Source organism: Orbicella faveolata, unplaced genomic scaffold (assembly GCF_042242905.1).
Source record: "Orbicella faveolata isolate gen_17 unplaced genomic scaffold, um_ofav_v1 contig_34, whole genome shotgun sequence".
Lineage (NCBI taxonomy): Eukaryota > Metazoa > Cnidaria > Anthozoa > Scleractinia > Merulinidae > Orbicella > Orbicella faveolata.
Genome location: NW_028301563.1, coordinates 16,616,554 through 16,727,500, shown reverse-complemented (window position 1 = coordinate 16,727,500; position 110,947 = coordinate 16,616,554). Strand labels below are relative to the sequence as shown.

The 110,947-nt window shown below is 41.1% G+C and overlaps 6 protein-coding genes, 1 long non-coding RNA gene and 1 pseudogene across 11 annotated transcripts in view; 7 read left to right on the top strand and 1 right to left on the bottom strand.

The window, feature by feature from the left end:
• The window catches only part of LOC110041550 (uncharacterized), a 33,792-nt gene extending 28,984 nt beyond the window's left edge, over positions 1–4,808 (top strand). For both annotated transcript variants that reach the window (XM_020746848.2, XM_020746849.2), the window contains exons 12-14: positions 1–306; positions 1,310–1,546; positions 4,426–4,808. The exon at positions 1–306 is cut by the window's left edge and continues 305 nt beyond it. In XM_020746848.2, the coding sequence (XP_020602507.2) occupies positions 1–306; positions 1,310–1,341 (338 nt within the window). In that variant the 3' untranslated portion in view covers positions 1,342–1,546; positions 4,426–4,808. The remainder of the gene's footprint in view (positions 307–1,309; positions 1,547–4,425) is intronic.
• A 5,176-nt stretch (positions 4,809–9,984) lies between these two features.
• On the top strand, positions 9,985–14,461 carry LOC149105040 (uncharacterized; annotated as a pseudogene).
• Positions 14,462–14,535: 74 nt separating this feature from the next.
• Positions 14,536–15,808, top strand: LOC149105039 (uncharacterized). The gene is made up of 3 exons (XM_089299083.1): positions 14,536–14,648; positions 15,213–15,261; positions 15,488–15,808. Exons 1-3 carry the CDS (start codon positions 14,544–14,546, stop codon positions 15,712–15,714), a joined length of 381 nt encoding a protein of 126 aa, XP_089155209.1. The 5' UTR covers positions 14,536–14,543; the 3' UTR covers positions 15,715–15,808.
• A 578-nt stretch (positions 15,809–16,386) lies between these two features.
• LOC149105038 (uncharacterized) lies at positions 16,387–17,420 on the top strand. Its single transcript, XM_089299084.1, has 2 exons — positions 16,387–16,749; positions 17,214–17,420. The coding sequence occupies exons 1-2, from the start codon at positions 16,497–16,499 to the stop codon at positions 17,264–17,266; spliced, it is 306 nt and encodes a 101-aa protein (XP_089155210.1). The 5' UTR covers positions 16,387–16,496; the 3' UTR covers positions 17,267–17,420.
• Positions 17,421–43,568: 26,148 nt separating this feature from the next.
• LOC110041552 (uncharacterized) lies at positions 43,569–73,859 on the top strand. The gene is made up of 11 exons (XM_089299080.1): positions 43,569–45,289; positions 46,314–47,650; positions 47,811–47,874; positions 48,534–48,762; positions 49,810–50,156; positions 50,678–50,913; positions 51,189–51,481; positions 52,160–52,498; positions 66,825–66,984; positions 67,546–68,761; positions 69,958–73,859. The coding sequence occupies exons 1-11, from the start codon at positions 43,591–43,593 to the stop codon at positions 69,978–69,980; spliced, it is 5,943 nt and encodes a 1,980-aa protein (XP_089155206.1). The 5' UTR covers positions 43,569–43,590; the 3' UTR covers positions 69,981–73,859.
• Positions 73,860–81,654: 7,795 nt separating this feature from the next.
• Positions 81,655–106,099, top strand: LOC110041555 (uncharacterized). 4 transcript variants are annotated; one of them, XM_020746855.2, is made up of 14 exons: positions 81,668–82,788; positions 82,897–83,361; positions 93,442–95,111; positions 95,548–95,596; positions 95,678–95,741; positions 96,445–96,791; positions 97,888–98,123; positions 98,398–98,690; positions 99,131–99,469; positions 101,182–101,347; positions 101,924–103,151; positions 103,499–103,621; positions 103,991–104,236; positions 105,708–106,099. In XM_020746855.2, exons 1-12 carry the CDS (start codon positions 81,702–81,704, stop codon positions 103,567–103,569), a joined length of 6,015 nt encoding a protein of 2,004 aa, XP_020602514.2. In that variant the 5' UTR covers positions 81,668–81,701; the 3' UTR covers positions 103,570–103,621; positions 103,991–104,236; positions 105,708–106,099. The 4 variants fall into 4 exon arrangements, with proteins under 4 accessions (XP_020602512.2, XP_020602514.2, XP_089155205.1 ...); XM_020746853.2 differs by having other exon boundaries at positions 81,655–83,361; XM_089299079.1 differs by lacking the exon at positions 105,708–106,099 and adding an exon at positions 104,945–105,700 and having other exon boundaries at positions 81,668–83,361.
• On the top strand, positions 86,332–91,658 carry LOC110062844 (uncharacterized). The gene is made up of 4 exons (XR_016210169.1): positions 86,332–87,566; positions 89,036–89,180; positions 90,001–90,078; positions 90,892–91,658. It is a non-coding gene; the product is annotated as an uncharacterized LOC110062844 (long non-coding RNA).
• A 3,200-nt stretch (positions 106,100–109,299) lies between the features above and the next one.
• Positions 109,300–110,298, bottom strand: LOC149105037 (uncharacterized). Its single transcript, XM_089272313.1, has one exon. It carries the CDS (start codon positions 110,290–110,292, stop codon positions 109,300–109,302), a length of 993 nt encoding a protein of 330 aa, XP_089128439.1. The 5' UTR covers positions 110,293–110,298.
• Positions 110,299–110,947: the final 649 nt, after the last annotated feature.

Here is a 110,947-nt window from a genome sequence, read left to right as displayed (position 1 = left end):
CCATTATGCCGTCAAGAACCGAAGGCTTTGGTCTGATTGCTCTTGAAGCGTTATCTGCAGGTCTGCCTATTCTTGTGAGCGGCAATTCAGGCTTTGCTAAGGCACTGCGGGACTTCCAAATCGGCAATTTCTGTATTTTGGATTCCGAAGAGCCCAAAGATTGGGCAGAGAAAATCAAGGATGTCCGTGAAAAACATGGAAAATGGCTGCAAAAGATCCAAGCGTTACGGGAACTCTATGGAAAGGAGTACAGCTGGGAGAAACAGTGTGAAAAGCTTGTAGAAAAGCTGCGGTACATGGTTCATGGTATGAATTAATTGGTATTAGTGAGAAACGTTCTCTGGTTAAAAAGATTAAAACATTAGCTTTCGGCTATCAGTCTATAGCCTATAACGCTAAAGGCTATAGACTGATAGCCGAAAGCTTATGTTTTAATATTTTTTAAAGAGAATGTCTTTCACTAGTTTTAAATATGTTATATCCTGGTTATAGCTCTATTTTTAAGCGATACTCTAAATTTCTGTGGTCATGAAGGGAAAAAGACTGTTTGGGTGTAATTCATGTGAGTCAAGCTTCGAGTTTTGATAGTCATATTAATTGATTTATAAATGTAGCAAGCGGGCTCACTGTAGAGTTGACTCCATGGGCATTTCTAATTCTTTCCTTTTCTTACCTGCGTCAATTTAAAGAAGATTTTCTTGGGCACTCTTCTACTTATACCGTGTACCGAATGTATCGCGTCGAGTCATGTGTCTTGTACTGTAAACTAAGCATACTTCAAACCCTCTGGAAACCAATGATACAAAGTTGTAAATAACTTACAGGTGGCTTTCGAAATATTCGCGTCCCGAGCAGGATTCAAACCCACGTCTCCCCGCATCCTAGTAGGGCATGATATCTGCTACCCCATCACGGGGCAACCACGTTGGATAAGTGACAACGTATGGATGTGAGTAAATGAAGGGCGGCCAATCCAAGGGACATTTCTCCTTCTTGTCTTGAAGCCAAAATATATTGCTCTTCGGAAGAACTTTTATGACTTTCAATATTCTTTGGATGCAAAAAATTCTTAGCGGAACATTATACGCTCGTTGAAAATGAACAACAACAAAAAATAAAACACGCAAGTTGTTTTACAGTTGGTGGTTGATAGAAAAATTTAGGTGAGAATTGCTTGATGTAAGTCATTTGGTGAGTTTTTCAGCTGATAGGAACTTGAGTAGTTTATCGATTTATTAGCAGTCCCACGTAGGAAGAACCATTTGTTTCTCAAGTGACTACGTAATCATTGCTTCGTGCTCTTTCTTAGGTACAGCCACACCCCAGACCAGCCTTAGTTGATAAAGTCGCATCAACTATGTTACAGATGGACGTGTGCATGTATTTGCAGCCCTCGGCACCGTAGCAATGCACAACTAAGCACACGAATAGTAGATGCAGCCTTCTGTCCATGTGCAGCGACCAGACCAGTAGAACATTAACAGACGTAACCTTGAGAAGAAGGAGAATTTTGTGTCAACGCAACAATGGAGTACCAGCAGGCAACGTAAGTGTCATGCTCGCCAATTACAACAAACGAACATTTTTGTAGGCGAATTATTTGAAAATACGTGGGAGGGGTGATGGTGGTTGAACATGCACCTTTTATGGTGTAGTCTGTGTTAAAAGCAAAGTTGGGATAATTCCTTTGAATTGCTTCACGCATCCCGGCTTGCTGTTTATGATTATAAGACTTCTCCCGTTGTTAGTTCGTCAGTGACGGATTTCCTTCAATTTAAGCTCAACAGTAAAATAAATGGTAGAACAAATATGCCGTCGCATGTCGTCGTTTTCAAAACGGTAAATTTTCGAACTTAGAACCAAAACGCACATTTAAGGTTACCGTATACCTTCAGGGGTGTCTCGCGTCCAAGCGATGCAGCGCGTCCGGTTTAAGCTGTAGATACCTAAGCCCCTATATCAAATTAAAGCTTATAGAGCTGGCTATCAAACCATACCAAAACTTTTGAAATAAAATGAATTGCCAATTTTTTCACGGCCACTAAATGCAAGCGTCCTAATCACTATTTGGAAGCTACAAGTCAAAGCGAATTTTGTTTTTCGCCAATTTATATTTTTCCTCGGTTTCAGGACAAAAAGCGCTAAAAAAGCGTGTCTGCGTTTTTCCATATTCAATTGTAGTAAAAAGTTACAGAACATTTTCGAAATAGGATTTAAAAAATGTGAAGTGATCGTACAAAAATCGCTTTCGGAGAAAAAATATTTCGAAATAAACAATTCGCAGACACGTTTTTGTTTTTTATATGTTAATCTAGCTACTGTCCAAATTTGAGGGCAAACAAACAAATTCCGTTTGAGTTGTAACTCTGTAAAGTGTCTGCTTCAAGCGAAAAAATTTATCCGAGAAAACAGCGCTAAGAAAAATATCTTGCTTCGCAAACAAACCCCGCCCACAAACGCCTTCAACTGGGTTCTCAGATCACTGAGCCAATCAGCGCTTAGAAAATTTACTACCAATTAACTCGCGGTGAAATTTACGCGTGAATCTGCAAAAAAACCTTGCCGTTTCGCAATGCGCTCAAGGCGGAGAGATAATTTTTCTGCAGCTGGGTTTTTCTTGAAGCTGGTTTGGCAAAATGGGGAAGACGAAAAAGGATACGAACGCTAGAGTAGCTGGGCGACGAGAACAAACAAAAGAAAGCGCGGCAGAGCAAATGTGCATGGATAATATTCCAGTGGATCTCGATGAGTTAGACGATTCATCGGTATCGATCTCAACAAAAGAGTCACTGTAAACATCGCTGTTATCGCTGTCGAGTTCCCAAATTTTGCACAACCTTTCTCTTCTCTTGACTCGATCTTTTTGCCCGCTTGATACGTCCGTCGCTTCACCCGCGAGGCCAACTTTCGCTTCTTCACTCATTGATGTATTTTCATTCATTCTTCGCTTTTTCGAACTGGTAAACGGAGTTTTCCGTGGTCCATGTTTACTTATAACTTAACAGAATTGCATCTAATACGAAAAATGCTTGGATTAACAATGCTGATTAACTGAGTAGCCAGCCAATTCGTGGTATCCATATCGGTAATACTCCCGCGAAAGGTAGTCTCGGTTGATTGCATACACGTTATAGGGCTGTCAATCAAGAGGGAACTTTTACTTCCGGCCATAACGTAAAACATCCATTTCTCCGCCAATATTAGGTTTTTTTCAATTTTGTTTTCAGAAATTAGAGATTACTCTTCGACCATTAGTTTGAACCAAAAATCCAAATTTGAAGAAAATTGCCGATCTGAAGGTATACTGTAACCTTAAAGAGTTCGAAATGGTAAGAACTAAGACAGCACAAAGAGTCCACCGATGATAAAGAGGGTAATAATAATAATGACTTAGAAGCAATGATATCGTGCTTCGGGTTCATGACAACCTTTCATTCACAAGAAAGTGTGGACTTTGAGGTCCACGGTATGGAGATATCGCTTTTTCAACCGAATATATCGCTTGTTAAATTACATGTAACATCAGTCGTGTAGAAGAATTGTTTTGGTGTTATAACCTGCGGTTTCAAATTCCCAGACAGACAACAATACGAATTTGGACGGCACAGATATACTTTTAGAAAAGGCCACGCGCGTAAGACAGTAGTCTGTTATACGATTTTCAGTTCGCCTTCGTCTATATTGCAATCACTTTTTTTTACCCACTCACACGCAGGGCGCATCAGAGGGGGCACGATTTAGGTCTTTTCTCAAATTTTTTTCCCGGCAAACAATAAATGTGAGTTGTATATGTTATTCCCGGGTATTTCTTTTATTAACCAGCGAAGGTACTTTGGTTTGTTATGAGGTCTCCTCCTCCTCCTCCCGTGATGAAAAATAAAACAATAATAATAATAATAATAATAATAATAATAATAATGATAATAATAATAATAATAAATAATAATAACAAATAATAATAATAACAATAATAATAATAAATAATAATAATAAAAATAATGGTAATGGTACCACTCCCACTCCCACTACCATTCCCATTACCATTAGTGGCAGTGGCAGTGGTAATAATAATAATAATAATAATAATAATAATAATAATAATAAACGTTAAAGGAGCTACGTCAAAGTCTAAACTAAATATGTTCATCGTTTGTAATCCGTCTTGATCTTCTTCATCCTTGTTCATTTATGGTTCATTATCTTCTTTTTGGTGTTTTCTATTTCAGTAAACTACTATTTTCAGGTTTCCTTCAATTTGAAGGTGATTTTTTTTACATGGACAAAATAATTCAAAATACCATGAGTGAGCTCCTTTAACGATGACCAGGCGTAACTATTTATTCCTTCCTGCCTGCTAGCTCTACCTTTCCCTTACTGTTTCATTTATTTATTTATTTTCAATCATTTCATTGTTTCATTCCACAGATACAGTTTTGAAAGACTGAAAGACTGTTTTTGAAAGTACCCTTGGCAACGGCAGTATGTCATTTAATGCATACGTCCAAGAAAAATCGGCTATCATGAAGTTCAACGTTTAACGTTTGAAGCTGATAAGCTGCAGTTAATATTAATTATATAGGATATAGCCCAAAGGTAGTTAAATCTAAGATGTTCATTCTTGGAAAGTAAATAGACCGAGAAATGATTCACATTGAAGCAAAATGAATAGACGATGAGAATCAAAGTATATTTCGTATTGTTTTTGTCCTATGAGTATCGCTTCTTTTGTCAGCTTATATTTGATATTATCTGTTTTTGTTATCAAGTGATTGCGTGAATACATCAATAAAAAGAATGAATTAAAAATACTCTTTATTTATGGCTAGCTCTGTGAGTGGACAAGGTAAACCAAATCTTGCGTTGTGATTGGCTCCCCGTGAAGGTAACATGACGCTATCTTGATTACTCACTGTGTCCCGCAAGAAAAACTGTTCTTTTTCCCATACAATAAATCCCTTACTGACTAACTTCGCTCGGTCAACATGGCTAGATATTGGTCTCGTTCTTTTTCTTGCGTGTTTATGGATAATTAAAAAACTCATTAACAATTCATGAGCCTAACACCCTATCATGTTCTCTAAAATCACTCACGTGCAGATGTTTTATACCCCGGCAAAACACTGTCTAACTAAAAAGCCTCAGGGTGAAATTTGATTTCAGTCCCAGGGGAGAGCGGGGCTGATTGTATTTTGCGGCATTGGCATTCTTTATATTCAAATTTCATCCTCATTAGAATTCTTATTATCTTATTCTTCTTTATTTTCGCGGGACTTAAATTTCGCGAAAATTTTATGTCGGCACATTTCGGGGTTCTTTAATTTCGCGATCGAGGAGAAAAATTGTGTTTGTAGGAAATTAATGTCGCGAAAATTAAATTGACTTTTCAATGTCTATTTATTTTTCTTTTTTACAAAAATTACGTTATTCAACAGTTGCAACAAAACCCATGTGCTGTTTCTACTAGGAAACTGTACTCCTCTTAAAGTCAGTCTTACAGTAATAAAAAAGTCTTCTCGTTCTTCCGAGTCATTATCGGGTATCGAGAGTATCGTTACATGTCCGCTCGAGGAGATGTCAATAGAACCTTCAATCTCTTCAAATGGTTGCTTAGGGGGAAGACATTCAATTTCCCGACATCAAAGTTCGCGGTCGTTATTTTTCGCGCGTCTTTATATTAAGTTCGCGAAATTCAAAGACCCGCGAAAATAAAGGAAAATAAGGTATAAAGAATACTAATATAAAGTAACTGCTGTCAAATCCTTCATTTCAGCGTCTAAAACCCGTTCAAATGAGTTCAACCTGTAAAATAATACACGAACATCAGACAAAACTGCTACTAACACACCAGGAGAAAGCAAACGAAATTTAAAACGACTATCTAGCTATGTACTCATTCTTGTCCATTATCAGTGAGTCATCACTACCATTTGTCTCTTCCAGAAAGCGCTGAATTCCACACACCATGATGTACAGCGACCGGGAAGGATACCTTTCACCATTTTTTGTGTACACGTATTTGGGGTAGCATTTTCGATTAACTTCTTCTCTTCCTCGGCATTTTCAGGTTTCCAAAAACCTCTGGAACAGGACGCCATGTTCTCTTCCGTCAGTAGAGGAAAAGTTCCAAACAAGTGTGAGATTTGATTTTCTTGCATGATGATATCCTACGTAATATTTTTTCGTATGTTTATTTTCATCGTTGTTATCATCTCTACTGGGACACTCTTTTCTAGGAATGTATTTGGAGAAGTTAAAAAAACTCGCAGTCACGTGTTTTATCAGGTCTAGAATCACTCGCCTTCCTCTCGTGATTTTGAAACACTGCTGCTCGTTTATTAAACGTTACAAAAATATAACTTTGCAGCCATCTTAATTACTTTTACCCTTAGTCAATAATATAGGAGGAGCATTAGCAAATAGAAATGTTACGTTTCCATTCGCTTTATCGTAAACGTTTAAATCATTCTTGTCTTCTAACTTTTTTTCGTCGAATTATTTGATGAGTTCAAGATTAATTTTCCTCGTTTTTTGGAATCGGTAGGTTGTTATTTACCTTTTTTTTCTTGGAATTGGTAACCACAAACGGCGGATACTGTGCACCTCTTTTCTTGAAATTCGTCGCTTCATCTGATTGGCTGATAGCTTGGCCTGACCTCGCTATGCGCCTAAGATGACCAATCACACAATTCTACATTTACCTGTCAATCATATTTAGTTCATTTCGAAACAATACTAAGGGCCTCTTCATATGAGCCCGGTCAACCAGGCTGGCTCGGTTTTCGAGATCTCGCCTCGCCACAAAGCTGCGACAGCCGCGAACGATCCAAGTTTATGTTCCACCATTTTGGTCGTGTTTCTTTGATTTCATCTCGGTCGACCAGGCTGAAATTTCCCATATGAACAGAAAACAAAATTCGCCCCGGTAACCGAGCCAGCCCGGTTACCGAGCTCATATGAAGAGGCCCTAAGGGCCTCTTCATATGAGCCCGGTCAACCGGGCTGGCTCGGTTTCCGAGATCTCCCCTCGCCACTCTTTCCTTCGTAAAAATTTCCATGTGTTCATATGAGAGGCCGGGCTGGCCCGGTTAGCGAGATCTCGGTTTTTGCGACCGAGATCTCGGTAACCGGGATGAAAATTTTCCCGTATGAACACTCCAGCCCGGGTTACCGGGACGAAACCTTTTTAGACAAAATAGCTTCGCTTCCGCAACATAGCGACCAAAATGGCATAATTTTCATCTTGTATGTATTTCCACTTTAGGAGTATGCGAATTAGCTTTGTTAGTAAAGTTCCAAGAGTCCACAAAGCTGCGACAGCCGCGAACGATCCAAGTTTATGTTCCACCATTTTGGTCGTGTTTCTTTGATTTCATCTCGGTCGACCGGGCTGAAATTTCCCATATGAACAGAAAACAAAATTCGCCCCGGTAACCGAGCCAGCCCGGTTACCGAGCTCATATGAAGAGGCCCTAAGGGCCTCTTCATATGAGCCCGGTCAACCGGGCTGGCTCGGTTTCCGAGATCTCCCCTCGCCACTCTTTCCTTCGTAAAAATTTCCATGTGTTCATATGAGAAGGCTAGGCTGGCCCGGTTACCGAGATCTCGGGTTCTGCGACCGAGATCTCGGTAACCGGGATGAAAATTTTTCCATATGAACACTCCAGCCCGGGTAACCGGGACGCAACTTTTTAGACGAAATAGCTTCGCTTTCGCAACATAGCGGCCAAAATGGCATAATTTTTGCCATGTATGTATTTCCACTTTAGGAGTAGGCAAATTAGCTTTGTTAGTAAAGTTACTAGAGTCCACAAAGCTGCGACAGCCGCGAACGATCCAAGTTTATGTTCCACCATTTTGGTCGTGTTTCTTTGATTTCATCTCGGTCGACCGGGCTGAAATTTCCCATATGAACAGAAAACAAAATTCGCCCCGGTAACCGAGCCAGCCCGGTTACCGAGCTCATATGAAGAGGCCCTAAGGGCCTCTTCATATGAGCCCGGTCAACCGGGCTGGCTCGGTTTCCGAGATCTCCCCTCGCCACTCTTTCCTTCGTAAAAATTTCCATGTGTTCATATGAGAAGGCTAGGCTGGCCCGGTTACCGAGATCTCGGGTTCTGCGACCGAGATCTCGGTAACCGGGATGAAAATTTTTCCATATGAACACTCCAGCCCGGGTAACCGGGACGCAACTTTTTAGACGAAATAGCTTCGCTTTCGCAACATAGCGGCCAAAATGGCATAATTTTTGCCATGTATGTATTTCCACTTTAGGAGTAGGCAAATTAGCTTTGTTAGTAAAGTTACTAGAGTCCACAAAGCTGCGACAGCCGCGAACGATCCAAGTTTATGTTCCACCATTTTGGTCGTGTTTCTTTGATTTCATCTCGGTCGACCGGGCTGAAATTTCCCATATGAACAGAAAACAAAATTCGCAAATCATGGATGGATGAAAAAGGCAAAAGATTGACGATTGCTGCTAACTTTTAGGAGCGAAATTTAGGCAGCGGGAAAAAAAATCCGGCCCGTGGGCCGTATCGTAAAAAGCTGGACCGGTCACGTGCGTAAGATTAGCCAATCTTACGCACTAACTTTTAGGAGCGAAATTTAGGCAGCGGGAAAAAAAATCCGGCCCGTGGGCCGTATCGTAAAAGGCTGGACCGGTCACGTGCGTAAGATTAGCCAATCAAATTCGAGGATTTAGGATTCCGGCCCGCTCAGATGCTTGAGAAAAAAATAAATATTTTTTTTTACGCTTGTTATCATTTGTCGTAAATTGCAGGCTAGCGTTACCTCAGGAACCAACCATGTACTTTTTAACTGTAGTTCTTGGAGTAACTAGTAGTAAGCGATTTTACTAAGGAGGGGGGTGAATAGGTTTTCGGATCGACGGATTTGGCCTTAAAAGGCGCACGGATTGTGGATTTTTGCGGTAAATCGAGCGGATTCGCGGATTTTGAAAACACAGTGGATCGTGGATCACCTGTGAATTTTGGCGCGGATTCCGGATTGTGCGTGTATTGATGTTCGAATCTGGGTCCTAAACGAAATTTGGATCATAGATCTTTCTTCAGCCTTGGTCGGTGTGTTAATGAGTTCATCCAAATTATTTCTTTTTTCAAACGAAGTTCATTTAAACTCAGGTGTGATTCTTTAATTGGAATTGTACTGTGTTAGAGTCATCAAGCATATTGCCTTCTTTACTATTTGTGCGAAATTAACACTGGTATTCACATTTACCAGTCTACCATTGAAATTTTACACTTCTGTTTCCGGATGTGGTTGTGGTTTCGGGTTTGAAAAAAAAAATATTGGGGGATCCAGGGATTTGGTGAAAATAAGGCACGGATCGGTAAATTTGCATACCCCTATTCACCCCCCTCACTAAGTCAAGACCGCTACGCAATCGTTTAATTTGGAGCGAGAAAATAAGACATTGTTCACAGAAATAATGTAAGCATTCGCCACGACAGCTGCCTTTTTGTACTGAAGTAAGTGATCAGAAACTTCCAGACCAGTTTGAAGAACGATGTGGCATTGTGCTTTTGAAAGATAAACAATTAAAAAAGAATAATTGTTGTCTTCTCCAAGACCTTTGTAATAATCTGCCATATTTTGACAAAGGGGCTAATTAAATATTGTTTAATTTTGTGTTTATCAACAACACTGAGCGACTTTGGACAATTGTCATTTTGGACGGAACAGGATTCCACAATGTCCTGTTAACAATTATTAATAAATATTCTAATGTGAATAACAGAAATGATGCAAAGTCCCGAGATCAAGAGCCCTCTTTTATAGATTCGATTCCGGGAAGTTGGTCACGGATTCTAAGAAATCGTTTGTCATGCAAGCTTTCCGAGATCAAAGAAAGGGCCATTCCTTTCATGATTGCGACAGATTAAATTATTCATTGTTGTGACATCGTGATATTCGTCTTAATTCGATTCATTTCATTGTCAGAATACGGTCCGAATACGGCCCTACATGACACCTAAAAAGGTTTGACGATCCGATTTGGACTGTTGAACGAACCGATAACCGTCTTGTTTACAGTCTGTTTGACTTACAGTCTGTATGTATGTATGTACGTATGTAACTTGTAGCGTCACGCAAAGCTGTATTTTCAGGCGTATCAGTATCTCTATATGGGAAGAAAATGTTCCCTATGTCAAGTTTTGAAAAGCAGCTGATCGCACTCGCCAAAAGGCCCAAGTGCAAAGGCTGCCTAACTATTTCTTCCCTCCGCCCACTCGCACATGACGTTTGTTTGTCCGCTTTGCGGCTCAGGTATTTCGGTCAGCAGTACGATTAAACGTGGCGGCAGTCATCGGAAGCCCACCAGAGTTTCAAGAACTCTTTACAAACATATCTTCCAAGTTTAATCCAGCAGAATCAGAACATGTATTCCGATCACTGAAAAGGAATTATGGAGGCAAATTTAATTCGCTCGATAATCAAGACTTCAAGTGTTGTCAAGTTTGCAACTTTTATGGAAGCATGGATTTGTGTCCAACAACAAACTCACGCTGATCGAAGAGTTTGTCGCCCCGAAATCGAAACAGAAAGAACAAATCAAGGAAATGATCAAGAGTTTCAAGGACTCCCGGGAGCAAGAAGTTGATTTAAAGAAGGAATTGCTAGGGCGACAAGATGAAGTCAAGAAAATTACGAAAAAGCTTGAAACTACAGAACAGTCGCTGGTTGTGAATTTGTGTGGATCAGCAGGAGTAGGAAAGACAACACTAGCGAGGAGCGCTTGTTCCAAATGGGAAGGAAAGTATTTCGTTTGTGATCTAAGAGAAGCTTAAACTATGAAGGACATTTACCTCAACTTGATGAGTTCCCTTGGACTAAGTGTTCCCATCGACTACGTTGATCAGAATTCTGTTGTTACAAAAATTCATGAAGAACTTCAAGTGTTAAATCAGCCAGTTCTCTTCTTACTCGATAATGTTGAACAATTCATCGCTGGACAAGGGAAGGAAGGCAAGAATTTGAAAACGGCTTTTGTGCAATTTCTAGTGAGGCTTTTAGAATTTGATGAGAAAGACAATAAAATGTCATTTAAACCGCTCCTGACAACCAGGACTCATTTGCAAGGTGCCAGACAGGTGGACAATTTTGAGGTAAAGCCTCTTGAAAGTTCCTTTTCAGAGGAAATCCTGAATTCCAAGGGAATGGTTAATGTTAATGCCCACCAGAAGAATGAACTACTTAACATCTCCAAAGGAATACCACTTCTTTTGAAAGGTTTAGCAGCTATTTTGCAACAAGAACGACAAGCTGCCGATGATCTCATTGCTGGGATTGAGAAGGGGATAGGTGCCACTCCAAAGAAATCAAAATTGAAAGAAGATGCTAAAGAAAAGCCATTCAATTTTGAAGAAGAAGGAATAGATGTAGCCAGTTTTCCACAATCAGAGGAATGTTCAATTCCCTTCTCACTGATAGGTTGAAAGTGTCTGCTGTATCAATTTCATTGTTCTGTGGTCCTTTCTCTGTTTCCACAGCTGCTAAGATCCTTGGCATTAGCCCAGAAAATCAGGCAGAGGCTTTAGCTCAGCTGGAGGGGCTGGTAACTAGTGCAATCATTTGTTTAGTTAATGAAGAAGAGAAGGAAGTGATGTATGACATTCACCCACTTTTAAGAAAATATACTGAGAGTATCAAGGAAGAAGCAAAATTCCACATGGCTTACTTGGAAGCCAAGGAACGATTCCATCAGCACTTTATGACAAAGATGGAAAAGATTGCAAAACTGATAGGGCCTGAGTATGTTAGAGCATTCCAATTTTTTGAGACTGACAGAGCAAACTATCAGTTCACTGTTGAGATCTCCTTGCAACCACCCTATTTCAGTGTTCCAGGAGAGTTTCGTGAGAATGCCTTAATTGCATCTCTTTTCAATGCTATGCTAACTGAAGACAAACAAATCCAGCTGTTTCATTCCTGGGCTGAGATGTGTGAAGATGACGGACTGTCAGGTAGGGGCCAGTAGTCTCAAAATGAACAATATTGCTGATTCGTTATCTTTTGTTTTGGAGACCGTTTCTTGCTACGAATGTTATTTTTATTGTCATTATCATGGTGATTGTTTTTGTTTTATTGTCGTCTTAAATTACTATTTTATCATGAACAGCAAGACTCTCTTACCCTCAAGAATAATGAATTTTATAATATAGACTGGTCTTTCAAGATTCATATAGCTAAAGGTGGCAGCTGGGTGGGAGGTATTGGGGCTCCCAAATAAAAGTGGTAGTGGTTTACAGATCGGGGAATAAGCTGATGATGAAGTTAGCTGGTATGTGGCTCTTTCAGAGCGCTACATCACCGAGTGACTGCTTTACCTTTTAGTGGTTAAGCTTGTGCCTTGGTTCGAATTTTAAGCCTAAATTTCATTTTTCCTGCGGTAGTTCCTTGCTTTTGAGTTACTGTATAGTGGTAAACATCAGGAATTGAACTTAAGAGATGGTGCTCGGTAGAATAATACATCTCTAACTTTAACGAAGCTACAGCACCAGTCAGAATTTAAGGTTATGGTCCCGACTCGATACTCAATCCTTGTAATAATTGAGTTTTGAGGCTCAAGTTTTCAGTTTTTAATACGCTGCATCAAGAGAAAGATCCCTATCTATTGCAATATTTATTTATATAATTGAAATGATGTCTCGGAAATGTAATTCTTTTATAATCCTATTTATAACTGATTACCTTAAGTATCACCCTGATTTTCCTGTATAGAGCAAAAGGTGATGGGATCACCTACACAGTAAGGACTTGTATGCAGTGATCTCCAGATTCAGAAATCAGGTTTGATCAGGAGCCCTGGTTTGAGTAGTGAAGACACCAGCAAAATGTATGTGTATCTGCTCTAGATTGACCTTTTTTATAAAAAAGGAAAACAAATGAAATGACAAAGTCACTTTTTTGTTTATCATGATCTCGTCTTATATGCAGTTTATTTGTTCGTGTACGGGTTCTCTATCCCAGGCGCAGTTAAAATGCTGGGAAGCTCGACAAGTTTTAGATGTTGACGGAACTGAGCAAGCATTTGAAGCGTTGAAAGAAGCATCCTGCTCATTAGAGAAAGTTCAAGGTAAATCAAGTGCATCCTTCAGGCTTAGCAAAGGACTTCTCTTGTACTCTGAGGGGGAAACCTACTGGAGGAAAAGGGACTACAAGAAAGCACTAGAAACCTTGAGGTTATCGTTACAACTCATAGAACAACTCCTTAATGCTCATACCGATCTTGTAAGGTGTTAATTACAATGCGATTGGAAACTGCCATTTCCACCTCAGCAAACCGGAGAAAGCACTTGAGTTCTACAATAAAGCATACAACATGCAAAAGGAGTTGGCTGGTTCAGAGTACCACTTTGACATGCCAATGTACGAGAATCAAATTGGCACAGTGTGTGAGGGTCAGAAAGACTATGAGAAGGCAGAGCAGTGTTACAGAGATGCACTGAGAGTTTTGAACGAACTCAAACTTTCAGGGTTTCATGACGAAGCTCACTTCTGCAGAAATCTTGCCAATGCTCTCATGTTTCAAAAGAAGCATTCAGAAGCAGTTGAACCTGCAGAAAGGGTTTACAGCACAAGGATGAAGTTTCTTGAGTATCACCCACTGACCGTGCGTAGCATCTTTCAGCGAGCAGTGCTTCAGGCCAACTTTGGAGAATTCGAGAAAGCCTTGAATTTGTTCCTTGAAGCATGGAAAATGGAGAAGTCGTTATGTGTGGGAAACCATAGTGAAGTATGACGAAAGATTATCACTGGTGTTGAGGACATGTATAACGAAACGGCGAGAGGGAGAAAGATGGAACGATACATCCCATCATTTCTTTCCAAAAAGGAACAATTTAGAAAGAATGCATTGGAATTTTGCCAGCGTTTTTCGGATGAAGAGAAACGTTCTGGTCATTTTAGTTTCACCGATTACAACAGAAAGATAATTGATGCATTATCGTACTTGGTTCGTGACAAGAAAGATAAGAATGAAACTGAAAAAGAGGCCTTGTGGTTCTAGGAAGGTATGCAGAGTGCAAGCGAGGACGAGTTTCGAGAGGAGTTTGATCAGGAAACAGATAATAAATTGCTTAATGAGATGCTGAAAGAAAGAATTTTGATCTTGGACAAGGTAATTAAACTTTGCGTTAACCTTGCCGAGCATGAGAAACTCGCGAAGCACCGAAACATCAAGTTGGCGCTGCACAAAAACGTCCTTGTAAGACCAGACTTGTCGGCGAGAAAGAAGATGGCTACGACAAAGCGACGCTAAAAACCAAGGTAGAACAGCTGTACCGAAATGCTGGTGAGGAGGAATTTATTCCAGAATTCCAAGAGAGCCTGTTGCGTACTTGGTAAACGCAGTGGGAAGAACGGAAAGGTGGAGAGAAGTTGAAGGAGTTTGGTGTGGCAAGGGAAAGAACAATCACTGGAGTCCTCCGGTTATGTAAGGAACTTAAAAAAGACGAAATGTTCAGAAGATATGGAAACGAAGCACTGAGTTTTATGAGAAAGTATAGGAGGTAAAGCAGGCTATGATGGAACCCCCTCAAATGAAACAGTTCCTCTTTGACGTCAAACAGCTAGCTTCGTCTCTTGGAGACCATGAAAGAGAGAACATTTACGGCAAGGCATTACAGGTAGGTTTTTCCTTACTTTATAAAGATTGGTATACAGGCAGGCTATACTTATTCTGCTGAATCTGTAAACGGTTTTGTTTCTTAATTAGAGCATTTCTCTCAAATTATAGCTGTACTAAATGTGTTGTTTTGTTTTTCTACTGCTTGTGTACAAATGTTCATGCAGGATATGCAAGATAAACCGCCTGGAGAGTGACGTCAAGAGTATTCCGAGACTTTGCAGTGTGCTGGCCAAGAAGACCTGGTTTAGAACTAGAAGTTGTTTTTTTGGCCATTAGAGTGACTAGGAACCAAGCTTTCAGCTACATACATGGTCAGCGTATTTTGAATTGCACCACTCTATACGTTTTCCATCTGTCGTCATTACAATAAAGCAATTTTTCACTAATTACCTAAATTCTAGTGGCTAAAAAAGTGGTGGTTCTGCGTCGTAACTGTCAACGTCTTTATTGAACCATCAGGATCAATAATAATCATGTTGGTTAAAGGAGTGAGAATAAGCAATTAAACTTTTAGTATATCTCGGAAGTTATATACCTAACCGGTTACCTTTTTTTTGTTAAGACCCTGGTAAGGACTGGGAAACATCCAGGAGCCACCTTGCGAACAAAAGGTAATTTATCTATGAATTCTAAAAAGTATGTTTTAAAACCCAATGTTTTGAGCCTTCAATACGACTTAACTTATTTTTTTCTAGTAAAATTACGCGTTTCTTTGAGTTACTTAGATGAACTCCACTTGCGTGGGCATGGATTATTCAAGGGTGGAGCATCTCACTATACTTTCCAGTTTATTGGATTTCTTATTTCTAGTGTTGTTATCATTTTGATGTTCTTTAGTCAAACAACCTACTTCTAAATCAGCTGAGGAAGAGGAAGAAGAAGAAGAGGAGGTTGTCGTAGAATCTGACGAGGAGGCTGAGGACGTATCTCAAGAAGACATTGTTGTTGACTCAGAGGAAGATGTCATCGGGCCTGGCGAGGAGAGTGAAGTCGAATCCGAGGACAAAACAAAAGTCGGAGCTAAGGCAACTGAAACAGAAGACATAAGCTTGATCCTCGAGTAAATTTCTTTTTGTCTGACAATTTTGGATAGCCTTATTTCTGTGCACAGTTCACTTGAACATGTACATGACTGCATGAGAACGACGTTTTTCTATCAGTGTCAAAAGCTACTGAGTTCTGCCTGACTTATCCCAGCAGTATTCAGGATGGTTGACGCATTTGAGACTGATTTAAGAGCTCAGCTCCTACGAATGTCCCTTTGCTCAGTGGAATAAATCTGATCGTTCTTTTAGTAATCAATTATAGATTTAACTTTGATTAAAACTGATACTACGAATAGTTTTAATATAAAAGAACTTGTAAATGGGCTAAAAGCTGCCAATTCTGAATTCCAAATGCCCAGGAACTCACGTATAGGATTATTCCCGTTTTACTAGGGTGGTTTCTGTGTGTGTGTGTACTTAACGCACTCTTATCAGCCTTGAAGAAAATTTGCTTTGATTAATTTGTATTTTAGATTCAAATTTTGGCTACCAACATGAGTTGCGAATTTGATAGAAGGTAGAGCATAAACGATTAACCTTGTAGAGGAAAAACCTTCAATTTTTGGTATTCCGGATCAGTCTGTTCTTTTGAAAAATGTATACCTTTTGAACTAACATATACATCATACATTAGGTAATGCTCGACGGTCGACGGCAGATCATTGGGAATCCTCATTGTGAGCCTTTTTTGTTTTTGTTTTTTTTGATAGACACTGTATCCAAACAAGGCAGCCACTGGGAGCTTAAAGAGGTGGCGGCACACGTGATATTTACCTGATGCTGTGTACGAGGATAGGCTGATGACCCTCCACAGATGGGAGTCTTCAGCAGGTTTCCCTCCTCTCCAAGAAAATGAAGCCATAGTTAGCGATGTAATTGAACTATCAGCTGGCATTTCTGAAGGACTTGCATTCAATAAGGAGGTCACTTTGGCCATCTCTCACAGTGCGGCGGACCTTAAGGGATATGAGGTGGTAGTGAAGAAGTTGATTGACAAGGACATCAATGAGTGGGTGGAGGTCGATGAAACAGTTGATTTTCGAGCCCTGTCAGGTAAAGGCTGCCCTTGATTATCAATGCATATGCATGTAAGATCATTACCTTAGGAAAAATACCAGGCAGTATTTCCTGCAAAATGGTATTTCACAATCCATCTAAATCTTTTAATCTAATCCTTTAATTTTCGACTCCTTTTTAACCTTGGTTAACTATCATTTGCTATCACAATGGAATTAGTGAAATATCTTAGACAATTTAATACTGCACAAATTATACTAAGGAAGTAGTACCTAACACCAACCAGCTGATAAAAATCCTGAACAAGGAAGGTTTTGAGATTGGGGAGAATTGAGCAGAACTTCAAGTGACGAAGTTTAAAAGTCATATCTTTCCGACCTTTAACATACTGTAGCACAGTTTAAGGTTTATATTTGTACTGTTTTGAAAGATTCAGATACCTTAGTATGGTCATATTTGTGATGTTATTAAACTGTTCTTTTGCGCATTATTTATTTCAGACCTCCAGCAAGCATATGGCAGTAATTTCCTGACTGTCTCCTTCTGTTGCTGAGACTAAGATTACTCAGTGCTCCACATCTGTGGTGGTTTGCCGTCTCAAGTCTTACATGTTCACCGTTACCACTGAGTCGACAAGCCTTTTCTTACCCGGCTATCCACTGGCCAAGGTTATCATTCCCGAAAATGCTGTACATGCAACGGAACAACTTGAGGTTACTGTTAAGGTACGTGTGTATTTTTAATGAACAACTGTGTGGTGAAGAACTTTCAATTGGGCTTAAGTGTAGCTGAGATTTCACCGACGACCTGCTCCCGTCTGAGCAGGCAAGCAGAAACGAAAAACGAAAACGTACTGAGCAGGGCGGTAGTCAGGAAAATAAATTTTATGACTAAGGCGATGCCCATGGACAAATCATCTTCCTAGGTATTTTGGGGGTGTTTATGATGACTACAATTAAAAACAACACTGATATCACGCCAGGAAAAAATAAAGACTGAGGCAAGTGCCTCGGTTTGCCTGTTACTAGCCACGGCCCTATTAAGAGCATTCAGAACTGAAATAAAGCGTTATGTACATGTAGCTAATTTTGGTCAGTTTATACCCGATGTTTAAAGTTAGAAGTACGGTTGCAATTTTGATGATTATCGGTTTCTTGACGATGCTACTGTTCAGAGAATATTAAGCTAAGTGCAGTTCCTCATTTTTTTGCTAGAGTTACCTAAGTGGACAAGAAGACGAGCTGAAATATCACCGCGCACTTACTCGTGTACTCGACAAAACCTATTTATATATAGTGATTAGTGATATTCGGTCTCTTTTACAGGGATGACCATTGCATTACACGTACATAGAGGTGTCTTGGTATGTAGGCTGGTAAAGTCCTCGTTCGAATCGAGCAGCCCGCGCCTTTCTGTGGTTACTAAAAATCATTCTACTTCTCCTTGTCTGTCTCTCTGTCTGTCTGCCTGTCTCTCTGGTTCAATTGTCGGTATCCATTTATACACTTGCATAGATGGAGAGAGGCACTGAGAGATAAAAGGGTCTTGTTCAAAAACGCAACACAGTGAACCCGGCCAGGGCTCAAACCAAGACCGTTGTATCCGGAGTCCAGTACACTAACTATCCGGCCATTTGGTCTCCCGCGTATTTCGGATGACGTCTGTAAAAAAAAAATATGTCGCGTTTTCTGTTTTCTATCCATTTTTATTTATTTATTTTTTATTTGTTTATTTTTTTTGGGTTAGGTACAAGAGTTTCCCCGGAAAGAAATAAAAGGCAGGGAGCTATTAGCCGGGCCCATCCAATCTGTTTCAGGGACCCAATTATCTGAAATGACCCAACCACCTCAAATGAACCAATCAGACCAAATGACCCGTTTGCCTCAAGTGACCCAATCCTTTCCAGCGACCCAATTATCTCAAATAACCTAGCCACCTCAAATGACCCAATCGGGTCAAGCGACCTGACTGCCTCAAATGAACCGATCTGTTCCATCGACCCAATTATCTCAAATGACTCAACCGCCTCAAATGACCCAATTGGCTCAAGTGACCTGACTTCGTCAAATGAACAAATCTGTTCCTGCAACCCAATTATCTCCAATGGCCCAACCTCCTTAAATGACTCAATTGGCTCAAATGGCTCAACCAGCTAGTGTGACCAAATAACTTCAGAATGACCCAACGGGTTCTAGTGATCCAGTTGCCTCAAATGTACCAACCAGTTCAAGACACTCAACTACCTCAAATGACTCAATTGGCCAAGTTGTCCAAGCTACATCAAATTACCCAACCAGGTCATATGACACAATTGCCTCAAAAGATCCAAGCTGTTCCAGCAGCAGGACTAGCAAGTAACCCAGTTGGCTTAAATGACTCAACTGCAGCAGCTCATGCAAATAGCACAACCCGGCAAATGGGCCAGCAACCCCAAAATCAAATCATCATAATTCAATCGCGGATGGGTTCTAGTGACCCAATAGGGACCTTACGCAAAACACGACGGCAACGGCAACGAGAACGTCACCAAACAAAAGGTTTAATGAGGAGAACAATGGCTGTGCACGTGCATTATAATTCTTGGTACATTTCTTTGCCGTCCTCTGCAAAACATAAACGTGAAAAAACCAAATTCTGCGTTGTCTGGAGAACGTGAACCACGACGGCTAATTTTTCGTATTTCTATTTGGAACTGAACGTATCTGTAGCATATTCGGCAGGGGCAAGTTTTAATACCGACAAACACACTGAATAGATCTAAATAAATGAGAAATTCCAAAGTAAAATAGAAACACATTTTTTACTAGGCGTCGTCCTCGCCGTCGCCGTCGTATATGCGTAAGGTCCCTTTTCAATTGACACGACGGCCTCAAATGTCGACCCACATGCAACTTGCTCAAATGACCTAAACGGCTCCATCGATCAATGTAAAGATTTTTAAAGAGAGTTAAAGAAGCGTAAAGACTAGCTGTGCACAAAGACCGCTCAAGGTCCGTAAAGAGCAGTGCTTAAAGATTCGTACAGAAAATTAAAGACGCCTACAAAACATGTTATCTCTCGTAAAGGCCGTTAGAGGTCCGTAAAGATCAGAGCGTAAAGATTCGTAAAGATATTTAAAGACGCGTAAAGACTGGCTGTGGGTTAAGAGAGCAAGAGGTCGTATATAACAGTGGGTAAGAACCATTAAAAGTCTGTAAAGAACAGTTCGTAAAGAATCGTTAGGAGAATTCAATACGCGTGAAGACTAGCTGTGCGTAAAGAGCGTTAAAAGTCCGTTAGTTACAGTGTGCAAAGATTCCTAAAGAAACTTAAAGAAGCGTAATGAATTTACGAAGAAACACATGTAAATCACTGATGACCGATCAGACACATTTATTTCACATCTTTTGATAATTCTCTCAATAGTAACCCGTGGACCATTACTTATACCATCCCAATCTACGCCCTTTACGCGCCTTTAATATCAATTACAGAGTCTTTGCGCAGTCCCTGCGTTAACGCATGTTTACGAAACGCCGAATTTGTCTTTTACGCAAGAAATGAATATGGGTAAATTTGGGATTTCATGCTGTGTTATAATCATGATTTTATTACTTTGCAAGTCTTACCACCAGCCGGAGTTGCTAATTCATATATAAATTTTCTCAAGACTGTTGCTCTGAAAATCGATATTAATAATTTCATTGATAATTGCAGTTTCCTGACGTTTCAATTTTGTCAAAATTAAGATGCACAAAACATAATGGGTTTGTTTTCTTTGCAAAGATTCAACAAGGATAGCAAAAATCCGTTGGCAGAAATATAACGGAAACGAGCAACATCGGAAACGCCCTAACTTAAAGTGCACTTAACCCCAAAAAGTTTTTTTCGCTGAAACGAATCCACTTGTTATTCGAAGCATTTGGGCGAAAAAAATTTTGAATTTGGTTGAATCCTCGATTTTCTATGCCCTTTCAAAGTCGCGCCTGAAATGTTACACGACCGCGTTTTAGGGAGTCTGGGGCCGCGGTTGCTGATGACGTCTACCTAGGAACCAAACACAGTGGCGCCTCAGTCAGCTCTCTGTATTTCCTTGAGAAAATGGAAAACAAAACTAATCGTTCCAATATATTTGGGACTAAAACGTCCAAATTTTGTTTCAGAATCATTTCTTTTTGGTCACTGGAGTCAGAGTTAAGTTTCCACTGGGAAGAATCCGAAATAAACTTCGATTGAGTACGTACGTTCGACAACTGTGAACTCACTGCTTAGAGCTTTGAGAGCAATTTGCAATATTTCAAGCGACGACGGGGAAGACTTCTTTGCGGACGAACTGCTTGTATATTAGGAATGGAAAGCTAGATACGAAGTGGAGGAGCAGGCAAACGAAAAGCAGGAATGAAAACTCAAGGACTGCTTTGGATGGTAATTTCGTCACCTAAACACAAGACTCCCACGCGTGTTTATAGCCCGTTTACATTTGTCCTTCGCGAGATTGTATTTTGTCAAGGTATGGTTGTTCTTTTAAATCCAGTTTGTGTTTCACTTTCTGGAATGCTTCATGTTTGTAAGAGCGACGTAAGTGTTGCAGTTTTCGAGACTTGATGACCTCCAAAACACTGGCTTCGATCGATTGAAAATCGTAGAATTGTTTGGGCCTGTATTTTTTAAGCCGCGGAAAGCAAGGCGGAATTGGGATGGAAACATTTCATACAATTACCGATTTCACACGTTTTAAGTCGTAACTCCAAATAACCAGTGTAAATTTTTTTCAAAGTTTGCAGTGAAATTCGTCGGATAAGCGAAAAGGATGTGTTCCCTAAGCGGTCCGCAGACATGAATGTTACGCCGTCATATTTTCGACACTATTGCAGAGAATGTTTGTCGCACTGCTGATTTCCAAACCTTCGAAAAACTCTGTGAGTGTAACAATTTTGTTATCATGTAATTCTAAAGGATTAATCTTCGACTTTCACCTAAATCGAAAGAGAAATAAGTGTTGGTTGGCGGCACACAGTTGCGACCTATTTACATATCAGTATATTTGGTCGTAACGCTTCTTGATCGATCACACAACTTTGCCGGCTATGTTATAACTACTGCGGGATTGGAAGATATAGGTTGTCGGTAGTATTTCGACAAATTGCTGGTTGGCTTTAAGCAGAAAATTTTGAAAATAGCGTTTGAAAGTGTGCGGAAAAAATTCCATTGAGAGTTCTTCAATGGCTCTCACAGACTCAGTTCGCTCGTTTCGGTTCAACAAAATTAACCATCGTTTATGTCTTTCTTGGACCGTCAATCGCCAGTAAGTTGTACGGTATATCTTTTTTTTAGATCTGGGATATTGCTGCAACAGCCAACAGCACTTCTGGAAGGCATTTCTGTTCACTTTTCGAATGTGTATTGCACCATCCTGAACGAAATGAGAGGACGTGAGATATTCGACCTTCCTGGGCAGACGTCACAGCAGCTGCTGGACCCATTCTCCTCAAACTCGGTCGTGAAACAAAATGGCGGTGTTTGGCGCTATTTTCGAGATTTCGTTGGGGAATAGAAAATCGAGGATTTAACCGAATCCAAAATTTTTTTCGTAGAAGTATTTCAAATAACAATTAGATTTGTTTTAGCGAAAAAAAAAAATTGGGGGGTTAGGTGCACTTTAAATATGACGGAAACACGACTTAACATTTCCGTACCGGGAACATGACGGAAACTTCATAGCATTGCCAAGACTTGGTATTTCAGGTTTCCGCAAAACGTAAATGTAACGGCAACATGAAGTTCTATGTTTCCGTGGCGTTTTAAGAAATGCGGAAACGTGGGGTTTCGTCCTGTGTGAGAGAAGGGTCAGACATTCCTGTTTCTTCCTTGGTCCGTACTCGGGTCGTACTTCAACAGTCTGATGGCGAAAATCGTGAATGGGCTGAAATTGCAGATAGTTTGGAGTCTCCTCCAAGTTTTGGTGAAACTGTTATTAAATTCAGTGTCAGGCACTTCTCTGGGTATGTTAAAGTAGCAGTTTTGTGTGTTTTTATTGCGTGCATTTTACACTTGTTGGATGGTACAACTTTGTTCATGCACGTTATTTGGTCGAGAAATGGACAAGTCTCTCGTATGTTACTGAGGGGTATTCACTATAGACAGTCATTGGACACAATCGAAACGACTCGGGACCCGATACTCCAAGTTTTCGAGTTTCCAGGATCGAGGATCTAGTAGAGTCGTTCGAGTTTCGAGTGATTGTCAGCTTATATTTGACCGGTAGTGCAATAACACCGAGTTCTGACAATAGCTAGGAGTCAGACCCTTGTCCTTGGACACGCCATTGGGACGGTGTAGTACTCATGCAAAGGTTATGCTGCTGCTAATATTAGTTTTGTCCATATGAGAGATACATGTATCTTAGTATGTATGGAGAGATATTTACAAAAGATAAAAGAAAGAGAAATATATTTCAATGGACTGGGTAGGAATAAGACAGGGTCAATCTGCCAAATACTCTCGACGCGCGCAAAACGATTCGTCCATTCACGAACGTTCCTAGCACTGCCGCTGTTTTCTGTCATCGAGTGTTAACGCTCTTCATTGTTCTCGCGTATTGCTTTGTTCGTTTGTTTTCCCTGATGTTTCGAAAACAAAGAGAAATGTTCAGTGAAAGAGTAACGCGATTTTGCGTGTACATTGTGCCTTGTGCTCCCGTACGAAATTAATTTTATTCTTTTTTGTTTTTGTTTTAGCTTACAGGTTTTGGGGCTGGCTCGAGTGGTGCGCGACATCAGTCGTTCAGTTTGTAGCCCGCGTCTAGGCACCCCACTCAGGAATTAGGCAGGGGAAAGGCGTCCAAATAAGAGAAAGAGAAAGAGAAGGAGAAGAAGAGAGACAAGAAATAGCAGGAGGAAGGGGAGAAAGAGAAGATGGAGGGGATGCAGAAACAGAAATTCAGGAAACAAGAGCCAGTTCACAGACTATTCAAATAGCTGGTGATTACAACACAGAGTGTGTAAGGCTCGCAGTAGTTTTTACAGCTTGTCTTCCAGCAAATGCTCGCGTTTAGTCTACACCGAAGCTTAGTCTGTTTTGCAGTCCTAATGACAAAGAGGATGACGGCAGCTAATTGACAAAGAGGATGAAGTCTTGCTAGAAGAAGAAAGTTCATGGGAAACCATGCGGGATAATGATATGGCGTATGTGTTCCCCTCAGAAGGCGTAGTAAAGCCAGCCAATCCGGATCGTTTGAAAGACCTTGTCCTCAAGTAAGGCAATAGGGAGTGGACTTTAACGGGAATTTCTTATAGCACAGGTTAAATTTATTTAAGGGTCATTTTGTTCCCTGTTAATAACTTGAAGTAACTCCTATGTAAGTGTTGCAAACCTCGAGGGGTTTGTTTGGATACCTTTGACAGGAATGGTCAAAAACGGTGTATTTAATCGTAAGTACATTTCAGATGTATCGTTAATTGTTATTTTATAGTGATCATATGTAACTTATATCACCAGCAGGAATGCTGAACTTCCTTGTTGATTTCAAGAGAACTAGAATCTAAACGTAGCTTTTGCTCCCAACCTTGCAGTCGTGTTGTGGGCGTTTTCCGAAAGCTCTTTTAAAATCAAACAAGAATATTTCTTATTATTTTTGTTAAAGAAACTCGAAGGATGCCTTCCTTTGTGATGATCCGGATCATGGTCAGTCATCAAAGATCACTCATATCACGGTTTATCAAAGGAATCGATGAATCTGCTCTGGTCAAGGATTTATCAACTCCTTTGATGTACTGTGATACGAGTGATCTGGTATCGTTGATTCTGCCCCGGATCACATCAAAGGAACGCACCCTTTGGCATAACTTAGGGAGCATGGCATCTCCTACAGATCCACACCAGGGATGTGGAAGTTGTGGAAAATTTGTTTTAATTTCGCAGATTTGGAGTTCCGTACGCTCACGTGTTCCTTTGAGCACTCTTTTTGTGGTATTCCAAACCTGCAGTTTAATGCTGTCATATATGTTTTGTGTTGTCACTGTTGATGTCAATTTTCGATTCTCATTAATAGTCCAAAACTTGAATAAGTTTCTGTGCCATCCTATTTTAACTGAGGTTACTCTAACAGGTTTCAAAAGGGCGATTCTTTCAAGAGAACTCTGAAAGTGCAAGTTATCGATCACGGAGAACTGACTATCGAGTTTTATAGTAGTCAGGCGTTGGAAACAGGAAATTTGTTGTGCAGAATAGAAATGGACCTCCCTCCCCCTACAAGAGATTCAAAGGTAAGCGTTTCGATAGGGATGTTTTTACTTTATTCATAGCCAGGAATCCCGAACCACTGTGGGCGGTGCTTAACTTGTCAACGTCCTCGCTCATGACAGCCTGTCAATAAAAATGATTTGCTTTCCTCGCATCTTATTGGTCAATCAATTGAATACTCCGTTCAGTCGAATTTAGAATTCAATATGGCGGCTCGTGATTGTCCCGCGAAAGGATTCTTTAGAGCTTCAAACGTAGTTTTTACGGGGGATGCCGAATTTCTTCAGCCTTCTTCGGTTGCTGTGAAGAGAAAAAGAAGTAGTGGACAACTTTGGGAAGTTGAGAGGTTTGTTCAAAAGCGTGAAACAATCAGAGCGGTGAGTTGTTTACGTGTGCTTAATAGACCAATTTCGATATATTAAAATTTAGCCTAAAACAATAGACCTCAGCACGAGGCTCTGGGGAATAAATACAGAGTTTGTGGGGTTTATTCCCCAGAGCCTCGTTCTGAGGTCTGTTGTGTTAGGCTGAATTTTAATATATCGAAATTGGTCTATTTCCCGCTTTACTTCGAACGCGTTTCGTGGGCTTATGTTTGACAAACATTTTGTTTAAACAGGTTTATTCTTTAGCTAAAGAATTAAGAGTGAAGAGTGAGCGATCACGAAACAGGCTTGTCGGGATGAAAGTGTAGTCTTTTTCTATTTTCAATATATATATATATATATATATATATATATATATATATATATATATATATATATATATATATATTTATTTCATATCACTGTGACTTTGGTGTCCTTTAAGCTGGAACTAAATAATTGTTTCAAGAATATTTTGGTGAAAGAGACACCGGTTTTTTAAAGACAGTTGTAGAGAATTTATAACAGCTTTTAAGTACAAATACCATGTCTTTCACTTTTTCTGCAAGAAGCAGTTTAAAAGAGTGCTGGGCACCAGGAGCAAGGCCAGGGGTTGTGGTGATTTTCACTTGCTTATTCAGATTGGATCTGCATTGTTTAATTAGGTAGGATTTGACTGGGAAATCCTCGATCACCATAGATAATTCGTAGACAAATTCATCACTGACTCCAAATTTATCCATTAAAAACAGAATACTTTCAACTGTGGTCTTGTACTCCTCACTTAAGGATTCATATTTTGACTTCTGTGGGTCATGTTCTATTTCACTCTGGGTGGTGTCCTTAAAGTCCACCGTGAAAGTCTGTGAACTTCCTGGGTCGTTTAACTTCAAAAAATGGAGATCCAGCCCAAATATTTTGACGAACTCCAATGCCTTTTGTGTCCTGGTTTTTAATTGTTTTAGTTTTCTGTTTTGAGCCTGTCTTGTTTTTAATTCGGGTATTCCAGCTCCTCTAGAAAGAATCCCCAGGTTTTCGTTGCTCGTTTTTCGATATATTTCACAAGTTGATCATTTTCTAACTCTTTTGATTGTTCTAGTTCATAATTGCGACTTGCCAAAACTTCACTCATGATTTCATCTAATAGTGCTTCCCTTTCTTTCTCTAGATCGTCATGTTTTTTTCTCCAGTTGCAAACCTCCTCCTTGGCTTCATGCAGCCTTTTTTCCAATGTATTGAGATTAGACTCTCGATAGAAATGATGTTATTTTTCAGTATTGCAACTTTACAAATTCTGTTCTCATGTTCCCTCCTTTTGGCCAAAGACCCCTTCCTGTTCAGCTAATTTCTTTTGGAAACAGCAGCAGCACTGTGGCATGCTAGCCTGCGTCGCAGACAGTCGAAACCGCCGATATAGTCCGCTTGCGCAACGGCTCCCAAAAGCTTGTTCTGATATCCCGCAGTTTGTGTATCCATTTTTGATTGGCTAGTTTCTTATGCGCTTTCTGATTGGATAATTCCTGCGAAAGCGATCACGCAACTATTACGTAATGCTAAAAATAATTTTGTGCGGGTTTCCCAAAAACATGTGTACATTTGTACATTAGTAAACGTCAAATCTACTTTGAGTTGGAAATAAGATGTCTGCAATTACAGAAGAAGGTTGGCAAAAAGCGTTCAAAGCCGAGAGAGAGCAGTTTGAAATCGATAATCTTCTGCCTGAACAGGAAAACTCGCTTCGCAGATTTCTTGGAGGTCAAAATATTTTTGTAAATTTGCCGACGGGCTACGGTAAATCTTTGATTTTCCAGTGCCTTCCGATCGCTGCCGATGCTCTGTTCGAAAAACCTCGTGGTTCCGGTGTTCTCGTTGTAACACCGCTTTGCGATCGCTTATGGAAGACCAGAATTTTGTCTCCACTCCACAACAAATAACACAGCAACGCTGAACCAAATAAGTTTAGTGGGAGGGCCTGGCGAGAACCAACCCGAACACTATATAACACAAACAATTTACAATTTACATGACAAATCCTTGAAAAGCAACCAAGGATAAAGCTATCTCCACACGTACAAGTCATTTGCTGGAGCCAGTAGGGCTGGCGGGCCGCAACACTTTAATTAATACACAAAATATATGGCCTACTTCTCCGAATAAGCAATCAGTCTTGGTACCAGTTAGGCGGGGGGACATCAGCTCCGTCATTACATTTGACTATAAGATAAACAGGCCATCTTGGCCTACTTCCCCAAATAAGCTCTCATTACAAGCTTTGTGCCAGTTAGGCTGCCAGTTAGGCTGGGGAACATCAACTCGGACATTACGTTAAACTATAATATAAACAGGCCATCTTGGCCTTCATCCCCTTATAAGCTCTCAAGCTTTGTGCCAGTCAGGCTGCCAGTTAGGCTGGGGATCATAACTCCGACGTACAATATAAATAAAATACAATACACCTAAAGTGCAAAAATACAAGAAGAAAACGAACAAAAGTCTTATGAAACTAGTAGAGCTGAGCAACCGCTAACAAAGCAAATGCGGTTTGAACGGAGGCCAGAAAAAAACTTCCCAGAAAAAACCCCTGTGGGGAAAAAATGTGCAGGAAATCTGGGTAGGAACCAAGGCTCAAACTCCAAGCGATTAGAAGCCCATCCTACGAAGGCTTTACAAAAATGAAATAAGAACAGCCCATCCTACCAGACTGGATGCATGGTACCTAGAAAAAACAGAACTAAACAAAGAAAAAATTAAACGAAACGAAAGAACGCGGTTGGTTCTGAAACCTAGATGACAACCACGTGTTATACCCGGTCTTATATACCCCTACATCCCTACCCATGATGCCCCAGCCTGGAACCCAGGCCCTTGTTGTATCTCGTGCCGACAAAATAGTTATTTCAGCCTTATTCGCTGGCTCACTCGTCCGAAATAACATTTCTCTGGCGAAGCCGGACAAAGATAAATATGACACCCGTGATAAGAAGCAGCTCAGCATAACTTGCAACAGTTAATCAAACAGCCGGGCCCGGGGTAATACTACAAAATGCAAGTAACCAACATGTTCACGGAATATTTCAAACTTTGTCCCTCCAGAACTAACATTTAGAGAGCTTAAAACATATCCTGCAGTACAAATGAGCAAAACAAAAAACTAGCATGTGGCAAAAAACGGAGGTGTCAAACTCTACAAAGTGCACGCGGATAACAGCGGAAGCCACACAGACCTATGACCTCTAACGGCTCTACTCTGGTGAAATGTCCTCCTAAAAACACAAGATTATTGCTGAGCGAAATATTCAAAGATCCCCCTATCGTATCATACAAAAGGGGCAGATCCTTAAAGATATACTAGTTCGAGCAAAACTTTCAAAGCGACTATTTAATACACGTGGATAGGAGTTGTGTAGGCCTGTCACTCTATTGTTAGCATTGCGTGATATATTTCGCAAGAATATGACCAATCACAAGGCGCGTAAGAAACTAGCCAATCATAAATGGATACACAGATCCGTGTATCCATGCGGGATATCAGAACAAGCTTTTGGGAGCCCGTTTCGCAGACGGACTATATCGGGGATTTTATGACACGTCCGACTGAAACGCAGGCTATGGCATGCGAGGCGATCTTCAATTCCCTTGTTCTCGCGGTCTATTATGAAAGCACTTACAGGAATACTTCCATTCAGCATGTCGATGTACTTGAATTCTTCCGTCAATTGCTTCATTTCATACCATTTCATGAGGGCTTTTTGTTTTATGCCAAGCCACAAGACCACTTCAAATCCTGCTTCCCGCTGCTTTTTCACATAGTTTAACTGATTTTCTGTGTGATCACAGATATTCACTAAAGGATCCCTTGTAGGATAAGTATCTCACATTTTTTCGTTTTCCTCTTTTTTTTGTTTTGTTTTGTTTTTTTGTTTTTGTTTTTTTAGGTATATTTTGCGCGAAACAACTTTTTTTTCCAAATTTCTCCGCCAAAGATGGCTTAGTTGCCTAGCCTTTTAGTTACCAGTCTTTAACGTTTTTTTTTTCTTCGCAAATGGCGGTCGCTTTGAGGGTGTTTTGGACGCCAAGATTAACAGTTTTTTTATGGTGTTTTATTCCCGCGCGATGATCTTTAACTACCAGAAACAGATGTGTGCTATATATGGATGCAAGTCTATATTTTGTCTAAATTTACACGAGAAAACCGCAACGACCTCGAGGAATACAAAGCCTTTTATGTCGTGAACTGGAAATGACATCTTCAAACTTTAAAACTTACTTGGGTATTAAGATCTATGAGGTATGGATTACATTGTGCTTGACAGAGGAGGTCACTTGCTTGCTTAGGTAAGCCTAGTTTCCGCCACTATCATTATCGTTTTTATTAGCTTTGATTCCCGATTAATTCGACATAAAAACCGCAACGATTATTTACATGACTGGCGTAAGGTTATGTATGACTGGTAGGTTGGGATCACCTATTTCCAATCCACATGGGTATAAACGTCTACCATATGATTTGAAGGCAATGAAAACCATCTTTCTTTGGAATCCATACAGTTTTTTCTCGCGTGCAGCAGCAATATTAATTTTAAGTATCAACACCCATTGCGCACGCGCGTTCGAAATTCCTGAGGGAGTTATGAGTAGGTGTCGCGGTGTGGCAAAACCTAATCTACAGTGATCACTCTGGCCAATCAAAAAGGACACAGACATTCCTCGAGAGGTATGAGCCTCGTAGATACGATAGTGAGTGTCGTCGCCCATGTCTCGTCCCAATTTCCTCTAGTCTGAAACATCTCGCCTAATTTTACCCACCCGATAGACCGCCACCAGTCTAGTCCTGTTTATATAAGCTTCTAAAGTGCTAATGACATGTTTCGTTTATAGAAAACTCCTTTGGAGTTTTTTGGTGTCCCTTTAGATGAAAGTGATCTCACCAAAGCCTCATTTGACGGAAATGCTAGCGGCATGCAATGGCGTCTCACAGGCAATAAACCGGGGAGATATTTATGAACGTCATAATACGAGAAGCTCCATACGGGCTGATGTAACTGATCTAATCAAGGATCTCGCAAGGGTCTATCTAGAGGATCAATAAAGGTGTTTTAATAGCATTGTTGAATTTCTGAAAGAGGGAAGGAAGTGAGCACGTCGCGGATCGTCTCCTAGTAGGTAAACGCAATTATTTAGTTAAAATTGAGATGTGCATACAAACAATCCTGCGCGTTATTAACCTCAAGGGAACACGAGGATGGATTAGGGAAACCTGTTTGCCATTTTGTTTCCGTAATGGAGGCACGTGTTACGTGTTTCATTAAGTATTCCCATATGACGAGTCATGCTATTCCATCATGTATTAGGGTTTATAGTTTCCTAAAACCGCCAGGGGAATCTCTGTCAGCCTTGGAAAACACAAAGAAAAACCGTCCAATTCTCCTGTGTTTTTTTTTTTTTTTACTTTAGTTTTCGTTTTTGATAAAATCAAGGCGAGGGAAAATGAGACAAGAAGTTTTTCTGCATGTCCATAGTCTTTTTTTTCGGTCCTAACTACAAAACAGTATTTAATAGATCGTATCCGGATGTTTGTTACTTATCATATCGATCCAGGATGAGCCAGCGCTATCGTTTCGATCCGCGATGACTTGGCATTAGGAAAACAAAATAACGGCTGACTGTTACGATTTCACAGTTGCACATTGTAAAGAATATATATCTGTCTGGATTCGCAAAAACATAGCCAAAGAATTTGACTTGTCACTGATAATATTGATACGATTCTCTCCTAGAGATAGCTATCCACAAGGCTTACGTAACTGACATAAAAGGAAATAACTCTCCTGTATGCCTTTTGAGGCCAGGAAGACTAAATTCACCGTCTTTTCGTTGAATCGTGAATTGTACAATTTAATTAAGTGCCTTTAACACAGAATTGGAGTCTAAAGTCAACACGACCGTACAAACATCAAAACCGCGGCGGAGAGCTGATCTATAGTTTTAAAACCTGCACCGTCCTAAATGGACTGAACAAGAGTTTCCTACATCGAGAATCGATTGAACTTCGAACAAACTAGGCCATAATTATGAGTTAGCGAACACTCAACATGTTGTCGTTACGTCAATTATCGCCCGGAAGCCACGCAAATAAATTTCTTCCGCGCTGACGAATCACAGACAGTTCTGATAGTTAGCTAGACCGAGAACGCCTAAAACTGATAAAACAAGGAAATTCTACTCACGATCAGCGCTTGACCTCTTCACTCTGCTCGTGGCCATGTTTTGTTCGCAAATAGCAATGTCTCGGATGTACTTGAATTTCATCAAGTGCAAAATGGCATATCCCGACTTCGACAGATTTTTTCCTAAGTCTTTAACCACATCAAAGTTTAAAGCAAATAACGCCAACAGCAGCTAGAAATGTCGGGCCCATTACACGTCTAAGCCCTAAATTGATGTGGCTAAGGCTTTTAGCTGTCTAAAGCATGCACGAGATTATTGCCACAGTACAAACGGCCTACTGTTGCGGGGCTAAATTTAATGACGCCTCGTTAAATACATCTCAGGACCGCTTCATATACGATAATGGACGACGCTTGCTAGCAAGTCGTCAGACTTGCACCCTCATTGGACTTAATGATGTCCTCGGGCGGACATCCTTTAGACAGCAGTTATAGAATACTAATCGGTCGGCTTCTTCTCAGAGTCACCACGCGAACTGAAATTCAGACGAGTGTAGCCTGGGCTAAACTTAACACCAACTGAAAAAAAAAAATTACAAAAAAAAAAAAAAAATAATAATAATAACAGCAAGAAGCTCTCTACATTTCATGCTAGGTACGCTCTACAAGTTGCTGCCAATAGGACCCCCCCTACCCCACCCCCACCCCCCCCCCCCCAAAAAAAAAAGAAAAAAATCGCCGTTACATGAATGGAGGAGTTCAAATCTGCGGGCATGGTTTTGGAAAATTGGACAGATATATATAGGCAATTTTCAATCCTGAGGTAACATTTCTAGTTTATCTGAGGTTCACTACTTGTCCGTAAACTGAAGTCTGCACCACTGACCAGTTAAAGGCGATGCTAATACTACACCATCGCAGGTGGTAAGGTAAAGGTAAAAGGTAAAATCTTTATTTAGACACGGTATTTCCTTCAGGACTATACAATATTTAATTTAAATAAATCTAACTACCTAACTAATTTAATATTGTAAATAACTACTAGAATAAGAGAAATGATAAAAACCTGCTTTACAAGGAAGCCGTGTATAAAAAGATTGCAATGTGAAGATTGCAATGTGATGACTTCTTATCTTTTGGAAACGTTATCATGGGACACGTAATTTTAAATTGTTAATTTTAACTTGAAGTTTTATTCTTCGTTATTCAGCATTGTTTGCAAAGCCTGGTGAAAAAGAGTAAGTGGATTAGCAGTAGTATTATATGTAGACCAGTGTTTTGATATGGAAAATGTTTGCTTTCTCGATTATTTAGCTCAATTATTTTCCTCTCTCTATTAAGTCTCTTCGCCAACAATTTCCGCTAACAATAAAAAAGCAACGCCCTTATCAAATGAAAACACTTTCCTTTAACAACAATACAACGTCCTTAACAATACCTGTATCAAGAAAATGTTCTTCAAAATATGAATAGAATACTCTTTAACAAAAAAGAAACACAATTTTGTTAACAACAAGCATGACTACATCATCGTTAAATGCCCTTAAAAAGTAAGAGTACGTCCTTCAGCCATATATCAACAATGTCATTTGACACTATTTCGACAATATCCATTCAGTAAAGGCTGGTTTTCAGTGGGCATACGCAAATGCATGAGTACAAGATTTAGCATAAGCACAATACCCATAGGTATACGCTGTATACAAACTGTATACAAACTGTTCTAACTATTCAAACTACTCTTCTTGTCTTTATGCTAGTTGCACTTGAGGACATCATAAACAGAATGAGCATCGAGTGTATTCGTTCTTACGCCCGTATACTAATCATTGTACTTATTCCCAGTGAAAAACAGCTTTAAGAAGGAAGTCCTTTTCTATGAAGACAACTGCGAAGTTTTCAGATCAGATTCCCATGGTATCCTTTACAGGCGCCCGTGACTTTCTTTTAGGTTTTCTCTCAAATATTCTTGGATCGATATGTTTCCAGGCCGGAGAGTAGGGTGACGAGCCCGTACGCAAGACATATCAAGGTGATAATAGAAGTTCTTTTCACCCACACTTTCTCGGATGTCATTAAAGTCACCTTTGAATGGATACTGGTATCGTTCCTGGTGCGAGAGGCAGACGTTAAATGGTACATTGCTTCCTTTGTTAAACGCTTTCTTGGACGTGATACATTTCTTCTGGTTTGGGGTGATGAACATCAGTTGAAATGGCAATGCTGTCGTTCCTTGAAGAGGGATTTCTCTTTCTGCTACGTGATCTTTTTGCTCCAGGTTTGTGCCCCGAACTGCTGGGAGCTCCTCTTGTAGCCTCTACGGACAAATTTGGTTGCTGTTCTTACCTTTTAAACCACTGGAGATGTTGTGCCAATTTTCCATTTTGTGCGGACACAGCGATGGAATGGCTGCACCGACGGGTTTCCTTAAACTTTTCACAGTTGCAAACAACTCCACCAGTAGGCTTCATGACCACATAATTGGGCTTGGAGGGTCCTCCACTTGTGCTTTATTCAAAAGAATGCTTCGTGCTGGTGGGTGCCTGTGCCTTAACCTACAGTACCAACTATTTTCAACGACTGACTCTGGAAAGCTGGTACACTAACCTAGAACAAACGCCTCTTAACAGATCTCCACAACTACCGGCGCCTTACAAACGACTTATCCATGACGGAAATCAAACCGACAAACGGACTTCTAACAGACCGACTTAATTTGACTAACAATAGACGGACCAAAACCCGACCAATTTGACTAACATTAGACGGATCGAAACCGACCAATGGCTGATGACAAACTTTACACGAGTCTTTCAGCCAATACCATCATGGCTAAACTGACCATTTACGTTCAACGGACCAGACTTATAACATCACCGACCGACAAACACTATCCACTTGACTATGAAGATGACTTCCGCTCAGGTTGTCGAAACGTCAGTCACCGAAAACAGTTCTATTCAGAACTACCCTCACCCGGACAATCACATTATACGAACTACTGATACTCCTGGGTTCAAACCATTTATCATGTTTGACAATCTTCTTTACCATTTCCTCAGTACTCTTCTCAGTGTGAAGGAAGGGCTTCTGCGTTTCTTTGGATTTTCCATGTGGCACAAGGTCAATGCCATGTTCCTCGCCTTGAAGGAGTACTCCACCATTATCTTCCAAGTTGGTAGAATGTTATTTAGCTCTGAAACCACTTGAAGGCAAGGTAGATCTTCAATGAAAGTCATCCTGTATCTGTACCATGTCAATCTGCACTTTAAACCTGAGCAACAGTTAAAAGTTCCTCCATTCCAGACGATAGAGATGGCTTTAGAGATATCTTTATCTTTAATACAAACATCAACGATTGACCCAACTTTTTTAACAATTTCATTTGTATCTTTACCCGAAGAAGTGGGAACTCCTCTGACGTCCAGGCAATCACGCCTTATGTATTGTTCTTCTTCATCATGTGCTGACTTCATTTGGTTGAGAGCATTTGATACGCGGGAGTTCTCTTGCCTGAGAAACTGACCTTTCTTAGCTAATTCGGCGTTTGTATTTTCCAGAGCAGCTATTTTCTTTTTCATTTCGTCAAAGCCATTCGAGATGCAATCCATCGAAGACCGTAAGGGTTCAAGCTTCGAATCTAGCAACGAGGACAGCTTGGTATCAAACATATCATCCAATGCAGACTTGATTGCAGCTTTCAGCGCCACCTGTTCAATCACCATAGATAAGGGTTGTCAATTTAAACTGGTACCATTCTAAATAATCAAGTAAAGAACTAGTAAATTGAAGAAAACCAAAACATTTTCGGGGCGAAGTAGAAATCCGCCATGACAGCATAACAACCGCTGACCACCTCAACGGTAGCTTAGTATTTTTCTTTAAGTTACTATCGCTCTTAATTAACCAATGCTCTGTCAATAACTGGTACTGTTACTACTTATATTTCTTTCTATATATACATATATACTTTTTTTTTTCTACCTCTTCTTCTTTTTATTTTTCCTACAACCGATTTAAAGCGTAATAATCCTTGTAACTACTCAGTATGTTTAGTTCTTACTATTTTGAGTAGTTTTTTGGCTTATTTAAGTTTAATTTAATTTTTTCCTGTACGATACTCTATGTATTAAGCAAAATAAAATGATTGTTGTTGTTGTTGCTGTTGTAGAACGAAGTACGTGGGTCGTCATTCAGGACCTCTACCTGGCTGCGAACGTAAAATTAGAAATTCATAAAACTGAAATAAATTAGTATTAATAATGCGGCTGAATTCAGCGAAGCGATAATATCATACATCCAATACCGTAAACTGCCGCTCATAAGCCCTCCTGCTTATAAGCCCCTCCGGTTATCAGCCCATCTTTCTGAAAACAAAATATTCTCTCCGATTGTACCCCCCCCCCCCACCCCTCCCGATATAAGCACCCCTCGTTTAAAATAGAATGACATCAATTTGTGATTATGTTTTGAAGCTTAAGGAACAACCAGTATATGGAAAACGTATTTTGATCAACACTGCCGTAGCTCATTTCGAAAAGTTTTTTTTTTCTTTATTCTGCTTATTGGCCACCCCCAGATAAGCCCCTCCGTATATAGACCTATCCAAAACCCCGTCCAAAGTTGTGTAAGCCCAGGGCTTATAAGCGGCAGTTTACGGTACTATATTAATAATAAATTATTCCCGTAATACTTATCTTTCAATTCCATCATTAAACAAAACTTTACAACATCTGAAAACAAGCAAGAAATGACTGCTATAAGGGATGCATGGCATAAAATGTTTATCTATCACATAGTTTATTTACTTTGCGAAATGGCTCCAAATTCAAACCTTTTTTTTATGAAAGGGTTTTCTAGAGACCATTATCACCATGCTTTAAAAACCTAGATGGTTTGTGCATAGGGCAGTTAAGATATAGATAATTATTGGGTCTAAGTTATTCATAATTCTTAGTCCAACGTTGGCTTTAATCGAAATTCGTCGAAAAAGGCTGGATTTAATGAAAAACCGCGTTTCCTTCAGCATTTAAAGAAACCGGAAGTACGCCCAATATACATTGGAATTTACCCTATCAGAGCGCGCGCAATTTACACTACCAGCGACAAAGGAGACTTCTGTCTGATTGGCTGATTTGTTACTCTGGTACTCAGACTCTTACTGAGCGCGCTGCCGAAATCTTAAAAACAAAGATGGCGTCCGAAAGAGCGATTTCATCGTTGACTTTGCTTCATCTCTTGTTTTAGAATTTTAGGTAAATGTTGCAGTTTTTTGCTTTGTCCTCTTTTTCAGAATGGCAGGAAAATGTAAGGCGGGAAAGCTCAAACTTCTCAAAGGTTACCGTTTTCGCTTTTACTGGCGAGCAACTGTTTCCCTCTTGGCTTTGCAGGGTGGAAAAATGTTCCACAACAAGGGCAAAAATAAGAGAATGGATAGTGTGTAGAAAGTGCTGCTGTTAATTAACAAGAGTGCAAGGGTGTTTATAGTAAAAAAGGAGTTTGTAATATATTGCTAATTAATTCAATACATATATCGATCTGTAAAAACTTACTTTGATTGGCTTCCTTGGAAATCAATGTGATATTATTGTAGAAATTGCACTCTCCACTCTAAATCTTTCTCTTTTTTGTTTCCTGTCCTTTTAAGAATGATAAATGGATGTGATGTAACACAATTATGTTCAAGTTCAGGTTGATAGCTTTATAAAACAGTCTGTGTGAAAAAGGTACCATGCCACAAACATCAAAACAGTTGCCACCTCTCGAGAGGTTTGTCTTTCCAATGGATTAAATCATAAAAATTGTAAATTATGCACAAGTAAATGAGTGGACTGTAGTGATGTGATTATGCTTATGTCATTTGTGTCACTTGGTTTTGAGAAAAGTGGTACAGCTAGTGGAAGCTCTCATAAGTGGACACCCTTAAGACCCAGAAAAGGTGTACGTAACTGGAGCTGTCTGCTTTCAATAATGTTTCTCATAAGGGGCCACTAGGGGTGTAAGGGATGGATAAGAGATGCCCAACTAACTACAAACATTGTAAATACAATAAATACTGCAATATGAAATGATCTTTTTGTTCTATTACCTTGTGCAATGCTGCGATTATGGCGATAACCCAGTGGCGGATGTAGACCTTGAGCTAAAAAGGGCGGGTAGGGGGACGGTTCTGTTTTGTTTGCCCTGCCGGCTTTTCTTCCTACTGCAGTATTAGGACTGACCATTAGTAATAATTAAGAGCAAATCATAATTGCAGGCAACATTAACAGTCTCACTGCAACAAAATGCAGTGATACAATTTACAAATGTCTCAGTATCTTTGATAGTCAGGCCCAATTCCTTTCGGTTGACTGCTGACACGAGCGTAAAACAAAGGAAAAGACTAAATCTTACTCCCTCAAAGTGTCCAGAGGCCCGTTTCTTGAAAGCCCCGGAAACCTTTCGGGCCTACAAAGCCATTTTTAACTAATCTGTTTCTAAAAACAGAAAGGTGTATACACCCGAAACCTCTTGTATGAAGTGGACCTCTGTTCATATTAAGAACAAGTGAATAGAACAGCTCTGCAATCATAAGGTTTGAGGTTTTGCTACAGCCTTCCAGGTGCGAAAACATTTCTGATCCTTCGAGAAATGGGCCCCAGGGCAGCTTATGGGAATGCCCAGTTACGGCGATGAGTTAATAAACAGCTTGTTTGGGAGTTCAAACACAGTTTTGTGAAGGCTGTCGTAAATAGATAATAGATAAAATAGATAATGGTCAGCGCGCTGGACTCCTGATTGAACTATTCAAGTTTGAGCCTTGGCTGAAGTCATCACACTGTCTTGGGTAAGACACTTCACCAATGCTCTTGCAATGCTTCTCTCCGCCCAGGTGTATAAATGAGTAGCGCTGAATTTTAATGTTGGGGGTAGCCCTGCAATGGACTGGCACCTCATCCATGCTATAAAAACTGGGATATGTTCAGGCAGTATGGACCACTTGGCCTGACGCAGACTTTACTAAGTACCTTGCCATCCATTTGAGCTTTTAGCATTCTTCTGAGATTGTTAGTGAGCAATATGAGAAATAAAACTGACAATATCGTTTTGCAGAGAAAACATTACATAGCATTGAAATGGTTCTTTTCAGACCACTGAAACCACTCTTTTCAGAGCTATGAAAACAAACAAAAATTGTTAATGCAGTCAATGACCCGAAGACAAAAGTAGGAATGGCCATGTAGAGAAATCATCGTTTTGTCTGCCTCGTGAAAATTGACTGACAAAGAAATGTTTATTTTCAATACTCATTCAATTTTTCCGCACCACTTCTGGTTTCCCACATAACTTTGTAGAAGTCAACGCTTAAGGAAAACTGTTGAGGAAACCTTTATCTTTATTACCTTAGCTTGTTTGTCACAAATGAGTTTACATATGCCACGCTTAATTTAATTTTATTGCCACTGCATATACTCTAAAACAGCTGCATCTGCAAGAAAACAATGGCAAAAGACGTTTTTCTCACTGTAAGAGCCTCTAAACTAGATATAAAGTTATGAATACCGTAAACTTTCTTGAAGTCGTAAGTTTATGTAAGATACTCGAAAATGGTTCGTGACAAACTGATGTCACGCTATGGACGAAAGAAGCAAATCTTGGTCGAAGAAGATTCCTTTTCGAGGTGAGTTTTGAGCAACTGGAACATCGGAAACATCCTTATTTCTATACGTTAAATTGTAGCAGAGTAACTGCAGTTTCATTAGTTAAAGCCGATACCCATAGTTAGTTTAGTTAGTTAGTTTTTCGAATATTCACAAAACCGCTAGCCCCGTCAAGCTGGACTAGCCGATAAAAAAGCGTTGCTAGCGAGTACCATGAAATCAAATGCGGGGATGTTTTGTTTGTCACGGTTTATTAAAACAAGGGTTGGTTGGAGTAACTTGAATTAAATGAACACTTTTCATCAACAGTAGAGAACAGTGTCGCTCACTTTAAGAGCTTTAAAAATAAAAGCGTCACAAATTGAGGTTTGAAGACAAATTTTAATTTGCAAGTTATTAAGTTGTTTTTATTTTCCACGCTCAGGCTGACGTAAGTAACCGGAAGTGAACTTTCAACTCCTTAGCAACGCGCGCGGGCGCACGCATGAATCGGTTAATAAGCCCTTAAAACGTCTCGTGTCTCGCACTTTTGCTTTACTAACGGTAACATGAATATGATTTTTATCAGTAAATTAATCAAATGGATGATGACAAGTTCCGAGTAGGTGCAGAAATGAAAACAACCGTGTATATGTCAAGCTAGGATGGTGTTACTATTTCATAATCAATTTCCGATATTATACCTCTACACAAATTTACTGCCCCGTGTAACAGACCTGGGGTCCCGTGGAGATGTAGACCTTTTAGTCCTACATCTCCATGGGATATCCAGTGGCTTACAACATTACAGTGTAATCATATCCCTGTCGGTGATCGTTTATGTTCCACAAAACGCGTCAAGTTTTGCATGAATGTGTCATAATCCTAAAGTGTGAGATTATATTTACTGTAACACAATTCCATCGTGTCAGAAAGATACAAAACATTTTAATAGTCGGCGATTCGGGAAATCGCGCGACTGACGTGAAGAATTTGAATTAAAAGAAAAATTAACGTTGAAACAGTGTGTTTTCTAGGTTGGGGCGCAACCGCCAGTTTAAAAACTTAGACGCTTTGATACATTTCTTACTCTTGTAAAGCTACCGAACACGTATAGATGAAACGTTTTCGCTAATCTCAGTTATCACTGCTATTCAGTAAGCGAAGTGACTATGCCCGGCAGCACAGAAATGTCCGAGAGTCAGAAATGTTCTCAGATTTTCCACGGAAAGCCTGATTCAAACCTGTTTAGGCGGCAGGTATATTTTGCAGGTTGCAAGTGGCAGGTTGCAGGTTGCAGGTTGAAATTTAATTATAACTGGAAAACCGCTGGCACTAAAAATAATTAATAACGTATATACTCGTCAGGGGTTCTTACATAGAGTAGTTCGCCTCTTTCACATAGTGAAAACACGATCGATCCGCTATAAGTACTTATCGATCGACACGCTGAGACCAGTGAAATCTCTTCAAAGCCATCTGGATGGCCGCTCCACAGATGTTTTCATCGATTCCAGATTTGGCTCGGGTCTTCCCTCAACAACAGAAGATTGCCATCACATATGAAGCAAATAAATAAAGAAATGAAATAATATAAGATTTTAACCGACGGAATATACTAGCACAAGCTCAGTGTGCTTTCATTTTGGTACTCACAGGGAAGAAACCAAATTCAGCAGATATTTCAGATGATATTTCAGATGTTTCTTCCAAAACAGTAATTGATTGCAGGCTTAAAATCACAGGAATATACTCTCCTCTCATTGCTTCGGCCGGTTTGGCACTAAGGTGGAACCCACTTTTCTGAGCGATTGTAAACAGCGTCATGTAACAGTCACGGTAAGTCTACCACCTGTACGTTTCTTTTAAGTGCCAGCAACCAGCAACCTGCAACCTGCAACCTGCAACCTGCAACCTGCAAAATATACCTGCCGCTGTTTAGGGTATTCTCTGTATACGTGTTTGCTGCTTAGCGATTCCAAAAATAATATGAATTTTCTAGTTGTCGAATTCGAAGAACATGGGCACCGACACTTTGAAAATCAGTTAATGTTATGGGCAGTCAGGAAATTACCTCAAAAGTTATGACAAAGCTCTCAAGAGCGATCGAAATCTCAAGTACATAATGTAATTGTTGAGAAATGCAAAGCGATTCTTGAAACAGCACGACGGAAAAATCACTATCACGATTTTGTTACATATCCCGAAGCACTCAGCAACTGTATTGCATGGACTTCAGCGTGGGTGAACCAGAAAAGGATATGTAACATGTTCTTATAATGTCGCGCACAACGGAAAAATAATTATAAGGATTTTGTTACATATCCCGAAGCACTCAGCAACTGTATTGCATGGACTTCAGCCTGGATGAACCAGGAAAGGATATGTAACATGGTCCTATAATGTCACGCACGACGGATAAATAACTATGACGATTTAGTTACATATCCCGAAGCACTCAGCAACTGTATTGCATGGACTTCAACCTGGATGAACCAGAAAAGGATATGTAACATGTTCCTATAATGTCACGCACAACGGAAATATAACTATGAAGATTTTGTGACATATCCCGAAGCACTCAGCAACTGTATTGCATGGACTTCAGCCTGGATGAACCAGAAAGGATATGTAACATGTTCCTGTAATATCACGCATTACCGAAAAATTAGGTGGCTTTTGTAAAATATCCTGTAGCACTCGGCAACGTAGAAATACTGCGAGGATAATATGTGGCTATATGGTGATTTTTGTCTCTTAGAAAACTGGTGTACCAGGGACTTCAGTCTAGGGTCTAACCCACGAATAAAAATAGTAATTTAACATTTTAGTAGCTATCTAGTCCCCATAAAATCTAAAAGCATGACAATACGTGTAAGTTGTGATATAAATAAAGGATTAATCGGATGACTTAACTTGGTGCGTTCGGCTTGTTGAGTTTTGAAGCTGTTGTCTTGATTCGATGCTCTAGGAGGTTGGTCACGGGCAGCGCTAGCTGAAGACAATTTCTCGGTTCTCTCCGTCGTTCGTGTTTGGCGGTTTCATTTGGCTTTCAACAACTGTTTTATGGTTTAAGCGACAACCGATCCATATGTACAGGCAGGGCGCTTCTTTGTTGCCTTTCCCGTGAAAAGAAAAGCCTCGCATCTTCTGTAACTCCTCGAGGCAAAGCCGATTGGAAACTGGCTCAATTTCGTACAAATGCGTCAGCAGAAATACCATATCTTCTAACTCAGAGACAAATCTCGTTTTGTGTCCGTTTTCAACGACCGATGACGGGTTCATTCGAAGTCGAAGTCTTTAGTATATATGACCGTGCAAAATTCCCACGTTGTGAAAATTTATTATAAAATATCAATTGTGTGGCCAGATCATATCTGAAAATAACCAGGTTACTTTTGTACACAATTAATTTCTCTCATTGAAAGCAATTATCGCAAAACCACAATACACCGAATGCAAATATGGCGGATCACTCGGTCAGCGCCCGGGACGAGTTGCATGAAAGCGAGGCTAGTGAGGCTTTGATGTTTTGTTTTGACAATGCTTCCCAGAAAAGTCTTGCTTTGTCGTCGATCTGGTCTGTTTTATTTAGCTGTGGCTACGAGCTGCTGTGTTTCTGAACGCCACGAGAAGGGATATAAATTTTCCACCGTTCGCCTCTTAAGCTTAGGGAAAATAGTGGATCAATGCAATTCGTTGAGACGAAGGAAAGGAGTTCACGATCGCCGCAGGAACTAAAGTTTGTTCGCTACATTTCACATTAGAAGATCTTAGAAAAATCGTTTAAATGACGAGCTTATGTGGTGTCTGGTGGTGTTCCAACACGATTTACATGGCCAGTACCTTCCCCAAAGTAAAGAAAAGCTCCTCTTGAAAAACATCCTTTGTCTCAAAGGAAGAAGTTGACTTCGCGTCCACTCGCACGGAATCGCACGAAACAAATACTACGGTGTAATAACCAAGCGAATGAACTTCAACTGCCCCCATCGTTGTATCCAGTGAATGCTTTGAGCCAAATGAAAACGACTTGGAGCTAAATGCGGTCGCTTACACATTTTCTAAGATCTTCCAGCCTGAACGAACAAACTTTAACAGTTCCTTCGGCGATAGTAAACTACTTACCTTCGTTTGTTTACCCTGAGAGGCGACCGCGGAAACGAAAAAAAAAAAAACACTTTCTCTGCTGTGGAAGATTTCAATTCCTTCTGGTGGCATTCAGGAACACAACAACTTATAGGGAGGACGAAACAAAAACAGACCAGATCGACGACGATGCAAGACTTTTCTGTCACAACAAAACATCAAAGCCTCACTAGCCTCGCTTGCGTGCGACTCGTCCCGGGCGCCAACCGAGCGGTCCGCCATATTTGCATTCGGTGTATAGAACCGAAAAATTCTTGCAATGACAGCAACATAACAGATAAATGACGTCACCCCATAGCAACCAAACCTGGCAAATATTTGAGCTTCCGGTTAGCTCTGGCTCGTGATGTGACGGTTAAGATGGCGTCGCTCGAAACAGTTTCGGCGACTGAAGAGATTTCTTCGACTTTTGACAAACTTTTAAAAGACGTTTCAAGTGAACTCAGCCCCGAAGAACTTAAGCAGGCTGTATCTTCTATCAAAAGCAATTTTAAAGGAAAATTTGAGGACCAACAAGAACAGGATTTGTATTCATGTTTGCATTTACTTGCTAATCAAGGTGTCGTGTCCGAAGACAATCTTACTTTGTTAGAGATGTTTGTTGCTGCTAAAACATCCAAGAAGGAGAGAATCAAAGAAAAGATTCAAGGTTTCAAAATTGTCCGCCAGCGAGAGACAAAGACAAGGAAGGAACTGACTGGAAGAGACAACGACTTGAACCAAGTGATGACAAAGCTAACGACAGAGAGTTCGAGAGTTGTCAATTTGCACCGATCGAGTGGCGTAGGCAAGACAAGGCTTGCCATAGAAACGTTCTCCAAATGGCCAGGGAGAAACTTTAAAGTCGACTTTAGAGGAATAAATGAGATGAAAAGCGTTCACTTCCACGTCCTGAACGCATTAACCGTATCGGAGCAAACCGTCTTAGTCTACGAAGCAAATCCAGTCATTGCTCGAATGGAACAACTGAAGCGAGACAGCCAAAGCGACATCTTGTTACTGCTGGACAATGTTGATCAATTTGCGGGAGGAAATGGAGAGGCTTCGGCTGACCTGAACGCGAACTTTGTGACGTTTCTCACGAGACTTCTTGGTCCCAAGACTGATGGAGGAAAATCAAAGTTGAAGATTTTGTTGACTTCGAGAACGATACTTAGTCACGACGACATTCTCGATGTGGATAATTACGAGGTAAAGGCTTTGGAGAGCGCTTTCTCAAGCTCACTCCTTCAAACCCTCGGAAATCGTAACCTTGAAGACGATCAAATGGACAAGTTGGTAGGAATGTGCCGTGGGAATCCCCTCATCCTGAACGGGATGGCCGCTATCTTAAGGCAGAAGATAGCAGATGATAAAAAGCTCCTTGAAACCATAGAGCAAGAGATAGTGACCGAGTCGTCAGAAACGGGATTACCACTTGCAGAAAAGGTTACACCGGTTACCCAGGAGAGAGAAATATTTGACTACAAGAAGGAAGGGATTGAAAAAGATCAAGAAACCTGCTTGAGAAAAATGTTTTTCTTCCTGCCGAGTAAAAGGCTAAAAGAGAGTGCCGTTTCTGTGTCGTTATTCTGTCGTTCTTTCTCCGCCGAAGCAGCTGCTACCATCCTCGGTGTGGACCCTTCGGAGGCTGTTATACAGCTGGAGGGCTTGCGAAACAGCAAAGTCGTATCGGTTGATCCAGAGGCGAAGGTCCTTTCTTACGACATTCATCCACTGATGCGAAAGTTTCTACGAAGCATCGGTAACAGTAACGTTTTCATCAAAGTTTACGAGAAAGCAAGTGACCGTTTTTGTAGACTTTTCATGTCCGACATGAAGGACATTGCAGCTATTTTGGACGAAAACTACATCGACGCTTTCAACAGATTTGACCTTGACAAGCCAAACTTTGAGCTTGCCTTGAACATCTCACTGAACTCAGACCACCTTCTTATTCCAGAGGAGCACCATGAAAGTATTATGATTTGTTATCTTTTTGAGGCTATGCTTGATGAAAAACAGAGGAGAAGCATTTTCAACTCTTGGGCTAAAAAGGCCGAGGATGACGGAAAGAAGGGTGAGCAAAATTTTATTGTTTTATTGATTTATCGAGGTGGCCCTGTGTCTTTTCTGGCTTATAACACAGCTGTAGTTCTTACAACCTGAAAGGAAAGCGGAAACATAAATCATCTGACCGACATTAAACAAAAACAAACCAACATAGAAACAAACAAACAGTTCTGGTTTGAAGAATGAACGAAGGAGTTGGGTTGTTTGTTTGTCTTGTACTGCTTTGTATATTTTATTGATAAATTTGTTCATAGTTAGTGGAGGTGTCGCCTCTATTAACTATGATTTCTTTATTGATTTATTGTTAGTAAACTTTCTTTTATGAATTGATTGGCTTTCTTTCTTGGGCCATACTACTCAGTATGAAATTGATTTTAGAAATCATTTACAGGAAATTAAGAAAAGTATATCAACGCGAGAGAGGATTTACCTACATGCATGTGTTAAGGGCCAAAAACACCTTTGACCGTCTACATTTTGAAGGATATTTGTCTGGTCGAGCTGGAAGGCGTGGGCTTTTCCAGACCAATGCTGGTCTGTTACAGATGAACAAGCAACTGGCCGTTACATTTTTGTTTTGTGAAAATGATTAATCAAATGGCCTTGCTTCTTTTCTTAATGACTTATTGTATCTTTGACTATGATAAACAAACAAACAAACAAACAAATAAATAGTGGCGTGTTAAAGGAGCCACAAGAAGGCCATGAAAATTCAATCCCTCTAACGGGTGTAGAGAGAAATTGAGTACTAGCTTATTTGCTTGTTGGTTTGTTTTTGTTTCGCTTCATTGATTGCTTGAGTTATGATCAAAAGATATTTGCTAACCCAAAGACATGCAAAAATTGAAGAAAATACTATTGCTTGACATTTGATCGATTGATCGATCGACTGAGTGATTGATTGATCCCGATTGGTCGATATTTGTCCTTTGCCTGGGCCTGACTGCATAGGTCGTGGTAATTTCTCCTTGAGTATGTAGTTAATTAGTGGTTGTTTATCTATCCATTTATTATTTTTTTTATTTTGTTAGGCTCCTTACTTCGGGCAGAACTAAAATGCAGAGAAGCTTTGCAGGTTCTGCAGCTGGAAGGATGGCAAAGAGCTTTGGAAGTCCTAAAGATGGCGAATGAGTCACTGAAAACAGTACAGAAAAAAACCAAACGCAGTGAATTCTTCAAGCTTACTCGGAGCTCTTACCTCTTTGTCCAGGGTGAAGTGTACCACAGAGCAGGGAATATGGCAAAGGCGCTAAGAATCTTGCATCGGTCTCTGAAGATAATGGAAGACATCCTACAAAGTCACACCAGTACTACCAGATGCCTGAACGCCATCGGCAATTGCCACAGCAAGCTGGACCAGCCAGATGAGGCGATAAAGTTCTATACTAGAGCTTATGAAATGAGGCAGGAGCTCTCTGGCTCAATGAATCACTTTGACATGCCAGCTTTTAAAGGTCAGATCGGTACAGTCTATGAAGGAAAAGCTCAAATCTATCGAAAAGATGGACAGGACGACGAAGCAAGCAAGCAATTTCGCAAGGCAAACGAATGCTATCAAGAGGCCTTAGAACTCGCTAAGGAACTCAAAATACCAGGAATGTTAAACACAGCGATATTGAACAGAAACATTGCAAACACGTACGCATGGCTAAGAGAGCTTGAAGAAGCCTGCCAACCTGCAAAGAACGCGTACGAAATCAGTAAGGACATTCTAGGAAATCATCCTGACACTGCACGAAGTGCCTTCCAAATGGCAGAACTTTGTCGAGGTTTAGAGGACTATGATGAAGCGGAAGATTACTACGAACAAGCTTGGAAGATTGAAAATTCTCTGGGACAAGGAAACCACAGTGAAGTTATGGTCAGAATCATTGAAGCTTACGAAACGTCGCTTACAGGCTTGAGGAAGGAAGAATTTCAAAAGGAAACGTTTGAGTTTTTTCAACGTTGCTGGAACGAAGAAAGAGAATTCGAAGGATTTGAATTTTCTTTGGCCAACAGGAAAGTCATTGATTCGATTAACAGACGGCTTGGTGGCTTGGCTGACAGGCAGACGCAGAAGAAATACCAAAGAGAAGCTCTTTGGTTCTACGAAGGGGCATGGAATTCTCCAGACACAAAACAGCGACCGGATCGTCACAGAGAAGAAATTCTTCAAGACCTTTTGCGCTTGTGTACCATTCTCCGTGAGAAGGATCTGCTCAAAAAGTACGAAGCCGAGGCATTCAGATTTTATGAAAAGCTGTGGAAAAACAACAAGGAAAAGATGGAAAAGCAAGATAGAATAGACATTCTCGCCAAGCTTGAAAACTACGCGTCATCACTTAAGGACGAGAAGAAGGCTCAGCAGTATGGGATCTTGTTAGAGGTATTTATTGAAGTATTAAACTCTTGTACACGTAAGCGTGTAGTATAATCGAAGAATGGCCGTTCTGGACGAGGCCAAACTATCTGCAGCTTTCCTTCGCCAGATATTTATTATTTGTCTTTTTTTTAAGTACGCTTTTTTTTTTTCAATCTATCAACAGTCAAACAAACGGAGCGCTACACTTGAAGGATCCCTTAAATCTCTTTTCTCATTTGGATCAGCAGGTATTTTGGTATCACTGACTATTTTGTAAACTATGTATAGCGATGTAATCATTGCTTGATCGATCTTAGGTGGAAAATTGCTTGGCATAGGAATTGCTTTAATTAGACCTCATTCACGTTGGCAAACAATAAAAATAACTTTGAAGAAGGTTTTGAGCACTTGCCAAGTTGTAATGGAGGGGAAATTATCGTTAGTGCTGATATTGAAACTAACCTTAAACAGCAAATGTTAAATCATTGTGGTCAACGAACTTATTTCTTAACTCCTTCCCCCCGTCCAACCGTAGAAACGTTTAAGATTGGACTCTGGAGATCGCAAGATGATGTCGTAGCTTAAATACGTGTAATTTGTTAAAGATGTGTTACTTTAAGTTGAAAATAAATAAATAAATAAATAAAAAATAAAAAAAATACACAGAGAAAAAAAAATGTCGTAGCTAAAAAAAGTCAATGAAGAGTGTTATTTTTTTCTCTCGCGGAAGGATCAACCAATATGAGAATCTTTACGGAGTTATGCAGAGTTATGGCAGAATAACTTAGTTTTATAATAATTCAGTTGTTGGTAATTTTCCTGCGTTTATTAGCAAAGTGTCGTATTATTGGTAAAACATCACTAAAAATCTTGAGTAGCTGAATTTCGGTTTCCTCGGTTAAATTAGCTGAAAAGCTGTCTAGCGATGACGATGATGATTCTGATAAAGAGGTCGATGATCAAGACGATGATGACGATGATGACAATGATGACGATGATGATGATGATGACGATGATGGTAGTAATGGTAGCCAAGACCTCACTGAACAGTTATCACAACTTGCAGTTGAAGAGCAGGAGCTGGAGGAGCTAGAGAATCCAGATGATCAAGAACCAGACAAGATAAAAATACTCGAGTGAGTATTACAAACCGAAGGCATACTGACGTTGCATAGGTGTATTGACCAAAAAATACTCTTTTGACCCAAACTATAATTTGATGTCTGCAGGTGATGGTTCGTTATCTTATATTCTGATTTGCCAGTTCCCTCTATGAGACGTACTTGCAGGGAATCATGGTAGTTGTATTCATCAACTTGGACAGGATATCTCATAGAAGGAATTGGCCATTCGTTTGCTCTTGCTTTTTTTCATGCGTATCACCAGGTTTGTTAGTCAATGATTATGACAACAGCGCGTCATAGTGCGTTTTGAAAAGGCAAAATGGCGTGAATTTAGTGATTTTTGTGTACTTCTGATCCCTTCTTAAGCTTATTCAAGCTTAATATGTACCGTTATGCCGCGAAATCATCTTTCTTAGACTCCATATTTAAATTTCCGACAACGCAACGTCGATTGACACAAATTACCATAGAGTAACATGGTGGCAAGCTGGTTATTAAAAATGAAAACCAAACCCTTCGTATTGGACCCAGTTGAGGAGCTATCTTCTTGAAAGTAAAGAGAACCCATAAATATACTTTATAGTTTACTCTGATGTTCATCCGAGATTCCTTCTTAAGTTTGGTTAAACTGCCTCCTCCTCCTTCTATTCAAATTTGTTTGAAACAGTGTTATTAATTTGAATATTAATCATATTAATGTAAATCTAGACATCCAGAATTGTTGTTATTACTTAGAGCTGGGCAGGGTCAAATTGTAGTCCTTGGTATTGCCCTTGTGTAGCATGCAGGTCACAATATTTGTTAGTACCTATAAGATTCTAGCATCTCAAGAAGTTCTGCCTTATCTTTCATATGTATTGTCCGACTACAGAAATCCGTGTGCAATTGAGACATCGTATCAATTTGACCAGAGCAATAGCAATAAGTAGCGATCAAGTTAGATAGTTTTTAGCTTTTTTCTAATATACTTACTCTCAGGTATTTGAATCAGTGCGCATATTCATGTTTTCAGAAAGCATTTCATTTACATGTAACCTGCACGACTGTCTTCCCTTTCAGAGGAACAATAACTAGTGAAGGCACCCACTGGGATTTGGAAAAGTGCGCTCTACACATGACATTCCCTCGTGGTGCTGTATCTGAGCCCACCGTGATAGAGGTCCACAAATGGAAACCCACTGCTTGTTCACCCCAACTCCAAGAACATGAAGCTGTTGTCAGCAACGTAATTGAAATCTCGACGAGGAGTGATGAAGTTCTGGAATTCGAAGCCGAGGTGAAACTGACACTCTCTCACAGTGCGGCTGACCTACATGGCTATGAACTGGTGATATTCAAGTTAACTAACAAGGAGACAAATGAATGGGAGGACGTACTTGGAACTGTAAAGTTTCAGAGTCTGTTAGGTTAGCAAGCTTCCTTTTTACTTTCCACACGCCTTTATCTTAGATTAACGATGTGGAAGTACGTTGGTAGAATGGTTAATCCATTGTAATTGGGATTCCTCCACCATGAAGATGCAGATACTGCCAAGCTATTGGCCGATTTGGGAAGATGCCCTTAGTTATTTTGCCGCTGAGCTTGCACCCACCCGCAACTTGACTAGCGATCGACTAGGCTATTTTTGGTGCGCCAGTTTTCTCGATGCGCTCCAACTAACTGAACGCCTGGAGGAGGTTAATGGTAATCTCTCATTTTTCCAATTTTTGAACATGTGTAGAGTGCTCACATAATATAATTAGCCAATCGAATTTGTCGAACTAAGCTCTGGCTCTACGCAGATTGACCGTAACTCTGTAAATGGCAACGCTCAAATTAGAACCGGCCAGAAGTTGCAAATTTTGGTTTTACGCTAAAGAACTGCGATCTCTGTAGGAGAAAATGGCTCATTATGTCATATTTCTTTTTCTCAACATATTAATAACAGAACTTGAAGACGAATATCCGTCGGGCAAAGATATTCCTGACTTTCACTTCCCCATTGTGCAAGCTGAGATAACAGAATGCTCAACATACGCGGTAGTCTGTCGACTCAAGTCATCTCCATCTTATGAAATTACATCTAACGGTGGTTCCTTTAACCTGCCTGAATATCCAAATGTATGCGTTACCATCCCTAAGAAGGCTGTTGCGCCAAAAGCAAAGATTCCGCTGCAAATAAAGGTAGGCGTACTTTCACGGGGTAGTGCATTGGTGATCGACCATATAATCTCCTTTCACTACGCTAGAAATACTACCACCAGTTACGAGTTTGGGCTAAATGTGTATAATTCTACATATCTGTGCAGTGAAACTATTACGATGTGACCACCTAGCCCACTATCGCGGTTGCTTTGGCCAGAAGAGAACTTAGTCAGTCTTTAGCTATATAGTCTTTCAAGCATTTGTTAGGTATGTCTTGAGATCATGGCTCTTTGTTTGTGTCCTCGCGCTTCTAGGTGCACGAAATTCCTCGTGAGGAATTTAAAGGCCAAGAGGTTGTGGTCGGACCTATTTTGCGAGTCTCCTGCAGTGAAGTCGTCGAGTTCTTGAAGCCCGTCACGATCCAGTTACCAGTTTCTCTAGGAGACGAACAGCTCGACATTCCTGACGTGTCAAAATGCCATGTTAGAGTACTGTTTCTGAGGTCCGAGGAAGAACGAAAGGAATGGGTTGAAATCACTGAAGATGTAAAGAACTCGACTAGATTTGACGGCAAGACGGTCAGATTCCAGGTCCAGCGTTTCTCTGGGTACGAACGTAACTCAACTTTGTTTACAATTCACTCAGTACAATCTGTGGAGTGATTTATCTTTCAATAATTTCAAAGATGACACCATCACTCTTGAAACTTGCTCTATCTGAGAGGTGAAGCCGTCGGCAACCGAAAGTTTGTTTTCTCTTTGATTTGCACAAACGAAGTGGAAAGCTTTGGTTTTAGAATTGTAACTGGACGGGTTTGTTAAAAGAAATTGACAATACACATAATCATTTGGCTTGTTCTTGTAGCTGATATAACGCGCGCTCTGATTGGCTAGGGCATTATTCTCCCGTAATGCCCACGTGCCGATTACGAGTTTGCAAAAGCAAAGCAAAAAACATATAATAAACAAGTTATTATCCGCGAACGTTTGGTTCTTACAGAAAAATCTCAAAGCTCGGCCTTTCCGTATTGACCGAGCGTTAGCAATTTCTCGGTTTGAGATTTTCCCGTAAATCTTAATAAGTAGTTAGTTAGGAGAGAATCGTTGAATTTCTGTAGAGAAAAAGACTCTTTTTTGCTTCCCTTTTCCCGCGCTATTAACTGTCGAATTGAAAATTTCCTTCAAAGTCTTAATCTTGATTATTGTATGTTATGTCTAAGGGCTACATTCTCTCAGCCTTCTGCTTTCAAGTCTTAAAATACTTCAATCTTTTTTATTTCTTTCAGATACGCGTGTCTTCTTGACTGGCGCGTAAAAGATTTGAGCGTTGCTGGAGTTATTAGGTATCTGTCGAGCCTTATTTTGTGCCCTCCACAGCTAGCAGTGTTCTTCGCTTACTTTCCTCCAGAGGAACAACCTGATTCGCAAGATATTTTGTTCCTCATTTGTTGTGCCTCTCACCTAAGACGGCAAGTGACAAAAGAGTTACAAGAGAAGAACATTAACTTCCCAAGCGACGTCGAATCGAAGAAAAAGATGATATCGGGACACGATAAGGCATATGTTTCTCTCTCAGGGGGGATCAGGGCACTTGACGAAGATGACATGGAAAACGTCCATCTCAGGTAACTACGTTATGGATACATACAAGCAACAACCTAGCCATTTTGTCAAGTTTTATAACATGAGAAAAAAAAATGTCAATAATCAATTGGTACTTCAAAATGACTTTATTTCTTTTTCAAAACACTTATAACAGCTCCAAAATTGATTTAGAAAAAAAGAAAACAAAAAGAAAAAACAAAAAAAAAAACGAAAAAAAGAAAAAAAAAAAAGCAAAAATAGATTCAAGAAATGTGAAGAATTTGGAACCAAATTCACCTTAAGTTCAAATTCGCACTAAAACAGCATTAGCAGTGAGTGAAGAGGCGAACAAATGCCGGCTGGGCCTACTCGGCTCGGCTCGGCTCGCTTTGCTCGCCTCGCGAGTAGGCCCAGCCAGTGTTTGTTCGCGTCTTCACTCACTACTGAAAGGCGCCCCCTCGCCGGCCTCGCGCCGGGGCGGCGGGACCCTCATTTGCACAGAGAGCCTAACTCTGCATATGATGGTGGAACAGGCGCCAAAAGGGGGCCTTATCGATCTCGCTAAACCGCCAAGCGCCATCTCAAGTTTTTTGCGGAAGTGCTTTGGTAATAAAGTTGGCGAAAAATACATCGCAATCAACGGGGTTTCATTGAAAAAATCGCCAAGCCCGTGGTCTTTGCGAGATTATCTTTGCAACGCATGCGGTAAAACATTTACACAATGCCACACGCTTCACGAGCATCGCAAATTTCACTGCCCAAATTTAGTAACAGAAAAAAAAGCCGAAAACCCCATGCCCAAACTGTGACAAAATTTTGCAAAAACTCGGCATGGTAGCGAGACATGCAAAAAACGGGTGCCCAAAGCCAAAGCCTATTAAAAATGCGTTAGAGTCTGATATAAGATGGCCGACGATTGCGCACAAAAACATATCGATCAACTAACAAGCGAGTTCGTCGTGTTTGAAGCCAAGACAGGAAAAGGGGGCTTCGAAGTCGATGAAGTCAATGAAAATGTTGTTTTCAGGGCGCGCAGGAATGCACCGTTGTTAAGGCGCACAGGTATGTGATCTATTGTTTTACACGTGCACACTTATTGTTCTATGGCAACCAAAAAGACAGGGGGTTCCCCATCTAATTTGCCTCAAGCATGGCAATGACGACCTCGCGTGAAATATCACGCACGTGTCTCTGCCACTCTGGCGTGAAATATTCATTCACAAGAAACGCAATCAAGTGGAAACTGCCAATCATGTTCTCATAATATGCAAATAAAACTTTGTGTTTTCAAATGTTAATTCGAAGCGGCGGCAAGGTCGGTTATTACTTTTGTAAATTCGGCTTCAACTTTGCCGCCGATATCTTTCTCCATTTTTTCAACATGAACAAGCTTTTCGCTTGACAGTTGGCGAATCAGCTTGGCTCGGACTTGTTCCTTCAGGGAGTTGTTCTGCTCAAACTCGGAAAGAATGATGTCAAACTCGTGGGCAGACACGGCGTTGTTATTCAAAGCTTTGGATAATAATCTGTTGACTGTGTCACGTTTGGCGACGGCAAGCGTGGTAATCTCTTGATCCTTTTTAATTTCTGCCTCAAGTTTCCTGCTGGCGATTATTAGCCCTGAAGAAACGAGAGTGAAACAGCCGCCAACACTACGTAATGGAATTGTGGCTGGCAGGCCAGCCACAGACCGGCGTTGACAAAATCTGGATCGGACCGGATCACGGTCGGATCACGGACCGGATCGCGGATCGGATCACGGATCGGATCAAGGAAAAAAAATTCAAATTCAAAATTTTGTTAAGCAAATTACACTAGAGTGACTACTGTGAGCAGAACGTTTTATTTAATTCAGGTATGATATTCCTTTATTCGTTTATAATATCAAGCCAACTGGGAGCTGGTCACAGATGAATTTTTTTCAGGCTGTTGGGTTTTGATTGCGATGATCAATCATGTCTTCGTATCTTTCTCCGCAGTTCAACTATATGATATTTCGTATATTCACTTGTACTCTTCACCATCTACGGGTATATTACGAACTCACAATGTGACCAACTCCCAGGTGGCTTGATAGCTCAGTTGGTAGAGCACTGCACCGGTATCGCAGAGGTCATGGGTTCGAGTCCCGTTCAGGCCTCAATTTTTTTTTCAGGCTTTAATTTCACGACTGCTTAAGTTGTGTGTATAATTGCCATGATCAATCATGTCTTCATATCTTTCTCCACAGTTCAGATAAATGATATTTCGTATATTCACTTGCATCAAAGGTAAACTGTCATAAAACGAGTCAGCATGGTAATAATAGGACGAACGTATGGATCGAAACACAAAAACTAGAAACACTAAAAAATTAAACACCTGATGATTTCAAACAATTTGCGTTTTTGAGACAAGTCTATACTTTTACAAGATGCGAGTTTGGAATAAGATATTTCGCACTGGAATAAAACGAAACAAACCATTTGTATTTCAAGGAAATATAGCTGTTTTACAAAAAATTATAGGAATAACATCGATAGTGTGAACGATAACGCAACCCGAGAATAAACAACATTTTAGGAGTTACGTCACGATATTTAGAGTCATTTCTAGGATCGTAAAGAGTTGCCTTTAAATAGAAGAAAACCTTAAAATGATCGTGTTTTAGGATAGAAAACACTTAAGAGGCAAGAACAAATCAAAATGGAATGAGGATCGTTAAGGATGGCAAAGATTAACGAGGACTGTAAATGACGAACTTGAAAAACTAGGCTAGTGTTTTTCAAGGCGCGCAAATCGTGACGTAGATCCTTTAAAGCAAGCCATGTCCATAAGTTTTCGTACGTAAGTTTTCTCATTAACTGTAACGCCAACTGCAATGCTCACATCTGACACGAAAATGTAGCCGAGAATTAGCTACTGATACGAACAACAATTTCAAAAACGAGAATGGGAGGTTCACGCAAGCTTCGAGCCAACTAACGTTCAAATATAACTACATCTGCCCGGTCATTACAATTTAAATTCGTCGTAAATTAAGCGGTTATGTGGCTTTTAAATGACCTCCTGTCATTCTCTGTAATTAACATGTGATTGCGTCAAATTCGGGGTTCTTATTTTCATTTAACAAATTTTAGTCTTCCACTTTTATTTTTTATTTATTATTATCTTATAAACGATTTGATTTTTTGGCGGGGATTTTTTTTTCTTTAAAACTTTGTTTTTTTTTTGTTTTTTTTTTGTTTTTGTTTTTTCTGTGATCCGATCCATGATCCGATCCGTGATCCGATCCGTGATCCGGTCCGTGATCCGATCCGTGATCCGGTCCGGTCCGGTCCGATCCTGGTTTTGTCGACGCCGGCCACAGACAGAGTTGAACCAAAGCTCGCGCTAGGAAACGCTACCGAGAGAGCACTAGAGCCCGCAGCACTCCAATTAACGAATTTTTCGCCCGTTTGTATTTTTTCGCAGCGAGGCGGTAGTGGTTGACTTCTTGGCTAAAGCGTTGGCTATCTCGTTGATTTTTTGCCAACGGACATTTTCAGCCTGTGCCTACGGCGAGTCCGAAGCAGGCAGATTGGGATAGAGGGTCTGATCAGGAGGAGCGGACGGCTGCGGCGGGGCTGCAGCAAATGGCAGAACGTTGGCAGACGATATTGTATAAAAAGCATTTAATTAATGTCTAATTCAAATTTCAGAGGCAAGCCTTTGAAATCAAAGAGCTCGCTATTTTAATCTTTGACGCTGACAGTTATGCTATTTACATGGGCAAAACCCGTTGCAGGGTGGCATCGTAGCTTACTTTTGCACAAGGCAAGCCTTTTATATCAAACTTGGCCAAAACATCCGAGCGCTTCCCGTTTAAAAAGTTTTTGGTTTTGTCGAGCAGATCACAATGAACGAAGTATATCGTTGGAGATGTAAGCCGTTTTACTTATGTTATAAGTTTTGAATTCCGCCGAATACCAAGCAAATGGGCTAAATCACGGTCAAGGGTTATTTGTTTTCCTCCAAAATTTGTGATTACAAGCTGGCCAAAAGGTTGAGTTGTTTCTGTTTTTATTTGGCGGTATTTATGTTGTTCGAACAGACCGTCTATTTGTTTTTTGACAAGTTCTCTAAAGTTTAATGCCCTGGGGGGATTTTATCAACTGATAAACCTTGAGTGCTATCGGGGTCACCCAAGGCCGCGCTTCCTTCTTTTTCAAGAGTATGCCAGCTGTTGTACTAGCTGCAAGAGAGAAGCCTTGTGAAATGTACGTTCGGAATCGGCTCCTAGAAGTACACAGTTTCTCCGTTATTTTGCGCGGCAATCGTAAGCACAAACGTTTCTCTTCTTCGAAGAAGATATATTGTACAAATATAACATATTCAAAATGGACGCGTTCAAGGACTTCGAAAAATGGGCGCAAAGGCCAGATACGAAAGCCAAAGAAGCCGCGGCCAAAAAAAAAAGCGCATGGGTAGCATTCACAAAACAGTTCCTGAATGCTGATAAAACCCAATTCGTTGCACAAATCAATATTGATGAAAAGCGGAATGTGTCAGCAGAAATGTTCTTCAAGGCAGGAAAAGGTTCCCTTCAAAGCGTGTTTGGTTCAGACAAAAAATACTGGAGTCAGCCAATGAAAGCTGCGCTTGGTGTGACAGGTGTGGCAGACTTTCCCTATCAATTGTCGCTAATGAAAACCAAAACAGCACTGCCAATCCTAGCCGTAGACTTTTTACGAAAGTGGCACCAAGCCTGAGAAAAATATTCAACCAAACTATAAACATCTACGTGACACCAGATACCTTCTTCGCGACAAAATTCAGAGAAATATTCTAACAAACAAAACTCAGGCACAACACTGCGACCGAATCCAAGCAGTGGCTAGGCGGCCCCAACATAGCGTATTGGCCACAACAACTCAATTTTGCTGTATTCTGTGCGACACAAGGTTGTGGAATTTCTCGAGAAATCTTTCACAGCGGCCTGGCACCACCGCCGCAAATAAGAGCTTCTTATAAATTCCACGTGTATTTCACGGTCAGGCGAATTTTGTACCAGCTTGGCGGTATTCAGAGCATCAGCGTTTTGCCAGGTGATCTAACATTTAATAAATCCGATAATCATTATGACGTGGCTTCATACGAAAGAATATGCAACGAGCTCGGCCTAAATTCCTCGAGTGATTTTCGCTTTACACACGGGGCAAACCACGGGCTGGGAAGCATATACTTTTATGTGTCAGGATGCGCAATGAAAATAGAAAATGCTTACCCAGGATTTGATAAATTTAGTGATGAAGGCGGGAAAGCAATCAAAGGAAAACTGATTTATTACATTGAGACTGATGCCGTGGCCCAGTATGACTGGTTCGCTACAAACACAGCCTCTGGTTTGACGTAGGCGGGCCTTTCGCGCATCAATCAGTCAATCGAAGCCTTTGTTTACTGCGTCTTGGGCGCGCAAGTCAACGTGCGCAGCAGTATTCTTGGAGAAGGAGGTCGAGCGAAAGAAGCCCAGAGCGAGTTTCTGGTTTCGATGGAAGACGCGATCAGACAGCCAGACTTGGCACAGAGCGTGCAAAGATATCAACTGGCTGTGGATCAAGCGAAGGTCAGGCCCAACCTTGCTATGTGTCCTGGGGCGTGGCTGATGTCCACGAGAATGATAATCAACACAGAAAGCACAGTCGGCTACAACAACCAGCTGAAAGAGGCTGTTGCTGAAATGAAACTGGGGCTGAACAATGAGGTGAATCCAGGCACAAAAAAAAATCTGGGCTAAAAACGATGGAAATCAACCCCTCAAACAGCCACCGTTCTTACAAGATTCACAAAGCTGAATAAAAAAGCCCATGGCCTCTGCTTCCACAAGTGGAAGCGCGGCACAAAAAATAGAGCCCACGCCCTCAGACAAAACACTTACGGTTCCGCCGAAGCCAGCGGCGCTACCACAAGTGGAAGCTTCCCAACACGAAATCGACAAGGAAGCATGGAACCAAGTGACGCCTCTATATCTTGAAGACCTTTTCCCAAAGCTTTGCCGGTGCCTTTCAAAGCCTTAGTCATTGAGCCGACGGCGCGCAGCCCCGATTGTGACTCCCGCGGCGAGAAGAACAGCGTTCGCTGTTACGCCATATCTTTTGAAGACCTCTTTGATTTTTTCTAAGAGAGGCCGCGCCCTTTCTATTTCCTCAATCTGAGGTTGTAAACGCGCGAGCTCCTCGTCTATTTCTGCCACTCTGACTTCTGCCTCTTCTTGGTCGGAGGGCGGGGAGTCTTCAGAGTCGATGATCTGCTAAAGTTCAACTTTTTCACTCTGCAGCTCGCTTTCTCGCTCTTTCAGGTCATCTAACTTTTTTGTGCTGTTTAGCCTTTTTTCCATCGCATTTATTTTACTTTCCTCTTCCGCAATACTTGATTCAAGGGGTCTTGTTCTTTTTCTTGGTCTTTACTTTTTTTCAAGGTCTTTTCTTTCTTTTGTCTTGTTTTCTAAATCGGTTTTTTAATTCGTTATCAGTTTTGTCTTCCTTTTAATTTCTGATTCATATTTTGGCTTTTGTTCTTTGATTTGATCAAGCTTAGCTTGCTCTTTATTTAACCGTGTGTTTAAGGTCATTATCACTTCATTTTATCTTCTAAACTTTGTTTCGCGATTAACTCATTCTCGCGGCTTTCTTTTAGTAACGTTTGACTTTTTTTGATCATAGCAGTGTTTTGAATGATGATAGTTTCAGTACTAGGCCCCAGAATTTTTTGGACGAATGTTATGTTTAAGAAGTCTTTCCCGAAACCGCTGCCATCATCTAAAGCAATTTTGGTCTCTCCACCCTTCGGGCCCAAAACTACAACATCCATCGTGGTTTTATTGGAAAATGTGATCACCAGTTTATCAATTTTTGCGTTGGGATATCTTGCTTTGATTAAAGCTCTTACTCTTAGGACTTCTTTTGCTTTATCCTCCTCGCTTAAAAGGTTTCCACTAGGATAGATTTTTGTTGTATGAAGCAACCCTGTTGCTGGGTTTGTCAAAGCTCTCAGCCTTCTTTCAATCTCTTCCGTGGATACATCTCTTCTTCCCCTAAAAGATGTCTCAACCTAAGAAGTGTCAGGCAGCCCGCTCTTTTCTTTTTGCATTGTTTTCATTGGAAGTTCTTCACTAGAAGGGCCTGGCGTAGATGCAGAGGTTGGAACAAAAGGTGTGGTTGCGTTGCCAACATCATCGCCCTCGTCATCGTCATCGTCCTAGGGTTCATAGCCAAGGTTTTCGTAGCCGCTTTCTGCCATTTTTGCTTGTTGCGTATATCTGAATTACGTTTTTTAAATCAGAAAATAATCCCGGTTTGTTATACAGCTCTTATCTTCTTCGAAGAAGAAATGTTCGTGCCAGAGACTCTTCGCCCACCTCACGCCGCAAAGAGCTTACTCGCCATGAAGGCCCCGAGCGCGGTCAAGCGCATCACCTTTGGCCGCGATGAAGACAACCCCGGCGAGACGCTGTATGTTTCAGTGCCCAAGCTGAATGAGAACGAGGTTCTGATGCCTGGCTCGCTGGCACTTCGCTTTGACATCGACCTTTCTGGCGCGCACGCCAACAAGTTCCTTGGTCAAAACGTCACGCGGGCGCTGGTTGCTACGCTGGTCGTGAAATTTGCGGGCAGCACCCTGAAAGACACCGCAGATTACAACATCTACAAAACCTTTGAAGACCTGTTCCTTCCAGGGGAAAAACGTGACAACATGGTGCCTGAGGGACCACAGAGCGAAGACTTATGCAAGATACCCTCAGGCGCGGGCGACGAGAAAACCTCCGGCGTTTTCGCTGAAAACAAGGTGAACGAAATCTACGGAACCAAGTATTGCATCAGGCTCGACCATCAGATGCTAACCGACCATGGCGTTTTCTATCTCCAGGTCCTTTACAATGATCTCGTGTTTGAAGTGACTCTTGCCCCAGCCTCACAGGTGTTCAAAGGCTCTGACCCAACCAAGCTCACATACAAGCTGACCAACATCCAGCTTGAGTATGAAATGATCCGCAGCCAGACGCTCGCAGATGAGGCGCAAAGCGTTTACACCAGCGGCAGGTAGTTTGCCTATGACCACGTGATGCGCCATAAAGTGGTCCTGCTCGTGAAAGGCACTGATTCGAGGCTGAATATCAAAGTCGATGCCCAAAGAAGGTCAATGAAAGGCATACTCCTTCTGTTCGTAGAGCCGTATAACGCGAGCACAAGAGACTCGGAAAAATACATCTTGCCAGACCTGACAAAAGTCAGCGTTACCATCAACGGCTCGCCCAACATGCTGTACAACAAGGGCATCGACAGCAAAGACATGTGGGAAGAGGCCATCATGGGTATACAGCTAGAATCTGTGCAGTATTAATTGAAAGATCTGAACTTTGAATAAACGGACCCCGGCGACACTCCCTTCAACGCGCTCATCGTGGGGCCTACTAACTTAGGGAAAACGCAGTTCCTCCTGAACCAGCTCTGCGGCCCCTTCTGTAACAGGTTTGATTCCGTCGTGCTCATCTGCCCGGCATTCGCTTATAACAAGACCCTTAACCGCTTTGCTGAGAGAGACCCGTGGTTTTATGTCATCATCCGCAAGCAGCATGAAGTGGAACTTTGGTTGAAAGTGGCAAGCTTGTATTTTGAAGGCGTCAACACCCTCATAGTCCTGCGCGGCCTCCAAAGACGTGAAAGGGCGGACTGGTGAGCTTGTGAAACTCGGCTTTTCTGCCCGCCGCACGAACATCAGCATGTGGGTGCTGACTCAGCAGCTCTCTAGCATCGCGAAGCCTTTCCGTGAAAATGTGGCAGCGATCGTGCTGTCTTACACCTCTTCGGCTAAGACCACGAAGGCCATTTTTGAAGATTACGTGGGTGATCTCTCGCGCGACCGCACCAAGCTTCTTGATTGCATCGAAACCAACAGAGAAATCAAAGAACAAGCTAAGTAGAACTTCACGAACACCGATTACGCTTTCAACCTCTATAACCAGGCCCACCCAGACAAGCAAATAAAACCACCCAAAGAACCACAATTCGCTACCTGATATCAACCCAGTGAGTAGCAGAAACAAGCGAGTTGCTTTTCGCGGGCGGCAGCGCACCCGCTCTCGGCTATGCGGCTTTTCGTTTTCTTTGAATTGCTTCTTTTTCAAGAGGCGACGCGGTGTTAAAACGTATGGACACCAAGCTCTTGCCGCTAGAAAAGCGGCTCGTCAAAGTCTAATACAGCAGCAAGGGCTACTGGAAAGGCATCGCTGCCATCAAAAAATTAGCAGACGCTGCTAAAGCCCCTGAAGAAACATCTAAGCAGTAATTTATAAAACAAACACTTTGGCAGATCTATCTACCCGCGCCGCGCTACATTCCTCGCCCAAAATTTGACGTATCGGTGCCTAACTCGGTCCACCACGCGGACCTTCTTTTTCTGCCTCACGACAAGCTTCCGCGTGGCCGCAAAGTTTACAAATACGCACTAACCGTTGTCGATGTCGCCAGCCGTTACAAAGAAACTGAGCGTCTGACCTCGAAAGACTCTGCAGAGGTTGCGAAAGCTTTTCAGTCGTTTTACAAGCGCAGCCCTTTGACGTGGCCTCAGCTGCTGCAGGTGGACCCTGGGTGGGAGTTCATGGGAAGCGTCACCAAAGAAATGGAAAACCGCAAAACATGTATTCGCCGTCGGCGCCCTTAAATTCACAGAGACCAAGCTATGGTGGAGCGTATCAACCGCACGCTCGCCGAGCGCTTATTTTGGTCATCAGTATGCTGTAGAAATGCTCTTGCCTACGGGCCAGCGGTGGAACGCGTGGGTCAAAAGGTTCTCCGACGTTGTTGCCGCTCTGAACAAAGAAGTCACTGCCCTGACAGGCAAAAAGCCTGCTTATGCTATCAAAGAGAAGTCTGTCACCTCCAAACCCTCCACTCCTTACTCAAGGCGTGTTGGTGTGAATGAAAAATAGCCTCCCTCCAACGTGAAGGTTCGCTGTCTCTACCAGCCCGGTGAACTCGAAGGTGAAACTAAAATTAAAGAGCTACAGATCTAATCTGGTCTTTGAAAGTCCACACGTTTGAAAGAGCTGTGACCCGGCCAGACGAGCCTGCGTTTTATTATTTGCATGATGGTGCTAAGCGGGGTTTTGTACGTGAAGAGCTCTTGGTTGTCCCGCCAAACACACAGCTTACGCCTACTTATGCCATGTGAAACTCGATCGGCTCAGTGTGTATCCCGTCTGGCAGCACCCAGTGTTTGTCATAATAAGCACTCAACCCCAGCTTCTGCTGCTCATAAGTGGCCACCCGCTTTGCTCCCCCAGAGCAAACCATACGAAAGCCTCTATTTTCGGCTCTATCGATGCTGCCGTTCAACGCAGCCTTGAAACGCTACAAAGTGATGGCGTTCTGCCTCTTCGACATGCCGTTCCTGCTGAACTTCTTTTTTTCGCTGTGTTGTTCATCAACATAGTAGCATTTCAGGCAGAGCGCAATCATCCGGCTGCCTTCACATTCGAGTTTTGAACCGGTCCTGCGTGCGCCCACTCCACTTGTCCCACGCCAGCCACTCGTTCTTTTTTGCCTCGAATTCTGCACGCAGTTCTGGGCGCACGATGTCCTCAAGCCGCTCGGTGGAGATGGCGAGGAAGTTGCTGTCTGTGCCCATCTGAATCAGCTCCAAGTCGCGGCGATGGAAATAGTGATCTAAGAAATCGTAATAAAACTCCAGCATCCTCAGCTTGGCCAGCTGATATACCGCGATGCCTATATGGAAAGGGCGGTTGATCGTGATGCGGGCCTTCCTGCTTTCTAGCTCATAGGTTTGCCCGACCTCTTCCAGATCGCTGAAATACGCGCTTCGCAGCGCTCTGTCAACCACCTTTTCATCCTTTGTGTAGACCACGCAGGTTTGCCGCTCTAGCGCTTCGATGAGCTTGGCGTACGCGCTGTTGCCGAGCAGCTTGAACACCTCGGCCAGCAGAGCCTTGCTCTTGTCTACATCTCCAGTGTGCCGTGCCGCCGTTACCTGCTCCACGAATTAGGTGATGATCTTCGTGGCCTGATAGTCGATCGTGCGATGCACGGCTGTAATGACTGCGCCATGAGCAACATACCAGCGCAATAGCGGCGCATACAGCAGCTGCTTTTGCGCTGACAGCCCCCTACCAGCTTTTTCCCGTCGCCTCATGTTCTGCGGGTGCGGGCCATGTAATCTTTCATGTGTTGGGGTACCGCTTCGTCGGGAATCTGTTTGGTGAAGAAAAAGGGCGCACTTCTTGAAACTTCATCCACAGCTTTTTTGGGATTTCAGTGTCTACTTCCGCGAATCCAAACCAAGTTCCAGCTTTCATGCATTCTGTGAATGCGGGCGCGGCTTTTGCCGGATAGTCGTAGTGCAGTACCTTTTTTACTTTTCACAGGGCATGTCTTTCAACATTGTCGACAGATAGAGCGTGTTGGCGTCATAGCCGATGACGCGCTTGCAGAGTTTCGGCTGTTTAAAGCGGTGCGGTATGATGCGCGTCACGCCGGCTTCGTGATACCACGTGAAGACTAGGATTGCCCACCCATCACGGCGTCTTTCAACATTCCATAGGCTTCTTTACAAGGGTTGTACAGTTAAGCGCCGCACTCTATCGTGCCTCTCAGGAGGTAATGCAAGCTCACTCCTGGCAGGCTGACCGCGTCTTTCAAGATGTCGATGCCTTTGACCGTGTAGAAGGCGTACATCTTTTCCAAGGCTTCTAACCCCGGCGCCACATCGCGGTGGCTGTAATATCGCAGCCAGTCTGCGAAGGTTTGCATCCCTTTTTACTTTAAAGATTTTTTTGCACTCTTGCATTCTGCGAGGGTGAGGGCATAGCCGCCATTCAAGCGCGAATACCACGTCGTGTAATCAGGCAACCCGGGATAATCCAGCCAGTCAGGGCTATCAAAGCACTCGTAAGGCATGCATTACTTCAGATCAGAACCGCCGTACGCTTTTACCCAGTTATCGTAGCTGGTGCCTGGCCCGAGGTAGTTGACGATGTCCACAAAGCGAAAGCCGCTGGTCTTAATGAACATCGTCCTGTTCGCCTTTTTTCCCACCTGCACCTTGGCTCTTGTGTCGAATAGCAGCTCGACAAAATGTTCTTTGTTCAGGTTCAGGTCATAACGCCTGTCGTTAAAACCGAGCAGTGAGACCTGGTCGCACCATTCCGCCATCGCCATGCGCGCCTTTCCTGGCAGCAGGGCGCTGTCTTCCGGCATGAACTATGCTCAGACCCGGGCTCGAATGTTTGCCCTGCGCCTCTCTAGCTCTGTCATGAACTTCTTAATGAGCTCTTTTTTGTTTGCATTGCAAATGTGCGAGGGCTCGCGTTCCAGCGTGTCGTCGATGCCCTCTGAAATCGGAACATGCGCGTTTTTATATGTGAGCGCCTCCGTGACCTCCTGTTTTTGAGCTTTGTCAAAATCATACAAGAAAGCGTGCTGATAGGCTCCGGTTTCCCGATCTGGCAGTACCTCGCGGGTTTTTTCGTCGTCGCACTCCCATTTTTCGATGATGCGGCATCCTGCTTCTCTCAAGGCGCCGGTCCTTGCCGCTGTGTAAAGGAAGCGGTTTTCTCGGGTTTGGCCGGGATTGATAATTTGTTTCCGGGTGTTTGGAAAACAGCGGCGGCAGCCATTCCAATGGCAGCCGTGGTATTGGAACACCGTCTTTGTTTTCGAGTCATAACTGTCAAGCGGATCCCCCTCAATCCACCGCTCGCCTCCGTGGCCGCATAACGCGTGGCGAATATTCTGGCCCAGCTGCTTGCTTTCGTGCTCCAGTCAGAGGACTGATGACCCCGAAGCTTGGGGTTTGCCGTAGAAAACTCCTGCATATGCCGTCTGCGGGGCTTCGACTCTCATGTTGGGGCAATCGATAACTGTTCTCCCTTGCGCGCATGTTTTGCTGTGTCTTTGAAGATTCCAGGCTTGTGTAAAGCGTGCTTGGCAATCTGTGCATGCATACAACCTTGCTAGCTTCTTGATGTCTTTGATCAAAAACGCATGCCCTTCGTAAATGCCGATCTTCGTTATGCTTTTCATCTTGTCTGAAGGGTTCCTTCTGAGATGCCACAGAATTTCACCGTTTTCCTGGCGCTGAGGCTCATGGACTCTGATCCCAAGCCAAGCCGAAACCTGTTTCACTTGATTGAGATGCGTCTCGACCTTGTCCAATTCATCGAGAGAAGTTTTTGAGATATTGTTTGGCGCTGTTCTAAGTTTCAAGAAACTCTGCGCTAGCTCTTCCGCCACCTGTGTGCACCTATAGGGGCCCGCCACCTAATACACGGCAATGCAGCCCCACAGACACAAGTTGTTGTCAGAAGTGTCCAGCGCCACCATTTGGCGGCCGGGAGCAACGTTACGCAGCCAGTCTGACAAAGCGCCTGTGCCTAACATTGGCTGCCTGTCAAGCACGACCTTCATTTGAATGTTAGAAAACTGTACAGACGACCATTTAGTATTACGGCGCTCGATATTGTCAGGGTTTAAACGTTCATTTTCCTACGCATTCAACAATCTTTCCGCTTCAGCAAAGCTGTTTATCCAAGGCGAACCCTTGCGCTGTTTATAATAAACCATTTTTAAATTCGTTTCGGTGTTTGCTATTACATACGAATAGGTTTAACGAATATAGAAAGCCGAGTTGATGCGTTGCCGAAACTTTGCAATGATAGAATGCGTCTGATTTGCGCCCAACCTCCTATCAAAGGTCCATCTGATGAACCTTCTGCATCTGTTTTTGTTTTCCACCCCCGCTTCTTCCCACTCGCGCGCGACATACATCTGAACGATCCCATTCTGAAAGTGAATAATCGGCGCCTTTTTAAGCGGGCGCCTTTCGCCCAGTCTTAATAAACTTTTTGCTGTGACGCGCGACGTACATCATGTACAGAGGTAGGCTCTCTTTTCAAATGGGGATGCCACCGCCACCGGCGCGAGGCCGGCGAGGGGGCGCCTTTCAGTAGTGAGTGAAGAGGCGAACAAATACTGGCTGGGCCTGCTCGCGAGGCAAGGCGAGCAAAGCGAGCCTAAACGAGCCGAGTAGGCCAGGCCAGTATTTGTTCGCCTCTTCACTCACTACTGCATTTTAAGCTTAAAGAACATCAAATTTCGGTAAAACATCCTTTGAAAATATGGTTCATCGACTATAGCTTAGAGCGTTTAGCATTCCCACCCTTTCCCTCTGCCCCACAACACTAGATTAAACAGGGTTGATGACCTCGTGAAGTTATCTCCTTTCATAGTCATCCGTTTGACTACAGACCAAATTAGACTCGACTCAGTCCTTTTACTATCCTCTTCGAGTATTTGCCACTAAATGAACTTTTTTATATATATCCATTTGAAACAGGTTTGAAGGTCATGAGCCACACCAAGCTCAAGTTGGAGTTCGGGTGATCAATGATAAGGGATTGTCTGGGGTGACGTTTTACAGCAGCCCCAAACTCGAGAAAGAAACCTTACTGTGCAAATTACACTTTAGATTGTCACCCCTCAAAAATGATTTTAAGGTAAGACCAATCCAAAGGATGCCTAGGACTTTCTAACACGGTCAAAGCATTGCTTTTGAAACCCTACGGCTACAAACCACATATTCACCAATTGATATGTTGGTATTTTCTCCGAATTGGGTTGATTACGGTTCCTATCAACTATACAATTTCTGTTACACATTGAATAAACTTTCGAGAAATTCTAATTCTATTGCTTTTAATTAACACAGTAAGGCTCACATTACATGTAATGTGCATTTATCTTCTGTGATGTCAATACCTTCCTTCAGAAATATGCATGTACCGTGATGTTTAATAGTCAAAAAGATATTTTCCAGAATCTTCTTTTTCAATATGGTGAAGAGATAAACAAATAGACTAAAAGCAATATGTAATATATGAAATACATTTAACTTGTTTTTCACAGCAACTGCAATATACTGCCCAGTGATTAGGAGCCAACAATCCAAACTTGACTAAATTATACATGTACTTGGCTAAATGAATGACAACGTAATAGTAATGCAGGTACTGGTGCTGAGTCGCAACTTCTGAGACATTAGGTTCTTCTTTTTGCAGATATTTCACTCAGATGTGATTGTGAATTGTGCAGAACAAGTAAACAAGAAAAGCAATGGAAGTTATTCCTCAGATGGTCCACTGGAAGTTACTATCCTGGGATCCAGTTGGGGTTCTCCACGTTTTGATTCTTCATTCTTTTCCCAAGAGCTGGCTATTCAATTGGCAAAATTTCCTGAGGTTAAAGTCACATTCCTAGTCCCACAAAATCCATGCAGCGACACTGATAAGAGAGCAGCTGACAGTAATGGTGTTACCATTGCTGAAGTAGAGGAACAACCAGGTTTTGATGACCCTACTGAGTGGTTGTTTTGTCCTCCTCGAGACCTCACTACTGACATTGTAGTTGGTGCAGGTGAAAAGCTTGGCAAGATTGCGCACGTTTTCAAGGTACAACGCCATTGCAAAAACATTTATGTTGTCACTGACTCTTTCGAGGAGAGGCAACGTGAATTAGTTTACGGCGCGTCATGGGAAAATACCAGAAATGTTACACTTAGTCGAACGGCTGATCTTGCTGTTGCCTCTGGACCTAGGATTTCTGACAATCTTTCTGCTTCCCTACGTGGCCACGAGAAACATGTTTTCAAACTCACTCCTGGTATACTTAGTGAATTTTCTGATGTTAAACAAGCTACTGCTGAACAAGCAAAATTTCGTATCTTAATGCTTGGTGGTGGAAACCCTGACAATTTTAAACAAGAGGGTCTTAAAACTGCTGCAGAAGCAGTGGCAGAGTTGAAGGACAAATCTTATCACCTTTTGTATGCTGGTGCAGGAGAAGGTGAACATGAGCAATTTGCCAAAACATTTTCTGAGTGTGGTGTTTCAAAGTGTCAGCTAATCATTGGAAGCCTTCCCAAAAGCAGAGAAGGGTTGAAAAACTTGTTCTGCGAGGTAGACCTGGCTATTATGCCCTCAAGTGAACAGGGATTTGGAATGATGGGTCTCGCAGCATTAACGTCTGGTCTGCCTGTCCTGGTACATGGGGATTCAGGATTTGGTGAAGCCTTGAAAGAGGTCAGCTTTGGAACATCATCCGTAGTGGATTCTGAAGATGCCAATGTCTGGGCCAAAGCAATCAAGAGGGTGCGAAACACAGAGAGGAAGATCAGGCTTCAGGAGGCTGCATCACTGCGTTCACATTATGATGAAAAGTACAGCTGGGAGATACAGTGTAAAGATTTGGTTCAAAAGATGTTGACCATAGTCACTGGTATGAATTTCTTTGATGCTTTCTATCTTTTTAGTAGTTACAATTTTCAATCAATTATTTGAATTATGATGTCAATTGATATACATATGTTTTGCATTCAAGACTGGTAATCAGATGTAAAACCATGTAAATGTGTTATAACTAATCTTTTTACCATAATATTAATCTTTTGTAAGCTATGAAAACACTTTTGTCTGCTTGAGAAAAAGAATATAAAACTTAGGCTTGGAGATACATGTATCACCTGAAAATTACATTAAATTCACGTCTTTGCATTGCCATGTTTATATTTTACATGATGACTTTAAATATCAATGATAGTTTCAAGTCCCCAAGTCTCGTAAAGGCAGGGAAAAGATGAAACAACCTCAAGTGAATTAAGAACGAAGACTGTCCCAGGCCACCCGTTAAACAAAGATTAGGGAATGCAAGCAACATCCAAATTGCAGTCTGTTCCAGGCATTGGGTTTGTCAGGGAGCTGTGCAAAAAACGCCGAGAGAAAAAAGGAGAGAAACTTGGGAAAGGAGTGTAAAAAATCATTTTCCTGTTCAACAGTCCCCTCCCTCTCCCCCCACCTGTTTTACCCCTCATTGTTGATTGCGCCACTCTCTAGCTAACCTAACACTTGGAACATGCTTATCATGCATGGAAAGAATTTCAAGATAAAGAAGACATGCGACATTGCCTACTAAAAGATAAGAAATGTGCCTTGGAATTTCAAATGTGCAAAATTTGGTCTTTCATCTTACATGTACGCTAAAGTAGTAGCATGGTGGGTACATAGTTAATGGAGGGAAATGGTTATGAAACTCGAAAACGTTTTTTGTTGTACGTTTCTGTTCGCTCTTTTAACCTTGACAGTGCACAAAATACAATAGTTGTTTGCTCCGTACTGACGAACTAAGCAATAGAAACGTGTTGGTTACGTAATTCGCTCATAATGTATGAGCACAAAACAAGAGATTGTGCACGGTCGTCGACCTTCCAAGATAAATCTTGGCATCTTTGTTTGCTCCTTTGATGTTTGCCGGGCTTTATAACCGGTCCCCTCTATTAACTATGGTTGATAGACATTGCCCACCACCCTTATCACTAAAATCAACTTAATAACTTAAGTAATCTTTTAGTCTGTTAACATTTATTCAATGAGCCTTGTGTGACCTTTCCCTACTTATGTCTTTTATCTTTGTTTCAGCCCAACCAGACCAGACCTCGTGAAAGGAAAACTGGATGAATTAATACCCAGAGTGGCCGGTCAATTACATTTTCGATAATCTCAAATGAAAATTGATGTCTAACAATAAAGTACTAATGGAGACTGTAATGTAGCTAGTCAAACCTAAAGCTGCAAAGTTGTCCAAAAAGCAAGTAACTGTCGTTTGCACGTTCGCCTTATCGCCTTGGTAGCGAAAGAAGTAAGGTAGTCACGCAAATGTCAGTCACGTACTCAGCGCTCGTTTCGCAAAATACAAATCTGTAATTTGCAAAGCGGAGCACTTCTGACCTTTTGGCTTTAATTCTTTGTTAAAAGTCACCACTGCATCGAGTTGTATCTACGAAAAGTGTTAAAGAATCGGAAGAAGTAAGTTGCCATATCGTTACAGTCAGTCGAAGAGCTCGTCTCGCAAAATACAGATCTTCGAATTTACAAATTCTACACTTCCGCTGTTTTATTCCTTGTTTAGGCTATTGCACGAAGGAACCTGACTTTTATGATACTTGATTTTACTTGATATGTTCATTTTAATACAGGTTTATTCCTTTCGTTTTGTTTCGTTTCGTTTCGAAAACTACAATAAGCCGCTTTTCTGCTAAAAGACAATCAGGGTGGCAAAGCAGGGGGTCACGTAGGGAAAAAAAAAATCAACCTTACAATTCTTTGTTTTTCATGCTTGGCTTGCAAGTACAACATTTCTTCATAAAATCACTTAAATTTGCGTCTTTCTTCAGATATATGCCTAGCCAATTTCTGGGTTATGGACACTAAAAATGTAGAAAATGAATGAGCAAACCATAATATTTTTCTTAACCAATTTTATGTCTTTGCCCTGCTGACTCCATTTCTCAACCCTTCTCGTTACTAAGCTCGGAGCTTGGTAACCAGGCAAAAATGGAGGCTTATGGGTATCTCAAGTAGTTATTAGATACCAGTAAGGCATCCAGTAACTGAAATTACAGAATCTTGGTGGAAATGTTACAGTATAATATTTTGAGATAAAAAAAAAGCCTGCTTGTGTCTCAAATTGCACTTGAAGGTACAGGGGCTATGGACACTACAAGGGGGTATGGACACTATATTTTGGTTATTGTGTCCATTTTTTTTTACAACAATGAAAAACAAAATATCTCCACAAATACCATATTTGTATACCGTAAAATCCCACTTTAAAGCCTCGACCGGTTATAAGCTCCCCCCAGATATAAGCTCATCTCTTTGCTAACAAAAATATTATTCCGGATATAAGCCACCCTGGATATAAGTCAGCCCCCCCCCCCCCCCCCCAGATATAAGCCCATCTAATGTATAAGTGTGTTCCTTTTGCGTTTCTTTACATTAAAGATCAAAAATTTTTAAATTTATCGAAAATTGTAGGCAAATAGGGTAATAGGGTAATAGCTCCAAATGTAATGGTATGTTAGCCTTAATTCATTTCTCAGATACGTTTTACTTCGTCGTTCCGAGACATTTCTTTTACTCCGCTTATAGGCTCCCCGGATATAAGCCCCCCTCCCCCCCGTCTATAAGCCCACTCAAAACCCCTTATGAAGTTATCAGAGAAGTTATGTAAGCCCAGGGCTTTAAAGTGGGATTTTACGGTATTACCCAACCACAATGAAAAACAAGTAGTAAGTTATTTTATATTTAGTCAAGTGGTTCTAGTAAATCATATGGGGGTTCGGATACTACAGGATTTTGGCGACCATTTAAGTCTCAACTTTTAAGTGCCTAGATTTTTTTTTCTAACATGCGTATGACCAAAACTTTAAATATCAAGAATATTATAGGTTTCAAATGCATTCAGAGACATATTTCTAGTGATATATAAATGCTTAACTTTTCCCACAAAAACTCATGTTTTGGAGCTAAAGGTTCGAAAATACCATTTTGCATAATGTGGTATGGTTAAGCAATTGGGCCACAGGTCAAATGTATAAGTGCTCCATCATTTTTTTTTCTTCTTTTTTTCTTTCTTTTTTTTTTTTTTTGATTTCACATTTACACATATTTAAGTATTCAAGTAATTCATCCTTATTTCCAAACAACAGAGAGTCAAGTTACAATAAAAGAACCAAAAATAGAAAATCTCAAGCAACTATTGTAGTGTACTACTATATACGGTGTACTGCATTGTAAATACAGAACAATGCCTAGTGGCGTGACATGCAGAGATGTGATTGGTAAAGCTAAGCGAGCACGGTCTTTAACAGGAATTTCTTAGAATGTCTACAATTAGATATCAGTTCGTTTCTGTTGTTCAGTGTTGACATTTCGGGTTTACAGATAATAAAATATTCTTCCCATAAACATAAATTACAACTCTTGCTAACATTGGAATATGATCGGGCCTGTTTTACCTTCCGCCATTTGATGCTGTACAAATTAAAATACTCTTATCCTTTAGGCTCCAAACATATTTACTTAATTCCGTAGCATGCTTATACCGCTCGTTCTTAAATGAGCATACATGGTTTCTGTATCTCAACTTAAAAGATGTATCGCAAAGACCAATGTATGTCTCTCTTGAGGTTGATGTCGTGACTTCGGCTTGGTAAATCAGGTTTTGGTCGTTACATTTTCCGTCCATGGGGCACATGCTTTAGCTTCGTCAGTTACAATTGCTATCATTGGTGGGATCAGATTTATTAATTTGAGTTTTGTTGTGGTTGGATATAATGGTTTTGATATTACTCATGCAGCTATAGCTCAATTTAAGGTATCATGGTTCCGAAAAATGCGAAAAATCTTTTTTGACTGTTCAAATTGAGAAGACTGAGATAAATATTTTGCAAAAAGAATAGGGGAAAGGGCTTTTTTATTTTTTAAGTTTAATTAAAAAAATATTTTTGAATATTATTAAGCCCTTACAACGCGTTGACACCTCTAATTAAAATTCACCGCCAGTTGTCACAAGTAACGCGAATTGCGGTGTGATATTTCATTTGTGCTCGCGAACTTTTCTTGATCCTGTTGTTTCATCCCAAGTTGGCTTTCGTTCTTGTCAAATTTTCTTTATGTCAGGACGAAAAGTTCTTGCCCATTTTCGTCTTCGAAGAGGCCGAAGAGGCGAAAATCTGGTGGAACCCACAGGTTCAGCGTCGAACAAGATCTTTGGCTCTGAGCGACCGTGGGTCGCACTGTAACCAAGAAGAATGGTTGAAGGAACTCGAGGACACTAGCCCCGCCAATGAAGCTAAAGGACAAAATACAACAAGTGCTAGTCGCACGAAATTGTTGTAGAACGGACGCGATACCGAAATTTCCACAACGAGAGAGTCAAGCGCAGATGTAGAGGTTGACAATGTAGACCTCGAGATTTCCTCTTTTTCATGCTTTTTGGCTTCACGAGGCATGGTTTCAAAAAAATGTCTGGAGAACGAAGGAGCCTAAACTTAAGCAACATAATACCAATGCCGCCGACGAAATCTTTTAAGTAAAAGATCACGGCAGTTTAACTTGTAGTTTGTCCCTTCTCGGACGACTTCACTGCGACGCGGGTTTCCGCGCCGGAATATTAGTCGTCTGTTTATTTCAAGTTGTCATAACCCATTGTTGTGGTAAACTGACCCATGCCGACATCTGTCAGTACGGAGGGGATTTTTAACACCTATTCATACAAATCTCATAAAAGGTTTTTCGTGTTTTTCTCGATAAAATAAAACTGTATATAAGGATGAACATTTTTAGTTCTTTTACGCGCGTCTTCCGATGGAATTGGCTGAAAATCGGCAGGTATGTTCTAGGATACCTCCTTCGAAAAACCGTGTCGGGCTTTGTTTAATTTCGCTTCCGTTTCAAAGTTATGGCCTCTTTTGTAGAAGGAAACGTCCGCATTAAAAATGTCAAAGTTTAGGAGGGTGTAGAAAAAAAAAACCAAACCACATCTGGAAAGTCGCAGACACTATTTTTGAGGGTGATGTGTGAGAAAACATTTCCGATGGAAATCGCGCCGCTCCCATAATTCACGCGCGGAAGCGAACCAGTTTAAGCGAAGCAGTGTTTCTGAGTATTGCTTTTAATATCATTGCGACAATAACTTTAAGAAAATTTCAAAGATATGATCGTATTCTATAAGTATTAAGCTTTCAGAAAATGTATAGCTTGATGGGGTTTTCTTTCATAGCGCCAGCGTAAGATCGCGATTTCCAAACACTGTCAATCCACCTACCATGTTACCTTAAGCGTGTTTCGGTTGAAAATTTTGTGAAGTGGGTTTGATTTAGGGAAGTGTTGATCAATGAGAGGAAAGAAGCACTTTCCTACATTCGTTTTGACATTCTTGCTGAAAGGTGGATTGCACCAAAGAATGGTTCTTGGGCGGTTCCTCTGTGACAGCTGTGTCTCGTTGTGACACTCTCTTTGTAAGACAGGTTATAATTGTAACCGCTTTTATTGAGGGCTTCTTGGTACACAGTTTGTGTGTTGTCAAAGCATTCTAGGTCCGAAGATATTTCTGAAAACCGTTTGTTGATGGAATCCGTGATGTTTTCCAGGATAGATGGTGGATGATTGGATTTCTTGTGCACGTACATTGGGACGTTACCTTCCTTAGTGTATGGATAGTGGTTGCCGCTCTGCAGGTCAAGCGTGACGTCTAGAAAATTTACGATGGTTTTGTTTGCTTCTATCGTTATCGTTATCTTTAAGTCATTTTCACGGAAAATCTTGCACAGTTTAATTCTTTTTTGAACTTTTCAATTTCTTCTGGCATTTTGTTAAAGGCCGCTAGACCATCGTCGCGATAGAGACCGATGTTTTGGCCATACTTTTCAGTGAGAATGGATAATACGTAGCAGCCGACCAGTTCGCACGTTTCAGCACCATCAAAAGAACCCATGGTGACATCGAAAAGATCATTTGAAGATCTTTTCTCCTATGAGGAATCGTTGCTTAACATTTCTCTTAGTCACTCACTCTCTTCCCTACCCATTAATAGGGAATCCCGGAGTTGCATTTACCTCGATTTAAAACGACACCTGTTGCGAAACTTCAATTGAGAATGAGATTGATTTGCACCAAAATGAACGTGTGGATGTAACAAATTTTAACTTGAAGGCCTCCTACGAAAACTCGTTTCCATGCTGGTGCAAGGGGCATCTAATATTGAAGTTATATAAACTCAGGCTTCATACACTTTTGTTCTAATCCAAATATGTAATTTTCTCTCTCCCTTTGTTACAGAGCCTTTCCTCACATGCGACGTTTACCGGACTATAAGCAATCCTATGCCTTACGTGAGCAAAATAAGCTAATGTTAGAATTGATACCATAGACTAACTTTTTGCCTGCTTCTTATTTTGATTCAATCTTTTCAGCTCAAGCATTAGTCAACGCTTCGCCCGATGAAAGTTTGCGTTCTTTGGTTGCTAAAAAAGTTGGTCGTCTATGGAGAAAACTTGCAATTAAGTTGAAAGTCAGGGAGGATAGCATTAAAACAAAAAGAGGTGATTACGAGGATTGTTGTCGCATGGCACTCAAGAGTTGGCATGAGTCCAATGGATCCCGGGCCACCGTCAGAGAATTCATGTGGTGTTTAACGGACATGGGCTATAGTATCATCAACTGGCATATAATGAAAGAACTTAACCTTCTCACATTAGAGAAAATGCAACAGTTGACAGATGAAAATGTGTTTAACTGACATAGTAGATAATCAGAGTAAATTGGCTTAACATGGGGGAACTGGACCTTTTAACAAAAGAAAATATGTCACAGTCAGAGAGATCGTAATTTATTTTATTAACGTTGGTTGTGATGATACGTCAGGCATTTCGAAAGGAAAGGCCTTGATTAGTCTAGTTACATGTGTGCAACCCTTTCTCGTGGTATACCGTGGTATATCCCACGAGTCACTTGTATTTTCTTTGCAAGTTTTCGAAAGCCGGTAAATACGAAATGATAAATTACGTGCCAACCTAACTTACTCGAGTCGTAGTGGGAAATATTGATCGTAGTGGAAAATATTGTACGGACCTGGGAAGATCTCAGGCCAATATTCCCCAGTAAGGCCCTCCCGGTTGGTTAGTAAGAGGTTATTAAACTACGGGAAAGCGTTGTATAACTGTTTTATACCATGCCATTGGAAATACAGTGGCCAACACTATCATTGCGACACACGCGCAGCGCACCATGGGCCGGTCGGGGATGATACCGTCGAGTAACGTCCTTCCTGTATTCTGATTGGTTGTATTTCAAGTACCTTGGTTGGAGGAACGTTTTCTAATTCTCCTTCCCAACTAAGTTTCTTTACAACATGAAATGACATTTTATCCTCACCTTTCTTTAGGATATGTTTGTTCGCTCACTCTAACAAATCGTCTTTATATATCGGTTAGCTTTTTCTCTATTCAAATTCTTGTTGCATGTAGGGTCATCGTTCGTGACACTTACCTACAAGACCGTCTTTGAAGTACACTGACTGAATTTGCATTCGCCACTTCAGAAACCAGAAGAAAAGAAAAAAACCTGAGGCGAGCTTCATCTGGCAGTCGCTTGTGGGAAGGTTACTGGGAACAATATATTAATTGTTTTTATTTTTTGTCTCTCCATATAGTAACTGTCCACAAACGACTGAGACATGAGACTCGCTCCTGATTTCCGCTCGTTTCCAAAATGGCAAATATCGGAGAGGTCCAAGTCCGACGCGTCAATTAGCTATTTTGCGCCAATTTTAGACATTTTTAAACACCTACGAAGTTCAGTCCAAAATTAGATTAAAATATATTTTGTTTTATTGTATTTTATTTATTTCAATATTTGTAAAGTTACATCAAATTATTATATGGTTTTATTCTACGTCGACAAATTGTGTACATTAATAGAACGTATTTTTGCTATACGAAAAATGTTTATGAAGAAGTATAGTATTAATTAAATTAATTTAACTAGTCAAAAAGTTAATTTAAACGTAAGCACTTAGGGTCGTTTCTGCCGGAACATAGGCAAATATGTAAAATGTTATTTAGTTAAATGATACTATTCACAAAGTGAAATAAACCTAGAAGCTATCTTATAAACCCTGTAGTATAAGAGGTATTTTTTCTAATTCAATTTTAAATTGGAACGAAACGTTCAAAGTCTAAAGTTTTAATTCCCCTAAGACTTGGAGCGAAATCAGGATTTCTTTGTATCGAAATGAAGTTATTTTTTAGGATTATTTGTTGTTATTTTCGCAATTCACCGAAGACGTACCTGTACAGAAGATCAAGGAGATCGATTCAAAGTTGTTTGACCGTAAAAATCATTTAACCTCGAAAGGCTCTCTGGAATGGGAGCTTTGAACTATGGTTTAGTCACGATATGATAGGAATTCTGGTCATTTGTCTTCGTTCACCTGAGAGACGGTGAGTTGCTCGTCAACTATAATGGCTTGCAGCATGTCTTCGACTTTTCGCAGCACTCTGGAAATACGAACAGAATTCAGCGAGCTGCATTTGACAGCGAGTGTATTCATGCAGTCAAACCTGTTCACGAGGGCCACAGAGTTACAGTTCCCTATAACATCGTCACTTCAGAATGTCCACCAAGCTATCGTCAGACTACGAGCCGTGCGTCATAAGCTCGGAGATCCTGTTACCTTTTTTAAAGCATCTTGAATGCAAGGTGGAAAAGTCCCTCCTTAACCTCGCTGAAAGCTATTGCAAATGTGAAAATTGAGCTTGAAAAGATTCAAAGCCAGGCCAAAAGATCGCCTTCTAAGGTAGGATTTCTTTTAAACGCAAGTACAGAAGGGTCACCGACCGCATTTGCTTAAAGGAGAAGATAAAGGATTGTATGAATACTTGGTTGACAAGGAGCGGAAGTGCGAATTAATGCGTGTACTGACAAGGTATCAGGATGATGTGATCCGTCCATGTGGTTTTTGGCGAAGAAGGCAAACCCGACGAAAGGCACGAAGTCTACGGATTCAAGTCTTTGAAATCTAACAAAAACCTCCTGCCTCGGTGTATAGTGCTCTTGAAAGAAAATGACGGGCACAAGCAAATTTTTATCTTTGGCGTGCTGTTATCCCTTCATTGAAATTTGCAGGAAGGTGGAAAATTCTGCGCACTGTGCAGAATAGTTCGTAATAATGGAGGAGGTGGCAGCTGGATCGAAAGCGAAGTGGAAGATATCGGAGTAGACAGTATTTATTTAGACTCTGCATTCATTGTGGAACTTTGTAGGAAGCCATAAAGAATGATTTTCACCAGTGCATCAGTTCTGAATTTCTTAGGCCACTTCCAAACGTCGTGCCACTGTCGTGCCGAACTCAAATGAATTTGGCCCGACAGTGGCGTGACAAAAGAACGGCAGTGGTTTAAAACGTCGAATTTAATACAGTCGCGAGGGAGATCCGGAGAAGTTTGGTTAGCTGAAGACCATTTTAAATGCTCGAAAGCAATGGCAGCTGATGCAGCGGGTTATGAATTCAGATCGGCACAACAAGAGCACGCCGTTTGAAGCCAAGTCGCGCTACTAGCGCGCGGCTCGGTAAGGTCTGTCGAGCTAAGTAGTCACGACAGTAGTCACGACAATAGCACGACGTTTGAAAGAGGCCTTGGGTGTGAATATTTTCTGATCTACTGAGTAAGTTTGTTCTTTGTATCCTAAGGCTATTGTTGAATTTTCACAAATCAGAATATATAAACCACTCAAGCGTTATGAGCAACACGTCTGCATACGAACAATGTTGTCCTAAAAACTTAATTTTTATCTAAAAACTTAATTTTTTAAGTGGTCAGAAATTTCTAAAGAGCGATGTGACATTGTGGTTTAGAAGACTAAACATAATTAAAAAGGATAATTGTTGTCTTCTCCAAGACCCTCTTAATAATCTGCCATATTTTGACAAAGAGGCTAATTAAATATTGTTTAATTTTGCCTCTATTAACAAGACTGAGCGACTTTGCACAATTATCACTTTGGACGGAACAGGATTTCACAATGTCCTGTTACCAAATATTCATAAATATGCTAATTTGAATAACAGAAATCATGGGCACCCAGACCGTTTTCTCTCGAATGCTTTTAAACGCTGCTTTATGCTATCTGGAGTTCTTTTAATACTCTGTTGGTTAATTTTAGGTTGCGCTACAAAAAGTTTTATCTGTTCGGTTATTCTAGGGGAACTTGAGTATTCGCGAATTGATTAGGGCTTTTTTGTCCTTTTCCCAAAAACCTTAGGTCTTATCGCCTTTCTTAGATGACCTTTTTCCGGTACCCAAAACGACATTTTTAACAATCCGAAAACAACAGACATTAAATTTCTTATATCACGAAAGTTCGAGGTGACAATTCGCTTTAGAAAATCAGAGAGGATTAAAGGTCTTCCGAACAGATAATTTGCCGAAACGATCCGTTGGGTGCCCCTGAGAAATGATGCAAAGTCCCGAGATCAAGAGCTCTCTTTTATCGTTCCGGCATTCCGGGAAGCTGGTCACGGATTCCGAGAAATCTTTGGTTATTCGAGCGATCCGAGAACAAAGAAAAGGGAAATTATACTTCTTTGCATTCCTTTCATTGCGACAGATTAAATTATTCATTGTTGTCACATTTTGATATTCGTTTTTTAACCCGGTACAAACAGCCTCGTGATCCGTATGGTTTGATAGAGCCTTAACTCGGTTCTTTTTCTTTGTCGAATACGGTCCGAAAACTTTCCAACATGACACTTTGAAACCGTTTGTCCGTCCGATTTGGACTGTTAAGAGGCCCTGCGCCTAAGAAACGACCGATGATTTCCGGCTAAAAAATAAAATCGGCCGATTTTTATCTCCCAAGCAGAGGTTACCGAATACTATGTAAAAAGGAATTTCTTTTGTTTCACTTTCGCTTTAAACCAAAAATATCGAGCCGCAAACTTTTTCCGTCTGATAGCAGCAAAATCAGGCCGAAAATAAGCCCCCGCAAAAAACTGTTCAGAAATTACTATCGCTAACGCAAAATAATGAGAAAACTACACAGTGTTGAAGAAAAAGGCCTTTTAATGCAGTATCATTCGATAAACATCAAAAAACTGCCGAAGCGATTAAAAAATAAAGTTTCAAATAAAGCATACTAAATTAGATGGAGCGTTGGAGCTGATTTTAAAATAATTATTTCTCAAAAGTTCAACACTTTTGAAAGCAATCACAGTGATGAATCAGACATTGGAGGGATATAATTCACGTTTCTGGAAAAACATTTTTCGGCCAAAGTATATTGACTTTGTACAAAGCGTTCAAAGTTACCGTGTTTACCGTTATCCTGCTACTTCGGCGAAGCACTTCTCTTTTGCCAATACGGCCGTGGATAGCGTGGTAAACGCCACTTTAAACCTTGCTAGGCATTCAAAGACCATCCTAAGTAGAAGGACGTAGAATTAAAAGACAAAAGAAGATGAAAAATACGCAGAAAAAGGAAATAAAAACTCGAAATTACCATCGATATCTGCTAACGAAAGTTGAATCTGGAAATGTCGTGGCGTGACAGCGGCCATTGACGTCATTTGTATAAATAGCGGCGGAATCCAAACGAATGCACAAATAGGAAAACAATTTTTCCCGGCCAGAAAACGTTTAGTGGAACAATGTTATGTTATTTTTCACAAATGATGGTCACTGGAAAAGAAATACTTCCCCAACCACCACACCGTTTTGGCCGCAGCGTGATCTGAGTTATGGGGTCCATAAGGACATTGCAGACTCGTTTTCCCACGCTCTTGCGACTTGACGTGACAAACGACGTCAATGGCCGCTGTCACGCCACGACATTTTCCAGATTCAACTTTCGTTAGCAGATGGTAATTTCGAGTTATTTTCTTTTTCTGCGTATTTTTCATCTTCCTTTCTCTTTTAATTCTACGTTCTTCTACTCAGGATGGTCTTTGAATGCCTAGCAAGGTTTAAAGTGGCGTTTACAACGCTATCCACGGCCGTATTGGCAAAAGAGAAGTGTTTCGCCGAAGTAGCAGGATAACGGTAAACACGGTAACTTTGAACGCTTTGTACAAAGTCAATATACTTTGGCCGAAAAATGTTTTTCCAGAAACGTGATGTATATCCCTCCAATGTCTAATTCATCACTGTGATTGCTTTCAAAAGCGTTGAACTTTTGAGAAATAATTATTTTAAAATCAGTTCCAACACTCCATTTAATTTAATATGCAATATTTGAAACTTTATTTGTTAATCACTTCGGCAGTTTTTTGATGTTTATCGAATGATATTGCATTAAAAGGCCTTTTTCTTCAACACTGTGTAGTTTTCTCATTATTTTGCGTTGCGATAGTAATTTCTGAACAGTTTTTTTGCGGGGGCTTATTTTCGGCCTGATTTTGCTGCTATCAGACGGAAAAAGTTTGCGCCTCAATACCTTTGGTTTAAAGCGAAACTGAAACAAAAGAAATTCATTTTTAAATAGTATTCGGTAACCTCTGCTTGGGAGATAAAAATCGGCCGATTTTATTTTTTAGCCGGAAATCATCGGTCGTTTCTTAGGCGCAGGGCCTCTTAAACGAACCGATAACCGTCTTGTTTACAGTCTGTCAGACCATATAGGTCATAAAGCTACTTTTCGGGCGTATTAATACGTTCATATGGGAAGGGGAAGTTTGCTGTGTTAAGTCTTGAAAAGCAGCTGGTTGCAATCGCCTAACGGTGCGTGTGCAGAGCTTGCGTGACTCTTTCTCCATACCCGCTCACGTGACGTTTATTTTTCCGGTTTACGGCTCAGTATTTCGGTCAGCAGTACGATTAAAGATGGCGGCAGTTATCGGAAGCCCGCCAGGGTTTCAAGAACTCTTTACAAATATATCTTCCAAGTTTAACCCAACAGAATCAGAAGATGTTGTGCAATCACTGAAAAGGAATTATGGAGGCAAATTTAACTCGCTCGATAGTCAAGACTTGCTGTCAGGTTTGCACCTTTTATTGAAGCATGGATTTGTGTCTGACAGCAAACTCACGCTGATCGAAGAGTTTGTCGCCCCGAAATCGACGAAACGGAAAGAACAGATCAAGGAAATGATCAAGAGCTTCAAGGACTCTCGGGAACAAGAAGTTGATTCAGAGAAGGAATTGCCAGGGCGACAAGATGAAATCAAGAAAATTACGAAAAAGCTTGAAACTAAAGGACAGTCGCTGGCTGTGAATTTGTTTGGATCGGCTGGAGTGGGAAAGACAACACTAGCAAAGAAAGTTTGTTCCAAATGGCAAGGAAAGCGTTTTGTTTGTGATCTAAGAGAAGCTAAAGATATGAGGGCCATTTATCTCAACATGATGAGTTCCCTTGGACTAACTGTTCCCATCGGCTACGTTGATCAGAATTCTATTGTTTCAAAAATTCATGAGAGCATTCATGTGTTAAATCAGCCAGTTCTCTTCCTACTCGATAATGTTGAACAGTTCACCACTGGACAAGGGAAGGAAGGCAAGAACTTGAAAACAGCTTTTGTACAATTTCTAGGAAGGCTTTCAGAATTTGATGGGAAAGACAAGAAAACATCCTTAAAACTGCTCCTGACATCCAGGACTCAATTGCAAGATTGCAAAAAAGTAGACAATTTTGAGGTTAAGTCTCTTGAAAGTTCCTTTTCAGAGGAAATACTGATTTGCAAGGGAATAGTAAATGTTAACGCCCACCAAAAGAATGAATTAATTAGTATTTCCAAAGGGATACCACTTCTTTTGAAAGGTCTGGCTGCTATTTTGCGACAAGAAAGAAAATCTCCCAATGATCTCATTGCTGGAGTTGAGAAAGGGAAAAGTGTCACTTTAAAGAAATCAAAATTGGGAGACGATGCCAAAGAAAAGCCATTCAATTTTGAAGAAGAAGGGATGGATAAAGGTCAGCTGTCTGTAATTATGGAAATGTTCAATACACTTCCTACTGATAGCTTGAAAGTGTCTGCTGTATCAGTTTCATTGTTCTGTGGTCCTTTCTCTGCTTCCACAGCTGCTGAGATCCTTGGCCTCAGCCCAACAGAGGCGCTGGCTCAGCTGGAGGGACTGGTAACAAATGCAATCATTTCTGTGGTTAATGAAGAAGCAAAAGGAGTGATGTATGACATTCACCCACTTTTAAGAAAATATGCTGACAGTATCAAGGATGATGAAAAATTCTGCATGGCTCACCTTGAAGCCAAGGGACGTTTCCATCAGCACTTTATGGCAAAGATGAAAAAGATCGCAAAACGGATTGAGCCTGACTATGTTAGAGCATTCCAGTTGTTCGAGACTGACAGAGCAAACTATGAGTTCACTGTTGAGATCTCCTTGCACTCAGACTATTTCAGTGTTCCCGGAGAGTTTCGTGAGAATGCTTTGATTGCATCACTTTTCAATGCTATGCTGACTGAGGACAAACAGATCAAGTTGTTTCATTCCTGGGCCAAGATGTGTGAAGATGATGGGCGATCAGGTAAGGGCTAGCAGTTATACATGTGTCCTTTAATATGTGGAACTCTGTTGAAATATTATTTAATTATTGTGGTGTTGTCAATCATTCATGTAAATTAACATGATCTTCTGAATTGTGAGAAGCTGAAAGAATTTTGTCAAATTTTAATATTGTTTCCACCTGCTGCTACAGTTAAACATTAGGGATCTTAAAATGGAAAATCTTGCTGATTCATTATCTATCATTTCTGGAGGGCATTTCTCACTTCAATTATTGTTATTCTTAATTTTCTATGTTCAGTAAGGCCCTTTTACCCCCCAAAATGATTTCTAATATATATCCAATCTGTGAGATTCAGATACCTGGAAGTTGGTGGGAGGTGTAAGGGTTTCTTCTGGCTGTCCCAAACAAAGGTAGCAAACGTCTACTAGAGTGATCATACCAATCAATATTAAGGCTGAATGGTACCCTCAAACATAGACATTTTTGTATTAAAGGAGAAGGTCACTCTAAAATTCGTGTATTTTTTTCATCAGCAATAAGAAGTTCACATTGATTTAGTTATTCGCCGTTGTTTTAGCTTCTGAGGTTGATGCAATCCCAATGAAAAAGTACCTTCAAGGTACTTTTTCATTGGGATCAAGAGTACCTTGAAGGCCAGGCGGCATATTCGCGGTTTTATTCCGTCCGAGAGTGTATTTTGTTTTTGTTGTTTTTTTCAGCTTTAGTATGGCTGCTCTTAATTGAAGCCAGAACATACTGTTGATTCCGCGGACAATAATAGTCATGTTGAATTGAACGATCGGCTGGAAAATGATCTCTGGTGTACTTGTTAGAGATGCCGATGCAAAGAGAATGTGTTTGTTGCCAAGAAGAACCGAAGTAGGTCACCAAGACAAAAGGTACATTTTGCAGGACAATTGCAATGGACGCCTTTAGTGGACAAGGAAATTTATTTTTAATTGTAAATTGCTCTCAGAATTGAACTGGTGGCTTAAACAAAATCCCCAGTTTAGTGCTTGTGATCTGATTTGTCTCCATTGTTATTTTACTGGCCATGGTGGTTCAATGTGGAGGGAGTTCTGGTATCACAGAGACTGACGAGTTTTCAATGATGTGTTTTAATCGGGCGAATGCTTTCCAGCTCACGAGTCTGGATTTTTACTCACAGAATTTGGATAAGCCTCCAAGAGGTAAGCCGAGGTACGCCCCCAAAGTTTTTCTAATACGAAAAGAGCCTTTATTGATGACGTGAGAATTATCAAAATCTATGCGATGGTCGAATGACCATGCATGTATCGCAATGTTTGATCCATTAGCACATGTTTTGACATTCCTGATATGTACTTTTTTGCGAGTTTCAAAACACCGGCCGGTTTCGCCCGGCATAAAACCAATCACAATCGGCACAGGGTATTTTATAAATCATGTCCGCTTGATGTTGAGTAGATGCAGAAGGAAATTCTCGTTGCAAAGTCTTGAAGGGCTTATTTACAACTTAAATGTCGTGCCTTCGAAGAATTCTCTCTCCTTTTAGGCCTGTTTACAAGGAGAGAGGGTTACCCTAGTAAAAGGGTTACCCTAGCAAGCGGGTTACCCTAGCATTTTCACATTTCCTCTTTTTTTTTCTTCGTTGTGTTTGCAAGGCAGCTAGGGTTACCCGGGTAGGTGGGTTACCCTATATGCGTGCTAGGGTTAGCTTGGCAGGTGGGTTAACTTTTTCTGTTGCAAACACTTCAGTTATGGTTAACCCGCCTAACCCGGTTGACCTTCTATTGTTTCCAGACCCTTTGAGTGTAACTGCGCATTAAGTTGTCCCGCGTTGTAGGGTTACCCTACATGTGAAATTTTGTTTGTAAACCCGGGCTATGTTTTGCCCTTCAGCTGGGGTTAGCCCGCTTGCTAGGGTAACCCTCCCTCCTTGTAAACAGGCCATAAGAAACGTAACAAATTCACTGCCAGAAAACCCGTGCAGTCGCTATGCATCAATGAACACGAAAAGCCTAGCACCAGTCCACGAAAAATAATGAATCTGGCAAAGCTTGCAACATGGAAGCTTTTTTTAAACACTGGTAAGACTGATAAATGAAGAAAAGAATTTCATTTAGCCATTTTCCCTGTTATTTTAGAAAAAAACCGGCAAACTTATTATACACGAAAAAACGTGTGATTCACGCTGTTTTAGCGTCTTTTTCGTGAAAGTATACTGAGCTTGAAGGATCAAAAATTTGTGGCAACTAAAATACTTGTGCTGGCAATTAAATCCTGAAACTTAGGGGACAGCTGGACCCATGGCTTTTTCTTGAAATTCGAGCCCTGTAGTCTAGCAAGGAGCTTCAATTTCTTGCGCAGAAATAAAGTTTACCAAATTGAGTCAACGACAGTTTTGCTGGACAAATATATTGTTAAAACATGAAAAGTATAACTGATAGTTACTTCTTTTCGTTCCTTCCTTGCGATGTGCCGTTGGCTGCAATGCGTACCTTTACAAGGGCCTTCCGTTGAAAAATTGTCGGGAAAGCATTTTTCTTTGATGACCTCCTTGTGTTTCTACCCACAAGCTCAAATCGATATTCAGTTTTAAAACAAATGTCTGTGAAATGCTCGTTGCTTGCATACACATTTTCAAGTTTTTTTGGCATGAATCTCTCACCCCGACGTGGCTGTTCGAGCCACTTCTTTGGCAATGTTTTGTTCTTTGCAGGCAAATTAAGGAAAGTCACTCCTCTTTCCCTATCCTTTCCGGTTTGGGTTTTACAGCCCGGGTCGAACACGATGGCATTTTTAGTTCACAACTGAATAAACGAGTTAAACACAGAAAAGAAGAGCTTCAGCCTTTGAGCTTTGTGCCAGTTCGGACAGAATGACACCACGGATATGCAGCCTGCCCTTCAAGGTACTGCTCAAAATTGCGGCTTCCGTTGTCAAGCTTTTCACTTCTTTTTCATTGGGATCACGTCTACTTCAAAAGCTTAAACAACGGTGAGTAATTTAACTCAATGTGGACTTTTTAATGCTGACAGAAAAAAAATACAGGGTTTTTGGAGTAACCTTCTCCTTTATGTTTTAACAAGTTATCCTTAATGCCATGTTATTAAGTTTAACAAGTAAAATTGTTTGACACCAATTACAACATAAATAGTTACCATGGCAACCATGTCACGCCCTCAAAACATTTGTTTCATAGCCTTCACGCCAACAGCTATATCTCTTTGCCAAAGAAACATTTGATTCTGAAATTTTCAGAATATGTTTAACATACATAGAACTGTGATATGAACCTAAAACCTCAACCTTTTTGCCCTTAATTTACAATGTGAAAGGGAATGTAATTAATTCATGACCACACCTATTGACAAGATTGGTCGAACAATGTGTGACAAATAAAGGGCATGACTTAATGTGGGTTCATACACGGCACGAAAAATTGGATTTACTCTAAATTTGATCCTGATCAAAGTCGAGGTCAAATATGATCATAGCTTTGATCCAAACTTTGACGTGCGTCAAATGTATGTCAAAACTGTCATGGCTTTGCCGATACATTTGATCCATGACAAAGAAGAGGGCAAATGTGATGTTAACTTTGATTCCACCTTTGACCCACGTCAAAGGAGGAATCAAATATCGTATGGATTTGCTATACATTTGATCCCTGTCAAAGGTGAGGTCAAACATGTTGATAATTTTGACTTAAATTTTGACGCGCGTTAAAGGCGTTCAAAGACACCACGGCCTTGCATACCTTTGGTCTTTTATGTCAAAGGCGTTCAAAGACACCACGGGTTTGCATACCTTTGATCTCTTATGTCAAAGGCGTTCAAAGGCGCCATGGCTTTGTACAACTTTGATCCTACGTCATGTCATGTCAAAGGCGAGGTCAAATATGGCCATATCCTGCGACTCCTCTTTTTACGCCTTAATAGCCTGCGTTTTCATATTTTTTCTGTTTTAACGATTAAATGAAAGCTGGTGAAAGCTTGCTTTCTTGCCAATGTGTATTTTTTTAATAAAAAAGTTTTCACTTGACCTGGAGGTGGCACAAGAAAACAGCTCGAAAACAGCGGGAAAAACACGGTTGCCAGCAGCTTCCCGCATTTTTCTGGTCAATCAGAGAGGAGACTAAAGGTCAACGAAGTCGGCTGGGAGGAAAGCAGACATTTTTATTATTTGGCTTCATTATGGCGGCTCTGGTGAAATTTTCATTGTGTTTTGGACCAGGAAAGGTAAGTTTTTGAATTTCGTTCATTTTTTTTCAATGTTCAGAGAATAACGGTGTTGAAAAAGTAAACTAAACGCAGCAATGGCTACATAAAGGAATAAAGAGCTATGAATGAGAATTGCGTATATTCATAGCAGGACAGATCCTCGGCGAAAACATTTTGGTCGAAGATTAATTGCACTTGACTGAATCTCAGTTGATCGGCAAAGCTCTTCGTTAAGGAAAGGCAAGGCTTAATTTTCAATTCATATATACCTATTTACAAAAGTTGACAAAGATAATATTTGTTCCTTACTCAGTCAAGTCTAGTGCATTAAATTGCTCAGTCAAGTCTTGTGCATTAAATTGAAGTGTCTGTCATAGCATAGATTTTAGCATGATCAGTGCTTGAAATAAACGTAACTTAATAATTAAGCTTAAACTTAACTCTATCTTCGTATAAATTGTTGTGCACAATGCCTCTGGTAATTTCTGAGCTTAAGCAATTCCCTTGAAAGAAATCTCATGTAAATGTAAATGAAGTTTGCATTGAAGGAAAAACTCAGTCAGCCATGCATGACAAACCATCTCGACCTGACTTAATTATTATATTAATTATACCATTGAAAGAGTTGTTGACTCTGAAAATTTAATATATGGATAAGTTTCTGCTTTTGTCTCCAGTTACCATTCTATTGAACAAAGCTCTGTTTGTTGCCACAGTTGAAATTATGATGATGTTTGTTCATTGATGTTGATAAATGACTTCACTACTGGTGTGAATTTAACAAATCGAATGTGGTTTAGCGTGGTCTGTACTCTTATTGACAATGATACGCACCATCACAGTGGTCAAAATGTTGTGGACTCATGAAACACAACCAAGTGAGTCCACAACAAATTTTGACCACTGCAAAGCCGTGGTGTCAGTAGCAACTGTAGTAAAAATATGTTTTGATATTTGTTGTATCAGGCTTTTGGATCAGTCATTTGGAACTCCACTATCTCCTGGCCAACCCCCCCCTCTCTGAACCTGCCAGGCATTTGACATTTTGAACTGTCTCCTGGGCTAAGAATGGTGTCATACCAGGTGATCAAATGCACCTACCCTGTGACATTTGCAAAACTGAGTAATAGAAATATAGATTGAGTGTCAATGGAGTGTTGATTGAGTATCGATCAGGTGTTGATCGAGTGACGATTGAGAGTATCAATCAAGGGTATCCATCGACACTTGACCATGGATGTCTTTAGTACACATAATCCAGCTTATCTTTAGTGGGTGAAATTGTTACAATGTTTGATAAAAATCAAACTTGCCATCAGTTGCAAATTAAAAAGCTGACCTCATAATAATATTATTATGTGACCTCTCTGGACAGTACCAATAGTTTTAGAGTTTCATGTCTTGGTCTTTTAAGCAGTAGACAATTAAATGCCAATTAAAAACTGACTAGTGGAAATTTGCTCATGAATGTTGTTTTTATCCTTCAGCTAGCCATTCTAGGAGAACTGAAGATATTAACAGAATAAATTGGGAGAGGATACAATATACATGTACAACTCTGTAGTTCATAGTCAACTCAGATGCTGTTTAATCATGCAATGCTCCAAAATGTGCAAACATCACAACATTTTGGTAAGCAAAAGGCTGGAATATTCATTTGTTATTTCTATATTTTGCAGCATAGACCATCTTATAACTCTTCAGCCACAACTTTTTATATCTTTTTCCAGCAAAGAAAGTATATAAATAGATTTTAAAAACCTGGCTATAATTTATTAATATTATTTTAATTGATCATTTTTATTATAGTCTCATCACTCTGTGAAAAAAAGTTGTTTCTTTTTGGTTCATTTAAAGACATTGAGTGAGGAAATGTTGTCTTTCTTGTCTTATGGGACAAATACATCAACCGGCTCACCTGGACGAAAATTAAGAAATTAAAATGTTATTGAAAACATGCAAGGGATGGGAATCTTTTTGGTAAATGAATCAAAGTTGCAGAATGTTGCAACCCAATCTCAGGAAATGTTGGTTTTTGATTGGTAAAAGCTGAGTTTTGAATCTAAATTTTGAGTGGTTGTCTGCAGTATCAACTGTTTTGGTTTGGCCATCAGGTTTCGGGGATTTGATAATAACTTAGTAAAAGTAAATTGACAAAGACCTTTATTTGATTTACTCAATCAAAAATTTTGTTGGCAAATTTGTCTGGATAATGGCCATTTCTCTCTATGAGATGCGGCTGCTGGGAATCATAGTGGTTGTATTCATCATCTTGCACTGGATTTTTGTTTCAATGAATGCAACAGCTATGCGATTCCATGCAGGCATGTCTCATGTTAAATTATTTAATTTCAGGAATTTTTTTCAGTGGAAAAAAAAGTGTACAAGTAGTTGCTAACTGTTTACTAATCAAATGTGCAATTATTTTTACTTTTCACATATGATCTACAAGTAAAATAAGGAAAACGATAACACTACTGATCATGAAGAGATCTGTGGAAATTACACAGGCACAGCAATATTCCCAAAGGTGTGTGTACATGTGTTCCTCATTTGTTGTCACAGTTTATGTCAGATTTGTTGGTTTTTTAGATTGCTATTTTGCAACCATAAAAGATCTTTGTTGTGAGATGTCTGTAAGAGACAGGCAGACAGATGGACTGGTAAACTGGCTTTAGGCTTTTTGTTTATTTGTGCCAAGCTGTCCAAAGACTACCAGTTGAGTCCCCTCTTCTATCCTTGACTCATGCGTGTCTCTGAAAAGTGTTATGCACTCTGATGAAAATATTTGTCCACAGACAGTACCAGTTCCCAGATTACCAAACAGTTTTCTTAATAGAGCAAAGCTCAAGGAAAACCGTGAGCTTTGAGGAGCACATAATGTCAAAGACATATATCCTTACATATTTTTAAAATCAAAATATAGAGCTATTGTGTTAATTATCCTCAGTCAAGTATATTATGCAACACACTGGATCTTTTGAAAATGAGGAATATTACTCATATTTTGCCCTGTTTTACCTGGGGCATATTCGGTCACGTGATGCGTTTAGACCAACCACGTGAGCGAAAATATGTTTATGGACTACAGACAAGACTATTTTCACCGTTCTTTTGTTAGTGGACTGAGTTTAAGATTAAAATTCCAAATCTGCGGTAAAATTAAATACATATTTGCTATTGACAGAAGCACAAACTATTCGCAGGAGGAGTAATGATCTGATTGGTCACGTTTTATTAATGTGATATTGGCAAAAACCATGGGTCAACTTTAAGGAATAGAATGCCAAGATTCACCCTTAATATTCATTTCCAACGTTTTTGTCTGTTTGCTTCTGTTTAGACAAATGCGGACAAGCAATGGTTGACAGGATGGACTTATCCGGTGAAGATGCATTGATTAATTTCGTCAACGCCTTAGACTTTGTCAAAATGTGTCTTCCCTAGAAAGCATGGGGATTCAGTTGGCATTGACCCCAAAAAGGCAGTTTAACCACTTTGATGAGAAAGAGGTGGAAAACACTGTATTCCATTCCACTGATAATGCAAGAATTAGCAAGTGCAAGCAACAGAAAGGGGGAATTGCCAAAACATTAGGAGTTCCATGCAACGGACTGTACGTGCCATCTGGAAAGGACGCTTTTACACTAGTTGACTTTTGTGCAAAGTTTGCCATATCTTTCCCGAAATTTTGCGGTTATCCTCTCTATTGTCTAGTCTGGTCTAGTAAATTAGAGGAACTGAGAATTTAGCCATAGTACTTCAATGTTAGATAAATGCGCTTTATACCATGGAAGATTTGTTGACTGTTGTTTTCACGATAGATAGAACAATGTTTTCCTCATGATCAGTCGCATTACGTGTAGTTCGAAACCAAGCCTGTAACGTGGCTTTTTGAAATATGAAGCCTAAAACAATTATGTAAGGTACTTGAAGGTATTTACTCTCGATAGAAACGGGAAAAAATAAAATTAAAACAGATGAATTAAGTTGAGTATATTTATTTTCCTAAAATCAGGTGTAATGATCTTTCCGGGCCGCTTTTCCGTTAACATTTGTCAAGAGTTTTGGTACAAAATAACCTTATTAAAGCTCATATAATTTTCAAAACTTGTCAGACATAAAACAGGAGTACGGATATGATTGCATCCTTCGTACGCGGTGCTAAAAAGCTAGTGTAGCAAGCAGAAAAATGCGTATAAGATGTGGATCGCGCGAAACGTGATCAACGGTCGCGAATCGCGAAAGAGGAGCGCGAGCGAGAAGTTCGGGCGAGACGCGCGAGCGCGGAACGCGCGGAGCACCTTTGACAAACCTTTGGGCTGCGTCACAGCCATCTTCGACCACGTCTTTAGCAAACCTCTGACTTGAGTCGCAGACAAATTTGATTACACTTTTGACCCACCTTTGACAATGCGTAAAGGCGTATCAAAGGGTCACCTTTAACCCTAAAAACAAAGGCGTTCACAGGTGAGTAAAAACGGCCTTTCACGCCTTTGATTTGGTGGTAAAGGTTTATTCAAAGATGATCTTTGATTCGCGTCACAGATCGTCAAAAGCGTGCAAAGGAGGCCTTTACAAAACCTTTAACCACACATTTTCGTGCCGTGATATTACAGAAGTACTGTAGCAACCAAGCGTGGTGTCTTACAAACATGCTAAAAAGGGTGAACGTTTATTCTTTTTGCAAAAAGGTATCATTCATAATGATTAACAATGATTCAAGGTACGAAAACTACCTAAAAGCGTTATTTCACAATTTCACCAAATTTGACGAAAATTGAAGTGCCATTCCACCTTAATTAATCCATTGATATCGATGATCGACGACCATTCAATGAAGAGGATTTGTATGACCTTTTATCGATTGGTTATTTCATTTGTGTATTTGTGTGGCTTACTAACCACACAAAAATTTGACATCCGAGAGGTTTGCAGTTTGCGAGAACATATGTCACATATTTGTTACCGAATTCGCATATTTGCTGACAAATTTGAGATAAGGCTGAAGTGCTCAGAGCAAGGTTTCTTGCGTATTACAGTAGTTAACACTCGCGTTCCAATCTAGTGGACCCGAGTTCGATTCCAGGATCCGTCGGATTTTTCTTCCTCCCTCCCTCCCTCCCTCCCTCCCTCCCTCCCTCCCTCCCTCCCTCCCTCCTTCGATTTCTCTAAAGATCTTTCACATCTACCCTGCGAGTAGACGCTTCGATCTTATTCGCAGCCTATTGTGATTTGTTGTCCAAACAGCCGCGTACTCGAAGTAGCGGCGCTGAGTCGCGCGTAATGCAGACTAGCTGTCTTCAGGTGTCATGAAAAACATGTTGGGCAACATTTATCGGTTTCAATTAGGCGACGAGAAGTGGCTTAATGGAGAATGAGTAAATCCATCTGAGCGATGCAGTTCATGTCGTGCAGCTGTTCTTGTACGTCATGTAGTATCCACGAAAAGTCATTCGAGACTGAAATACAAAAGAGCTAAAAATAACGAGCTTGGTTTTCATCTTTTTTGTCCGCAATGCGGAGTTATTTTTTATGAAAAATTTCTTCCATTTTACGCAAAGCGTAGCTCATGTCAATCATCATTCACTGGGAAATCTACAGATTTGCTTATAGAGCACTTTGATTGTCTAGTCTTAAGTATCTCCCTGATTTTCCTGTGCACAGTGTACCCTTACCTTTTCTTTTGTTTGGGCAGGTGCCCTGGTTTACGTAGTGAAGACACCAGCAGGCTATTTTAGGGAAACCTCAGACAATGTTAGCAATTGGAGGGATGTGGGTTACATTTATGTGTACACGCTCTAGGGTTACTTTAAGGAGAAAAAAACAGACAAAGTCAGTTTTTCGTTTATCATTATCTCGTCTCACTTGTAGTTTATTTGGTCGTGTACAGGGTCTCTATGCCGGGCGCAATTAAAATGTTGGGAAGCTCGACAAGTTTCAGATGTTGATGGAACTGAGAAAGCATTTGAAGTGTTGAAAGAAGCGTCCTCTTCATTAGGAAATGTTCAAGACAAATCAAGTGAATCCTACAGGCTCAGCAAAGGACTTCTCCTGTATTCTCAGGGGGAGATCTACTGGAGGAAAAGAGACTACAAAAAAGCACTACAAACCTTGGAGTTATCATTACAATTCACAGAGGAACTCCTTAAAGCTCATACCGATGTTGCAAGGTGTTACAATGCGATTGGAAACTGCCATTTCCACCTCCAGAAACCGGAGAAAGCACTTGCGTTCTACAATATAGCATACAAAATGCAAGAGGAGTTGGCTGGTTCAGACTACCACCTTGACATGCCAATGTACAAGAATCAAATCGGCACAGTGTATGAGGATCAGGGAGACTATGAGAAGGCAGTGAAGTATTACAAGGATGCACTGAAACTTTTGGAAGAACTCAAACTCTCAGGGTTTCATGATGAAGCTCACTTCTGTAGAAATCTTGCCAATTCTCTCATGTTCCAAGAGAAGTATCCGGAAGCAGTTGAACCTGCAGACAGGGCCTACAAAATAAGAATGAAGCTTCTTGGGAATCACCCACTGACCGTGCGGAGCATTTTCCAGCGAGCAGTGATTCAGGCCAACTTTGGAGAATTCGCCAAAGCCTTGCAACTGTTCCTTGAAGCGTGGAAAATGGAGAAGTCGCTTGGTACAGGAAACCATAGTGAAGTGTGGCGAAAGATTATCACTGGTGTTGAGGACATGTATGAAAAGTCAGCAAAAAGAACGATGTCACAATATCTCGCAGTAATATTTGGTAAGAAAGGGCAATTTAGGAAAGATGCACTGAAGTTTTGCCAGCGCTTCTGGGATGAAGAGAAACGTTCGGCGCAGTTTAACTTCACTAAGTACAACAAAGAGATAATTGATGCCTTATTGTACCTGGTTCGTGACAAGAAAGACAAGGATGAAGTTGCAAAGGAGGCCCTATGGTTCTATGAAGGGATGCAGAGTGCTACTAACGAAGAGTTTCAAGAGGAGTTTGACAAGGAAACAGATAACAGTGTGCTTAATAAGATGCTGAAAGAAAGAGATGAATTCTTGGACAAGGTAATTGAGTTTTGCCGTACCCTTGCCGAGCGTGAAAAACTTACGAGGCACAAAAACATCAAGTTGGCGCTTTACAAAAAGGTTCTTGTGAGACCAGACTTTGTCGGCGAGAAGGAAGATGGCTACGACAAAGCGACGCTAAAAATAAAGGTAGAACAGCTGTACCGAAATGCTGGTAAGGAGGAATATATTCCACAATTCCAAGAGAGCCTATTGAGTACTTGGCAAACGCAGTGGGAAGAAGGGAAAGGTGGAGAGAAGATGAAGGAGTTTGGTTTGGCAAGGAAGAGAACGATCACTGGAATCCTCCAGTTATGTAAGGAACTTGAGAAGGAAGAAATGTTCAGAAGATATGGAAAAGAAGCACTGAGTTTTTATGAGAACTTATGGGAGGTGAAGCAGGCTACGATGGAACCTACGGAAGAAATGGAAAAGTTCCTCCTTGACGCCAAACGGTTAGCTTCGTCTATTGGAGACCATAGAAGGGAGAACATTTACGACAAGGCATTACAGGTATGTTTGTAAACCTCACTTGAGCTGGAATTTGTCCCTGTTTCAATTTCGACGATTTAAAACATGCTATGCGCGTATGAAGCTACACTGTACCGGGTTTCTTACTCTACTGATTTAGAAAGCCTGTTTTACAGTTACATCAAGCCTTTTTTAGCCGCTAGAGTGAGGGCCCTCAGAATGCTTAACATAGTTTGAAGTGTGCAACCCCTGAGGTTTTCATCATGTCCAGATTGAAGTAAAGCTATCTTCACTGATACATCTGTAAGCTAGATTGTGGGAGCTAAAAAGTGATATTTCGACCTTCTTAATGTCGAATTCATAATTGCAGTGGGATCGATAACTTCCTTAAAAGTTGATTTGTTGCCACGAGTGACAATGACAATTTAAACGTGTAGTGTATCATTTTGCCTAACAACTTACTTTTTGTATTGCTTAGACCCTGAAAGGAACTGGAAAACATCCAGGGGCCTTATTGGGACTAAAAGGTAATACTTGCTTCAAGTAGTGTATTTTTAGTCTTCAAAACGTATTTTTCTAGTAAATTTCCTTATTTTTTGTTATTGAAGAGCAAGAGCTGGAGGAGCTAGAGAGTCCGGATGAGCAAGATCCTGAGAAGATAAAAATACACGAGTGAGTATTAGTAAGGTGCTGAAGGCAGAGTCGTTTTGCCTGAGAATATCGGCGAAACAAAATACAGTCTTGATCCAGCGTACAATTTAATGTCTCTATACGCGGATTTAGAGGTCTGGCCTCAATTGTTCGAAGGCTGGATAACGCTATCCGTTAGATAAATCGCCGTCCACTGGATAAGTGTAAACAAAACAAACCACACTACCTGCTGGATAGTGTTTTATCCGGTGGATAGCGTTGTCCACCGTTTGAACGACCCGGGCCTGAACTCGATAATTCTAGCTGACTTGTATGTTAAGTGCTTTGCTTCTGCCTGTTTTCTCACGCATCGCCAGGTTTGTTGTTGCAAAGCTTTATGATTATGACGTCAGTGCGTGGCAGTGCGGAGATACCTTCTTCAAATCTGGGAATAGTAAAAGATCTAGAGAACTACATTAACTACTTTGAAGCTCACACTTATGTTCAGCGGGAGATTTCCGTTAACGTTTGAGGCAAAACTGACAAGACTTGGGAAAAAAAAAAAAAAAAAAAAAACTGATAAAATCCCTCCTCTCCTCCCTAATCAATTTGTGTTTGAAAAGTGTTATTAACATTGCTTTATTTTATGTTTATTACCTGTGAAGTGTATGAATTAAAGCTTGGTTTCGTGTTTTCACAAATAAATTCATTTACATGAAACCTGAAAGAATGCCTTCTCTTTCAGAGGAACCGTAACTAATGAAGGCACTAACTGGGACCTGAAAGAATGGGCAGTACACGTGACATTCCCTCATGATGCTGTACCTGAGGCCACCGTGATAGAGGTCTATAGATGGAAATCCACAGCGTGTTCACCCCAACTCCAAGAACACGAAGCTATTGTAAGCAACGTGATTGAAATCTCGACGAACAGTGATGAAGCTCTGAAATTCAAAGCTGGGGTGAAGTTGGCACTCTCCCACAGTGCGGCTGACCTACATGGCTATGAACTAGTGGTATTCAAGTTGACTAACAAGAAGACAAATGAATGGGAGGACGTAGGGGAAACTGAAAAGTTTCAGAGTCTGTCAGGTTAGCAGGCTTCCTTTTTACTTTTCCTTATCGTTGGTGGAATGGTCAATTCCATCGGACTTAGGATTTGGAGTTCAAGAGAGTATGAGATGGTAGAGTGATAAAGATGGACCGTTTTGAGGAAAACGCTTTAGCTTTCTTTTATCCTGACTTTGAAACTTTGAATTTTCAATTTCCTTGTTATCGTTTTGTTTTGTTTTGTTTTGTTTTGTTTTGTTTTGTTTTTTAACCAACAAACCCCTCAAACTTGACAGAAGCGACAACTTACCTGTGGGACCACTTGGGACATAGATCCCTATGCAATCGTGCAGTTGATTTATATTATCTGGCCTAGCTTAAACCTTCCATACAGACGTGGTTAATGGTTCAAAAGAAACTAAAGGAAACAAGTAATAGTTTAAAGACTCCCTGTCAACGGAAATGCTTTGCGAGCGTTTGTTTTTGTTTTGTCGTTGAAGAAAAGCATCAGAAAAATCAGAAGGATTTGGGGCATTTGGTGGTCTAAAATATAGTTTACAGATAAAACTGATATAAGATGTTTGCTCTAGTCGCCATTTGGCTTAGAACTACTGTATTTTGAAATTCCGACTTCGCGTCGCGAGGTGACAACTGTCAGCTACAAGTTCCTGCCGCCGAACGGGTCCTGCAGAGACTTAAAACAATTCCATGTAAAAACATTGCTTTTAATTCGCTTTTAGAAGCATGTATACAGAATGTACAGTACTTAATATTCTTAGCATGCTCTCTTGGTCATGATGTAGAATAAGAATAACGATTATACAATCCAGATTGATGCCTCGGATTCCAGATTCTCTGCATTCCTTTTAGTCATCTTCACAGATCGTAATCTCTCATCGGTTTCGACTTGTGAACATGCACTCTAGATCTACAGAGTGCTCACTTTATTTCATCAGCCAATCAGATTTGACGAAATAAACTCTGGATCAGTGCAGAACGACTGGAAGTCTGTGAATAAGCAGCGTTCAAATTGGAACCGGTCAGTGGTTGTAATTCTTGGTCCTGCCAAAAAGTACCGTGATCTCTGTTGAAAAAAGTTGCTTATCATATGTATTTTTTTCCATCATACTGACAACAGACATTGAAGACAAAGATCCGTCGGCCAAAGATGTTCGTGACTTTCTGTTCCCCATTGTGCAAGCTGAGATAACAGAATGCTCAACCTACGCAGTAGTCTGTCGTCTAAAGTCATCCACACCTTACATCATCACATCTAACGGTGGTTCTTTCAACCTGCCTGAATATCCATATGTTTGCGTTACCATCCCTATGAAAGCTGTTGCGCCGGAAGCACAGATCCCTCTCCAAATAAAGGTAGGCCTGCTTGTACGAGGGAGTGGATTTGAAGGTTGAGTCACCTATTCCCAGTACACCAGAAATAACGCCACTGTTCAGGTTTCGCGTCATGTATGTATCATTTTGTCTGTGTAATGGAATTCCTACGATGCCACTGTCTCGGTATATCGTATCGGCATTTTTGACCTGAAGAAAGCTTAGTCAGGTTTCTTTGTAGCGGCCTCGTTGATATTACCACCAGCTAGATATGTCTTGAAATCACGTCACTTTTTTCTCGTCCCCTCTCGTCTAGGTGCAAGAAGTTCCTCGTGATGAATTTAAAGGCAAAGAGGTTGTGGTTGGACCCATATTGCGAATCTCCTGCCGTGAAGTTGTCGATTTCCTGAAGCCCGTCACGATCCAGTTGCCAGTGTCTCTAAGAACTGAACAGCTCGGCATTCCCGATGTGTCAAAATTTCGTGTTAGAGTGCTATTTCTGAGGTCCAAGGATGAGCAAAAAGAATGGGTTGAAATCACTGAAGATGTGAAGAACTCGATTAGATTTGACGGCAAGACAGTTAGATTCCAAGTCCAGCGTTTCTCTGGGTAGGAATGTGGCTCAATGTTGTGTAGCAGTCTGTGAAGTAGTTCATCTCTCAGCGGGTTATACGAATAGCCGATGAATGCCAGGAGACATATAATCGTGTGAGGCTAGGCGCGGTTCAAAAGTCGTGGTCCAAAGGGCTTTGTATGTTTTTGTTTTAGCGCGCTTTGACTCTCACCAATGAAGTGGAAAGCTTTTTTTTAGTATCATCAGCTGTTGACGCGTAATTTAACAAAAATTTAATGATACGTACTTAAGAAGAGAATAGTCGACTTCCGGTTGCTGTCCGTAACTCAAAAACTTATGTCAGTTATTCACTTCCCGTTTACCGCGCCATTATCGCGTTGAAGGCTTACTATATGTTAAGTCTTGTAGCTGTATGAGTGTCAGGTTTCTACTATCGAATCCTAAATTGTTTCACGTTTGTTTTCATTTGTTCCAGATATACGTTTCTTCTTGTCGGAGGCACAATAGCCTTCAGTGTTGCGAGCGTTACTGGGTATCTCTCAAGCCTCATCAGGTGCCCTCCACAGCTGCCAGTGTTCATTGCTTACTTTCCTCCAGGAGACCGGCCTGGCTCTCAGGATGCTTTACATCTCATTTGCTGTCCCTCTCACTTGAGACAAAAGGTGACAGAAGAGCTGAAAGATAAGAACATTACCTTCCCAAGTGAGGCTGATTCGCAGAAAGGAATGATACCAGGACATGACAAGGCATATGTTTCTCTCTCAGGGGGGATCAAGGCACTTGACAAAAATGTCATGGAAAACGTTTATCTCAGGTAGCTACATATACATTTATAAATTATGCGTGTACATATTTTTGAATAACGAAGAAACCCTAGTTTGTAAGATGTTGTAACAGCATTGACACTATTTCATCGTGAATTGATTGGCATTTGGATATTTTATTTCAATTTTATTAAAGTCAGAACAGCTCCAAAACCGAGTTAAAAAAAAAACAACAAAACATACATAAGAAATGTGAAGAATTTGGAGCTAGATCCGCTAAAAATCATCCAAACTCACAAAACGTAAAGTCACTTGACAAAAAAAAAATTGAAAACTTGAACTTATATGCTGATTAAATGACAAAATATTGAAATCTGCCCTGGAACTATTAGCGCCCCTCTTACCAGACTGAGTTTAACAACAGCAACAACAACAACAACAACAACATAAAAGCTTTGCATGAAGGGTCGTGTAGTTTAGTAAAAGTTGAAGAAAACATAAATGTGTGTACTAATTATTTTGTGGGGGGGGGGGGGGGGGGGACAAGGGGGCGGGAGCCCGGGAGAAGAGGGGGCGGGAGGGGTACGGGAGGCGGGAGAGGAAAGGGCGGGAAGCGGGAGTTCTTAGAGGGCGGGAAGTGGGAGAGAAATGCGAAACGCTATTTTTTTTTTTTTTTTTTTAATTCAACAATGCGTTAGAACACTTTCAAAAACAAGAACCCAAAATATATTTGACTTGCATTTAACGTCTTCTCAGTCACTTCTGAGACTTCCGAGCAAACAAGCAAACGAAAATTTGCGCTTGGGCTGAAAAACAGGCCTACTTCCAATGAAATAGTAAACCCGTTTGCAGTGGTTACGCCATAGGTCATGAAATGTCAAGCGGCATGAGTGCACATATGTTGCGTAAGCTGTCAAATTGCAAAAAGGTGAGACGAGCAGGCGATCTCAAATCAATGTCGTCCAAGACAATTTTATTACGTCTCAGTATTTTTCGGTGCGACAGTGAAAGGTCCGTGCATGGAAGACCTTCTTGGGAGCTTGCTCCTTACGACCGTGAATCAGAACGGACCAAACATTTCATCGCGTGGTGTAGAGATGCCTCAACTGAATGCTGCTTTAATGAGCGCGCTGCAGAGTGTGGAGTGGTTCGTTTTACGTCCCACTTTTTTTGTTTTAGACAAGTCCTACTTCCATGATTTAGTTGTCTGATCCCAATAAACGCCGGACTGGTTACTGGAAATACGTATACTTTATCAGAACACGAGACAAATTAGAATTAACTTTTGAGACCGTCGTCACTGAAAATGGATTTCAGAAACAAATCAGAAGAGCCGATGAAAATGGACTGTAATGGTAAAACTCAAAGAAGATAAACAAGTAGGTCAAAACTTCATTGAATTGAAACATATGGCAGTGGTAATCTTGTTAAATTATTTAAGAACAAAGGAAATGCTTAAGAATTGCGAAACTAAATGACTAGGATGTGTTTTGACTCTGCCAATTTACAGGGGACGGGAGCAGCACGGAAAAGGGCGGGAGGCGGGAGATAAAGGTACGGGAAGGGGGAGAGCAGGGTACGGGAGGCGGGAGGTTCTGGCCCCCCTGTCCCCCCCCCCCCCCCCCACTATACTTTTTATAATGACTTCCTCGCGCTACTATCTCTTTTTTTATTCACCCAAATGATTACAGCTTATTACTATTACCTGCGTGTATTTGTCAGTAAACATATTCTGATATACTATGTATATTATTTAAAACAGGTTTGAAGGTGATAAACGAATTCAACGTCAAGTTGCAGTTCGTGTGATCAGTGACAAGGAATTGTGTGATGTGAAGTTTTACAGCAGCCCCAAACTTGAGGAAAACAACTTTGTGTGTGAATTATGCTTACAAGTACGAATGTCACCCCTGAAAGGAGAATTTAAGGTAAGACTAATCCGTAAGTTGCATTAGAATTGATGTATCACTGTGATAGGATGCCTTTAAGAAGAAGAGAGATACAAATCTACCCACATGTTTCCCTCCTTGAGAAATGTACTCGACAAATGCATACTTGGAAAGACTTTTCACCTTTTGGATAATTATTGAAAAACTCGCAGTTATGATTTGATCAATGCCTCTTTAAACCTGGTGTTATATCCAGCGAGGAATTTCAACTATTGCATTTTAGTTGTAAGGATAGATAGTATAACTTGAGGAAGAAATATGAAGAAAATCTCTCTTGGGAGTCCGAAATAAAGTGGAGCGTTCTTAGTGACATGGCCTCTTAACTGATCATTACACTGAGATACTCAGTGGCCCCACAAAAAAAAAAAAAAAAAAAAAAAAAAAAAATCAAAATTGAACAACAGCCAAGTAACGACGCTACATTAATGTGTCATCCATATGCGACCATACTCAAGTTAATGGAGGAATCTCAAACAATTCCCGGCTCAAGGACTACGCTGCCGCTCATTATTGTTATAAGAATGCTTTTATTGATTCACTGTCACCTTGTTGCAGGTTTGTTCTGAAGTTGGCGTCGCTTCTACATCACAGATGGCATCTCTGCGACAGGATCCCATACATATCTTGAAAATTACTCTCCTCGCTGACGAGTGGGCCTCGTTAGCCGGTGGTTTGTCAACGTTAAACAGAGAGCTGGCAATTAATTTGGCAGCGCAACCTAATGTGGAAGTCACTCTCTTAGTTCCTGAGAACGCTCAGATTACAGAAAAGCACAAGAAGGAGGCTAAGAGATCTGGCATAACTATTGCTAAGGCAAAGGAACGCCCGGGCTATGAAGATCCTCTTGATTGGTTAAGCTGGCCGCCGCATGACGTGACTATGGATGTTGTCATTGGTCATGGCATGAAGCTTGGTCGTCAAGGACAAGTTTTACGAGAATCTAAATTCTGTCAGTGGGTTCAATTGGTGCACACTGCTCAAGAACAACTAGGCATACGCAAAAGTCATACTAATGCTGTATCTGAGGCTGCAAGAAAACATCAGATCGAAGTTAATCTCTGTAGACTGGCTAATCTTGTTGTACCGGTAGGACCGAAACTGGCAGAGGCTTATTCTTCATGTCTGCGATCTGAGGAAGGCAAGGATATTTTTGTCCTCACTCCAGGCCTTTTCAAGGAATTTGTACATTTAAAGCAACATCGTAATGAAAGCTCCGAGTTCAAAGTGTTGTTATGTGGCCGCAGTGATTCTAAGATTTTCGAGCTGAAGGGGTATGACATTGGTGCTAAAGCCTTTGCTGATCAGGAACTGAACGGGAGACCTTATCGTCTTCTATTTGTTGGTGTACCTGATGGAGAGGAAGACGAGGTAGCAAGTGAATTACTGAAATATGGTATTGCTAAAGAGCAGCTGACTGTTAGAAAATTTGTAGATAGCAGAGACAAAATGAAAGAGTTGTTCTCTGAAGTTGACCTAGTCATTATGCCGTCAAGAACCGAAGGCTTTGGTCTGATTGCTCTTGAAGCGTTATCTGCAGGTCTGCCCATTCTTGTGAGCGGCAATTCAGGTTTTGCTAAGGCACTGGGGGACTCCGAAATTGGCAATTTATGTATTGTTGATTCCAAAGAGCCCAAAGACTGGGCGAAGAAAATCAAGGCTGTCCGTGAAAAACATGGAGAATGGCTGCAAGATATCCAAGCGTTACGGGAATCCTATGGAAAGGAGTACAGCGGGGAGAAACAGTGTATAGATCTTGTGAAAAAGTTACGAAAAATGGTTCACGGTATGAATTAATTGGTACTAGTAATTGTTATCGTAAGCGATACTGTAAATGTATGTGGTCATGAAAGTAAAAGACTACTTTGGTGTAATACATGTGTGTCAAGCTTCGAGTTATGATAGTCATATTAATTGATTTAAAAATATAGCAAGCAGGCTCCCAGTAGAGTTGACTCCTTGAATATTTTTAAGTCTTTCCTTTTCTTACCTCCGTCAATTTAAAGAAGAAGTCTTGAACACTCTTCTATTTATACTGTGTACCGAATGCATCGCGTTCGAGTCATGTGTCTTGTACTGTAAACTAAAAAACTCTGTGGAAACTAATGATACAAAGTTGTAAATAACTTACAGGTGGCTTTCGAAATATTCGCGTCCCGAGCAGGATTCAAACCCACGTCTCCCCGCATCCTAGTAGGGCGTGATATCTGCTACACCATCGGGAAAACCACGTTGGATAAGTGGCAACGTATGGATGTGAGTAGATGAAGGGCGGCCAATCCAAGGGACATTTCTCCTTGTTGTCTTGAAGCCAAAATATATTGCTCTTCGGAAGAGCTTTTATGACTTTCAATATTCTTTGGATACAATTGCTTGAGCAAAAAATTCTTAACGGAACATTATACGCTCGTTAAAAAAGAACAACAAAAAATAAAACACGCAACTTGTTTTACAGTTGGTTGTTGACAGAAAAATTTAGGTGAGAATTGCTTGATGCAAGTCATTTAGTGAGGTTGTCAGCTGATAGGAACTTGAGTAGTTTATCGATTTATTAGCAGTCCCACGTAGGAAGAACCATTTCTTTCTCAAGTGACTACGTAATGATTGGTTCGTGCTCTTTCTTAGGTACAGCCACGCCCCAGACCAGCCTTAGTTGATGAAGACGCATCAACTATGTTACAGATGGACGTGTTCATGTATTTGCAGCCCTCGGCACCGTAGCAATGCACAGCTAAGCACAGGCATAGTGGATCACAGTAGATGCAGCCTTCTGTCCATGGGCAGCGACCAGACCAGTAGAACATTAGCACAAGTAGCCTTGAGAAGAAGGAAAATTTCTGTAAACCCAACAATGGAGTACCAGCAGGAAACGTAAGTGTCATGCTCGCCAATTCAAAGAAACGAACATATTTTTACGCGAATTATTTGAAAATACGTGGGAGGTGTGATCGATGGTGGTCGAACATGCACCTTTATCGTGTAGTCTGTGGTAAAAACAAATTTACGATGATTCCTGTGAATTGCTTCACGCATTCCGGCTTGCTGTTTATAATTATAAGACTTCTCCCGTTATTAGTTCGTCAGTGACGGATTTCCTTCAATCTAAGCTCAACAGTAAAATAAATGGTAGAACAAATATGCCGTTGTATATCGTCGTTTTCAAAACGGTAAATTTCCGAACTTGGAGCCAAAACATACCTTAAAAGAGTTCAAAATGGTAAGGACTAAAACATCAAGAAGAATCGACCGATGATAAAGAGGGTATTAATAATGGCTTAAGAACAATGATATCATACTTCGGGTTTACAACAGCCCTTCTTTCACAAGAAAGTCTGGACTTTCAGGTCCACGGTATGTAAATATCGCTATTTCAACGTAACCGAATTCATCGCTTATTACATTACATGTAACATTATCGAGTAGGGGAATTGTTTTGGTGTTATAAACTAATGCGTTTTGGAATACCCTGAAAGACAACAACACGAATTTGGATGGCACAAATACTCTTTTAGAGAAGTCCACGCGCGTAAGACAGTAGTCTGTTATGCCATTTCCAATTCGCCTTCCTCTATATTGCAGTCACTTTGTTTTTACCTACCCACACGGAGGCCGCATTGGAAGGGGGACGATTTCGGTCTTTGGTCAACTTTTTTTTCCGGCAAACAGTAAAGATGAGTTGTATATGTTATTCCCGAGTATTTCTTTTATTAACGAGCGGAGGATTATCACTTTGATTACTTTTGTTTGTTATGAGGTCTCCTCCTCCTCCTCACATGATAAAAATATAAACAACAACAACAACAATAATGATAATGATAATGATAACGATAACGACAACGACGACGACAACGACAACGGCAACGGCAATGACAATGACAATGACAATGGCAATGACAATGACAATGACAATGACAATGACAATGACAATGACAATGACAATGACAATGACAATGACAATGACAATGACAATGACAGTGATAATGATATTGATAACAAACGTTCAAGGAACTACGTCAAAGTCTAGCCTAAATAGTTTAAGTTCATCGTTTGTAATCCGTCTTTAACCTGTCCATCCTTAACCATCCTTGTGCATTTATGATTAATTATCTTCTTTTGGTGTTTTTCTATGTCAGTAAACTATTATTTTCAGGTTTCCTTCAATTTAAAGGTGATTTTCTACATGGACAAAATAATTCAAAATACCATGAGTGAGCTCCTTTAAAGATGACGAGACGCAGCTATTTATTCCTTCCTGCCTGCCAGCTCTACCCTTCCTTTACTGTTTCGTTTATTTATTTATCTTCAATCATTTGGTTATTCGTTTGATTATTTTATCCCACAGATGCAGTTTTGAAAGACTGAGACTGTTGCTGAAAGTGCTGTTGGCAACGGCAGTATGTCATTTAATGCATACGCCCGAGTAAAAGTTGAGAAAAATCGGCTATCATGAAGTTCAACGTTTACCTTTTGAAGCTGATAAGCCGCAGTTAATATCAATTATATAGGATACCCAAACGAAGTTGAATCTAAGGTGTTCATCCTTGGAAAGTGAATATTCGCACAAATAAATTATTCACACTGAAACAAAATGAATGGACGATGAGAATGAAAGTATATTTCGCACTGTTTTTGTCTTATGAGTATCGTTTCTTTTGTCAGGTAAATTTGATATTAGTTGTTTTTGTTATCAAGTGATTGCGTGAATGCATCAATAAAAAGAATGAGTTAATAATACTCTTTATTTTATGGCTAGCTCTGTGAGTGGGCAAGATGAACCAAATCCTGCGTTGTGATTGGCTACCCGAGCGTGAAAGATAGGAGTAGCAGTAGCAGCAGTAGCAGTAGTAGCAGCAGTAGTAGTAGCAGCAGTAACAGCAGGAGCAGCAGAAGCAGTAGCAGGAGCAGGAGCAGTAGCAGCAGCAGCAGCAGTAGCAGCAGCAGCAGCAGTAGCAGTAGCAGCAGCAGTAGCGGCAGCAATAGCAGCAGTAGCGGCAGCAGTAGCGGCAGCAATAGCGGCAGCAGTAGCGGCAGCAGTAGCGGCAGCAGTAGCGGCAGCAGTAGCGGCAGCAGTAGCGGCAGCAGTAGCGGCAGCAGTAGCGGTAGCAGTAGCGGTAGCAGTAGCAGTAGCAGTAGCAGTAGCAGTAACAGTAGCAGTAGTGAGAGTATCGTTATATGTCCGCTCTAGGAGATCTCTATAGAACCTTCAATCTCTTCAAATGGTTCTTTAGGGAGAAGACATTCAATTTCGCGACATCAAAGTTCGCGGTCGTTATTTTTCGCGAGTCTTTAAGTTCGCGAAATTTAAAGACCCGCGAAAATAACGGAAAATAAGGTATAAAGAATTACTAATATAAAGTAACTGCTGTCAAATCCTTAATTTCAGCGTCTAAAACCCGTCCAAATGAGTTCAACCTGCAAAATAATACCAAAGGCCTTCTCGACTGGATTGTGACCAACTCGCAAATACCCGCGGAAGACAAGAACCTCGAGTACACGGTTTTAAATCAATGATTTGAAAAAGCTTCTGATATATATAAACATGGCGAGCATCGCGATTATGGTTGGTGGGGTTGTGTTGAACGCCACGGCTTTTATCGGAGGTAATTATCTGGCGAGGACGCTTGGCAGGGGCGACAAAGCTGCACTTGAAGAAAAAAAGCGCCATGACAAAGCTCTCGAGGCGTACCAAGCGGCTTACGCCAAATACACGCGCGACCGCACCAAACTTCTCGACTGGATTGCGACTAACGCTGAAACAAAGGTGGAGGCCAAGCAGAACTTCACCAACACTGACTATGCCTTCAAACTCTACAACCAGGCGCATCCTGACGAACGAATGATACCCCCCAAAGAGCCCAAGTTCTCAGATTTCTGCAAGCAACAGAAAAATGGTGAACTCGTGTTCGTGGGCGCCGGGGCGCTCGCTCTGGGCTACGCAGCCTTCCGGTTCCTTTAAACTTTTTTACGCCTTACTTATAGTAGCGCAATGGACGACAAACTCGCAAAGATATACTACGGCCCCGGGGGCTACTGGAAAGGTATCGCCGCGATAAAAGAATTAGCCGAAGCCGCCAAGGTACCTGAAGAAACCGCAAAAAGGTGGCTGATCAAGCAAGCGCTCTGGCAGATATTCCTCCACGCGCCGAGGCGAATTCCTCGGCCGAAATTCGACGTTCCCACACCCAATGCGGTCCACCAGGCGGACCTTCTTTTTCCGCCGCACGACAAGCTCCCTCGTGGCCGCAAAGTTTTCAAATACGCGCTGACCGTTGTTGACGTGGCCAACCGCTACAAAGAGGCCGAACCCCTGATGAGGTCGCCCAGGCCTTTCAGAAGATTTACAAGCGCTCGCCTCTGAAATGGCCTGAAATGCTGCAGGTTGACCCCGGGCGCGAATTCATGGGTGCTGTCACAAAAGAGATGGAAAAGCACAAAGCATATATCCGGCGCGGACGCGTTGACATTCACCGCGACCAGGCCATTGTTGAACGTTTCAACCGCACCCTGGCTGAGCGCTTGCTCGGGCACCAGTACGCCGTGGAAATGCGACTCCCTGAGGGCCAGCGGTCCACTGCCTGGACCAAAAGACTTCCAGAAGTTGTTTCGGCTTTGAACAACGAGGTAACAAGCCTTATCAGCAAGAAACCCGCCGTTGCCATCAAAGAAAAAGCTGTTTATGCAAGGCCATCGACATCTTATTCAAGGCCTGTTGGAAAAAGCGAAAAAATACTCCCCTACCTTGTCCAAGTTCGTTATCTCTACCAGCCCGGAGAGCTTGAAGGCGGTGTAAAAAGAGCCACAGATCCAATATGGTCTTTGAAAGTTTTCAGCATTGAAAGATCTTTCACCAAACCGGATCAACCCGTTCTCTACTATTTGCACGACGGTCCCAAGCGCGGCTTCGTGCGTGAAGAACTGCTCGTTGTCCCTCCAAACACACAGTTACCCCCTGAGCAACTATGAAACTTCGGCTTCTAACTTTCCAAGTTCATCATCCGTTAATGTTGGCAATATATGCATGCTGGTGTGCCCGTAAGCTTTTGTATGGATACCATCGTCACCTATGCATCGCTTTGAATCAAATGGCGAAAGCGAAATTTTGTTTAGATGCATGCCGTAGATCTCGTGTCCCTCGCTTCGAAGAATGTTCATTCCATGCCTTAGCTGCTTCGCACCAAAAAGCGTTTCCTTGTACTGTTCATGTATTATTTGTTTCTTGACAACGTTCTTTTTTACGCCCTTTGCTTTTTTGATATTTTTTTCGTCCGCCTTCAGGATAGAGTACATTTTCGGTCTCAGACACACACACTCTGCTATGGGGGTTCCGGCACATTCGTCTTTCATTTTGCCCAAGACCTTTTTGTTGATGTTTGAGTGGAGTGGATGCTCCTTTCGATGTCTTTGAAGACGTCATCCGTTTCGATCTCAAGCAGAAGGCTGTCGGTGTCTGTGTACAAGAGCTCGCACCTTGAGCCGTATTGTTTTTTTAGCTCGTTGTAAAAGAAGTCGTACATCAGGATCTTGCTGTTGTCAAGGATCGTCATCCCCGTGTAGACCGCCTTGTTGAGAAGCAGCTTGCTTTTTCGCATGTCGATTCCGACCAGGTCGTTTGAAAAAAAAACGTGCCTTGAGAACAAAGGGCTGGCAACCAGTTTCCTTATTTTCTTCGTCTCATTGGTGCGCACTATTTTTATGTCAATACGGTTACGCAGGTTTTCCATGGTTTTGTCGAAAACAGAGTTATTCATGAGCTTGTAAAAGTTCTTTTCAAAGTCGCTCTTTGCGTTTTTCCTGAATTCCGTGTTCATCCGGATGTACGGCTCCATCCAGCATTCTTGTTCGAACTCCAACACCCTGTGCACGCGCTTAAGTTTCGTGCCCTGCTTCAGATAAAACTGCAAGTTTCTGTACTGCACGACGTAGTTCTTTTTGTCCTAAAGCGTCAGCAGCAGCTTCTTGCTGTCCGGGGGTTTCAGCTCCAGGTCTTCCATCAACCTCTTTTGGTAGGCCGACATCCACTCCTTTTTCACGGCCTTTTTCTCCGACGCCAGGGGATAGCTGTTGTGCTCCTCATGCAGTTCTGCTGGATATTCAAGATCAACCTCAAGAATCCAACCATTCTTTGCGTTTTCTTTTTTCTTCAGGATCTCCTCCTCTGTGGGCATAACACGTTTCCATTTGAAATCTCTTTTCGGGAGGGGCTTGCTCATTGCCCATCCGTGAAGGTTGTTTGCGTCGAGATACATGATGTATTTTTTTGGCTTGCTTGGGTCATAGTCCGGTACTTGCGGGTTGTTTGCCTTAGTGTATCTCTTGCTTACCATGGAGATTCCGCCCCGCATTCCCCTTTCCACGAATAGATGCATTTCAAGATCTGTGAATAACTCAAGCTCGACCCCCGTCTTTTTCAAGAGCGCGTCCCAGCTCAGGCCTGGCGACGTGAAATAATGCGCCGGATCTAACCCGTACTGCCCTTGGCACAGGTTTCGGAAGTTCTCAAAAACATCCGCCAGCAGCGCGACATCCGTTTTCACGTAAAGATCGTGATAATCGCCCAGCGTTTTGCATTCGAAAGCCTCCCAGACAGTCTGCGCGTGCGCGTACTCTTCGTCTGTTATGTGCTCGTCGTTCAGCTTGCTGTAAAACTTCTCTTTGTCCGGAAGCCTTGTCTCGCCGAATCTTCCCCATAAGTCCATGTACTCGTAAGGGCAGATCCCTTTTTTGTAAAGCAGGTCGCTGCCTTTTGAAATCGTTGATGTTATTTTGAATGACTCCTTCGGTGTTGTGCTTACAAGTGAATCAAGGCTTCCTTGCAAAAAGTTCAAGCTGTCGATGAAACGCAGACCTCCGACTGAAAATGTGATGTATTTCTCCATGTTGTTGGCGATGCATTTCACCTCTTTCTGCGGCTGCGACATCGCTTGCATTAAATGGTGTGCGTCGTAGCCCCTACAGTTGTGGAATACAACTGGTATTTGGTCCGTCTTGGGATTTATTCGCAATTTCTTATTGCATTCGCTGTGCGCGGCTCCGCGGTACCTGTTCGTTATGTGACAATGGTCCTTTACTGCGTCTCTGAAGTTTTTCTGAAGTAAAGGGTTTCCACAGTACTTACAATTTTCCTGTGATTTTGCTTCCAACTGCTCTTTTTTGTCTGCCAGTCTTTTTAGCCTTTGAACACCCCATTTCTGCTCTTTCTGTGCCATGTAAAAACATTTTTTGTGGCCTTGACCCCAATAACTGCATTTTTCACTGCCTTCTTCACCGGCTTCTTCAATGTTCCAAACAGGTAAAGAATCTAAGAATTCGTCTTTTATCAGACTTTTGTTACAAATGTGGCAATCAGTTGCTTTTTTGAATTTTTCCCAGTCTTCAGCCGTCATCACAATCGGCTTTGGTGCGGCCAAACTCTCTCTTATTTTCTCCTCTTCCTGCAGAATGTCACTTAGAAAAGTTCCCACCGCGTTTTCGCCCCTGTAAACCTTTGACCCTGAAACCTCTCCGTCGCTTCTCACAACCATGTAAGAATAGCCGCATGCCTCATGCCTTTCGGTCTTCTCTGTGTAGCTTGTTTGCTCTCTC

Excerpts from the sequence above, each read along its gene's own strand:
- LOC149105038 (XM_089299084.1), top strand. The coding sequence starts at position 16,497 with ATGACCCTCCACAGATGGGAGTCTTCAGCAGGTTTCCCTCCTCTCCAA. Across the intron at positions 16,750-17,213 it reads TGATTTTCGAGCCCTGTCAG|ACCTCCAGCAAGCATATGGC; the intron begins GTAAAGGCTGCC and ends TATTTATTTCAG.
- LOC110041555 (XM_020746853.2), top strand. The coding sequence starts at position 81,702 with ATGGCGGCAGTTATCGGAAGCCCGCCAGGGTTTCAAGAACTCTTTACA. Across the intron at positions 95,597-95,677 it reads GGCCTTATTGGGACTAAAAG|AGCAAGAGCTGGAGGAGCTA; the intron begins GTAATACTTGCT and ends TTGTTATTGAAG. Across the intron at positions 103,152-103,498 it reads GTTACGAAAAATGGTTCACG|GTGGCTTTCGAAATATTCGC; the intron begins GTATGAATTAAT and ends AATAACTTACAG.
- LOC110041552 (XM_089299080.1), top strand. The coding sequence starts at position 43,591 with ATGGCGTCGCTCGAAACAGTTTCGGCGACTGAAGAGATTTCTTCGACT. Across the intron at positions 48,763-49,809 it reads GACAAGATAAAAATACTCGA|AGGAACAATAACTAGTGAAG; the intron begins GTGAGTATTACA and ends CTTCCCTTTCAG. Across the intron at positions 50,914-51,188 it reads AGATTCCGCTGCAAATAAAG|GTGCACGAAATTCCTCGTGA; the intron begins GTAGGCGTACTT and ends TCGCGCTTCTAG.
- LOC149105039 (XM_089299083.1), top strand. The coding sequence starts at position 14,544 with ATGATGGAACCCCCTCAAATGAAACAGTTCCTCTTTGACGTCAAACAG. Across the intron at positions 14,649-15,212 it reads TTTACGGCAAGGCATTACAG|ACCCTGGTAAGGACTGGGAA; the intron begins GTAGGTTTTTCC and ends TTTTTTGTTAAG. Across the intron at positions 15,262-15,487 it reads AGCCACCTTGCGAACAAAAG|TCAAACAACCTACTTCTAAA; the intron begins GTAATTTATCTA and ends GATGTTCTTTAG.
- LOC149105037 (XM_089272313.1), bottom strand. The coding sequence starts at position 110,292 with ATGCAAGCGATGTCGCAGCCGCAGAAAGAGGTGAAATGCATCGCCAAC.